General features: G+C 43.9%; 2 protein-coding genes across 3 annotated transcripts; one reads left to right on the top strand and one right to left on the bottom strand.

The window, feature by feature from the left end:
- Window positions 1-12,259: 12,259 nt before the first annotated feature.
- Window positions 12,260-16,290, bottom strand: actg1 (actin gamma 1). Of its 2 annotated transcripts, none has more exons than XM_033044367.1 (6): window positions 16,160-16,290; window positions 14,826-14,956; window positions 14,486-14,725; window positions 13,744-14,182; window positions 13,311-13,492; window positions 12,260-12,917 (listed from the first exon to the last, which is right to left on the bottom strand). In XM_033044367.1, exons 2-6 carry the CDS (start codon window positions 14,949-14,951, stop codon window positions 12,774-12,776), a joined length of 1,131 nt encoding a protein of 376 aa, XP_032900258.1. In that variant the 5' UTR covers window positions 14,952-14,956; window positions 16,160-16,290; the 3' UTR covers window positions 12,260-12,773. The 2 variants fall into 2 exon arrangements, with proteins under 2 accessions (XP_032900258.1, XP_032900259.1); XM_033044368.1 differs by having other exon boundaries at window positions 14,826-14,960; window positions 16,164-16,286.
- Window positions 16,291-48,595: 32,305 nt separating this feature from the next.
- On the top strand, window positions 48,596-87,140 carry fscn2 (fascin actin-bundling protein 2, retinal). Its single transcript, XM_033044366.1, has 5 exons — window positions 48,596-50,114; window positions 79,461-79,617; window positions 80,687-80,808; window positions 84,553-84,720; window positions 85,748-87,140. The coding sequence occupies exons 1-5, from the start codon at window positions 49,292-49,294 to the stop codon at window positions 85,951-85,953; spliced, it is 1,476 nt and encodes a 491-aa protein (XP_032900257.1). The 5' UTR covers window positions 48,596-49,291; the 3' UTR covers window positions 85,954-87,140.
- The last annotated feature ends 57,039 nt before the right edge of the window (window positions 87,141-144,179 follow it).

Here is a 144,179-nt window from a genome sequence, read left to right as displayed (position 1 = left end):
GAGACTAGGGTGGAGGATGGGGGGGGGGGGAGAGGCTTATTAGCAGAAGTTACTTAAAATTAGAGAATTTAACGTTCATACCGCTGTGTGGAAGCTACCCAAACAAAATATGAGGTGCTGTTCCTCTGTATCCCTTTTACTCCCCCACAGGGACTTGCACCCATTTCCCCCCCATCCCCATCCCCCGTATTCCTTCCCCTGGCTGCACAATTTGCAACTCTTCAATCGATTTGTCTCATTCCTATTTTAATCTCTGGTCTATGTCCAACCATCTGCCTATAAATCTATATCTGCCTACAAAGAGAAAAGAATGAGTACAGGATACAATGGCACAGCTACAGAGAAAGTGCAGATACAAACAATATGCGAGGGCTTCAACTCAGTAGGTTGGGAAATTGGGAATTCCCGTCTACCAGTAACTCTACCGCTGCGCCACCGTTCCAGCCACTAAGTATTGGATGGAGCTGTTCCCAAACCATGCTGTGATGCATCCTGATAAAATGCTTCGCACGACACATCTGTGGAGGTTGGTGAGAGTATTTGGGGACATGTCAAACTTCCGAAGCATTCTAAGGAAGTAGAGGTGTTGCTGTGCTTTCTTGGCCATTGCTTCAGTATATGGGTGGTCCAGGACAAGTTGCTGGTGATATTCACTCGTAGGAATTTGAAGCTTTCAACCATTTGTTTGCTGGTATTTAAAATATTTACACTGAGGAACTTGAAGCTCTCAACCATCTCCAGCACCATTGAAACATTGAATGTGATGCGTACTCACACCCTCCTTCCTGAAGTCGATGACCATGAGTTTGCTGGCTTTGAGGGAGTGGTTGCTATTCTGACACCTTGCTATTAAACTGTCTACTCCATCCTGTACTCTGTCTCATCATTGATCGGAGATGCAGCCCAGTAGTGTCATCTGCAGATGGATTAATGTGCTTGGAAGATAAATATTAGCTAAGTCATTAGGGAGGATCCTCATCTGGCACCCTGCTCTTAGAGTCATAGTGATACAGTGTGGAAATAGGCCCTTCTGCCCAACTTGCCCATGCCGACCAACATGCCCCATCTCCACGTCCCGCCTGCCCACGCTTGGCTCATATCCCTCTAAACCTATCCTAGCCATGTACCTGTCCCAATATCTCTTAATCATTATGATAGGACCTGCCTCAACTACCCCCTCCGGCAGCTTGTTCTATATACCAACTACCCTTTGTGTAAAAAATGTTGTCCCTCGTGTTCCTATTAAATCTTCCCCTCCCCTCACGTTAGACCTATGTCCTCTGAATCTCGATTTCCCTACTATGGGCGAAAGACCTGATCTATTCCCCTCATGATCTTGTACACTTGTAGGCGGCACAGTGGTGCAGTGGTAGAGTTGCTGCCAGTGGCGGACTCGGTCTAAAATCATTGGTTGCCATCAGGGGCCCACTTGCCATCGGGCAAGCTTGCAACCTGGCCAGTCCGCCACTGGTTGCTGCCTTATAGCGCCAGAGACACAGGTTCGATCCTGACTATGAGTGCTGTCTGTACGGGGGTGTTTGTACATTCTCCCCTTGACCTGCGTGGGTTTTTTTCCGGATCTCCAGTTTCCTCCCACACTCCAAAGACATTCAGGTTTGTAGGTTATTTGGCTTGGTATAATTGTAAATTGCCAATAGTGTGTGCAGGATAGTGTAAGTGTGCAGGGATCGCTGGTCGGCGTGGGCCGAAGGGCCTGTTTCCGGGGCTGTATCTCTGAACTAAAATAAATACTAAAAGAAAATCTATTTCTTCTTCAATGGAATGCCATGGGGTCTTTCACACCCACCTGAGGGACCAGGCCTTGCTTTAAGATCCCATCCCAAAAGCTGTAGCTCCAACAGTGCAGCTCCCTCATTGATCCATGCATTCCAGTGCATTGTGTATCTGGAATGGGAATGACACAACCTTCACACTCAGAGGGAGGTTACTACCAACCAAGCCACAGCTGACACAGCAAGTCACCAGCTTATCTAATCACGAATGTTATGGTACACAATTCAAGCACATTTACTAAAAATACATTGAAATTAAGCTTCTGACCCTTACTCTACATTATGCCAGATCATTTAAAGGGCCTGTCTCACTTAGGCTATTTTTTAGGCGACTACAGGTGACTAGGCTGTCGCCACATGGTCGCCAGGGTGTCGCCTGTATGGTTGTGAGTAGTCTTCTCAGTTGCCCAAAGAGTTGTAGCGTCTTTCTGGTCGCCGCTGGATTTTCAACATGTTCAAAAAATTTCGGCGACAGTGGGTTGACGCCAATGAGCGTAGCTTGACTTCTCCTGACATAGTTGCTGTCATAGTTTGTCACCAGGTGACGTGGGTTGTCACCGCTGCCAACTTCGGTGAATTCCATTGATGACTACCTATGTCAACCTACGTCAACCGGCGACAGGTACCGGCGACTGAATTGTCTTCAGTTGTCGCCGATAGGGTCGTAGCTTGTTGTAGGTGGACGTAGGTTGACTTCGGTTGTTGCCTGTATGGTCTTAGGTTGTCGTAGGTGTGGTCGTACGTGGATGTCCTAATGGGTCGCCGGTTAACAGTAGCTTGCCGTAGCATGACGTCGACTAGGTGGTAGGTTGTTGTAACTTGTCGTAGACATTGTCGTGGGGGGGGTCTAGTCGCCGGTTTTTCGGCGACCTGCTACGACTATGACAGTCGTTGGAAGATGCCTAAAAAATCGCCTAAGTGGTACAGACCCTTAACTCTTTGTTTTCACCACGATAATAACAATTTCCAATTGGCTGCTTAAAGGGCCTGTCCCACGTAGGCGATTTTTTAGGTGAGTACAGGCAACTGTCGCAAAATTTTCAACATGTTGAAACTTTTTCGGCGACAGTGGCGGGTATTTTGCTGTCGTAGGTTGTCGCCAGGTTAACGTAGGTTATCACCAGGTGACGTAGGTGAATTCCATTGTCCATGTTACCTGGAAGTTGTTACCGCGCGTCACTGCCTACGCCACCACGCGCCATGCGCGCGTAATGCCAACTGCGTGACGTGCAAATGACGCCTGTGGGACAGGCCCTTTACTCTCTCTTGAATAAGAAGAGAGAGCTCAAGTAACACTTGCCCTGCATATCACCTTTAAACTTTGCCCCTTTCACGTTAAAGATGCCTTTGATATTTCCAGCATGGAAAAAAATTCTGGCTGCCTACCCTATTTATATGGCTCTTATGAGTACAACCAATTTCTGTATCTGAATATTAATTTGGCAAGAAATCTGAGATGAGATAAAAATGACACAGAGAAAATGTCACAGTTTTTCTGGAATTGTTCCTTTGGATGAAATATTAAAGTAAGATTATGATCTGGTGATTCAGAAGGGATGTTTATAAAACCATGGGTGTTATTTGAAGAACATGTTGTTCTGGCTGCCTATTCTCTCTCTCTATCCAAATACAATAACTACCTGTTAATTTTATTTTTGACTTGACAAATTGTTACATTTCAAAATAATTCATTTGGATTGTTGAACTGCTTCAGGTCACATTTGGACAGAAAGTGTTTGGAGACGAGCAGGATCCAAATGCAAGATTTTAAAAGTTTAATCTTCATAAAGTATCCCCCAAAAAAGTAGATGAAAGGTTATAATCCAGTAATTCAGGACATGTCCCCAAAGACTGGAGATAGCACACATTTTGTTAGATAGGATATATTTTATTTGGTTGTCTCAGCAGTTAATAAGCACATCACTCCCATGGTGTTGGTATGTTTGTGGTCTCAGATAGTTGGCATTCTTCTGGTGAATAACAGGAGATAACAGCACCTTCGAAACAGACTGTTAACTTTTTAAATTGTAAAGCAGTACAGTTGTTGCCTGACAGTGCCAGAGACCCGGGTTTGATCCTGACTGCAGGTGCTGTCTGTACAGAGTTTATACATTCTCCCTGTGACCACGTGGGTTTTCTCCGGGTGCTCTGGGTTTCCTACCACACTCCAAAGAAGTACAGGTCTGTAAGTTAATTGGCTTTCGTAAAATTGTAAATTGTCCCTAGTGTGTAGGATAGTGATAGTGTATGGGGATCGCTGGTCAGTGTGGACTCGGTGGGCCAAAGGGCCTGTTTCCACACTGTATCTCGAAAGTCTAAAGTAAACATCATCTGCATTGTCCATGAATAAAATCCTTTGCTTATTTGAAGCAATTTTTCCTACATATTTAGATTTGATTTCTTATTGTTCGTAAATTATTCGCGGAATCAATCTTTTCTTGTTGCTGATCCTTGTGCAACTGAAACCGCAAATCAGTTTGCAGAAGTTAGCGATTTCGACATCGTGCCTTGCATCAAAGATTAGGAACAAATCACGGGCATCTGGAGATTCAAGGAGCTTATTCCAGCTATAGTAAAACAAGAAATAGGAAGTGCAAATGTTAAACACAAGGAATAACGACGTGCAAAGGCTAAACACAAGGAATGATTATTTCCTGGCACAGGTTCCCTGAGCTGTGTACAGATGACGTTGGAAGGTGGTGGTGGTGGGGTGAGGTGGGGGGGCGGGGGAGGTGGGGGGGCGGTCATGTTTCCAGGAACAACAGCTCAACACTTCATCTTTGGATTGATATAGTCATTGGTTTTACACTCTGACTAATAGTTGGCAGCTGGAGATGGCATTGGGAAGGGATTTTGCTGCCAACTCATTTTCTGATGTCTGCCAGTCATTGCCGGTATTTAAGAAAAGTCTAAAATCGGACTCAAAAGAAACACAGACTTTCTTCTCTGCAATGAGCCGGCACATAGCCATCCCTTTTATTAGTTAAGTGGTAATCTGCAACCACAAGCCACATAAGACATTGGTAGTTTATTTGATTAATGGCATAAAATGTTTTGAGGAATTTGATGCCGATAATGCACATTAATAATACATTGTCTGCCGTGTAGAAGCAAAGTCTAGATTGTCCAGGTGGGGAAAACCAACTAAAATAATGAATGTTTATTTGGTTTGTCATCACTTGGGATTAATCAAGGTACTTTTCATTCTGCCATACCTGAAGATAGAGACAGACTTCCATAATACTCCACCTATACAGGGCTCTCACTTAACTTTTTTTCTCTGTTGCTAGCCGGGCAACCTATGCAGCTTTTTAGGTTGCCAAATGACAGTTTAGGTGGTCATTTAAGACGGCTTCATAACGCGTGCTATAATGTGCTCGGACGAAGTGCGTATTTACCAGTTAGAATTATGCTCAATGAAGCATTCACATATTATTTCTGATTCAAATAAAGTCACAAACTAAACATATTCACCAATCAAGACATGATATATACCACAATGACATGCAGCAAAATTATAATACAGCATCTCAACTCTTTTTACACGTTGCAATGAATGCAATTCTATTATTTCTTTCCACTTCCAAACAAAAATGTGTTTGGATTATTCAGCGTATGATCAACCTCGGTAACACCAAGTGCAGGCTTGGCGATCGCTTCGCACAACACCTCCACTCAGTTCGCAATAACCAACCTGATCTCCCGCTGGCTCAGCACTTCAATTCCCCCTCCCACTCCGAATCCGACCTTTCTGTCCTGGGCCTCCTCCATGGCCAGAGTGAATCCCACCGCAAATTGGAGGAACAGCACCTCATATTTCAATTGGGTAGTTTACACCCCAGTGGTATGAACATTGACTTCTCCAATTTCAGGGAGTCCTTGCTTCATACAAGTCTACTTGTATGAAGCAAGATGTTGTCATCCTTGCATTGAATCTTAGAAAGATAGAACATAGGAGCAAGAGTAGACTATTTTACCCTCAGAACCTGCTCGACAGTTCATTACAATCATGGCTGATTGTTATCTGAATATCATACTCCCATTCTCTCCATCACCCCTTGTTGTCCTGTCTGTCTAGAAATCTATCTCCTACAAAATACATTCAGTGAATCGGTAGAAAATTCTATCGGTTCACCAGCTCTGTATTTTCATCATCTCTGTTCTACATGTTTTAAGCATATACTGAGACAAAAAAAACCTTTGTCGCGGTCTCGGACCAGCCAATAAAAACACAGGCCTTGCAGGCAGTCCTGTCAGAACTTCTTATGTCTCAATATTTCCTCTTTCCTCCAGACCCCAACGAATATAAGCTAAAGTGTCATATAAGCCACCCAATTAGAGCAGCACTGTGGTGCAGTGGTGGAGTTGCTGCCTTACAGCACCAGAGTCCCGGGTTCGATCCTGACTGCGCCTGCTGTCTATACGGAGTTTGTACGTTCTCCCTGTGGCTGCGTGGCTTTTCTCCAGGTGCTCCGGTTTCCTCGCGCACTCCCAGAATGTACAGGATTGTAGGTTAATTGGCTTGTATAAATTGTAAATTGTCCCTAATGTTCCAGATAGTGCCAGTGTATGGGGTGATCGATGGTTGACGTGGACTCAGTGGGTCAAAACGCATTTCCACGCTCTATCTCTGTCTAAGGTTCTCCTCGTTAAACGGTCTTGTAAACCCAGGATTCAGTATGACGAACCTTTGCACCACTCCCGTTGCACCTTCCAGCGTGTTCAGCATTTGGGGTACATGGATACCCGGTCTCTTTTGTACATTTGAATTTCCTAATCTATCACTATTTACGTAAGACTTGGCCTTCTCTTTATCCTACTAAGATGGATGGCTTCACCTTCATCCACATCTTGCCCTCCGCTGAGCTGTCTCCTGCCCTATTCTTGCCAACATTTCCTCCTCCTGACCAGTAATGCCAGTCTGAAGAAGGGTGCCGACCCAAAACGTCACCCATCCTTTTTCTCCAGAAATGCTGCCTGACCCGCTGAGTTATTCCAGCCCTTTGTGTCTATCTGCTGAACACATCGTTAAATTGACACCCGCTCCTGTCTAACAATCGACCGCTGTGATCAGAATGATGGAGCCACGTGATGGCATCTCGTCTGACTACATGTCCTGCCCAAGGGGTTATTCATAAAGGAGCTAGTATTGTCGAGAAGGATCTGGATGAAAGCTGAAAGGGACAATTGTTATGATACCCCTGCGAGCTTGTCCAGTTCCATGTGATATGCACCACACTGCAACACGATACAGTTGTGTTGTGTTAAATTTGCACTTGAAGAGAGGAACCACTGACAATTGACGAAAGGACACCGCTTTATTCGAATGTACAATCGCTAACCACTTACAGCTTGCACAGTCTACAACCCATGAAGACATGAGGTGATCAATCTCAATCGAATTGATGGTGCCTGCTGTTCTCTTTATGTCTCAGATGGGGTAGCTTCTTACAATGGCTGGTCCCTGGCCCTTGTGCTGTTCCGTGACAAAGTTAACTCTTCTATCCGCATTTCAAGGCACCTTGTTGATCCACTGGCCTTATTGCTTAGCAGTTTATCAGGCATTTGTCTTCATGATTTGCACTACTCCCGTGACATGATGTCCTTTCTCCCGACTTAATTGCCACTTTGTCCTTGAGATAGCCAAAAGGATTGTTGTTTCGGAATCCTGTTATCAGGTCTTAAACGACTCGTTTTCAGACGAATCCGCTCAGTCAGCAATTCTGACTCCCTGTCACGCACTCCCTTATCATTCCCACAGAACTTACGGATCATTTCCTTACTCGGTCATTTTCAGCCTCTTGCCTGTCCATTGTTTTATTATTATTTCTTTATTTATATAGCACATTTTTAGTCAACTTGCATTGACCCCAAAGTGCTTCACATAATTACATCCACACACACAGGCAAAGGTGGGTGAAGTGTCTTGCCCAAGGACACACACAGGCAAAGGTGGGTGAAGTGTCTTGCCCAAGGACACAACGACAGTATGCACTCCAAGCGGGATTCGAACCAGCTACCTTCCGGTTGCCAGCCGAACACTTAGCCCATTGTGCCATCTGTCGCCCTTGACTATCACCTTGTTCAACAAAAACAAGCCATTTTAGACCACCTTTATGCATGAAATATATCATAAACTGATTCACCGAAGGGCCTGTTTCTCTAAAACTAAATAGCTCATTCAGTCTGAAGAAGGGTCTCGACCCGAAACATCACCCTTTCCTTCTCTCCAGAGATGCTGCCTGTCCCGCTGAATTACTCCAACTTTTTGTGTCTATCTTTGGTTTAAGCAGTTCCTTCTTACTCATCTCATTTATATAATTTGTAGGAAGGAACTGCAAATGCTGGTTTATACCGAAGATACACACAAAATGCTGAAGTAACTCAGCGGGTCAGGCAACATCTCTGGAGAAAAGGAACAGGTGATGTTTCAGGTCTGAAGGGTTCCTTTCTCCAGAGATGCTGCCTGACCCACTTTGTGTCTATCATTTATAATATTGTTATCCTTATGGACCTGTCCCACTTAGGCGACTGCAGAAAATTATGCAGTCGCCACATGTTCGCGGGTGGTTGCCAGGCAGTCGCCTTCATGGTCGTGAGGAGTTCCCGCATTTTGGGAACTAGTCGCGACCTCATTATGGCCGCCGTGAATTTTTCAACATGTTGAAAAATTAGCAGCGGCTAGAATGAAGCCGCCATGGAGTAGTGAGAATTCTCGTGCCGTAGGTGGGACGCCAGGAGGTCGAAGGTTCTCGCGGTTGTAGCCGGTGCTGACCGGTGAATTTCATTGGCTTTCATTGGGGGAAAATAAGGTAAGCAGTTTTCAGAACCAAGGATAACTGACCAGTAAAATTAAATGTCCGCCGAGCTTCACAGCCGTGTATCTCTGGCTTCTTAAAAGTTGTCTCTACTCCTTCTCCCCCCTCTTTTAAAGAACTTACCGTACACTGTGCTTTAGCCGTCTTTTTACAGCGCCAACCTTCATGTTCATCGCGGCGTGTGTCTGTTTCATCTTGGCTTTGCATCGTGTGAATGTTTTAGACAGTGCTCCCCCCGCTTGCCCTGTCCCCCGCCTGCATAAGGGGCTGTTGAAGGAAGCAATGTGTTTGTGTTTGTGTGTGTGTGTGTGTGTTCCACTCTGACAGTCGCCGTTCCAGTTGCCAGTTTTACAGGTCCACTGAAAAATCGCCTAAGTGGGACAGGCCCATTACATCCACATATACCCCAGCCCAAATCACCCACCCCAGCTGTTACTGAAGCAAAGGTCTATGTGGAGCAGCATCACAGGGCAAGTGGAATAGTGCAATTTAAGTTACAGACAGGAGTAATTTGGATGTGTTCCAGTTTACAAATAATGGAAGATGGGACGCTGTCTTGCTTACCTCAAGGCAACTTGGGAAATTGACTTGAGGTATCAAACATACAGATGAGAGCTTCAGCTACAAATAGGCTGCACCAGGAAATAACTCTTCCTTGAATTCAATGACTGGAAGATTTTGAGGTCAAAAGCTCGACTCCAAGTTATGTTTGTGGATAGTTTGCGGAAGCTGCCTTTGTGCTTCCTGCTTTTCTTCAGAGACAGCTTGCAATTAATCCAGTGCAGATAAGCACATCCTCTGATTTATTTAGACAACTCTTTGGAGGAGCTAATTCAAAAACTTTTGCACCCTAAATATGGCCGTCTTGTCCTCCCATGTTGCGATTGTTTTTTTCATACATATCTTTACAATAAATTGCATTGAATGTTCTGCACAATGGAGAATGTAGCCTCATAGTCCTTGTGTGGAGCTGCTGGTCAGAGAGCAAACAGCAAGGGTATGAATTGTGCAGAATGTATTGGGATTACCAACAATGCAAATGTTACTATGCGAAATAATGCAGCCCGAGTCACTGTAATGGCAGAAGCAAATTAGAGGGAATTTTGCTCCAGGGGTGTGCATATAGTGAAGCTGTAGAATGTGTACAGTTGGGTAACTGACTGCTCTGTTGTGACTGATTCTAGATTAATTTTATATACTGGAGAAATTACCTATAGTGGGAGTTTACTAGTTTGCGTCACATTCTCTTTCCACACTTGAAATGTGTTTTGCCAAGTATGGTTGTTGTACTTTTCTGTGCAATATATTATTTGGTGTGTGCCAGCCATACTCCCATCAGTTTATACATTGACAAGTCAGCCAGTGAGACTGAAAAATCTCCCTTTTTAGTTCCAACACCTCCTTATTATGCACAAGATTTCAGTTTCCTTGCCATTTCCTTCAGGTTAATTAAACACAATTGTGCCTATCCTTCTGGTCCACACCACAAGCACTTGGTGTGTATATACATACACCTGCATTGGATTGCACAGAACAAGATGACAAAATACTCACCCACAGACAGCAAGCGAACAGCAAATGGGAATTTACTTCTGGGATGTAGCTACTACCTGAATAGCACAGTATCACCTATAAGCCCATAGGACATAGGAGTAGAATTAGGCCATTCAGCCCACTCTACCATTCAATCATGGCTGATCAATTTTTCCTCAACACCTATTTTTCCTTAATTGCCTTATCCCCATAACATTTGACAGCCTTCCTCAGTAAGAACATATCAATCTCGCCCTTAAAAATACCTATCTTGGCTTCCACATCTTCATCATTCTATGGCTAAAGAAATTCACCCCCATGAGCAATACCATTTCCAGACACAGGAAAATTAGTCCCAGTATAGAACAGCTGTGCTATAAAGATCACCGTCTGGCTCGAAAAAAAATAAAGACAGGGTTTGGAATTCCAAACCACACCCTATGAAATATTTAGGAAGAAACTGCAGATGCTGGTTTAAACCGAAGATACGACACAAAAAGCTGGAATAACTCATTGGGTCAGACAGCATCCCCGGAGAAATAGATGACATTCTGGTCCCAAAACGTCACCTATTCCTTTTCTGCAGCGATGCTGTCTGACCCAATGAGTTATTCCAGCTTTTTGTGTCGTATCTTCAGAACTCAGGTGTTTCATTTCCTCCACGTTCGAGACAGAACACATCCAAAGGAATCCACACACACACACACACATATTAATGTTTCCATGCAGCAGCTGGGAGGTCCTGCTGGAAATTATGCTTCATTCAGCCATAACTGGATTTTTTTTTTTAACTCACTTTCAAAATACCCACGCCTTGGTTTGTGACAAGCATGGACTAGTGACCCTCGCAAGCATCAATTGGTCTCTGCTTAAAATGTAGACAGAATGGATGGGGCAATATACCACTGCTCCTTGATAGCTGCATTAGATGTAGTAGGGGACAATAGTGATCATGACTAAAGCAATGGTCCTCCTTTTATCAGAGACCACAGAGGCTGGATAGGCTAAATAAAACCCATGGAGGCTTATGAAGAATTTAGTGGATCAATCAAACTGCTCAACACCCAAGGAGAGGATTTAAGTTTTTTGTTTAAAAAAAAAAAAAAAAAAAGATTTAACAGATTTTAAAGATTCCCTCCAATCAGATGGCCATCATTGTATTGATCTTAATCTTATTTCAATCACTACCCTTTAACCCCTGCCTAGTAAAAGCAGAAACATTTTCACTTGTGTACCCCTCAAGGGTAAATTAATTTGGGTCCCAATATCCTTCAGCCATCCCACAGGGTAACATTTCTTGCATTCTTAACTGATCTATTAGCAGGTGCTCATTTATCCAGAGTTATTAACACATTATTAAGAGTAGAGGTTATTGACCCAATATTACAGTAAGCAGCTGCTCACTAATACATCACCTTGCTGTTCATACTAAATGTAATTTCCCATGACAGTACTATCCTTTTGCATAATTGACTGCAAACTCAGACATTAGTCAGCAACGTGTGACAGCTTTAGTTACATATCACAGAATAACCATTTGAGTCTGTTTAATTAAAAAAAAATAATAATAACCTCCCTTTCATACGAGGCTAGGAACAAACCCATATGGGGTTAGTTATAATAATAATAATAATAATGGATGGGATTTATATAGCGCCTTTCTAGAATACTCAAGGCGCTTTAGTTATGGTAGATGAGTAGGTGTTTGTTTGCCTTGGATTCCACTTGTGCAAAATCCAATTTGTGCAGTCAGTGCTCACACTGCATTGATCCTAATTCCATTCTATCTTCTCTTTGCAGCACTTACCAGAGACAGTCTTCCAACTGGCCAGTTTCTGGTCTTTTTTTTTTTTTTTTTTTTTAAGCACCAGTAATGGTTAATAGATCAAATACTATGCTTTTATTACACCAAGAGCTACCCGTAAAGTATAACATTAACCAAGCTATTGTTTCCATCCACCCAAAAATTTGCCTAAACACACCTTTGAAGCACTCAAGACTCCTAACCATTAACCCAAATGCCCAAGATATTTAATTAATATTCAAAAACAAGTAGGTAAATCACAAGTTAAGTGTTATGCATGAACAATTATACAAACAAACACTCAGTCACTGTCAGGTTTCTATAATTATTTTACTTGTTTTTCCCCTCAAAAATGAAGTGTCAGTTGGGCAATACAATTGTCAACATCCAGATGACTTACAAATTTGGGTTTTCTATGTGAAAATGAACATTAAGGCAACATACAAAAAAGAAATTTTACATAAATTAACTGATGCATAAATTTACAGGTGTAAATGCAACTTTTTTTTTGCAACTCAAAACTTTCAGCCCCATGAACTGCTGAGAAGTGACAGGAACAGCAGGGTTGTAAGGCCTGAAATGCAATATGTTTCAAACCCTGCTGGAATGGCAGCAAGACAGAAAGTGACTATTTGACAATCCAACAGTGCTCCTTATAAAACACTTCATACTAGCTTTCTGAAGGGGTGGTAAATTTCTTTACAAGTAAGCTCTTACTTCCAGTTTCATGAGGCTAGCATGAGGTGTAATTTGCCAGGGCAAAAACAAAAAACTTTCTTCTTCAAAAGTTATGCAGCAAACTCTACACATTTGCTTGCAGTTCATTTAGAAGCATTTGCGATGCACAATGGATGGGCCAGACTCATCATATTCCTGCTTGCTGATCCACATCTGCTGGAAGGTGGACAGGGATGCCAGGATGGAACCTCCGATCCAGACAGAGTATTTACGTTCAGGTGGAGCAATGATCTATTGAGGAAAAACATTGTATAAGTCACTGAAGAGAATACGTATACCCCTTCAGTAGGAGCGAGAACTTCAAATTTAATCAAGATTGTTTGAAACCTGAAGCGCTTTCCCATCATTTTCTTGCTTTTCACATACAAGTGGCCGAACTTATTTTCCCATTCATTAACAAGATTTGCTTTTCAAAACTACCACTTTATTTCATCAAGACAAATCAGTGTTGGGGACCTAAACTAAAGCCAAACAACCCCCACCTCAATGAGTCTGAAGAGCCCCGACCCAAAAGATCACTTATATACACATTCTCCAGAGACGCTGCATGACCAGCATTGTTTTTTTTGTTTGTAAATCAGCATCTGCAATTTGCCATTATGCCTCCAAAACCACCAAGCTTACCTTGATTTTCATGGTGCTGGGAGCAAGGGCTGTGATTTCTTTTTGCATTCTGTCAGCAATGCCAGGGTACATGGTGGTGCCACCAGACAATACTGTATTAGCATAAAGGTCTTTACGGATGTCAACATCACATTTCATGATAGAGTTGAAGGTAGTTTCATGGATGCCACAAGATTCCATACCTGGAAAGCAGGAAAAGACAATTGAAACCATGCCATAGCTGGACAATTTCATTTATATTCAAATATGTTTGTAGCTTGACCTGTACATAGCTGCATATGTAATACTGTACATTGGCTTATCAATTTAGCAGAACACTTCCAAAAGTGCTAGGCCAAATGAACAAAAACTCCAGAACTTGAAGTCTGGAACCAAATATGCAGGAATGTTACGATTGAAGAGTCAGAATCAACCAACTAGCTTTTGTACCTACCCAAGAAAGATGGCTGGAACAGAGCCTCAGGACATCTGAATCGCTCATTGCCAATGGTGATGACCTGACCATCAGGCAACTCGTAGCTCTTCTCCAGGGAAGAGGAGGAAGCAGCAGTGGCCATTTCTTGTTCGAAGTCCAGGGCTACATAGCACAGTTTTTCTTTGATGTCACGGACAATTTCCCTTTCTGCTGTGGTGGTGAAAGAGTACCCTCGTTCTGTTAGAATTTTCATGAGGTAGTCTGTCAGGTCACGACCAGCCAGATCCAGACGCAGGATAGCATGGGGTAGTGCATAACCCTCGTAAATGGGCACTGTATGGGTGACACCATCACCAGAGTCCATAACAATACCAGTGGTACGCCCAGAGGCATATAGGGATAGCACAGCCTGGATAGCAACATACATGGCTGGGGTGTTGAAGGTCTCAAACATGATCTGGAGGGAAGAAAAGAGTGTTAGTGGTGTAATGCAGTTGAGCCCTGCTCACAAGGAATTTGTTAGCATGCCAACATGCAAAAAAAATTGAATGGTTAAAGAAAGTGCAACTCAGAAGATGGCAGACAGAAATCAAATAAAGATGAAGCAGAAAGAAACCTGGAGACTTCAGGGAGAAATTCCAGAAGCAGAAGAGCATCCTGGAAACATTGAAAATAAATCATTAGGTTGAGGAGAATTGAGAGAAGAAAACAAAAGTTTATGGAAAACACACAATCATTTTTTTGTTAAAATTGTAATAACCTGTGTCATCTTTTCTCTGTTGGCTTTAGGGTTCAGGGGAGCTTCTGTAAGCAGGACAGGGTGTTCTTCTGGGGCTACACGAAGCTCATTGTAGAATGTGTGATGCCAAATCTTCTCCATATCGTCCCAGTTGGTCACAATTCCATGCTCGATAGGGTATTTCAAGGTAAGAATACCCCTTTTGCTCTGAGCCTCATCACCTACATAGCTGTCCTTCTGGCCCATACCAACCATGACACCCTGCAAACAAAAACCACTGTTACTTTAGATACAAGAACTTAACTGCAGTTGCACATTTTTATCAGCTCAAACGATAGTAATTTATACTCATGAAGCTTACCTGATGCCTTGGGCGTCCAACAATGGAGGGGAAAACTGCACGGGGAGCATCATCTCCGGCAAAACCAGCCTTGCACATTCCAGAACCATTGTCTATGACAAGTGCAGCAATCTCATCATCTGCCATTTTATCTGGAAAATAAAGCAGCAAGCTTAATATTTTTTTTTTAAACGAAAAAAAGACTGTCAACTGCATGACTCCTTGTAGTCAAATTGTCAAAGACTAAGCGGGAACAATTTCCTTCAGGGTACAGATTTTTGAGCAAACGCATTAGTTGATAATTTGTTTTAAACGATCAGGTCTACGGGTAGAGAATAATGTTGTGCATGGCTCAGCTAATCAGATTGAAGATTTCCATAAAAGGATATGGCTGGAGCCTAGCATGGATAACCCCCCCCCCCCCCAAATGCAACCAGAACTTCGGGAATTGACATTCTTTAAAATCTCTTTTGAAAAAAAACCCACCCCATGTACATGAAATCACAGCACTTTTCTTTTGTTACATACAGTAGTTCCAGGGTCAATCCAAATGAAACACCTTACACTGAACTCCTTCCAGCACACCTTTCTACTCATACCATGTGTAGTTTCCAATAAAATATCCCAAGGACCAGCCCCACCCAAGCCCTTTTGCACAAATTGAAACAAATGCGAAGCCTTTTAGCAATATTCCCCCAAGAAGCCAATCTTTTCTGGGTCTTTTGGAGACCTGGGTCAACCTCTGGCTGACCATGACTCGTGTGGAATATAGGGATAACAATCAAGTCCTAGTGCGGGAGCACATCAGGGAAAAAAATCACATACAATCAGCTAGACTCGGTAAGCCACGGATCAATGAAAGGGGTGGCAGCAGCAGCAAAAAAAAAATCAGTTCAGTGACAACTTCTCCCTTGCCAATCCTCCACCAGGAATGTTCACCATTTTAGCCCATATTTTCCAATGCCACCATTTTAAACCTTTCCCACCTTTCCCAAAAATTAAAAAAATCAAATGTTAAGCTCTTTTACAGCACTCTACAAGCTACAAACTCAAGGACATTCGCAGCACGCAAGAGGCAATTTAATGGACCCGTTATTTCCAAGCAACCTGACAAAGAACCGCTATAACCAATGGCAAAGATTTAAATCTTACGCTTTTAAATCACATGCCTTTGCATTACCTTAAGCCTTGCAGCATACCTTGTGCAAAAGGTTGCTGCAATCTGGACAGATATGCGTTTTTAAAAACGGTAAGAAAAATACTAAATTTGAAAAAGAATCAAGATATTTAACGGTGGTGAGACAACCTGCTTAAATGTTGTTTCTGAGAACTGATGTACAATTATTGTTTTTTACCTTTTTAGTTGTTCTCAGGGGTCGAGCACCACTACCACCAAATGCGTCCTGTCGCTGGAGCTGCCGGAGTGACTGTGACCGCTCTCCCCCTCGCCCCGCTCTCTAATGGACCGAGACTCCTCCCCCTCCCCCTCCCCCTCCCTTCCCCCCTCCCCGTCCCCAAGGCCGCGCGCACTGCTGCACACATGCCCATATTTGGGCATCTTTCACCAGCTCGCGCCGCCATTGGCCGGGGCCGCCGGCCCGCGCGCCCCCGCAGATGTCCGACACTCTTCGCCGACTGCCGTTAACCGGGCCGCTCGCGCCCGCGCCCGCGCCTCCCCCCTCCCCGCGCGCGTCACGCGACGTCAAAGTCTCTGCAGCCGCGCATCGCGCATAACGGGCGCACACACACACACACGGCGCGAGATTTTTTTCAACGGCCCCGGCCCCACAATCTGAATACCCGATAACTGTTCCCAACTGCAGGATCCGTGTTAGCAGCGTGATTTAAAAAAAACACTGTTCGGGGCTCGGTCTTTTGGGATCGGCCCGGAGAAGTGGCTATTGAATAACATTCGTATTCGATATACGGATCTGTTCTTCTTCTTCTTTCGTGTGGCATGCACAGCCTAAAGTTGTTGGACAACTTGTTCTATTTGATCTTCCGTTTGTGCACGTCGAGTTGATTGCATTAGTCGAAACAGGGCGGACCACGTGAAGGTTGCAATCTTCTACCCCACGGATCTGTTATGTGATGTGCATTGTCAGGGAATCCGGGCTCTTGTGTGAGACGATGGTGAGAATGTTATAGGAAAAAGCATGTCTGTTTTAAATGTATTTGGCCAGGCGTCCTATAATTGAGACGTTATTCGATATGTAGCCGTGTTGCTGATTCTGTGGTGACAAAAGGACATCTGCTTTCCATCCCTGTGGGACACCATGACGGACGCAGGGGTACAGTGTCCTATCTCGGTTACAATGCACTCCCATGTCCTCCCACCCAACCTATCTGGAAAAATGAGTGAAAATGCACCAACTGGGATGGACCGCGATGGGCTGAGCCGCAGCAGCTCTTGTAACCATATTTGGACTTATTCAGTGTTCCAAGTTGGGAGCAAAGACTTTCAACCCCACGCACAGCTAACCTCTTAAACCACGCTTCTGAAGCTAATCTAGGCGTTAGAGAATTTGACCAACCTTGATTAACGTTAACATTGCTGCCAATGGAACTAAATGCAACATCTGGTAAAAGGAGCAGAAGACAAAACGGGTTTAGGTTTATGCCACTGATTTTGCCAAGCAATGATTGATTGCAACCAAACTGAAACGTAATCCGTTCTTTATTAAATTGCAATTCACTATTCACTGAAGTTCAGCTTCAGAAAAGCATATCAGACTTTGAATGCAAAATAAAAACTTGGACAAAGCACCTCTCTGGCATTATGTGTTCCTGTCCAGTTGTGTTCCTTGGCCGCCGCATAGTAGGATGTAGGTTACTTGTGTCACTATTCCCTAGAGCTCAGGGATGATGCTAAGTTTGAAGGTGGAGTATAATAACCAATGACATATACTGGTAGCTTTCTTGCAAAAAAATATGAACAGATGACTGAGTTGCCTTCAGAGATAGGGGGTGATGGAAGGCATCATAAAGTAAAAATGCAGGAAATTCAGTAGAATGTTGTACAGTGAACTCTTGCAGCACTAGATGATATCATGCATTCCGACACAGTTGGATTCTAAGGGAAAAAGGGTGCTCTGAATCCAGGGCTGTTAATGTGTAAAAGAAACACTGGCTCTCTTCCAAATCCTCACAATTTTAAAAATCAGGCTCCTGATATATTAAATCCAACAGTACAATACCAATTTTACACTACCTGGATTCCGGTCTCAACTTAGTTTAGTGAGTAAAGCAGAGAAACTCAGGCCCTTCGGTCCGAGTCCACGCTGACCATCGATCATAAGTACACATTGGATCCATGCCAATACATTTTCACATCGACTCCCTACACAATAGGAGCAATTTGCAGTGGCCAATTAATCTATAAATCTGCATGTCTTTGGGATGTGGGAAGAAACCGGAGCACCCAGAGGAAACCCACATGGTCACAGGGAGAACGTGCAAACTCCACACAGACGGCACCCAAAGTCAGGATAAAACAAGGGTATCTGGTGCCGTGAGGCAGCGAGTCGACGAAATTTGCCCTTGTTCCGTCCTTGTAACAGTATTGTCTTGTCGAAATCACACAAGAAATGTATTGATTGCTCTCATCCAAATTTAATCACTGATGGCTTTGCAATACATTTGGGTGAACCTAAAATGAAAGGTGTGCAAAATCTGACAATCAGTCAGGATTCACAAGGATATTTTGCAAATAGCAAAACCTTCGTAACTCCATAGAACATTTGTTTTTCACCCTTTTTTCTCCCAAGTTATTCATAATTCAATGTTCTGCCTTGTGTAACTTTTGTGCATTGTATCAGGTTTTATTCATCTGCATTTCTTTCTGTTATCCGTTACTTTACACTCTGAATACTAATGTATTCTGTGTTGGTATTTGTTCCTTTGTTGTTATTCAGTCATTATCTTTACATTCTGCACTTTCTCTTCCTGCAGTATCATTTATATATTACACAGTTGTATAACATCGCTGATTGTCTTCTATAATTGATGCACGTTGGCTTTTACTTTTCCCACATATAAATGGCTACATGTCAACTACAATCTGGCTGCAAAGTGCTTAGGGACGCTATGGAAGGGAGTGGGAAAGCAAGATACCTGTACTTAGAAAAATCTTTCAATTTAAATTAAGTAGATCAGGTTTGTTCATGTGTCAACAACAACTTGCTGTTATATTCTGAAACATTAACTTTCTCCTTTGCCAAATGGGTAATTATATTACAATTGTTGTGCTAATCAACACTTGTTGGAAGGCCCATGCATTTTTTATTCATTTACAGGCCGTGTATGTGTCACTAATTGTCCTATGGAAAGTTAAGGTGATCTGCCTTTTGACTGCAACAGTTCTCTTTGTGAAGGAACTACCTCAGTTTTATTGGGTAGAAAATACAAGATTTAAGACCAGTGATAATGAAGGAATAACAACATATTCCCAAGGCAGGATTTAGAGAGGAATTTACTGGTGATGGTATTTATTTTTGTCTGCTGCACTTATGCTTCCGCTGGCACGAGTTGAGTATGTGCTTTCAGGCAGTCATGGTGCAGATTTACATTGCATTGTGCAATTGGTACACACCAAAGCCACGGGTTGATTTGCAACATCACTTAGCCTCACGAGGAGGGGGGGGGGGGGGGGGGGGGGGGGGGGGGGGGAGAGCAGAGAAAATTAAAACATAATTTAAAATAGTTGTTGTTAAGATGAGATCCCAAATCCTTGCCTTTAATCCCAAATCCTTAACTTCAACCAAAATAAATAAGAGGCTGTAGCATGCATCTGTAATGAGACAAACATCACCTTAAAGGCCTCCGTTTTGTTTCAGAGATGAAAGATCAAAAGTGCACCCTGGTGTCAATCTGCCATTTGTTTATACTCATTGCTTCCTGATACAATCAATCTGTAAAAGGGTCCCGACCCAAAACATCACCTATCCCTGCTCTCCAGAGATGCTGCCTGACCTGCTGAGTTACTCTAGTATTTCGTGTCTTCCAGAGTAAACAAAGTTTATTACAGGATTCAGCGTGGTGAGAATAATCCAAGAGTCAATAATGTAACTCAAGCTGATAAGCAAGATTACATCGTTTGTTCTATGTTTGATATTTTATTTCCACAATTATTTTCTGTTCTTTTGTAGCTATATAAAATCAGCAACAGTACATCTTGATTTATCTTGATTTCACCAATTCTTCATATTGCACTAATTTACTCCACTTACCTTCCTCATCCACTGCACAACATCTGAATTTACCACCTGGTGACAACCCTCGAAAGACCCATTTTCTTTCTTAATTTCAATCAGTACGCTCAGCTGCTCCTACAACAAATTCCGTCCTTGCTTTCTTCACTTCCTGAAAGCCATTGTCTTGCCATCCCATTCAGCATGTAGACATATAGCTTGAACATCTGAAATGCCTCAATCACAATAAACCTTCTATCCAGTTACTTCTTTCTGCTATGAATCCTTGCATTCACCAGGCTTGTACACTGTCACTTTCTGTCCCAGAAACAACAACTGCTTCAAATATGCCCTGTCAGATCCCAATCTCTTCCATCTCTGGCAAACTCAATCAATATATTGTACAAACAACATCACTTAGCCTCACGACCAAAGATAGACACAAAGTGCTGGAGTAACTCAACAGGTCAGGCAGCATCTCTGGAGAAAAAGGATGGGTGGTGTTTCGGGTTGGGACACTTCTTCAGAATGAAGAAAGGTCCTGACCCGTAACATCACCCATACTTTCTCTTCAGAGTTGTGGCCTGGCCTGCTGAGTTACTCCAGCACTTTGCATTTATCTAAACTCAATCAATGTAAACTCCTTCCTCACAAGTGTAAAACCATTTGGGTTTTATTATCAACTACCCATCTTCATTGACTCTTTCAATGCTTTTCCCAATCTTCAGATCAAAGATCCTATTGTTTAATTCCATAGTTTATTTTCCATTTCCACACATTCCAGCACAAAATTCATGGGGTATTTAACCTAATCCTATCTCAGATGCTAATTAACCAGATTTCCCTCATAATCAAAGCTTTTCAAATTCATCAGCCTGTTTCTATCTATTGGCATTAGGTTTGTTCTCAACTACTCTATTCTCCAAATTCTAATTCAAATCCAACTTTCCTTTTCTCCATGAGATTCCAGATCCCGTGATCCTTGCATAAACAATCTCACAAAAATACAACTTGTTCAATGAGTCCCAACTTTCTGCCTCTGCACCAAATGGTTAACTCTATTCTCTACATCTGGAACCACAGCCCACACCCTTTTATCCTACAACATGCCGCTAACATCTTTGAATCATTAAGATTTATTTGAACCAAAACTTACTTCTGCTAGGTAAAGGAAATACCTCAGACAATATCTTTAGCTCATGTCAACATCCATATGCTTGCAGGTCAATTCACCATCCACATTTCACTATATTACGCAAAGACAGGTGGGTGACTCTTGCTAAGCCTGAACTCTGCTTCCTCCAATATCTCCAATCTATTCCTAAAGCTACTTATTCTTCCCACTTTGTAAACAACACTCAATCTATACCTTTCTACCTCACTTGGGAGTTTCCTTAGTGAGCTCCCTGCTTCATTGCTTCCATAAACTTATCTTAATCAGAGTAGATTCTTAATGCTCTTATTTCAGAGTACTCTGATCCAAATTCACAAATTAGTAACTGAACTTATACCCTTTGCAGATTTAAACAGATGACAGAAAATCTCCCCTGAGAAATACAATTATGGCTTCTAATCACATTTGGAAACCTGTGAATTAATTTGAATGCAACAAACATTGCTTAATATTACTCCTCCAATGTCATAAATATAATTGCCTTGGAAATCCACATGGGAGCAATCTAGCACAGGGGTACACTCAGAGCTCCAGTGTTGATCATTGTTGAACCCTTCTGGGCGAAAGGGATTCATTTATTGTATGGTTATGTCAGCTTTCTGTACCTCTGAGGATGTATCGGAAATGATCAGCAGATTACATCATGAAAATATTTTAAATATCTAGGGTGTCCAGAGCACAATGTTAGCTTCTTCTCCCATTTCACACCAGCATCAGTCCCTGACAAATAGGTTTAATTCCGTCCCGACCAGACTTAACGTCTGACAGCATTATATTGCGTTCCACATTGAATCGGGCCTGTTCAAACCCTCAAATTCAGAATACACCATCTGAAGTCAATTGTGTAAAATATTCAGTTGAGAGAGAAAAAAACCCACTGCTGGGTGTAAAGACATTAGGCTGAATATTGCTAGAGGTAACAGCTAGTGTTCAGCCATTTCAACAAGTACATCCTTTGACACACCTGTTATGAGCAATGTTGGAGACCCAGTCACTGCCTAGACACAGCGGGTGCTGTCCAGTGCTGTCTATGGAGTTTGTCCAGTGCTGTCTATATAGTTTCCACCTTCTCCGTGCGACTCTGCAGTTTCCTTATGAATATCTCCCATATCCCAAAGACGTGGGTTAGTAGGTTCATTTGCCTCTGTAAATTACCCCTGCTGTGCAGGTGAGTGGTATGAGCATATGGAATGAATTAAGATATGTGATTTATGTAGAATTAGTGTTAATGAATGGTTGATGGTTATCGCTGACTCAGCAGGGTGAATGACCAGTTTTTGTGCTGAACCTCTCTCTGACTCTAATTTCACTATGTGACTTGCGTGTGTGTTGAGCCAACACGATCAATGTTCTACATCCAGCCTGGGTAAGTGCAGGTGCAAGGACGGCAGGGTAATGATTCAGGCAGCACACTAGGTTTAGTGCAGAAAGAGAAAAAAATAATAAACCCGTTCCATATGCCTCAGGCATCAAGATTATAAAACAAGCATGAAAAGAAGGACCTACTAATAAAGTAAGAAACTTGGCAGAAAGAATGCTTGAACTTTATATTTAAATCATACTGGAAAACTATCAGCTGTGAAGTTCTATTAGAGTTATAAATATCATACTTAAAGTGGGAAGAAGTCACAGAGTGACACACAGTACACAGAGTAGATCAGCAGGTCAGACAGAGTCTCAGTATAATATGGATAGGTGGCGTTTCAAGCCAAGACCCTTCTTCAGATGTGAATGTTTTAAATCTGAAATACAAGCAGAAAGTGGTGGAAGTGTTTGGTAGGTCAGGCACCATCTGTGGAGAGTAGGGTTAATGTTTCACATCAATGAGGTACCATTGGACCTGACCTGCTGACTATTGACAACATTTTACACATTCACTACGCAGTTACGTATCTCTGATGTCGAAAACAAATAATATCACTATCACACTTGTAATCAGGGGAGCACCATAGCACTTTGGGAGAATTTCATCAGGAAGAGCTGTTATTTTCTCCTGAATTATTGTTGGGATCTGGCTGAAGGGACATTGCAACTCCAAAGTACCTTAGCTAAATCATTTCCTACTTCTTGGGCAGTATTTGTGAAAAACGAAACAGAGTTCTGAATCGCAAACTGGACCAGAAACACAAACCGTTTCTCTCTCCAGCAAATGCTACCTGACCTGCTGGGTCATCCTTGACTTCACAAGTTAGCTCATGCTGCTCCAGCGGTGTTTGTTTTATGCCTCAGAGTTTCTGAACTAAGGAAAGGAAATACATCATCCTGCTCCTGACTAGCTTTGTGTAGTTCATTTTGGCAGCAGGGATTTCTGATATAACTTGGTCCAGAGAAACTAAAAAAACAGGAAACTGAGTATCCCTGCAAGAAAGAAGTTCATATCTGATAAGGAAACTTCATAATTTCAAAGATGGCATTTTTAAATTCCTACATAAAATGGGATGGTTAGCAAAACACTGACCTAATAGGAAATAATTCACGGACCAAAGAGAAAATAATTTGCAGAGCTACTGGGAATGTTCTACAAAGAACCTGCACAGAATTAATCGGCTGAATGACCAAAAAATATCCCATAGCAAACAATAAAATTCTTTTTAAAATGTAAACTTTAATGGTTTCTTAGAGATTACGGACCTTCCAAGATATTCAATAGCCACCTATTACTCTTCAGGTTAATTTTACAGTATTGCAAATGCTCTTCTTAAACATTAAATGTTATTCAAATGTAAATACAAAGATGCAATTAAATTGGAAAGAGTGCAGAGAGAATTTATGAGGATATTGCCAAGACTTGAGGCCCTGAGCTATGGGGAGAGGTTGAGCAACCTAGGACTTTATTCTTTGGATCATTAGGGACTAAGAGGTGATCTTAGAGACAAGTATAAAATCATGAAGGGGAATAGATAGGGTGAATATGTATCTGGACTTTCAAAAAGCCTTTAATGTATCTGGACTTTCAAAAAGTATTTGACAAGGTCCCACATAAGAGATTAGTGTGCATAATTAGAGCACATGGTATTGGTGCTAGGGTATTGATAGAGAACTGGTTGGCAGACAGCAAGCAAAGAGTAGGAATTAACGGGTCCTTTTCAGAATGGCAGGCAGTGACTAATGGGGTGCTGCAAGGCTCAATGCTGGGACCCCTGTTATTTACAATATATATTAACGATTTAGATGAGGGAATTAAATGTAACATCTCCATGTGTGTGGATGACACAAAGCAGGGTGGCAGTGTGATCTGCGAGTAGGATGCTATGAGGCTACAGGGTGACTTGGATAGGTTGAGTGAGCAGATGCATGGCAGATGCAGTATAATGTGGATACATTTGAGGTTATCCACTTTGGTGGCAAGAACAGGAAGGCAAATTATTATCTACATGGTGTCAGATTAGGAAAAGGGGAGGTGCAACGAGACCTGGGTGCCCTTGTACATCAGTCACTGAAAGTAAGCACGCAGGTACAGCAGGCAGTGAAGAAAGCTAATGGCATGTTGGCCTTCATTGCGAGAGGATTTGAATTTAGGAGCAAGGAGGTCCTTTTGCAGTTGTACAGGGCCTGGTGAGACCGCACCTGGAGTATTGTGTGCAGATTTGGTCTCCTAATTTGAGGAAGGACATTATTGCTATTGAGGGAGTGCAGCGTAGGTTCATCAGGTTAATTCCCGGGATGGAGAGACTGACATGTGATGAAAGAATGGGTCGACTGGGCTTGTATTCACTAGCATTTTGAAGCATGAGAGGGGATCTTATAGATAGAAACATAAAACTCTTAAAGGATTAGACAGGCTAGATGCAGGAAAAATGTTCTCGATGTTGGGGGAGTCCAGAACCAGGGTTCACAGTTTAAGAATAAGGGGTAGGCCATTTAGGACTGAAATGAGAAGAAAAAAAAAAATCATCCAGCGAGTTGTGAATCTGTGGAATTCTGCCCCAGAAGGCAGTGGAGGCCAATTCACTGCATGATTTCAAGAGAGAGTGAGATTTAGCTCTTAGGGCTGAAGGAATCAAGTATATGGGGAAAAAGCAGAAACGGAATACTGATATTGGCTGATGAGCCATGATCATATTGAATGGCGGTGCTGACTCAAAGGGCCAAATGGACCTATTTTCTAGGTTGCTATGAATACATACGGTCTTTTATCCAGGGTAAGGGAAACTAGAGGGCATACATTTAAAGTGAGGGGGGAAAGATTTAACAGGAGCCTGAAAGGCAACTGTGGTAGGTATATGGAACGAGCTGCCAAGGAAGTAGTTAAGGCAGGTACAATAACAGCATTTAAAAGACATTTAGACAGGTAAATAGATAAGAAAAGTTCAGAAGAATATGGGCCAAAAAGGAGATAAAGAAGACTAGCTTAGATGGGGTGTCTTAGTTGGCATAGGCAATATAGCTGAAGATCCTATTTCTTTGCTGTTTGTCTTTATGAGTAATAGTTTTCAGTTAAAGTGATTCAGCACTCCACCATCACTAAAAATATTAATGTATATCAAGAGGAGAATAATCAGAATATTCTTCTATTTTGCCAAATGTGATTTTCTCTTGTTCATTTAACCATTTACTTTCAAAGACAGATTCCAATTTGAATCATTTCCTGCCTTTTCACCATGGAATGTAAATGAAGGTGGGGTTGCCAATGAATTAATCTTGTCATTTGCATTCAAGACATTCATGGCATTTCTGAGATTTTTCCTAACCTTTGAAACGATGACTTCTTCATTTTCTTAACAATCATTCTCTTGCACGGAATTAGCTGCTTACCTTTGACCTGATTCTACTTACTTTTGATTTGCATTGTCCATACATTCTCCTCACATAAAGTTGTGAGTTTTGAAACATTACTTCTTTAACATGTAAAATTTTCCAAATCAACAACAGATTGGAATAATAAGTAGAATCTCCATTAGGCAACAGGAATGTAACTAAAACTCCCATGAGAGGTAAACCTAAACTAAATCTCCAAAGTGGAAATTCTTTTTCATTATTTTTAATTACCACAAAAATGTGGGCTTCCCCTCGTATTTTTGCACTTCACATATACAGCACTCTCACTTCTGCTTCATTTTTTTAATTGAAATTACATTGTCACTGACATTCAGAGGTACTAATTTAGCATAAAAACAAACTGTTAGAGGAACCCAGTTGGCCAAGCAACGTCTGATGGAATTAAAAAAAAATTCAAAATAAAATGTTATTCCAATTAAAAAATAAATATGAAACAAAAGCCATACAAAAGTTCCCACATGACTCAGCTCCTCAAAGTTCAGTAGCAAAAAGAACCAAGACCATGGACATCCCCAAAAGAGCCTTCACATTGACTGCGGCAAGCTTCAGTGTGCCCGTCAGCATGTACCCCTGCAGTCTAGAATGGAGGGAAATGGACAGTCAATGAGACGAGTCAACACTCTTCCTCTGGATTGAAAGAGTGGAGGGGAGATAGCCAGTATAAAATGGTGAGAGGGGTGGGGCAGGTCCTGGCAGCCGAAAGTTGGATCCAGGTGAGGAGCTGTGGATTGTGGATTGAGTCAGGTGGTGGAGAAAGGAGTGGAGCTAACCACAGAGGATGGGATGTGATTGGTGGAGGTTACCATAGGCTGCAGATGATGGAATCCAATGGAAACGTAGTAATTGTGGGAGGATCTGGAGGGACAGAGGGACCAAGGGGGGAGGTTATCTGAAAATAGAGAATTTAATGTACATGCCATTGGGATATAGATTACCAAGATGGAATAGCGTGATGTTCCTTTAGTTTGGGTTTGGCTTCACCTTAGCAGAGGAAGAAGCCAAGGACAGACATGTCAGTGAGAAAATGGGGAGGGTAATTAATAGTTTGCAACTCGGAGCTCCAGGATAACTTAATGCTAATTTAGCTTGATGCTTGCTGGCCTTAAATTTTCTTTATATGGGCATGTGCCCACACCACGATGTTGGATTAATATTGGTATTTGGGGATAAAGCAGAGCCAGGGGATGACTAGGAATCTGTATCCAAATACTAGCCCCTTAGTCAAATAACTAGTTACATTAATTCCTAATAAAACAAGAATTGCATTTTCATACAATTTTATTCAATGGCATTTATAAATGTTCAAAATGCAATTAATGTTTCATTTGGAATTAATGTAGCTCTAGATATTTGACTAAGGGGCAAGTGTTTAGCTATTCTTTGACTATGACTATACCACAAATATCAATATTAATCCAAGATGGAGTACAGGAAGGAGATATAAAACGTAGTAACATGGTGTTAGGACAATAGTGTTGGATAAAACACTATCCAAATTGTGAGTCTGTGGAATTCTCTGCCTCAGAGGGGCGGTGGCCGGTTCTCTGGATACTTTCAAGAGAGAGCTAGATAGGGCTCTTAAAGATAGCGGAGTCAGGAGATATGGGGAGAAGGCAGGAACGGGGTACTGATTGGGGATGATCAGCCATGATCACAATGAATGGTGGTGCTGGCTCGAAGGGCCGAATGGCCTACTCCTGCATCTATTGTCTATTGTCATAATGCTATCCAGTCAGTAGATTGTGTAGATACACGATAAAGGGAATAACGTTTAGTGCAAGATGAAGTTTAGTAAAGTCCAAATAGTCCGAGGGCCTCTAATTAATTAAATGGTCGATCAGGATCGCTATCTAGTTGGTGACAGGATGGTTCAGTTGCTTGATAACAGCTGGGAAGAAACTGCCTCTGAATCTGGAGGTATGCATTTTCACACTTCTGTTCCTCTTGCCTGATGGGAGAGGGGAGAAGATGGTAGTGTCCACGGTGAGACTTGTCCATGATTACGCTGGTGGCTTTGCCGAGGCAGCGTGAAATGTAGTTGGAGTCAATGGAAGGGAGGTTGGTTTGCCTGATGGTCTGGACTGCGCCCACAATTCTCTGCAATTTCTTATGGTCTTGGATGGAGCCATTTCCCAAGCCATGCTGTGGTGCATCCCGATATCTTGCCTTAACAAATCTCTAAAAATACCGATCAATTTGTGTAAATTGCATTATTACGCAACTCTAAATTTACAATATGAGTCATTGTTTGCATGATGTTTTATAGATTTATAACAATTATTTAAAAATTAACTTTTCCAACCACAATATCAATTCACAATTAATGATTGACTGTAACAACTAAAATCTCATTTGCTTTTTTGATGTATGTTAAAGATCTCCTATGATGGTAAGTTCTACCAGTGTCCCAGATGCACAGTCACAGGTTATTCATCTGATTATTGTCAGTGGACTTGAGGGATTGGTATCGACATGGATTGAGAACTGATTATTGACAGCAAGCAAAGAGTGGAATAAACAGATCTTTTTCATGTTGGCGTGTTGTCACATTTGGTGGAGACAGAGCTCGGGGCTTGAGCCCCAGCTATTCACAATTTATATCTATGAACTTGCTGAAAAGATTAAATGCGTAGGTCCAAGTTTTCTGATGATACTAAACTTGGTGTGATTGCAAATACAGAGGAAGATGTAAAGAGGCTTTGAGAAATATGGACAAGCTAAATTACGCATTGGGAATATGGCAGATGTAATAGAGAATGGAAAATTGTGAGGTAAGAGAATCATATTGTCCTACAGCAAGGAAACAGGCCCTGCGGCCCAACTTGCCCATGCTATCAAGCATGCCCAATTTACATTAATCCCACCTGCCTGCGTTTGACCCATAATCTATCGTGTCCATTTACCTGTCCAAATGTTTCTTAAACGTTGTGATAGTACTTGGCTCAACCAGCTTCTCTGGCAGCTAGTTTAATATATCTCCCACCTTTGTGTAAAATAGTTGCCCCTCAGGTTCTTATTAATTCTTTCCCCCCTCATCTTAAACCTATGACCCCTGGGTCTTGGCCAAGTGGGTCATCTACTGTGGGTTAGAAAAGACAGTCTTTATTAAACACTGAGCAAATGGATCATGTTGATGTTCAAAAGAACTATTTGTAATTTTATTCTAGTGAATGAAGACCAACATGCAGGTGTAGCAGATCATTAGGAGGACAAATAGTATGTCAGTCTTTAACATGAGAGTGTTTGAACTCAGGAGTCAAGTCAAGTCAAGTTTATTCGTCACATACACATACGAGATGTGCAGTGAAATGAAAAGTGGCAATGCTCGCGGACTTTGTGCAAAAAGACAAACAAACAAACAACCAAACAAACTACAAACAGACAAACAACAAACAACAAACAGAATGGAACAGAATTCTAAGGAATTCTTTTTGCAGTGGTATAGAGCCTTGGTGGCAATACACCAGGCAGACTGAACAGTTTTGCTCTCCTTATCTAAGAAGGAATGCATTTGCAATGCAGAGAGTGCCGTGAAGACTCATTATATTGCTTGCAGAGATGTTGGGTTGGCCTTAGCTATAGAAGGAGAGATTGAATAGATATGGTAAGTATTTTTTTAGAATTTAGAAGAATGCGAGGAATTCTCATACAAACATATAAAAAGGGTTTGACAGATTAGATGCAGGGAAGATATCTCCTTAGCCACAAGTGTAAACCAAGGAGGAGAGATAAAGAACTACAGATGTTTGTTTACCAAAATAGACACAAAGTGCTAGAGCAAAGGGCTTGTCCCACTTGGCTGTCATTTGCGCCTCATTTACGCGTCATATGTAAAATAGGTTGACACGTCGTGACGTGTGGTGGTATCGTGCGGCGCTCCAGGATTTCGTAGAGTAACAAAATCCTCGCACGCCACCTGCGTGACGTATCGCGTACGCACACTGACGCATTGGGCACGCACGCTGACGCATTGGGTACGCACGCTGACGTATTGGCGTCGCACGCTGGTGTCCCGACGTCTCACGTGTATCGCGTGGTGACGCATGGTTACGTCACCGTGCGTAACCATGCGTCGCCGCATAGTATTCTAATGGCGTCACGCGCACCAGACGGCATGATGACGCGTGATTTGCTCGCGACGTCGCACGTAAGGACGCGTCGACCTATTTTACATATGACGCGTAAATGAGGCGCAAATGACGGCCATGGGACAGGCCCTTAACTGCATGGGTCACTCAGCATCTGTAGAACATGGATAGGTGATGTTTTAGGATGGGATCCAAGGAGGCACAGTTTGAGAATAGGGGGAAAGCTATTAACGAATGTGATGAGGGGAAAATTCTTCATCAAGAATATGATGCACCCTTGGAACTTTCTCCCATGGATAGCTGAAAAGGTTCAGTCATTGAATTTATTCAATACGGAGAATGATGGATTTCTGGATGTTAGTGCTGAGGTAGAAGATGAGCCATGACATTGATGAATGGCAGAGCCGGCTCGATGGCCTGGATGACCTACTTCTATGCCTATTGTTTTATTATCTTATGCCTGCAATATTCTTTCACCATTGAGAACATATTAAAGTAAATCCTTGTATATTACATGCCAATGACATGTTTAGAATAAGCTGGTACTTCAATTTACCTAATGACTCATGGAAATTATTTGCATTGGACATTCAGATTATTTCAAATGTATATATATAAACAAGTATTTCTCACACTTTTGAATAAATTTGAATAATGTATAGGGCATGAACAGAATGAAAAATAAACCAATCTTAGTTGCGTGAAACTCTAACATGAATAAAACCAACTGATGAAATATTGTCTTTTGCAGCATTGTACAGAAGTGATGGATTAAATGCGATATAAATATACCACCAAGCTTTGCATTTCAAGTTCAAGTTAGTTTATTGTCATGTGGCCCTGATGGGACAATGAAATTCTTGCTTTGCTTCAGCATTTACATACAAAATCATGCTAAAGATCAATTTTGAGGATTTTAACAGGTTGTATCTCAGCTTGGTATGAGAATTGCTCTGCTCTTAACCTCTTGAAACTGCAGAGAGTGAGTGGTGAATACAGCCCAGTCCATCATAGGCTTGTCACTTCCTTCCATCCAGTCCATCTTCACGTTGTGTTGCACCAAGAAGGCTAGAAGCATTGTCAAGGATGTCTGCCATCGTGCCCATTCCGTTATCCCTCTTCTACCTTCTGAAAGAAGATACGAGATACTTGAACATAAGAGAATAGCGTGCAAAATTAGAACACATAGTATTGGGGGTAGGGTATTGACATGGATAGAGAACTGGATGGCAGACAGGAAACAAAGGGTAGGAATTAACGGGTCTTTTTCAAAATGGCAGGCAGTGATTAGTGGTGTGCCGCAAGTCAGAGCAGGGACCCCAGTTCTTAACAATATATATCAATGATTTAGACGAGGGAATTAAATGTAACATCTCCAAGTTTGCAGATGACCCAAAGCTGGGTGACAGTGTGAGCTGCGAGGAGGATGCTATGAGGCTGCAGGGTAGGTTGGGTGAGTGGGCAGATGCATGGCAGATGCAGTATCATGTACATAAATGTGAGGTTATCCATTTTGGTGGCAAGAACAGGAAGGCAAATTATTATCTGAATGGTGTCAGATTAGGAAAAGGGGAGGTGCAACGAGACCTGGGTGCCCTTGTACATCAGTCACTGAAAGTAAGCACGCAGGTACAGCAGGCAGTGAAGAAAGCATGTTGGCCTTCATGGCGAGAGGATTCGAGTTTAGGAGCAAGGAGGTCCTATTGCAGTTGTACAGGGCCCTGGTGAGACTACACCTGGAGTATTGTGTGTAGATTTGGTCTCCTAATTTGAGGAAGGACATTATTGCTATTGATGGAGTATGGTGTAGATTCACCACGTTAATTCCTGGATGGCGGGACTGACATATGATGAAAGAATGGGTCGAGTGGGCTTGTATGCATTGGAATTTAGAAGCGTGAGAGGGGATCTTATAGAAACATATAAAATTCTTAAAGGATTGGACAGGCTAGATGCAGGAAAAATGTTCCCGATGTTGGGGGAGTCCAGAACCAGGGGTCACAGTTTAAATATAAGGGGTAGGCCATTTGAGAAGGTTGTTGGCTGCAAGGGCCAGGAAGCAAGCGGGTAAGATCACAGGGCTGCCAACATTGGTTGAGAGTTGGGAGAGACAAAGCCTGAGGGACCGTGGCGACCGAGGGGGGGGGGGGGGGGGGGGGAGGGGGGGGGGGGAGATTTTTGCACAATTTTTCAGCTTAAAATTGTGCAATCTGGTGCACACTGTAGCGAGTCTTTTAACTTACACTTGAATGCAATATTTATGCTTTAAATTGGATTAGCTATGAATAAGGTTAGGCTAAATTACATTCCACAGTAGAGCCAGGCTCTGATCAACAGGTGCAGCACGTGAATGATCTTCATAGTATATTCATGTATGGAAATCAGATATATAATCAAACACTTGGCCCATGTTGACCAACCTGGGTCTCACTGCACACCTGGTACTACTCCTGACCCTGACTCCAGTTGCATACCTTCTCTCATTCCTGACCCTGAGTCCAGCCTTACACCTGGTCCCCTATTCTACCCTGATCATAGCTGCTTACCTGCTTAGGTTCCCAGTGCTGAACACTCCCACTGTCCCAGCTTTGACTGCACACCTAGTACTATTCCAGACCTTGCCTCTGGATGCACACTTGCTCCTAGTCCCTCTGCACTGACAATATATCTGGCCCACACATAAAGCCCCATATCTGACCCCCTGGACTTAACCTATTATGTTCAAGTCCACAGGTGCTTATCCAATGAGTAATCTTTTATAGGGCACTTCACACCCAATGGATTCCTTGTTATCTGACATGCTAGTTACTTTGTCAAAGAAGTCGTCAATTGGTTGAACACAATTTCTCATCCATAAAATTATACTCACTCAGCTGTATAAGTATTCTGTTACCATTTCCTTCATTTTCCTAACAAACTGTCCTGAAGTCATTTTCAACCCCAATATTTTCAGTGTTTTGCTGTTTATTACAATTATTATATTAAACTTTGAATCTTCAGATGTCCTGGTTCAAGCTAAAGACAAATAATAACATCCTCACACATTCCCCTGCAAATATCTCTGTCACTCCTTCAAAGTATGCCCCTTCTTTGAACAAGCTCTTAAACATCGCATCTGAATGAGTTTCCATCTGATTACACTCCTTGAGGATGTTCATCTACGTGTTCAATTAATAAAGCAACAAGATGGGGACATTTCTATTCAACCTGTCAAAGGAATTTGGGGAGGGGGAGGGTTTAGAAATAGTCAGTGAGGTAAACAAACATAATAGTTGTGTGGCAAATAACAATAGTACTACTTTCCCAATGTTTAACTGAAGGAAATAATGAGTTATCGGGGCTGTACGTTGTGACAGACAGCCTGACACCTTGCATGTCATTTTAATATTACACTTATCCCATCCCCCTGGATATTCCGGATTAATAAATTAAGGTTTTGTCAACTAATTACAAATCAGGCTAATTACAAATCAATAACATTAGCCAACTTCGAAACACGAAGCGTTGAGCATTGGGATCCAGACATCACGGACAACTGGCCTCAGTTCCCCGCTCACATCTCGCAGTGCTCTCTGTCTGGACCAGGGGCCACCGAGCGTTTTTGAAAGTGGGGAGGCTGAGCGATCACTGATCACTGGCCTTGGGGGTACCCGGCGAGGGAGTGGAGCAACTGAGTGGGGGGAGCGACGTTTTGAAATTTGATGTATTAAAATCATGTTTTAGTGCATTGTAGAAGTATGATTTCAATATTTTTGGTTTGAAGTAATAATAATAATAATAATAATAATAATAATAATAATCTTTATTGTCATTGTACAAGACAACGAAATTTTGTTGGAGCAGTCCTCCAGCTGCACAGGAATATGAGTATAAAAATACGTTTAAAAAAAGAACTATTAAAAAATTAGACTATAAACATACAGGAGTATGGGCGGGTGTGTGAGAGAGAGGGGGGGGATCAGTGTGGGAGGGGGATAGAGTTCAGTAGTGTCACAGCTCTATGGTAGAAGCTGTTTTTCAGTCTTGTCGTGCGGGCGCTCAGTGTCCTGTATCGTCTTCCTGAGGGCAGGAGGGTGAAGAGACAGTGTCCAGGGTGTGTGCTGTCTCTAATGATGCCCTTGACCCTCCGGATGCAGCGGGTCCGGTAGATGTCCTCCAGACTGGGGAGCTGGGTGCCAGTGATCCTCTCAGCAGTCTTAATGACGCGTTGGAGAGCTTTCCTGTTCTCTGCGGTGCAGCCAGAGTACCATACTGTGATGCAGTATGTGAGAACTGACTCGATGGCTGACCTGTAGAAGTTCACCAGCAGCTGTTGTGGGAGACGTGCCCTCTTCAAGCACCTCAGGAAGTGAAGCCTTTGAAGTCCTTTCTTGGCCGTCGCCGTGATGTTGACGGTCCAGGTCAGGTCGTGGCTGATGTTGACCCCGAGGTACCTGATGTTCTACACAGCCTCCACTGTCTCGCCGTTAATGGTGATGGGCTGATGGATGAAGGTCTTCGGTCTCCTCCTGAAGTCCAGGATCATCTCCTTTGTTTTTGCTGCGTTGAGGATCAGGTTGTTCTCACGGCTCCAGCTCACCAGGTTCTCTACCTCTGTCCTGTAGGCGGCCTCGTTGTTACTCGTGATCCTGCCTACCACGATGGTGTCATCTGCAAACTTTAGTATGGTGTTGGCCTCGTGGGTGGGTTTGCAGTCGAGAGTGTAGAGGGAGAAGAGGAAGGGGCTCAACACACAGCCCTGTGGTGCACCGATGTTCAGGGTGATGCTGGAGGAGACCTGCCTCCCCATGCGCACAGTCTGTGGTCGGCCGGTGAGAAAGTCCAGGACCCAGCTGCTCAGGTGTGTGTTGAGGCCCAGGTGGTCCAGCTTAGTGACTAGTTTATGGGGGGGGATGGTGTTAAAGGCGGAGCTATAATCTATGAATAGCATCCGCACATAACTGTCCCGCTGGTCAAGGTGTGTCAGGGTGGAGTGGAGGGCCAGTGACACTGCGTCCTCCGTCGACCTGTTTGCCCTATAGGCAAATTGGTGGTGGTCTAAGGAGGGGGGGATGTTGTTCTTCAAGTGTCCCAGTACCAGACGTTCGAAGCACTTCATCACCACCGGTGTCAGCACCACTGGCCGATAGTCGTTGAGGGACCTGATGGCTGATTGTTTTGGCACAGGGATGATTGTGGCTGTCTTGAGGCATGTGGGGACGGAGGCCTGCAGCAGGGAGGTGTTAAACAGGTCCGTGAGCACCGCAGTCAGCTCCCCTGCGCAGTGCTTCAGAACCCGCCCTGGTACTCCGTCAGGTCCGGTGGCCTTGTTGGGGTTGATGTGCTGCAGGGTCCGTCTCACGTCGTGGGGGCTCAGAGTCAGCACCGGTGGTGAGGGTCCCTGCTGTGCCCGTATGTTGTCACTGCTGTCGGCGCAATCAAACCTGGCAAAAAAACAGTTCAGGTCGTCAGGGAGGGATGAGCTTTGTGCGTGTGTGGAGCTGTTGTAGCCGGTGATGGTTCTGATGCCCTGCCACACGCGTCGAGAGTCTGAGCTGTTAAAATGCTCCTCGATACGCTTCGTGTAGCGGTGCTTTGCTTCCCTGATGCCCTTCCTCAGACTGGACCTTGCTGTTCTGTAGGCCTCTGCATCACCTGAGTGGAAAGCTGCATCCCGGGCCTTCAGCAGACCAGTTACAGTGCCATTCATCCATGGCTTATGGTTGGGGAGTGTCAGTATTGTCCTCTGTGTGGTGACACTGTACATACAGAAGGTGATGTAATCCAATACTGATGAGGTGTAGGTGTTGAGGTCTGTGTGGTTGTTGTGAGTGGCAGCCTGTTTAAAGATGTCCCAATCTGTTTTTATTTCAGATTGTCAGCATCTGAGGCTTGCCGATGACCAAAGTATTTTTAAGAGGTAACTTTTTAAGGGGTAACTTTTTCCACACAAAGGGTGGTGGGCGTATGGAACAAGCTGCCAGAGGAGGTAGTTGAGGCAGGGACTTTCCCAACATTTAAGAAACAGTTAGACTGATACATGGATAGGACAGGTTTGGAGGGATATGGACCAAAAGCAGGTAGTGTAGCTGGAACATGTTGGCGGGTGTGGACAAGTTGCGCCGAAGGGCCTATTCTCACAGTGCATCACTCTATGACTACATTATACCTCCACCATGCATGAATGCTTCAAAATAAAGTGGTCGAGTTTTATTGTCATATAGAAACATAGAAAATAGGTGCAGGAATAGGCCATTCGGCCCTTCAAGCCAGCACTGCCATTCAATATGATCATGGCTGTTCATTTAAAATAAGCACCTCTTTCCTGTTTTTTTCCCCATATCCCTTGATTTTACTAACCCCAAGAGCTAAATGTAACTCTCTCTTGAAAACATCCAGTGAATTGGCCTCCACTGCCTTCTGTGGCAGAGAATTCCACAGATTCACAACTTTCTGCGTGAGGAAAGTTTGTCCTCTTCTCAGTCCTAACTGGCCTACCCTTTATTCTTAAACTGTGACCCCTGGTTCTGAACTCCCCCAACATCGGGAACATTTTTCCTGCAGTTACATTAAGTGAAAGTCTAGCAGGCAAGCAGGATGCTTTCTCCAACCACCCCCATTTGAAGGCCACTATCTTCCACCGTTTCTACCCAGTGCTTGGTACTTACTTCCAGCAGCCACTGGTTGTCCTCCAGGATGCACCGAGCTGCAGTCTGATCCATGCCGGTCACCTGGGTAAATTCGGCACAGAGACTCTCACGGCAACGGCGCAACTCTTCCGGCGCCTCCGACGGCCCGGGACTCTTGCACTGTGGCTGCTCTATGGCCGGAGCTGCAGCAAGCGACTCGCCAGCCCGACAAACATTCGCCAGCCTGGCAAACACTCGCCAGCCCGGCAAACACTCGCCAGCCCCGGCTCCCCGTCCGCATCTGTCTCCGCCGCTGCATATGCTTCCATCCCTCCCTCAGCCCCGGCTCTCCAACACCCGCGACCCATGCAGTTGATATGAGTTTTGACATTTTTGTTGATCACAGAATTTCTCATGGCAGAGCGTGAGAAATTTGTGATCAGCGTGAGAGCGTGAGAATTTGGCCAAATGCGTGATTCTCACGCTCAATGCGTGAGAGTTGGCAGCCCTGAGATCATCTCTGACCCCTCTCACCCTGGCCACAAACTCTTTGAAGCACCTCCCTCTGGAAGGCAACTCTGGACTGTCAAAGCCGCCACAGCCAGACATAAAAACAGCTTTTTTCCACGAACATTAGCTCTATAACCAAAAGTCTGTAACCTCCTTTAGCTCTGGTATTTTATTTCATTCACATCTATAAACTATAATGTTTTATTATTATTGTTTAATGTTTTATGTGTCATTCTGAATTGTTACTGTATGTCATGTTGTTACTTGTGAGCGGAGCACCAAGGCAAATTCCTTGTATGTGCACATAATTGGCCAATATACTTATTCATTCATGAAGAAGAAAATTTTCACCAAGAGAGTTGTGAATCTGTGGAATTCTCTGCCCCAGAAGGCCAATTCACTGGATGTTTTCAAGAGAGTTAGATTTAGCTCTTAGGGCCAAAGGAATCAAGGGATATGGGGAAAAAGCAGGAATGGGGTACTGATTTTAGATGATCAGCCATGATCATATTGAATGGCGGTGCTGGCTTGAAGGGCCGAACGGCCTACTCTTGCACCTATTTTTTAATGTTTCTATGAAAGCCCAGTCATCCAGGCATAGAATAGTTTCCTCCCACTGCTATCAGACTCCTGAACCAGTCATCTCTTTCACACCACCATCACGAAGGTGTCACATACTCTTATTCTTAACTCTACCTCATTCAGTTATTTTATTGTACTTTAATATTCTTTTTCAGTTTGCACCAAATGTTTTGCATCACCCTACTGTTTTACCCTCACTTTTGTTGCATTTTTCATTACTGTATGTGTACTGTTTACCCTGGGAATTCATGCGAACAAGGAATTTCATTGCAACCTGGTGTATATGACAATAAACAAATCTGGTTTTCGCTTCAACCAATTTGTTTTGGGAACGTCTGGGCAAACAAAGGAACCAGCAATCATTCTGTTCAACCAGGGAACATAAACGCAACACAGATTTGAAATGAAATTATACATGGGATAGATTTTTTTTTTGGATTACCAAGAAATACATTGACGTTTGCCCATGACTGCCTCCGTGTAAACTGTCCATCTTTTTTTTGTCCCTCAGTGACCTTGTTGGAGTGTGGCATTGGTTCGGCACCATAATCCTCCAGGATAATTGTCACACTTCCGAGTTGTAGCATAGATGGGTCTCCATGAATTGCTTTGAGGTGCAGGGACCAGAATGTTTTTGCACACGAGGGATGGGATCTGGTGGCGGACTTCAGTTCTGCAGAGGGTGTCAAACAGTACTTTCCCGAATCGATTAGAATACTCAGGAAGAATAAATGCAGTAGGTAGGGACAGAAAATAACTCTCCACTTTCATTCGCTCATATGGCACCACAGCAAAGTTGCTGCCTCACAGCGCCAGAAACCCGCGTTTTATCCTGACTAGGGTGCTGTCTGTATAGAGTTTGTATGTTCTCCCCCTGACTGCGTAGGTTTTCTCCGGGTCCTCCGGTTTCTTTCCACATTCCAATGACGTACGGGTGTGTAAGTTTATTGGCTTTTGTAAATTGTCCCTCGTGTGTAGGATAGTGTTAGTGTACGGGGATCGCTGGTCGGTGCGGACGCGAAGTGCCAAAGTTTCTGCACTGTATCTCTAAACTAAAAAAACTAGGCTTTCTTTCTATCCAGATCATAAATAATTTGGTATCCTAGAACAATTCACTTTGCAATTATTTGTTCAGAGCTAAATAATATTTCAAAAATGGATCAGGGAAAATAAACAGAAAATAATAAAATTGGATTAGAAACTGAGGAAGATCATTCCAAAAAAGTTTTAAGAAAATGTAATGCAAATAATTTTTATTACAGATTACAAATGTGATATTTTAACAATTCATATAATAATATAAATAGTAAAAATCATCCAATGCTATTAATGTTAAACGATTGTAAAAAGATTGTAAAGGTTGGTTATAAATTGAGCACTTTAGCTTTAAATTCCTGTTGCTGCACATTTCTAAGTAATTAACTTTCTGCAATTTCTCCAGCGAGAGAGAGTTGTAACTAATGGAACATGAGAGATCTTAGGAGTTTGTCTGGGGTATATTTCTGCTGAGATGTCTGGAAAGATTTAGTCCTTAGTGCAGGACTAGAAAGGTAGGAAAAAGTAAAAGTCTATCGAGAAGCCCTAACTTATGAGTATATTTTCTTCTTGTATACGAAGGTGACAAAGAAGATTTTTTTTCCTGCCATCTGGAAATAAGAGGTGCCACACAGCATAAATGTATTACAATTAAGGGTGGGAATAGGTAAAGAATTTTTGTAAAGTTCTATTCATATGAACTAAACTAAACTACTAACTGGAGCCTGAAGAAAGGTCCCAACATGAAACATCACCTATCCTCCTCCAGAGATGCTACCTGACCCGTTGAGATAATCCAGCGCTTTGTGTTGTACTCAAGATTCCAGCATTTGTAGTTCCTTTTGTCTATCAAATTATCTTTCTCAATTCTTTTTATTTGTCAAAGGCATTGATTGGTATCCATTCCCCAACAAGAGCCAATTGTCATCAGGAGACAGTAGTTTCCATCAGAGTTCTGTCAGAAGATAGATACAACCTTTAATTTCTTTTGATAAGGGTTTCTAATTACTAAGGTATCAGGAGACAAGCTCGTTTATGTTGGTTAGATTTGTTTTCATGTCCTGTAGCTTTTTGATTGTACTATCTCTAAAATTGATTAGGTAATAGATGCCTGGCTGTAGAAGGGAAGCTAAGTAAAGAAGAGTGCAGTGTGTAAGCAAAACTAATGACATGAGACTCGGTATGAAATAATCATTAGAAACCAATCCACCAAGGCTAGCAGTGTAGCATACATTCCGACACAACCGAAACTTAACCTGCGCTGTTAGTAAAATAGGAACGTGACTAGGAAATCAGAGACTGACCACTACTTTAAAGAGATTAAACACAACAGTAATTCATGGATTCCTTAAGTAGATATAATGCTTGCTGCACTGCAGGAAAACCTGCAAAATTATACTGTGTTTACCATAAATTCTTAAATCAATGCTCTTATAGGGCAACACAGTGGCACAGTTGGAGTTGCTGCCTTACAGCGCCCTAGACGCGGGGTTGATTCTGTCTACGGGTGCTATCTGTACAGAATTTGCACGTTCTCCCTGTGAACACCTAGGTTTTCTCTGGGTGCTCCGGTTTCCTTGCACATTCCAAAGATGTGTAGGTTTGTAGGTTGATTGGCTTGTGTAAATTGTCCTTAGTGTGTAGGATAGAACTGGTGTACAGGTGATCATTGGTCGCCGTGGACTCGGTGGGCCAGAGGGCCTGTTTGCACGCTATATCTCTCAACTAAACTAAACTAAAATATCATTAAAAACAGACATTTTATTGAAAGGCGTGAATCATGATATCTTTATTTTTTTAGCATTATTTTTTCTGCATCCAGTTACTACCTGACTGAGATGGCAGGACAATAATTGTTCAAAGACCTCAACATTTGACAAGCTAATTGGAAATGTGTCACATGTGTGATCTATGGCAATTTAGTCTCAATTCTCTTTATTTCTTTCCAGGTGGGAAAACTGATATTTTTTTCAGCAAACCAAGAAATGAAACACCACCTTTTGATTAAGCAAATAACATTATTTTTATATTAATGCCCATTAAATTACTACTTCACCCACGTACTGATGCAGCCAACGTCATGAATGATGAAATGAGGAAACCTCATTCTGGAAACCTCTTCCGCACCCGTCACCACATCCTTTCTGTGAGGGGGTGACCAGAACCACAGACAATAACTCGTTTTCACCTAACACACAGTTAACAATGGGCTGTTTTCTTTATCATTGTTACTTTATTGCATATCTTTCATTCATTTCCTCTATATTTCTCTATATCATCGTACATATCTCTCATTTCCCTTTCAAGTCCAAGTTCACATTTATTGCCATATGCACCAATTAAGGTACAGTTGAATTTGATTTACCATGCAGCCATACAAACAAAAGAGCACAATATACAATAGAATATAACATGAACATCCACCACAGTGGAATTAACATTCTTCACTGTGGTGGAAGGCAATAACTTTATCAGTCCTCGTCCCTTGTTCATCCATGGTCAGGGCCATGAACCATCCGCAGTCGCTGCTACGGATGGCCTGATGTACAGGCACTCTCATCGGGATGCTTGAAACTCCGACATCGGGACGGGCGGACACTCCGCGGCTTGGAGGTCCCGAATCGGCCGCTTCCTATTGGAGATCGGAGCTTCACGATGTTATAGGCCGCAGGCTTGCGGTCGGAGCTCTTAAAGTCCACACCGCGCCCGCGGCTAGAAGCTCCGCAGACCACGGCTTCAGGATGCCGTAGTCCACGGGCCAGCGATCGGAGCACTTCTTCTGGCGACCCCCGGCAAGGGATCGCCCGGCTCCGCGATGGAAAGTCCGCGCTGTAGAAGGGTCTCAACCCGAAATGTCACCTATTCCTTTTCTCCAGAGATGCTGACTGACCCGCTGAGTTACTCCAGCTCTTTGTGTCTATTTTTGATTTAAACCAGCATCTGCAGTTCCTTCCTACACAATATTCCAAATGCAGCCTAACCAAACTGCAACACAACTTCCTGACTCTTATACACAATGCCCCGAATGAAGGCAAGCATACTATATGCCTTCATTACCAATCTGTCTACTTGTGTTGATGCTGCCTATTACACGGCATCTGACTGACTGCTCTGTGGCCTCGGTAGATTACCATCAATGCTTTCTGGCCACTAAAGTTGTAAAACCTGAGGCAGGTGCATAGGCAAACAAGATCAAAGCTAAAATGTCCCTGGCAAAGCAGGAATTTTAATGACGAATGCTATGCCCTGACTCAATTTTGATGAAAGGTCTCAGATCTGAAAATTTAACTCTTTCTCTTTCCATGGATGCTGGGTTTTCTGGATTTTCAGTTTTTATTTCTAAGCCTTAGTTTGTCGATGTGTTTCCTATCTTACATTTGAAATCACTCTCCTCTCCTAAACCAGCAGTGTGTCAAGGATTTGAGTTAATCACTTGGATTGGATAAATATTACTTAATTTTAGACTAAACAATTAATTGTATCAGAATTCCTTCCACTCTTCTTTCCCCCAAAACTGATCCAATTGCTGTTTGAAAACAAATATGGATGCGTGCCTCAATTAACTTTCGTTTCAGCACCATTTTCTGAGTACTTGTTCAATAACAATAGCATAAATCTTGGAGTGCAAAATAACATTAATGTACCCACAATTAACATGATTTTTACTTGCAACATATAAGTCATGGCAATATTCCTTTGGGTTAAAAAGTTGTGTGAATTGCAGAAACATGGCAGGTACAAATTGGTTTTGGCCCCTCTCCAGGACCAAACTAAATGACATGCTGCAAGAAGTCTGTGGCCCGAAGCAACTAAAGAAATGAACCTTTTAACATTTTTTTAAATTGAGGGCCACCACTTTTGTCAATCAAAAAGAGACAAAAGCAAAAAAATGAAATTGCTGTAAATCTGAAAGAAAAAAAAAATTGGAATTAACAGGTCAGCCAGCATTTGTGAAGAGTCAGAGTTAATGTTTCAGGCCTTCTGATGATATGTCTTTGACATGAAATGTTATCTCTGTTTCTCTATCCGCAGATACTGCATGACAACACCCACTGAATGCTTCCAATATTTTCTGTGTTTATATCAGTTGGTCTTTCATCCATTGGCAGGTTTCCAAAAGTCGGTGTTAACAGCTCTGCCTGTCGCCTTGCTGATATATTCCTTGGGGTGGACAAATGGGGGAAGGGAGAGGGCTGGTGACATTGAACACTAACAGCTGCTATCAGAGGTGCCAGATATTGGGTGCATGCTGCAACTTCCGGCTCTGTAATAAAGTGGATGGAGAAGGTCTTGACAGGAGACAGATACTACTGAAGTAAGAGTGATCCTACTCAAATCTGAACCGATCTGTACTTTGGCCTGCTACTTAATGCTAACCAATTCTGCTCAGATATCCTCTGAAGCATAACAAACAGGATGAATCCATTTTTATGCTGACTGGCTGTATAGAATCACAAAATGTCTGGAACACAGATTGAAGCCATTTGGCCCATTGAGTCAGTGCAGGCTGTATATAAAGCCAGCTCGGCCAATTCCACGTGACACCATGTTTTTGAAAATCCTTTCCTTTTGAAATGCTACTATTGATGTTGCCACCACTACCACATCTGGCAGTGCATTCCAGAACCTATCAGTCATTCCTGGCTCATTTGCCAAACATCTTCATTCTATCCACCCAGGTTCTTGGCTTCTTTGATAAATCAAAGAGTTTCTCTCCTTCTAGTCTAGTCTAATCATATCCTTTCTGATTTTAAACACTTCTGTCAAGTCTCCTCGAAACTGCTTTTCTAAGCAGAACAAAGCTGGCTTGTCGAGCAACTCCCATCCTCATCCCTGGAATCATTTTGGTTAATCTCTACTGAACCTTCTCCATAGCTTACCCATCTTTGGGACGGCACAGTGGCACAACGGTAGAGTTGGTGTCTTACAGAGCCAGGGACCCGGATTCAATCCTGACTATGGGTGCTGTCTGCTCAGAGTTTGTACATTCTCCCTGTGACTGCCGGGTTCTCTCCGGGTGCTCCAGTTCCTGCTGTAATCTGATAACAAAGGGGATAAAGCTGTTCCTGTATCTGGTTATACATACTTTTAAGCTTTTGTATCTTCTGCCATTGAGAGCCAGGAGAAGAGGAAATGACCAGGATGAAAAAGTCCTTGATTATGTTGGCTGCATTCTCGATGCAGTGTGAAGTGCAGATGGAGATGATGGTGGGAAGGCTGGTTTGCATGATGGTCTAGCTCTAGGCTACATCCACAACTCTCTGCAGTATTTTATGGCTTTGGGCAGAGCTCGAAGGGCCAAATGGCCTCCTCTTGCACCTATTGTCTATGTTCCCAAACCAGGCTGTGGTGCAATCTGATAGTATGCTATTTACAGTGCATCTGTAGAAGTTGGTAAGAGTTGTTGGAGACTGGCCAAACTTCCTTAGTTTCTTGAGCATGTAGAGGCATTGGTGTGCTTTCTTGGCCTTGGATTCAATGTAGTTAGACAGATTGTTGGTGATGTTTATGCCTAGAAACCTGAAGCTCTTGTTCATTTCCACTTTGGCACCATTGATGCTGATTGGGGCATGTACTCTATCATACTTCCTAAAGTTAATAATTAGCTCCTTCATCTTGCTGACATTGAGGAAGGGGTTGGTGTCTTCACATTATGTTACTAAGCTCTCCATCTCCTTCCTGTACTCCGTCTCAGCATTGTTTGACATCCAGCCCACTGCAGTAGTGTCATCTGCAAACTAGTAGATGGAGTTTGAGAAGAAATTGGCCTGACAGTTGTGAGTGTCTATGGAGTATAGAGGGGAGAGAGCATATCCTTACGGTGTACCAGTGGTGAGAATTATTGTGGAGGATGATTGTGGTCTATGGATCGGAAAGTCGAGGATCCAGTGGGAAAGGGGTGCTGATTCCTAGGTCCAGCAGTTTGGAGACGAGTTTGGTTATAGTCTTGAAAGCATAGCTACATTCAATAAATAAGAGCCTGGTCTTGATGTCCTTGCTATCTAGATGCTCCAGTGATGAATGTCAGGGTAAGGGAGATGGCTTCTGCCATGGACCTGTTGCGATAGTAGGCAAACTGTAGTTGGTCAAGGCTATCTGGGAGGCTGGAGTTAATGTGTGCCATGACCAGGCTCTCAAAACGTCATGATGGTGGGTGTCAGAGCCACTGGCCAGTAGTCTTTAAGGCACTCTACCTTACTTTTATTTGGCATCGGGATGATTGTGGACAGAATGAGAGGTTAAAAATGTCTGTGACTACCTCGACCAGTTTGTCCGCACAGATCCTGAGGACATGACCAGGAACTCCATCCAGGCCAGTGGTTTTCGATGGGTTCACCATCAGGAAGGTTGATCTGACACCTACAACTACAACAGTGACTGAGGGTGCAGGCACATCCGAGGCTATCGGGGCAGATGACGACATTCCACCAACATTCTGTTCAAAGTGAGCATGGAATGCATTTTACTTGTCTGAAAGGGACCCGTTATCACCAGAGAAACTGCCCAACTTCAGTATGTAGCCGTGTGGTAAGCAATCCTTGCCCCATCAAAAGGTGGCTGTGCGGTTATTTATTTCTGTTAGATTAAACATTTATGGATACTAAGGCTTGAGAGGAACCTGGTAAAATCACCTGTAGAAGTGACTGGGTCTGTCTACTTGACTAATTTGGTCTAATGCAGTCTAATTGGGAAGCTTACAACCCAGTGGTACGAATATTGATTTCTCTCATTTCAATTAACCCTTGTATTCCCTCGCTCTCCGTCACTCCCCACCTTAGTAGTCCTGCTAGTTTCACTGTTCATATCCTTTCATTATCACCTCTAATTTCCCTCTTTCCTGACTCTCACTCTGAAGAAGGGTCTCGACCCGAAATGTCGCCTATTCTATTTCTCCAGAGATGCTGCCTGAGTTACTCCAGCATTTTGTGTCTATCTTCAGTCTACTTGAATTTTGTTTCAGCAGAATTGTTCTACACTGTAACTGCATGAGGGATGTTTTGACCATATAAATAACATTTAGTTTGAGCCTTCATCATCATTGAATGATGGTTTAAGTTGTGAATATACCACTCATGTTAAAATTAGTGCAAAATCACCACTCATGATTAAAGCTGGTGCAAAATCTCATCAGAAACTAATTTTTGTTGTTGCACTATCATTGTGATCATTTTCGCAAACTGCCACCTGAAAGACAACATGAGTGTAAATGAAAAACTTGCACGCAAACTAAAATGATAAACAGTTATTAAAGTTAACTATCGCAGAAATGTGCTCAGAATTGATTAACACTGCCTTAACGCAACTTTCATCTACTCTACACTTTTTCTGGAATTGTGCCGACAAATTGCAAACCCATATGTTTTTAGTCAATGGCCACTAAGCATGTTTGGAATTACTTTATTTTCATTTTGAAGTATTTGGTGCTTTTAAGTTTTTCTTTGTTTAAAAAAAAAGAAGTTATATAGGTTTTCAAATGTTTCTGAATTTCTGAAATGTTCAGTTTATTTTAGCGCTTTTACTGCTTTCATAGGATGTGATGTAGCCATTTTTATTTTTATTTTTTTTCGGGAGCAGGTACTCTTTTGCCACGTGTGGTCCTTATTACTGACCAGAAGGCTGTATTATTGAGCAAGGCCGGATCTGTGAGGAAAAGTCCCAGTGAGTCTCATGTGAAAGTTAAAAAACAAACATTATAAATAAATGCACATTTCTTTTTTGATGTAAAATCCTGGACTGTTTGAACATAGAATAGCACTGTGTTGGACATGCCCATCAGCCCATGATGTCTATGCCAAGCTATACTAATCTTCTCTGCCTGCACCTGATCCATATCCTTCCATTCCCTGCATATCCTGGTGTCTATCCAAAAGCCAACCAAACTCCACTATTTGATATGCCTCCCCCACTACCTTAGGCAAAGCATTGTAGACACCCAGTTCTTTCTCTGTGAAAAGCTTAACCCGCACATCTCCCATAAACTTTTCTCCTCTCACCTTAAAGCTCCACCCTGGGAAAAATGTTCTGACTGTATAGTACATTTATATACTTCAGGCAGGTCTCCCTTCAGCCTCCAATGCTCTAGAGAAAATAATCAATGTTTGAATAGTTTCAATAGCCTGATTAGCAAATAAACTGCCTGGTGTAATTTTATACTACGCGGAACAGGCTCAACCTAAATTAATTTCTAGTGCTTTGAAAAGTTAAAATCAGCTGGAGTTACATGGCTGAAAGCTCTCTGTTGTTCTTTCCTGCAGGTTGAGGTGGATGGGAAAGATGCAGGTGTGTTTGATGTATTTTATGGATGAATTATTCCTAAAGGCTCAGAGCTAGCCACATTATCAAAGTTGATGTAGTTGCTTCAGTAGAGCTTTGGAGAATATATTAATTGCTTGCAAATCATAACGGATTACCTAAATTAACTAAATTAGGTTACAGGTTAAAAGTGGGAAAGACTCATAGTCACAAGTTATACAGCATGGAAACAGGTCCCTTAGCCCAACACATCCATGATGACCAATATGCTCATCTAAATTAGTTCCATATGCCCGTATTTGGCCCATAGCTCTCTAAACCTTTCCTATCCATGTACCTGCCCAAGTGTCCTTTAAATGCTGTTATTGTGCCTGACTCAACTACTTCCTGTGGCAATAGACACAAAAAGCTGCAGTAACTCAGCGGGACAGGCAGCAGAAGGAATGGGTGAAGTTTCGGGTCGAAATCCTTCTTCAGACTGGTTCGGGATAAGGTAAACGAGAGATATAGACAGTGATGTGGAGAGATAAAGAACAATGAATGAAAGATGCTGGTTTACACCGAAGATAGACAGAAAATGCTGGAGTAACTCAGTGGGCCAGAATGTTTTTACAGCATTCACGATAAGCCACGGATTCTTAATTTGGGTTTGCACAGTAATAAACCTGTTGCTTGTTACTCTTCGAAGACAGGCAGAGAATCTGCTATGGTGTACATGGAAACATAAAGCATTGTCACCAGGCGCATGGTAGCAGTGTCTAGATGCACACTGCACCCATTCACCAGCCGGAGTCTAGTTTTATAGCTGAGTTCATAGAGTCATAACATCATGCAGTGATACAGCATAGAAACAGGCCCTTTGGCCCAATTTGTTCACACCTGCCAACATGTCCCAGCTACATTAGTCCCACCTGCCCGTGTTTGGTCCGTATCCTTCCAAACCTGTCCTCTCCATTTACCTGTCTAATTCTTTCTTAAACGTTGGGATAGTCCCTGCCTTACCTACCTCCTCTGGCAGCTTGTTCCATACACCCACCACCCTTTATGTGAAAAGGTTTCCCCTCAGATTCCTATTAAATATTTTCTCCTTTGCCTTAAACCTGTCCTCTGTCCTTGATTCACCTACTCTGGGCAAGAGACTCTGTGCTTCTACCAGATCTATTCCTCTCATTATTTTATACACCTCTATAAGATTATTCCCTCATCCTGCTGTGTTCCAAGGAATAGAGTCCCAGCCTACTCAACCGCTTCCTTTAGCTCAGACCTTCTGGGCCTGGCAACATTCTCGTATGTACCCTTTCCAGCCTCATCTTCATTTAGTAATGTTTTATTTTGCCGGGAAAGGAGATAACTGAAGGTAGAGACAGGACAGATGGAGGAAGGTGTTTTGGAATACCACAGGATAAAAGGATTAAGACTGAGAAATCGAGGCTCTGAGTTAATTGCAAAGAAGCTTACACTATAACAGAAGCCGGCTGTAGATGACCCGCTGAGAAGGAATCAGAGACCCGGGTAACTCTACCCTCCAGCACAAGAGAAAGAGGACACCAAGCCAACTCTACTGCAGGTAAACGCTATCGCATTTCATCCAAGTTTACACGCTGAAAAAACTGCGCAATAATTCAGAGGCACGGGTAGCCGGTGAGCAAGGGTTGAGAGATGTACTCTGGAGGCTGGAGGTGCCTGTATCTAAAGGTGCTCTGAGACAGAAGAAAGGACTCTCCAGTCAACCGCATTGAGTCTGAAGAGATATATCCACTGGGACTCAAGGGGAGCGAAGGAAACGTACAAAGGACCACTGTTTGACATAAACCTTCCTTTCGTCGCGCTATCGGGCGCTGCTATTAATGACAGAGCGCTGGCAGTCTATTAAAATTCGTGTGTATAATCCTCGACGTGCAGACTTCAGCAGGCGAGACAAGCAATTTACTTCCCACCAAAAAAAAAAATCGACTTGCACAAAAACAGATCTTGAAATCCTAAAGCTTTGAGAATATTTAAATTATTTGCTGAGGTGCTTTTTTTTGTTAATCGCTATTAAAGGCTTTATAGCGGATAGTGGGAGAGCTAAGAGGGTAAATGACTGGACATTTAAGCCAACGTCACTGGATGCGTGTGTAGTGTTTGGATGTTTTGGCAATTTGGACCTCTTTAAGTCTTTAAGGAGCAGATCCACACAAAAAAAGTGCTTGTATTGTTTCTGAGAACAGCTGGAAGAGCGGGTTGAAGTTGCCCTGCAAGTTGGAAAAAATAAGTTGAAAGGAAAGAGATGCCCACTAACGGAACCCACCAAGCTTTAAAGATCCAATTTGGACTAATCAACTACAACAACAAATACTTGACGGCAGAAGCGTTTGGTTTCAAGGTGAATGCATCAGGCGCCAGCCTAAAGAAGAAACAGATCTGGACGTTGGAGCAAGACGATGGCAAAAACTCCGTGGTCTTTCTCAGGAGTCACCTTGGGCGCTACCTGTTGGCTAACAAGGATGGCAACGTGTCATGTGAAGCCGAGAAGCCAGACGATGACTGTAGGTTCACGGTCATTGCACATGGCGACGGCAGGTGGACCTTGCAATCTGAACCCCACAAGCGCTACTTTGGTGGAACCGAAGACCATCTCTCGTGTTTTGCCCAGAACATCACCGAGTCTGAATTCTGGTCTATTCACCTGGCCAGCCATCCCCAGGCGAACCTTTTAAGCGTCAATCGGAAAAGATACGCCCATCTCTCGATGCAAGAGGACGAGCTATCCGCTGATAGCAACATTCCCTGGGGGGTGGATGCTCTCATCACTCTGATCTATCAAGATAAGAAGTACAGCATCCAGACCTGCGACAACAGGTTTCTCCGTACCGATGGGAAGCTAGTTAACAAGCGAGATTTGGACACTAGCTACACCTTGGAATTTAAAGCTGGGAAAATCGCCTTCAAGGACCACGAGGGGAAATATCTGAGTGCAATGGGACCGATTGGCACTCTGAGGTCGGGAAGAAACTCCAAGCCTGGCAAGGATGATCTCTTCGATTTGGAGCAGAGTCACCCCCAAGTGGTTTTACGGGCTTGCAACGGCCGCCTGGTATCAATCAGACAAGGTGAGATACATGTAGAAAGCCTATTTCCTTCGCTCCATAGATGCTGCTGCACCCGCTGAGTTTCCCCAGCAATTTTGTGTACCTTCGATATTCCAGCATCTGCAGTTCCCTTTTGAAGAACTGCAGATGCCGGTTTATACCAGAGATAAAGTGCTGGTGTAACTCAGCGGGTCGGGGGATTGGGGGTGTGGTGGGGTGGGGGTGGGTAGGTGGCAGTGAAGAGCTGGAGGGAGTTGAGAAAAGACCAGGACCATTCAGGGCCAGCAACAAATTACCTCAGGCAGGGTGGAGCTCTTAGTAGGCCCATTGTTGGCTCGGGAAGGTATGATCTCAAGAGGAATATAATGTGGTGAATTGTGCAACTGGTTAAGCAATTAGGGTGGAGGAGGGGGGCAGGCAGGGGAGTGTTATTAGAAGTTACTTAAAATTAGAGAATTCAATGTTCATACCAGGTACACAAAAAAGCTGGAGAAACTCAGCTGGTGCAGCAGCATCTATGGAGCGAAGGAAATAGGCAACGTTTCGGGCCGAAACCGTTTGGTTGTAAGCTACCCAAGCAAAATGTGAGGTGCTGTTTCTCCAATTTATGTGTGGCCTCAATCTAGCAATGGCGGTGGCCCAGGACAGGATGGTCAGTATGGAAATGGGTGGGTAGGGGAGTTGAAATGCTTGGCAACCGGGAGACTCGGCGGACTGAGCGGGAAAAGGTGAGATCTTTCACTGGTTTACTTGGACAAAGTTAAAACCACATCTTTCAAAACATAATTAATGGTACAGCACAGGTGCGGGTTATTCGGCCCACAATGACCAGAATATTATTCTTGTTACGAAATCATCAAAACTTTTACTGCTAAAGTTAGTTTACTTCCTAAGCAACTGTTGTAGTGTGTCAGGAGAAACCAGCAAATTCATATTCTAATGCAAGAGTCATAGAGTGTGGATAATCACTTCTTAAAACCCATCTCTTCTCCGTGGCCTTTGATACCCAGTAAGATGTCGACTTTATTTACTTGATTTAATTTCTTATTTTGATTGCTTTTATTGCGTGGCTATTATTTTTACTCATGTTTTATGTCTTTTAATTTATTGTTGTATTTCATATGTAATTTTTGCGCCTTATGTGAGCTGTTATGTTATGTTCTGTTATGTTGCCTGTTTATGATGTCTTGTTTATTCTTCTGTACAGCACTTTGGTCAACATTGGTTGTTTTAAAGTGCTTAACAAATAAAGTTGGATTGGATTGGATTGGATACAATGTGGAAACAGCCCTTCGGCCCAACTTGCCCACACCCGCCAACATGTCTCAGCTATACTAGTCCCACTTCCCCGGGTTTGGTCCATATTCCTCCAAACCTGTTCTATTTATGTACCTGCAAACTGTGCGGAGGTGTCGGGCGAAGCGATCGCCAAGTCTGCGCTTGGTCTCAATGATGAAGAGCAGTTGACACCTAGACACCGAGGTGTCAACTGCTTTACATCGGTGAGACCAAGCGCAGGCTTGGCGATCGCTTCGCCCAACACCTCCGCATAGTTCACATTAACCAACCTGATCTCCCGGTGGCTCAGCACTTCAACTCCCCCTCCCATTCCAAATCCGACCTTTCTGTCCTGGGCCTCCTCCGTGGCCAGAGTGAGTCCCACCGCAAATTGGAGGAGCAGCACCTCATATTTTGCTTGGTTAGTTTACACCCCAGCGGTTTGAACATTGACTTCTCCAATTTTGGGTAGTCCTTGCTTTCTCCCTCCTTCCCCTCCCCTTCCCATCTCTCCCACAGCCCACTGTCTCCACCTCTTCCTTTCTTCTTCCTGCCCCCCCCCCCCACCCCACCATCAGTCTGAAGAAGGGTCTCGACCCGAAACATCACCTATTCCTTCGCTCCATGGATGCTGCCTCACCCGCTGAGTTTCTCCAGCATTTTTGTCTACCTTCGATTCTTCCAGCATCTGCAGTTCTTTCCTAAACCATCCAGTGAACAGAAGCTTTCTAAAATATATTAGAAGTAGTTTCGCAAAGCACACATGCAATTAAATATTAAATTCAATTTATAAATCTGTATACAATTCCTAGAAATGACTGGAGACATTTTATCCAGATATATTTCAATAATTATTCATCTCTAGTCAATTGTAAAGGGATCTCTAGATAGTTTTGTTGCTTTTCACTATCAGTTTTGGACATTTCCAAGGTTTCCTCATGAAGACAAGCGCAGATTTCAGATTAATCCTACAAATTACACCAGTTACAAGAATAAGTCAAGGTGCAATTTCCAGACTTTTAGTAATAGTTGTTCCAAATATTTTCTGTTATGGCATTTATAAAATTCTTTGCAATGAGGAGTTTAATGCCTTGAATTCATCCCTGGTTGGCAGGAACAACCCCCTGAGTTGGGAATTAAGACAGCTTTTGGACTCAGGCAGGAGGCTTAAGGAACTGAAGAGTAGTCCGTATGGTACTTGATTTTCATGTGCCATTCAGTAAGATCATGGGTTCTTTGCACTCATTCACCAAATCTTCTGATTGCTTTAGTTTACAAAAATCTCGAGAGAAAGTGCCATTCTGGGAGTTAATGCAGGGTGATATTCACCATATGTCTTGCTGATTGATACTTAATCTGAGAGTGTGTAGGAAGGAACTGCAGATGTTGGTTTAAACCGAAGATAGACATAAAATGCTGGAGTAATTCAGTGGGACAGGCAGCATCTCTGGAGAGAAGGAATGGGTGACGTTTCGGGTCGAGACCCTTCTTCAGACTAGTCAGGGGAAAGGCAAACAAGAGATATAGACAGTGATGTAGAGAGGTATAGAACAAATGAATGAAAGATCTGCAAAAAAGTAACTATGATAAAGGAAACTTGCCATTGTTAGCTGTTTGCTAGGTGAGAACGGGAACCTGGTGCAATCTGGGTGGGGGAGGGATGGAGAGAAAGGGAGTGCAGGGGTTACTTGAAGTTAGAGAAATCAATATTCATAACACTGGGTTGTAACCTGCCCAAGCGAAATATGAGATGCTGTTGGAGTACTTAATTCTGATACATCTGGGCAAAGGAGAAATGGTTGTATATTCCAAGCAGTGAAATCCTTCACATTCCTGCATATTTTTCACTTTAGTTTATGCCTGCGAATTAAATTAAACAGAGTGGGGAATTGGTGGACTTATTTCTCTATTCACTTTCAAGATATTGTTTTTCTAAATGGCTTAATTACAGTAAAACCCAATGCTGCCCTTATGTTAACATCAGGAATGACTGCAGTGAGACAGCAAATGTAGCATCCCTTCTATCTTTTTGTCATTCTGCATGCAGAACTGCTTTTAGGTTAAGGGTAAGCCAGTGATACATGTGTCGATTCCCAGTTTCTTGTTCACAGCAATAAATTATAGTCGACTGGTGCAGAGAATGGATTTGTGGAGCTTTGTGTAATAAAAAAGGCATTTAAATCGTCTTCATAAATTTGACTTTTTAGAGTCAGAGCAATTTTCCCAGGGTGGAAATAAATGTCAAAGCCTCAAGGACATAACCGTAAGTTGAGGGAGGCAAAGTCTAAAGGCAATGTGCAAGCAAGTTCTTTACACAGAGAGTGGTGGATGCCTGGAAGACCCAAGGCTCATCGGACCGTGGAACCTGGCCGAAGGCTTGGCGGGCCGCCGTACCGGGAGCACGCTTGAAGGCTCGGTGGACCAAGGTACCAAACTTGGGACAAGCAATGAACATGTCTCTGCTCCCTTCAAACTACTTTGATCCTGTTGCATCAACAATCCAAATAATCTGAAATTAAATTTTCGTGTAGATCAGATCTGAACCTCTTCAGTTTCAGGAGACATCTTTCGCAGTCAACTAAATGTCGGACAACAATCAGTAACAAGAAGAATCTACCCTATCATAATGATTTTTACCCATTTTTCTATCTAGTCTGCATCTTTATTATCAAATCTAACCTTATTGTTTGCAATTTTATAGTTTACGGAATTCATGAAAAAAATTGTAGACTTTAAAGATCTAAAGGGTCGAAGCTGAGTTGGCCCACCCTCTCCGCACCGACCAATGATCACCCCATACGCTAGCACTATCCTACACACTAGGGACAATTTATAATTTTACCGAATAACCTGTACGTCTTTGGAGTGTGAGAGGAAACCGGAGCGCCCATAGAAAATCCACGCGGCCACAGGGAGAACGTACAAACTCCATACAGACAACATCCGCAGTCAAGATCGAACCCGGGTCTCTGACGCTGTAAGGCAGCAACTCTACCGCTGCGCCACTGTGCTGCCCAACACTTGTATTTACAAAGAATTTAATTATATCTTCCAGAAAGATTTCAAAGCGCTCCCCACACTATCACATATCTTGCAGACACAAAATCCATTTTGTTAGCAAAAAGACATCTTGGACAGGAATATAATTAATTGGCTTTTTATAGGTTAATTTCAGGAGGTCTCATTAGGTATCGTAAAAAACACTTGTTTTCTTTCTTTCCGATAGTGCCTTTGGGTCTTAGGGTTTTATAGAGGGCAGCTCCAGCAGTGCAGCACTTCATACTTAAGGGCCTATCCCACTTACGTGTCCTTGGCATGCTAATTACGCGACCTCATGGTCGCGTTGAGGCACGACAGTACCACGAAGGTCGCGCGCGACCTAATTCGACCGCACAGCTGTCTGGACCGTGTGACGTCATTTGAAGATGGACGCAAAATGTAGGAGTAACTCAGCGGGACCGGCAGCATCTCTGGAGAGAAGCAATGGGTGATGTTTTAGGTCGAGACCCTTCGTCAGTCTGAAAGAAGGGTCTTGACCCGAAACATCATCCATTCCTTCTCTCCCGAAATGCTGCCGGTCCTGCTGAGTTACTCCAGCATTTTGTGTCTATCTTCAATTTTCTTGGCCCTGCTCTGGGAGTAGAAGTGGGGGCGGATCCGGACCGCAACGGCCGTGAGTCCCAGGCCGAGTTCGGCGATCGTTTGCATGCTTCTGCTGCTGTTGCATCGTAGCAGGGTTTTGGGCCTGTCCCACTTTGGCCGTCAGTTCCACGACAGGCCATTAGCGCGCGAAGATTTCGTTCGCTACAAAAATGTTGAAGCCCCGCGCGATGTCACACACAACTACATACCCCTCCCCGCTTCTCAGTGGGACCGGCCATACGATGCACGCGCGCCTCAACGCGAACACGAGATCGCGTAATTTGCGTGCCAAGGACACGTAAGTGGGACAGGCCCTTTGCAGCAATTATGTTAAATGGGCCTAGTGGATGTTTTCCTGGGTTGTATCACCTTGTGGAATCCACAACCATCTGGGCAAGGAGGCAATTGCTTCAAACTGAATAGATTATCACTTCTTATTCCATTTCCACAATGACGGAGATCATTATGGAGGTAGTTGAGGCAAGTACCATTGCAACATTTGAGAAACATTTAGAGAGGTACATGGATAGGATAATTTCAGAGGGATATAGGCCAGGTAGGCAGGTGGGAATAATGTAGATGAGACATATTGGTTGGTGTGGGCATGTTGGGCTAAAGGGTCTGTTTCTACGCTGTATGACTCTGACTGTGACTTTATGACTCAATGGAGATCGAAACTGTTATGAACAATCACAAATCACTTAAAGGACAATAAGCTAATTGGCTCAATAGAGAAAACAGCACAAATGGGACTTCACAGGTATTCTTCTGGCTATGACAAGGAAAGCATTGAATGTGCCTACATAGATCCATATTCCCAGATGTAAGAGACTCAGATAGCACCAGCATCTTGTCCCACTGCCTTCGTATTCTCTTTGGATGGACTTGTGAACATGTCATTTTTTCTTTGGCATCTGACAGAACAGGGTAGACTGTCAGAAACGTTCTCCCTGGACGGAGATGTCAAAGACTAGAGGGCATAGCTTTAAGGTGAAAGGGCAGGTTTTTTTTTTAACACAGGGTATCTGGTAGGTACCTGGAATGTGATGCCTGGGTGGTGGTGGAGGCTGATACAATAGTGATGTGGAAGAGGGTTTGAGATATGCAGGGAATGGAGGGGTATGGGTCATGTGTAGGCAGAAGGAGGCTGGCTTAACTTGCCATCATGTTAGCACTGGCATTGTGGGCCAAAGGACCTGTTCCTATGCCGTACTGTTCTACGTATTATGTTAACATTTCTTAGAATAAAGGGGAGGCCATTTAAGACTGAGGTGAGAAAAAACCTTTTCACCCAGAGAGTTGTGAATTTGTGGAATTCCTTGCCACAAAGGGCAGTGGAGGCCAAATCACTGGATGGATTTAAGAGAGAGTTAGATAGAGCTCTAGGGGCTAGTGGAATCAACGGATATGGGGTGAAGGCAGATACGGGTCTGCCATGATCACAATGAATGGCGGTGCTGGCTCGAAAGGCCGAATTACCTCCTCCTGCACCTATTTTCTATGTTTCTATGTTTCTATGTAACAAGTGGGAAATTGGCCACATGCATTTAACCAAGGAATAATTAGGTAGACTGGACCTATAATCATCTAATGTAGTTTTGTCCCTATGTATTATGTTCCTATATTCTTTACATAAATGAGCCTTGTATGTTGCAAAAGCCCAGTACTTTCCATCTATCAATGTTATCACCCAACCCAAAGAATACTGATGTCTTGATTTTCATTCTGAAATTCATTCAGCAATATCTAGCTGTTGAATTCTTGCATAACTGAAAATTTCATCCTTAATTAAATACTCTTAAAATATTCCCTACCACAGTCTTTAAGCTAACAGGTTAAGCTAATATTATTAGATCTGAATCAGCAAGACCAAGTGTAGACCATGTGGCCGTTTTGTCAAACATTTGCTCTTAGTCCACCAAAGCCGACCAGAGATCCCAGTTGCTAACTGGTTTAACTCCCCTCCCCATTCTCGCACTGATCTTTCTGTCCTTAGCCTCTTTCACTGACAGAGTGAGGCTACACATAAACTGGAAGAGCAGCACCTCAAATTTAACCTGGATAGCCGACAACCCAACAGCACGAATATTGAATGCTCCAATTTTGTAAACCCCCCATTCCCCTCCCCTCATGCACTGGTACGCACACATTTCTCCCACCATCCCCATCACCCTCGGGCTCCTCCTCCTTTTTCCTTTCTTCTACCCGCCCCCCACCCCCCATCAATCTGAAGAAGGGTTTCAGCCCGAAACTTTATCTATTTCCTTCGCTCCATCGATGCTGCTGCGCCCGCTGAGTTTCTCCAGCATTTTTGTGTACCTTCGATTTTCCAGCATCTGCAGTTCCTTCTTAAACCCATCACCCTGTTCTTTTCTCTCCTCCTTTCACGCCCTCCACCCCATTTCACTCCGTACTTTGCCATTCTCTGTGTTACTCTGTCTGTGACTGTGTGGGTTTCCTCTGGTTTCCTCCCACAACGGCCATGATCACAATGAATGGCGGTGCTGGCTCGAAGGGCCGAATGGCCTCCTCCTGCATCTATTTTCTATGTTTCTATCCCGAAGACGTGCGGGTCTGTAGGTTAATTGGGCTCTGTAAAATTTCCCCTAATGTGTCGGGAGTGGATGAGAAAGTGGGACAACATAGAGCTAGTATGAACGGGAGATTGATGGTTGATGTGGACTCGATGGGCTGAAGGGCCTGTTTCCATGCTGGATCTCTAAACTAAACTAAAACAAAAATACCTCAGGATTTGTTTTATATCCAAAAGTATTTATTAAAAACAAATAAGAAAACCTAAAGGCTTCTTGGTTCTGCATCACTATTGTCTTTTAGAGATATTTGTAAAAAACATCTTTTGATGTTTGTAAAAATATATATTCTCATGCACATTGAATTTTCCTCATCCTATTCTTAATTCACTTAATTTTCATATTTTCCTTTTTGATATAGTGTTGGCAGGTTATATATCAATTTTAATTGGCTTATGTCTTTATTCATCCAGGACATTCTACACCAATTTTTTATCACTTTAATTTGTTTCTTGAAATATGCTTACAAGTACTGTCACCATCTCTTTGCTAAAAAAAATAATCCCATTTGTTTTTGATTGTTCCTTAAATTTACTGTGCCCAATTCACCCTTTACTATCTTTGCTCTCATTCTATCTGATATTCTATATTTTGTACAGATTATTTACTTCCCATTTGAATCTTAAACCTTATCAAATGAATTAATTAATCTGATTAATCAAAATCACTCTTTAAAAAGTTCATTCCTAATCATCCATCTGATTTGCTTCATTAAATTCAGCAAAGTCTTTGCCCAAAAAAAGTCCCCAGTTTGCTCAAGGTTTAGCCAGTAATGCCCTGTCCCAACTTTAGTCAGACCTTCTACTACCTGCAACCTCCGGAAAACACCTTCAACTAGCATCGCAACCGGCTTTGACTGAAAAATTACCGATTTTTAAAACGGCAACCTATATTTAGTCGCGGCTGGTTTTGAATTTTTTAAAATAATCGCCAGAACATAAAAGAAGCGGAAACCACTTTCGACCATTAGGGAGACTGACAAAAACCTCCGGGAACTGCACGGAAACCTTGGGTGGGGCGCAAAGTCTCCAGAGGTTTCCGTTCAGGTTTCCTAAGTGGGACAGGGGCATAACACGCCACGAGCTACTGATCCCTGACAAAGTTGTCAGAGTTTATTATTTCTGGAGTTACCAATTTCTAAATTTGAAAATGAGACAAAACACAATGAACTGTGAGGAGGGTGTAATACAATGGCAGCACAGCAGTAGAGTTTATGCCTTACAGCGCCAAAGACCCGGATTTGATCCTGACTATGGATGCTGTCTGTACGGAGTTTGGATGTTCTTCCCGTGACCTGCGTGGGTTTTCCCCAGGTGCTCCAGTTTTCTCCCACGTCCCAAAGATGTGCAGGTTTGAAGGTTAATTGGCTTCTGTAAAATTGTCCCTATGGTGTAGGATAGAACTATTGTACGGGGATTGCTGATCGGCACCGACTTGGGGGACCAAAGGGCCTGTTTCCTAAAATATCTCGAAAATTAAAACTACTGTACACTGAGAAGAAATGGACAGACAGGTGGAATGCATGACTCATGAAATGTAAAGTAAAAAAATGCAATTTGTTACATCTTGGTAGGAAAAAGAAGCGGCAGAGCAACATAAAAATGATTCAGCAAAAAAGAAATCTGAGGATGTATGTGTGTAAATGTTTGGAAGCGGCAAGGTACTTTGAGAAAGAAGTTATAAATAGTATATGGACTCTCAGCTTTATAAGCAGAAGCATGAAGCACAAAACCTAAAAACTCTTGGTTCAAACATACCTGTATTTATACCCATTAGGAAAGATATGAATGCCTTGTGAATGTGCACTCACGTGTTACAAAGATACACTGGCAAATTTGACGTTTTTCTCCATGGAACAGAGGAAGTTGAGAAGGGATCTGATAGATAAAATCCTGAATGGTCTAGACAGAGAAGATAAAGATAAAGCTGTTCTCATTGTAGAAGGGGCAAGAACCATAGAACGAAAAGACAAAAATGTGAAGAAGATTTGATGTGTAGGAAGGAATTGCAGGTGTTGGAAACAACTGCAGATGCTGGTTTAAATCGAAGGTAGACACAAAATGCTGGAGTAACTCAGCGGGTCAGGCAACATCTCTGGAGAGAAGGAATGGGTGACATTTCGGGACGAGACCCATCTTCAGACTCATTCCAACCATTCTGAAGAAGGGTCTCGATCCGAAACGTTTAGACATTGGCGATATAGTGTGGAAACAGACCCCACAGCCCACCGAGTCCACGCCGACCAGCGACTAACACAAGATAATTTACAGTTTTACCTACAGATAGCACCCATAGTCAGGGCCAAACACGGGTCTCTGACGGTGTAAGGCAGCAACTCTATCGCTACATCACTGTGCCGCTCTTAAGCTTACATAAGTTTATAATATTACGAGGAGTATAGATAGCTTAGGTAGTTAGAGTTTTTTTGAACAAGAGGGCAGAAGTTTAAGATAAGATGGGAAGAAATTTAAAGAAGATGGTAATTTTTTCACTCAAGAGAGTGGTGAATATCTGGAACAAGCTGCCAGAGGAGGTAGTGGAAGCAACTACAATTACGATGTTTGAAAGGTGTTTAGTCTTGGATAGAAACATAGAAACATAGAAATTAGGTGCAGGAGTAGGCCATTCGGCCCTTCGAGCCTGCACCGCCATTCAATATGATCATGACTGATCATCCAACTCAGTATCCCGTACCTGCCTTCTCTCCATACCCTCTGATCCCCTTAGCCACAAGGGCCACATCTAACTCCCTCGTAAATATAGCCAATGAACTGGCCTCAACTACCCTCTGTGGCAGAGAGTTCCAGAGATTCACCACTCTCTGTGTGAAAATTTTTTTTCTCATCTCGGTTTTAAAGGATTTCCCCCTTATCCTTAAGCTGTGACCCCTTGTCCTGGACTTCCCCAACATCGGGAACAATCTTCCTGCATCTAGCCTGTCCAACCCCTTAAGAATTTTGTAAGTTTCTATAAGATCCCCTCTCAATCTCCTAAATTCTAGAGAGTATAAATCAAGTCTATCCAGTCTTTCTTCATAAGACAGTCCTGACATCCCAGGAATCAGTCTGGTGAACCTTCTCTGCACTCCCTCTATGGCAATAATGTCCTTCCGCAGATTTGGAGACCAAAATTGTACGCAATACTCCAGGTGTGGTCTCACCAAGACCCTGTACAACTGCAGTAGAACCTCCCTGCTATACTCAAATCCTTTTGCTATGAAAGCTAACATACCATTCGCTTTCTTCACTGCCTGCTGCACCTGCATGCCTACTTTCAATGACTGGTGTACCATGACATCCAGGTCTCGCTGCATCTCCCCTTTTCCTACTCGGCCACCATTTAGATAATAGTCTGCTTTCCTGTTTTTGCCACCAAAATGGATAACCTCACATTTATCCACATTATACTGCATCTGCCAAACATTCGCCCACTCACCCAGCCTATCCAAGTCACCTTGCAGTCTCCTAGCATCCTCCTCACAGCTAACACTGCCCCCCAGCTTCGTGTCATCCGCAAACGTGGAGATATTGCCTTCAATTCCCTCATCCAGATCATTAATATATATTGTAAATAGCTGGGGTCCCAGCACTGAGCCTTGCGGTACCCCACTAGTCACTGCCCGCCATTGTGAAAAAGACCCGTTTACTCCTACTCTTTGCTTCCTGTTTGCCAGACAGTTCTCTATCCTGAACCATCAATACTGAACCCCCAATGCCGTGTGCTTTAAGTTTGTATACTAATCTCTTATGTGGGACCTTGTCGAAAGCCTTCTGGAAGTCCAGATACACCACATCCACTGGTTCTCCCCTATCCACGCTACTAGTTACATCCTCGAAAAATTCTATAAGATTCGTCAGACATGATTTACCTTTCGTAAATCCATGCTGACTTTGTCCAATGATTTCACCACTTTCCAAATGTGCTGCTATCCCATCTTTAATAACTGACTCTAGCAGTTTCCCCACTACCAGGGCTGTTAGTGTTAGACTAACTGGTCTGTAATTCCCCGTTTTCTCTCTCCCTCCCTTCTTAAAAAGTGGGGTTACGTTTGCTACCCGCCAATCCTCAGGAACTACTCCAGAATCTAAAGAGTTTTGAAAGATTATTACTAATGCATCCACTATTTCTGGAGCTACTTCCTTAAGTACTCTGGGATGCAGCCTGTCTGGCCCTGGGGATTTATCGGCCTTTAATCCATTCAATTTACCCAACACCACTTCCCGACTAACCTGGATTTCACTCAATTCCTCCAACTCCTTTGACCCGCGGTCCCCTGCTATTTCCGGCAGATTATTTATGTCTTCCTTAGTGAAGACGGAACCAAAGTAGTTATTCAATTGGTCCGCCATATCCTTGTTCCCCATGATCAACTCACCTGTTTCTGACTGCAAGGGACCTACATTTGTTTTAACTAATCTCTTTCTTTTCACATATCTATAAAAACTTTTGCAGTCAGTTTTCATGTTCCCTGCCAGTTTTCTTTCATAATCTATTTTTCCTTTCCTAATTAAGCCCTTTGTCCTCCTCTGCTGGTCTCTGAATTTCTCCCAGTCCTCTGGTATGCTTCTTTTTCTGGCTAATTTGTACACATCATCCTTCACTTTGATACTATCCCTGATTTCCTTTGTTATCCACGGATGCACTACCTTCCCTGATTTATTCTTTTGCCAAACTGGGATGAACAATTTTTGTAGTTCATCCATGCAGTTTTTAAATGTCTTCCATTGCATATCCACCGTCAATCCTTTTAGAATTAATTGCCAGTCAATCTTGGCCAATTCACGTCTCATACCCTCAAAGTTACCTTTCTTTAAGTTCAGAACCATTGTTTCTGAATTAACAATGTCACTCTCCATCCTAATGAAGAATTCAACCATATTATGGTCACTCTTGCCCAAGGGGGCACGTACAACAAGACTGCTAACTAACCCTTCCTCATTACTCAATACCCAGTCTAAAATAGCCTGCTCTCTCGTTGGTTCCTCTACATGTTGATTTAGATAACTATCCCGCATACATTCCAAGAAATCCTCTTCCTCAGCACCCCTGCCAATTTGATTCACCCAATCTATATGTAGATTGAAGTCACCCATTATAACTGTTTTGCCTTTGTCGCACGCATTTCTAATTTCCTGTTTGATACCATCTCCAACTTCCCTACTACTGTTAGGTGGCCTGTACACAACACCCACCAGCGTTTTCTGCCCCTTAGTGTTTCGCAGCTCTACCCATACCGATTCCACATCCTCCAAACTAATGTCCTTCCTTTCCATTGCATTAATCTCCTCTCTAACCAGCAACGCTACCGCACCTCCTTTTCCTTTCTCTCTATCCCTCCTGAATATTGAATATCCCTGGATGTTCAGCTCCCAGCCCTGGTCACCCTGGAGCCATGTCTCCGTGATCCCAACTATATCATAATCATTAATGGCTATCTGCACGTTCAACTCATCCACCTTATTACGAATACTCCTTGCATTGAGACACAAAGCCTTCAGGCTTGTTTTTACAACGCTCTTACCCCTTATACAATTATGTTGAAAAGTGGCCCTTTTTGATTTTTGCCCTAGTTTTGTCTGCCTGCCACTTCTATTTTTCACCTTGCTACCTAGGAAAGGCATTGAGAGACAAGCGTCTAATGCAGATAAATGGGATAAGCATGGAGGGCATCACATTCAGCGGGTACAAGATGGGCAGACAAGGACCTATTTCTGTGCTGTACAGTTCTATGATTCTATTGTCAACACTAGTCAACGTGCAAATTCGTAGTGCGTATATGAGCTTCAAACTTGCAATATTTAACCGATTTATGCTCTTTATAAAATATCAAGGACAATGATTATTTTTGAGGCCTGTATGTGTCTGAACAACAACATCTCATCTAATGTGGTAAAAATGCAGGGCTCAAGCACTGTGCAATTATTTTAGTACAACTGGGAAGCTCAACGAAAACAATCAGCTTTTCCTGCTAACACTCCTAAACTCTTCCTCACAATCCTGAAATAGTTACGCTAAGAAAATATTAGAAAACAGGGGTGAACAAGCCTGTGAGCACAAACAGTTCTTTGTAAAATACATAGCAACACCCTGCTGGGTCACCTTACACTGAATAATTTATCAGTTTATCTACTTGATAAAAACTATTCACATTCCCAAAGAGGGAGTCAGCAATTAAACAGTGGATGATATGAAGCTCAATATTTATCTGCCCTCTATGAACCCTTCAGCCTATTCATTGCAGAAGTCTCAATCTTAACCATTTTGATAACCTAATTGTTGTCAGTGTGAGACCAAACGCAAACAGCACCTCATGTTTCGCTTTGGCAACTCAGTACCCAGTGGTATGAATATTGATTTCTCTGACTTCAAGTAACCCTTACATTCCCTCTCCCTCCTCTCTCCCCCACCTAAGTCGTTGTTCTAGCTTCAAAGTCGTCTTGTTGAGTCTCATTGTCTGTAACTCGTTTTCACCGAGCCCACAGCTAACAATGGCCTTTCCTTTACCATCATTACTTGTTTGCATATCTTTCACTAATCTCTTCTATATCTCTCGTTTCCCTTTGTCTGAAGAAAGGTCAGTCTGAAGACAGGCCTCGACCCGAAACGTAACCAATTCCTTTTCTCCAGAGATGCTGCCTGACTCGCTGAGTTATCTCAGCTTTTTGTGTTTATCCTTAGTACAAAAGCCCCATTTGGGTGAGAGAATTTTGTACAATCTGACCACTATTCTTTGACAATATGAACATAAGGAATAGGACCAGGGATAGACCATAAGAGCCATGGACCTGTTTGGCTTTTCAATAACATAATTCTGACTGATCTTATATCGACCTTCAATTTTCTGTTGGCTTCGGATACATTTGATTCCCGTGTTGATTTAAAAATCTATCTCAGCCTTAGGTACACTCAATGTCTACAATGTACTTTGTCCACCAGGGATGCCGTACGATTGGCAACCCTGCAAATAGTCTGTTTGTTTTTTCGTCTTTTTTTAATTTTTAGTATTTGTGTAAATGTTCTCCAGTTTGTTTTATGTGGGGGGAGGGGGAGGGGGAGGGGAATCTTTTTTTTTCAGTTTCTTACCTTGCCGGAGATGTGATTAATTTTCGGATCGCATTCTCCGTTCGCTCTGCGGCCTACCATTGATGGAGCTGGAGGCTTTCTCGTGGCATGGACTTACATCGGAGTCGATCCCTTGCCTGGAATCGCTCCGACCGCAGCCTGCCGACTTTACATCGGGAGCTCACAGTCTCGGGAGAGGCTCTGGATGTCGGGAGCTCCAATGTCGCAGAAGGTTCAACCAGCCCCGACGCGAGGTTCGATCGTCTGGCGCGGAGGAGCTGACATCCTCCTGATGCAGGAGCAGATTGCCTCGATGCAGAGGGCCCTTAAATGAACAACCTCATTTTGAATAGGAACTGCGGATGCTGGTTTATACTGAAGATAGACACAAAATGCTGGAGTAATTCAGCGGGTCAGGCAGCATCTCTGGAGAAAAGGAATAGGTGACATTTTGGGTCAGACCCTTAGAAACATAGAAACATAGAAAGATAGAAAATAGGTGCAGGAGAAGGCCATTTGGCTCTTCGAGCAAGCACCGCCATTCATTGCGATCATGGCTGATCGTCCCCAATTAATAACCCGTGCCTGCCTTCTCCCCATATCCCTTGATTCCACTAGCCCCTAGAGCTCTAACTCTCTCTTAAATCCATCCAGTGATTTGGGCTCCACTGCCCTCTGTGGCAGGGAATTCCACAAATTCACAACTCTCTGGGTGAAAAAGTTTTTTCTCGCCTCAGTCTTAAATGGCCTCCCCTTTATTCAAAGACTGTGGCCCCTGGTTCTGGACTCGGCCAACATTGGGAACATTTTTCCTGCATCTAGCTTGTCCAGTCATTTTATAATTTTATATGCTTCTATAAGATCTCCCCTCCGGTGGGGGCGCTGCAATGGCGGCAGCCCTGTCAGCAGCGCGTTAGTTTTTTCAACTTTTTTTATTTTTTTAGTATGTTTTAAAGTATGTTTTTAATGTTTCTTTGTATGTTTTGTGTGGGGGGGTGTGTGGGGGGGGGGGGGTGAGGGGGAAACCGTTTCGGCCGCCTCCTCCATGGAGAGGCGACTTTTTCCTGGTCGCCTCCCCGTGGCCTAACAGCAAGGATCGGCGCGGCCTTTCCCGGAGACGCGCCCGGGGCTTCAGCGGCGGGCGCAGCGTGGACTCTCGGCGTGGAGCGGGCGAGCCCTCGCTGGGGCTCGCTGGAGGGGAGCGCTCCGTTTCGCTGGCCCGGGGCAGCCGGCAGCCTGAAGTCTGCACAGCTCCAGCTGGCGCGGCGTCTGCAGCCCGGGATCCCTCATGGGGGACCCGGGGGAAGAAGAAGCCATCACTGCCGGCCCGCGGCCAACTTCTACCGCGGGCCCGGCGTGAACTTACCATCACCCCTGGAGGGGGAGCTTCGACCATCGGCCCTGCGGTCTGCGGTGCTTCTGTCTGCGGCGCGGCAGGGACTTTAAATCTTCGACCGCCGGCCTGCGGCCTACAGCAACTTAAAGCCGCGGTCTCCGGTGGGGAAGAGCCGACTCTGGACTTACCTGGACTTGTACCTTGTCCTTTTACCATCTGGACGCCCGCAGCAACGGCTGCGGAGGGTTGAGGTCCCGACCACGGGGGAAAATGGAGGAGGACTTCCCAAATTGTGTGCCTTCCACCACAGTGATGAATGCTGTGGTGGATGTTTATGTTAAATTTTTACTTTGTTTTTGTGTGTGTTCTTTATAATTGTACCGCTGCTGACATATTCATTTCACTTGCACTTATGTGCAATGTGACAAATAAACCGTATTGTATTGTATTGTATTGTCCTTCTAAACTCCAGTGAATACAAGCCCAGTCTTTTCAATCTTTCCTCATATGACAGTCCCACCATCCCAGGGATCAATCTCGTGAACCTACGCTGCACTGCCTCAATCACAAGGATGTCCTTCCTCAAATTAGGAGACCAAAACTGTACGCAATACTCCAGATGTGGTCTTACCAGAGCCCTATACAACTGCAGAAGAACCTCTTTACTCCTATACTGAAATCCTCTTGTTATGAAGGCCAACATTCCATTAGCTTTCTTCACTGCCTGCTGTACCTGCACACCAACCTTCAGTGACTGGTGTACAAGGACACCCATGTCTTGCTGTACCTCACCCTTGCCTAACCTAATCCCATTGAGATAATAATCTGCCCCCTTGTTTTTGCCACCAAAGTGGATAACCTCATATTTATCTATATTATACTGCATCTGCCACGCATCTGCCACCCTTCTTCAGACTGAGTACAAACTTCATTTATGCAACCTGGCTAAGATCAAAATACATTGCCAGTGTAGCTAATGTTGTTCCCGTGTTTAATGCTAGGGATAATTTACAAACTTTACCAAAGCCAATTAACCTACAAACAAGTTCAAGTTCAAGTTCACATTTATTTGTCACATGCACCAATTACCTGTACGTCTTTGGAGTGTTGGAGGAAGCTGGAGCACCTGGGGAAAGCCCACGCGATCATGGGGAGAACAAACTCAGTACAGACAGCACCAGCAATCAGGATCGAACCAGGATCTCTTGCTCTGTAAGGCAGTGCCACCATTCATGAGTTGGGCCTGCCCTGCTTAGGATTCATCTGTAGCAGATGTGGATTCCCAAAGACCTCAAAACAAAATACATTTATTAAATTAATTAGAAAAATTAGTTTCCATTTGAGCCAAGTTGAGTGGAGCTCATGGTAACTTCTGAATGTTCACGAGGGTTTTTGTCTCTTGACCAAATTATTACTGATTGCACATTATTCCAAATACACAAGACAATGGTTTAGTGTAACACTGGGTTTTTCCTTTTAATTCAGATCAGCTCGTATCCTGAATTTCAATAGTAACAAAAGTAACTGTTGGCATTCCTGCAAGAAGCATGCGGAATTGTTGTTTCATGGTCAAGGTTGCGCAGTGCTGCTATCTCAGGGACTTAGAGCTCTGCTTGCAAATTGCTGAATTTGTGAGTTTAAGTCGCCGGCAAATCTGGCAGCCAACAGATAATGAGTTCTGTCAACACTCAGCTGGGCTCCCAGCAGCTATAAAGCCAGGCTAGAGTTCAGGATAGGAGGACAAGATGCACATATTTAGGGATGGGGTGCAGATTACACTAATCACCATAATAACTTGCGTCCAGCCCTGAAGCACAGTTTCTTGCATCATAGGTTATATGTTGTTTCAAAGCAACAAGCTTGCTTGCCGTGTGTTTTACAGTAATCCACCCATGAGTTATGATGTCTTCCTTATCCATCAAATATGTTTTACTTCTCACTGTTCTCAATCGCTATATAATGGGCTTATACTCTCTCTCCTTCCCCCCTGCACCCCACATATAACTGATAACTTCCTGATCACTTCTGGTTATCTGTTCACCAGTCACCCTGAGTATTTCCTCTGGCCATGCCAATGTTGATTTTCTGATAACTTCTCTGTTGCTTTGACTGTGCTCCATATTTGTCCTATTTTCATTTCAAGTGTGTAGTGGGGTTTTTTTCTGTTTTAGTTTCGAGATACAATGTGGAAACGGCTCCCTTCGTCCCACCGAATCCACGACGACCATCGATCACCTACACGCCAGTTTTAATGTTATATCACTTTCTCCTCCTACACACTAACGGCAATTTACAGAAGCCAATGATTCTACAAACCTGCACGTCTTTGGAATTGGGATGGCAGAAGTGGGAAGTAACTCACTGATTTACTAGCCTGTATTTAGAAGAGAGATTTCCTGCATCAACAGCTTTCTCCTGTAGCATGGTGATTTGCAGACCAACACTGCCTAGTGTAGGAAAGTAGCTAATCCAGTCCCGTGACAAAGATGATTATAATTTTGCATTGCACATCAGATTCTGTCCGAAGGTAATGGGCTTACAAACATTCGCACGCATACACGGATAAAAGGGACCTCTTCTAACTAATAGCGTTACTGCATGGATTTACAACTCTTACCTAATCAACTGCTCTACTTAACCTTTAGACAAAGTTTAAAAAAAATACCACTGAACCTATCAACATCAATCTTTATTATTCTAATTGGAGTGTTTGTGGATAAAAATCCTTTAACCTAAAAGCTGGAGGAGGTATAACATTCATACCAAAGTGAATCTGCTGAGAAAACAAAGTCTGTGTAAAGAACGGTGAGGGAGAAATGACAGCAACTTATATCGGTTACACCAGGCTAATTACTCCATTGAGGTGCAGTAAAGAGGACATTAAATACTGACATGGGTGAAATGCAGCATTTTTGGAATATCAACATAGTAAGATGTCATATTTTGCAATTTGAAGGCAGCACAGTGGCGAAGCTGGTAGAACCACTGCCACTCAGCATCAGGGACCCGGGTTCGATCCTGACCTCGGGTGCGATCTGTGCGGAGTTTGTGACATTCTCCACTTGGGTTTCCTCCGTGTGCTGTACTTTATTCCACATCCCAAAAGATGTGCATGTTTTCAGGTTAAATGGCCTCTGAAAATTGCCCCGAATGTATAAGGAGTGGATGAGAAAGTGAGATTACAAAGAACCAGTGTCAATGGGTGATCAATACTCAGTGTGGACACAGTGGGCCAAAGGGTGTGTTTCCATGCTGTATCTCTAAACTAAAAAAATGTTCTCCCTATGACTGCATCGGTTTCCTCTGGGTTCTCTGTTTTTTTCACATATTTCGAAAGACATGAGGGAGTTTAGTGTGTAGGGAGTGGATGCAAAAGGTGGGGCATTCTGTATCTTTCAATCGATCAGTCAACTAAGGATTGGACACTATCAAAGGCAGGGCACTGAAATGTTGATGAATAGAGAGACTGAGGAGTTTGTCCATAGTTTCCAGAAAGATGCAATGTAGGAAGATAAGGTGGTGAAGAAGGAAACTGGAGCACCCGAGAAAACCCACATGGTCACAGGGAGAATGTATAGGTTTGTTGGTTAATTGGCTTCTGTAAATTGTAAATTGTCCCTAGTGTGTAGGATCTTGCTAGTGTATGGGGTGATCGCTGGTCGGCGTGGACTTGGTGGGCGGAAGAGCCTGTTTTTACGCTGTATCTCTAAAATCTAAAGTCCAAAGTAAAGCTGCTGCCTCGCAGCGCCAGTTCGGGTCCGATCCTGACCTTGGGTACTCTCTGTGTGGAGTCTGCACGTTCTCCCTGTGACTGCATGGATTTCCTCCAGGCGCTCAGTTTCCCTCCCACATTGCAAAATCTTGTGGGTTTGTAGGATAGTTGGCCCAAGTGTGTAGGAAGTGAAAGAGAATTTGGGATAACATGGAACTTGTGTGAATGGGTGATCGATGGTCAGGGTGGGCCGAAGGGCCTATTTCGATGCTGTATCTCTATAGTAAACTAAACAGCTCGGAGGAATAGGGAGAAACACTAATGTCCAGATCCAAGTCTTTCAAGAAGGATGATACTGAGCAAGTAGGACATGTATCGCCGAACATCAAGGCCCAAAGCTCAGACTTTCAGCTTCTTCCTCGATGCTTTTTAGTTTAGTTCGGTTTAGAGATACAGCACGGATAAAGAACCTTCGGCCCACCGAGTCCGCGCCGACCTGTGCTCTCCACATGCTAGCACTATCCTCAATGTCCCTACTAATTGCAGGGACAATTTGACAATTTTTTTTACTGAAGCCAATTGGCCTACAAATCTTTGGAGTACGTCTTTGGAGTGAGGGAGGAAGCCAGAGCACACGGTGAAAACCCACGCAGGACACAGGGGGAACGTACAAACTCCACACAGACAGCAGCCGTAGCCAGGATCAAACCCGGGCACTGGCACTGTGAGGCAGCAACTCTACCGCTGTGCCACCATGCCCCTGAACCATTATCTTTCACACCTCATATCTGAGGTGCAGTCACGTACTCTTACTCTTAACATTGTTCCCGATGTTGGGGAAGTCCAGAACAAGGTGTCACAGTTTAAGGATGAAGGGGAAATCTTTTTTCACACAGAGAGTGGTGAATCTCTGGAATTCTCTGCCGCAGAAGGTAGTTGAGGCCAGTTCATTGGCTATATTTAAGAGGGAGTTAGATGTGGCCCTTGTGGCTAAAGGGATCAGGGGGTATGGAGAGAAGGCAGGTACAGGATACTGAGTTGGATGATCAGCCATGATCATATTGAATGGCGGTGCAGGCTCGAAGGGCCGAATGGCCTACTCCTGCACCTATTTTCTATGTTTCTATGTTTAACTCTACCTCATTCAGTTATCCTGTTATTATCCTTTAATATACTTTAGCTTTACAAGGATTTTGCACCATTCTGCTGTTTAGCACTAATGATTGTATTTATTTATCATTACTGTACATATACTACTTTGTGAGCTTCATGGGAACAAGGAATTTCATTGTACCCTAGTGCATCTGACAATAACCTAATCTAATCTAAATCCTGCACTGAAAATCATTCTCAGGCAAATGGTTTGGAAGAACAATGTTCATTCAGATTTCTCAGCTGAATTGCTCTCTAGATGGACATTAATTTACAGGCCAGCCCAACAGGAGGCACAAGATGGATAAACAAGTACTGTATCTATTGTTGACAATCTTCAGAATAATCCTGCTTCAATTTCAGAGCTGCAGTGTCCGTGAGCCCAGTAAATTGGTGGCAATACAACTATTCCAACTACATCAATTGAATCTTGCACAGCAAAAAGTTGAATAACATCAAGGATCTTGATCAATCGGCCAAGTGTGCTGAGGAATGGTTGATGGAATTTAATAGTGAAAAATGTGAGATGTTGCCAGTCCAACATGGCCCGGACCTACACAGTGAATGGTAGGGCTCTGGGTAGTGTTGTGGAGCAGATGGATCTAGGAGTGAAGATGCATAGCTCCCTGAAGGTGGAGTCACAAGTAGATCGAGTGGTCAAAATGGCTTTTGGCACATTGGCCTTCATCAGCCAGAGTATTGAGTATAGAAGTTGGGAGGTCATGCTGCAGTTGTATAAGACGTTGGTGAGGCCACACTTCGAGTGTTGTGTTCTGTTCTGGGCACCGTTTTATAGGAATGATAGGAAAGAGAGAAGGTTTATGAGGATGTTGCTGGGACTAGAGGGTGTGAGCTATATGCAGTGGTTGAGTAGGCTGGGACTCTATTCCTTGGAATGCAGGAGGATGAGGGGTGATCTTATAGAGGTGTATAAGATCATGAGAGGAATAGATGGGTAGATGCGCAGAGTTTCTTGCCCAGAATAGGTGAATCGAGGACCAGAGGTGAAGTACGCTTAAGGTGAAGGGGAAAATATTTAATCGGAATCTGAGGGGTAACTTTTTCACACAGAGAATAGTGGAGGTATGGAACAAGCTGCCAAAGGAGGTAGTTGAGGCTGGGACTATCACAAAATTTAAGAAGCAGTTATATAGGTACATGGATAGGACAGGTTTGGAGGGATATGGACCAAATGCCGGCAGGTGGGACTAGTATAGCTGGGACATGTTGGTCGAAAGGCCTGTTTCCACACTGTATCACTCTATGACTCTATAAACTAAACTAAGTTTCAACCATGACCCGACTTTATTCAACAGGTTGTCCCATATCTGGTCCTTTATGTGATAAAATGATTGGTTTGATTGGATCAACAATTGGCTCCCCTCCCCCCCACCAACCCCATCCCTACTCCTGAACCCACCCAAGGACCTATGTTTACCGCAGGTCTCCATTTATTGTTGCAATGCTCCCACTCTGCAAATCTACAAAAATATATAAATTCACTGCAAATTTGTTTTGCTGCTGGCTGCCTTTTTATTAACACTTCATTTTTGGAAATACTGCTTTTCTAAAAATATTGCTATGATTTTTGAATTGTGAATGCTAGAACTATGGCTGTTTAATCTCCACCAAATTAGATTAGAAAAACTAGATTAGAAACAAAATGAGGGTGCATGCAGCAGTCCATATAATTGCCACTTAATATACCTGTTCCGTGAATTTTCCCACAACAAATCTAGTGCTTCCTCCCTTGTGGACTTTACTGAACTGATAAGTGGCAAGAAATGTTGACCTGGAGTGACCATTGCAGTGGGAATGGTCAGGAAGAAGTGCACTTGATTGATTAACAGTTTATGCTTTATTGTCACATGTGGCATGTCACGGTGATATTCTTTGTTTTGCACACCATGCACAAAGTATGCAAAGAGTCGCCATGTATTGGACTCCGACAAAGTTACAAGTGTTCAATGTGGTCCCCAATGGTCTCCCTTTGTTCTCTCGGCACCCCCACCCCCACCCCCTTCCACCCATGCTGGGTCCCTCTTTGTTCACAGCGACCCCTCCCCAATGCCAGGTCCCTCTTTGTTCTGGCCGTATCCTCGACCCACCTCCAGCGCCCACTTCAGAACAGAATGCAAAAGATTTGTAACCTCTGACAGACTCTGAAGTGGACTGTAATTATACTCCAGTTAGGAAGTGGTGTCCTGTTCCATACATCCTTGGGAATGTTGGCAAGCCCATTGTCTTCGGCAAAATGAAAACAAATTCCACTTGAATTAGTCTGGTATTAGTCAGCAAGATGGTGCAACAGTGAGTGCTGCTGTCTAAACGTTCCGGGGACTGTGGTTTGATCCTGACCTCAGGAGCTATCTGTGCAGTTTGCACATTTGCTCTGTAACCGCATTGGTTTCCTCTGGGTGTTCTGGTTTCCTCCCACAACCCATAGACATGCTGGTAGGTTAATCAGCTGACGTAAGCATCGGTGAGAGGCAGCAAGAATCGAAGGGCAGGTTTGAGAGAGAAAGTTGCACGGATGGAGGGTTATAAGTGGAGGTAGAATGGATGGATCATTGTAAATGGAAGATAGACAGATAAAGCTGGAGTAACTCAGCATTTTTGGAGAGAAGGAATGCATGACTTTTTGGGTCGAGACCCTTGTAAATATATGATGACGTAACACATTGGACAAAAATGTGCAATGCATGGCTAGGAGTTGGCATTTCATAGTTTAGGTGGCACACTCCTCAAAGGTTTTCTGTTTTTTTGTTTTAACATTTATTTTTTATTTACACCCCTATTTTCCCCCTTCTTTCTTTGAGGTTTTGTTCATTTCTGTGCTACAGTTCTTCCAAACCGTTTGTCAGAGAAGTATTTTCAGGCGTAAGATATTGATTGGATAAGGATTTGTGGGGAGGGGGGATGGGGGTGGTTGGTGGAATGGTGGAGTGAGCTCTTCTTCACATTCACCATTTATTCCTCTTCCTTTTAGTCATAGAGTCACACAGCGAGGAAACAGGCCCTTCGACCCAACTTGCCCAAACCAACCAACACACCCCACCTACACTGGTCCCATCTACCTGCATTTGACCCATATGCCGCTAAACCTGTCCTATCCATGTACCCATCCAAATGTTTTTTTAAACGTGTGATTGTACCTGCCTTTTCTCCCTCTTCTGACAGCTTGTACCACCCATTCTGTAAAGAAGTTGCCCCTCAGGTTCCTATTAAATCTTTCCCCCCACCCTCACCTTAAACTCAGGGTAAAAGACTATGCGCATTTACCCTATCTATTCCTCTCATGATCTTATCTTTTCCTCTCTTCATCTTATCTATTCCTCTCATAACCTTATCTTTTCTTCCCCAAATAGTGTTAAACTTAAGTCCTGCCCATAGATTTTATATCCACGTGGCAGGTTTAACATTTTAACTGAAAGTAGCTCCAACAATAGTGCAGGATGGTGAATCTGTGGAATTCATTGCCACAGACGGCCGTGGAGACAAAGTCAATGGATATTTTGACGGCAGAGTTTAATAATAATAATAATACATTTTATTTATGGGCGCCTTTCAAGAGTCTCAAGGACACCTTACAAAAATTGAGCATGTAGAGGAAAAACATGTAAGGGGAATGAAATAAATAGTAGAGACATGACTAGTACACAAAGTAAAGACAGAATTCAATACAAAACACAGTATGAGGCAATTAATGCACAGATGAAAAGGGACGGGGACGTGGGGCTAAGGATAGGCAGAGGTGAAGAGATGGGTCTTGAGGCGGGACTGGAAGATGGTGAGGGACACGGAATTGCGGATCAGTTGGGGGAGGGAGTTCCAGAGCCTGGGAGCTGCCCTGGAGAAGGCTCTGTCCCCAAAACTGCGGAGGTTGGACTTGTGGATGGAGAGGAGACCGGCTGATGTGGATCTGAGGGACCGTGAGGGTTGGTAGGGGGAGAGGAGGTCAGTTTGATAGATTCTGGATTAGTACGGGTGTCAGGGGTTATGGGGAGAAGGCAGGAAAATGGGGTTGAGAGGGAAAGATAGATCAGCCATGATTGAATGGCATAGATTTGATGGGCCGAATAGCCTAACTCTGCTCCTATCACTTATGAACTTATGAGCACCCCGTCAATATGAAGCTTCTGAAGTCTGCTGAATGGATTAGTGCCAAAGACTTTCCTGCTCGTGTGAAGGTGCTACTATGGAGCAAACGTTGAAGTGGAGCAGTGAGGCCAGTTGTGCTCACCCCAGGCTCACCCCAGCTGAGACAGGTCAAGTGTGAGCCTGGATAAGTGTTGTCTGTCTGATTCTTCCACTCACTTGGCGACATCTCGTTGAATAATCTGGAACCATGAAGATGATTGTAAGATACAAATTGAACGTGAACAGTAGCAGTGAAGCAATGCTACTATACCTCCCTCCCGCTGCTCTACGCTATGAAAGCCTATGAGACTGACCACAGAACAAAGAGTAAAATGAGCCTGTCCCACTTGCGCACTTTTTCGGCGACTGCCGGCACCCGTCATAGGCTGTTGCAGGTCGCCAAAAATTTTCAACATTGAAAATTCAGCGGCAACCAGAGAGACGCTAAGACTCATTGGGCGACTGAGGAGACTATTCACGACCATACAGGCGACACGCTGGGGACATGTCGCGGGGTGAAGCCTGAATGGTCGTGAGTAGTCGCACAAAGAGTCCTAACTTGTTCTGGTTCGACGCTGGATGTTCAACATTATTGAAAGTTTTTGGCGACCTGCAATGACCTATGACGGGTGCAGGCAGTCGCAGAAAAAGTCGCGTAAGTGGGACAGGCCCATAACAGGTACCAATGCATCATCAGACACTTATGGATCCCAAAGACAAATTTTACTCTTCAATTGGTAATTAGTTTAGTGTTTAGAGATAGTGTTCAAGATCAAACCCAGGTCTGTGTCCCTGTGAGGCAGCAACTCTAGTGCTGCGCTACTGTGCCACCCTAAATATGGGACTAGCTTAGACGGGTCATCTTAATGATCAGCATGAATGAATTGGGCTGAAGGGCCTGTTTCCATTCTGTATAAGTCTGTGGCTACAGTATATCATTGTTGAAGTAATGCTCAAAATAATTTCTTAAAAAACTGAATATTTTTATAATGGCAGATGAGGTGCGATTTAATACAGTCAAACGTACATTGATCACGTTTGTGCCCCAATTAATCAGTGAATTAAACCATAGGTGATCTGGTTTCCTCCCATACCCCAAACGATGTGCTGGGAGATTAAAATACTACTGCAAGTTGCCCCTTAGTGTAAGTTTATTGCAAGAGAATCAAAAAGGAGTTGATGGGCACAAGTGAAAGAAAGTAATTTATAGAGGTACAGAAAAACGTTGAGAAATGGAATGGAATGGAACTTTACTTTACTTTACATCAGACTTTAGAGATACAGCGCGGAAACAGAGCCTTGGGCCCACCGAGTCCGCGCTGATCAGCAATCTATCTAACACACGATGAACAATTTTTACAACTTACCTAAGCCAATTAACCTACAAACCTGCACGTCCTTGGAGTGTGGGAGGAAATCGGAGCACCCGGAGATAACCCACACAGTCCCAAGGAGAACATACAAACTCCATACAGACAGCACCGTAGTCAGTATTTGGTGGTTTGAGGCTGCAACTCTGCTGTTGCACCACTGTGCCACCCTGCATGCCAGCATGGATCGGATGGGCTGAATGGCCTTCTTTAGTGCTGTAAGATAATCAAACGTGTACTCTGCTTGACTATTGTTGAAACAAATTGATCTGCCCTTGACCCTGTAACGTAAACCTTTGTGGAGAGATGGCTTTGTGTGTCATGACACAGGGTGCAACAAAATCATTTCATTATTTAAGCTTTACTGTGTTTACTGATATTTCAGCATCAAAATACAGAGATATAATGGTGCCTTCCTAGGTCTAAAGCTTTACAATAACAGTAAATATTGGGAATTGTTGTCAGGCTCTATTGCGTTTGTGCGTGAATAGTAGGGAGGATTCTTAGTGAGGACCTGGTTATAGGTTTAGTACTCGGCTCCAGTCCAGTGAGAGAACCAGGTGAGGTTACACAATCTCTACTGCAGCTCATAGAGCCATAGAGTGACCCAGTACGGAAACAGACCCCTTGGCCCAACTTGCCCACACCGGCCAACATATCCCAGCAACAACAGTCCCACCTGCCCGCGTTTGGTCCATATCCCTCCAAACCTGTCCTATCCATGTACCAGTCTAACTGTTTCTTAAATGTTGGGATAGTCCTTCTTGTCCTGGCAACTTCCTTCTAAATCTTCTCTGTATCCTTTCCAGCTTGACAACATCTTTTCTATAACATGGTGCCCAGAACTGAACACAATACTCTAAATGTGCCCTCACCAACGTCTTATACAACTTCTATACTCAATACTCTGGCTGATGAAGGCCAATGTGCCACACGCCTTTTTGACCACCCTATCTACCTGAGGCTCCACCTTCAAGAAACCATGCACCTGCACTCCTAGATCCCCACCTGCTCTACAACACTCTCCGGAGCCCTACCATTCCCTGTGTAGGTCCTGTCCATGTTAGACTTTCCAAAATGGAACACCTCACATTTCTCTGTAGTAAATTCCCCAGCCCACTTGGCCAATTGATCAAGATCCTGCTGCAATTTTTCATAACCATCTTCACTATCTGCAAAACCACCCACTTTTGTATCATTGCCAACTTGCTAATCTTGCCGTGTATGTTCTCATCCAAATCATTGATATAGATGACAAACAGTAACAGGCCTAGCACCAAACCGTGAAGGGCCTGTCCCACGAGCATGCGACTGCATGCGGCAAACGCGACCTAACGTGGTCGCTTGAGCCTTACGGCCTCGCGGGGCCGGTCCCACCTCGATCGCCGGAGCCGTATTGAGTTGTGCGGAGCTGGTCCCGACATCGCGCAGGGCTCCGAAAAACTGACAGTGTTCAAAAATTCAGCGCGGCAACGGCCTGCCGGCTCGCAGCCGCCTCGACGCCGTACGCACCACCTTGATGGGCATATGCAGCGTCTCGACGCCGTACGCACGTCTTGACGCCGTACGTCACTCGTGAACTTCCCGCGGACTTCGCTCAAACTTCACGTCACTCACTTGACCTCCGCGCGGCCCCCGCTTCCGGTTTGGTCCCACTCGCCGCATGCAGTCGCATGCTGGTGGGACCGGCCCTGTACGGGGATCACTCGACCTCCGCTTCCGGTTTGGTCGCGCTTGCTGCATGCAGTCGCATGCTCGTGTGACAGGCCCTTTAGGCACACCACTAGTCACAGGCCTCCAGTCCGACTGAGCGGCTGGGCTGCTGAAAGGAATGGAAGCCTGAGGCTAGTTTATCCATGCCTCTGTCCACAGCCTAAGGACCGATCAGGGGCGACACGGTGACGCAGCGGTACAGTTGCTTCCTCACAATGCCAGAGACCCGGTTTCGATCCTGACTACGGGTGCCGTCTATACTGAGTTTGTACATTCTCCCTGTGACCACGTGGGGTTTCTCCAGGTTCTCCCGTTTCCTCCCACACTCCAAAAAGATGCAGGTTCGTAGGTTAATTGGCCACTGTAAATTGTCCTTAGTGTGTAGGATAGTGCAAGTGTACGGGGTGATTGATGATCCGCACAGACTCGGTGGGCAAATAAGACTGTTTCTGCGCTGTATCTAAAAATCTAAAATTCTAGATCTAAATCAGAACCTTACATGGCTGGGAAAATTGCCTTTGCTGAAGAATTATTGACTACAGTGGGATAGACAGGAATGGTTAATTAGTTTTAAAGACCCACTCTTCAGGTGAGAAATTCTAAAGGCTTCTCTCACTTTGTGACATTGTTTCCTAATACCTTGTTTGTAATACCAGACTCTCGTGCCTAATCTGCTGCTATGACTACTCATTGACTTAACCAGTGCAGCCATCTGTAAGCCTTGAAGAATGAACTCGTAACAGAGTCAGCAAAGAAAAGTCTCCAACTCCTGTAGGAGAGCTGGATAACTCCTGTAGGAGAGCTGAACCAGATTTTTAAAGAATGATGTCTTTAAAAAAAGATTTAACCCATAAATATTACTAAGAACCTACCAAACCTTTCTTTGAAGGTAGATAAAAATGCTGGAGAAACTCAGCGGGTGAGGCAGCATCTCTGGAGAGAAGGAATGGGTGACGTTACGGTCGAGACCCTTCTTCAGACCTGGAGAGAAGGAATGGGTGACTTTTGTTACTTTGTCAATTGACTTTTGTTGGTCGACACAAAATGCTGGAGTAACTCAGTGGGACAGGCAGCATCTCTGGATAGAAGGAATGGGTGACGTTTCGGGTCGAGACCCTTCTTGAAACTCTTTGTGATTACAAGATACAGAGATTGAATGACATCCGCTAAATACCCCGGTGGTGCCAAAGTGATGTTATTTTAATTTAGGTACACAAGGAACTGCAGATGCTGAAATCCTGAGCAAAACACAAAATGCTGGGGTAACTCAGCAGGTCAGGCAGAACCTGTGGAGGGAATGGACAGATGACGTTTCGGATCAGGACCCTTCTTCTAACTCCTAATCTAATTTAATCATTGTTTTCTTGCTAGGCGTGAATATCTCTGCCAACCAGGATGAAGAAACACATCAGGAAACGTATCAGATGGAAATTGATAAAGAGACTAAGAAGTGTATCTTACGTACACACACGGGCAACTTCTGGACATTGGTGGCTCATGGAGGGATCCAATCCACAGCTACCGAAGTGTGAGTTATCTCCTTCACTGAGAGAGTTTAGGAATTATGTAAACTGGTCATTGTGTTAATACCATCAGCTGGCACAATGGTGGCATAGTGGCTCAGTATTAGAGTTGCTTCCTTGCAGCGCATGTGACCTGGGTTCGATCCTGACTACACGCGCTGTGGATGTTGAGTTTGTACATTCTTGTGATCGTGTTTTTATCCGGATGCTCTCGTTTCCTCCCACATCCCCAATCCTTGCAGGTTTGTAGGTTAATTGGTCTCGGTAAATTGTCCCCAGTGCGTAGGGTAATGCCAGTGTATGGGGATCGATGGTCGGCGTTGACTCGTTTAGCAAAAGGGCCTGTTTCCTCTCTGTATGTGTAAACTAACCTAAATTGCCAGCTAAAGATAGACACAAAATGCTGGTGTAACTCAGCGGGTGAGGCGGCATCTCTGGAGAAACGGAATAGGTGATATTTTGGGTCGGAACCCTTCGTCAGACAAGTTCCTCAGACCCCTTCAGTCTGAAGAAGAGTTCTGACCTGAAACGTCATCTATTCCTTCTCTCCAGAGTTGCTGTCTGACCCGCTGAGTTACTCCAGCATTTTGTTCCTAGCCTTTAGCGGACAATTTAGTTAGTTCTGGGTTTGCACCTGACTACGGGTGCTGTCTGTACGGAGTTTGTATGTTCTCCCTATGACCGTGTGGGTTTTTGTATCGGGTGTTCCGGTTTGAAGTTAATTAGCTTCGGTAAAAATAAAACTGTAAATTATTCCTATTGTGTAGGATAGTGCTGGTGTACAGGGTGATCACTTTTTTGGCACGGATTCGGTGGGCCGAAAGGCCTGTTTCCACACTGTATCTCTTTCACTGGATCTTTAGAGATACAGCGTGGGACACAGGCCCTCCGGCCCACTGAGTCCATGCCAACTAGTGAACACCCTGTACACTAGCACTATCCTACACACTAGGAATAATTGTCAATTTAAAAAAAAATATATAGTCTAAAAGCCTGAACACGTGGATCTGGTGAAAGATGGAGGTCAGACATGTGCACAGCTTTTAAATGGATTTTTAATGCTTTCAATTCCAGAGATGCCGACTGTATGTTTGAAATAGTATGGCGTGGGAGAAGAATCGCACTCAAGGCCAACAATGGCAAATACGTATGTACAAAGAAAAACGGACAGCTGGCATCTGTGAGCGATTCAGCTGGTGAGTTATGCAAGGAGAATCTCCTTAAGAAAAAGATAAATGTAGGAATGAGAATTATTATGTCATTTTCACTCATTGTGAACATCAATTCCTAAATCAATCTATTCTAACAATGGCTGTAGCCTTGATCAGGTTAATTGCCTCAATCAAATCATAGATTAGAATTCATGAATATGCAATTACATTTGGTAATAATATTATGCTGTACAATTTGACAGAAAAATGTTATGTACAGTACTAAATATTTGGAAGGTCGTAGTTAAAATTGTAGGTTGAAAATGTGCTTGTGGCATTCCGAAGAAAACCATCGAAGCTGATCTTCTAGTGCAGTGGGACAGGAATGCCACAGTGTCAAAGGTGCTAACTTTTGGATGGCTCATTAAACTAAACTCCATGTCCTCTCTCAAATGGATGTCAAATATTCCATGGCACTACTTACAAGAAAAGCAGGCTTCTGAATGGTCCTTCCATAAGCTAGAGTACTGTCCGATTCACCTCCAGGCCATTGCGGACATTGAACATGGACTCTGTAATTTAGACTTTTAGACTTTAGACTTCGGAGATACAGTGAGGAAACAGGCCCTTTGGCCCACCAAGTCTGTGCCCACCAGCCTTTACCCCATACACTAGCACTATCCTGCACACTTGGGCCAATTCACAATTTACAGAAGCCAATTAACCTACAAACTGTACGTCCTTGGAGTATGGAAGGATACCGGAACACCCGGAGAAAACTTGCAAGGTCACAGGGAGAACGTACAAACTCCTTGCAGGTAGCACCCGTAGTCAGGATTGAACCCGGGTCTCTGGTCACTGTAAGGCAGCAACTATACCACTGTGCCACAGTGCCACCCCTGTGCCGAACGAGTTTGGCTTGATTGTATCTATGTATAGTATTATCTGATTTGACTGGATTGCATGCAAAATGAAACCTTTCACTGAACATGTGACAATAATAAACCTAAAGTTTGATCTAAAAAGCAGGGGAATAGTGGCTGGTATCCCGGGCAACAGGTATCTCTCCATCAACATCATTAAAACCGTTCATCCAGTTATTGCTGTCTGTTGGGGCTTGCCGTTGTTAGCTGCCCGCCTTCCTAAATTACAACGGTGACAACATTTCAAAAGGATTAATTGGTTCAAAAATGCTTTGGGAAGTTCTCAAAGGGACATGAAAGGCATTACATACATATAAAAGTTTCTTTAAATTACTGCTTCATAATATATCATTAATAGAGTCACTAAAGAACACAATTTCAATGAAAAAAAACCTTCAAGCTCACTAACTCTCTACCCACAATCTGTAAATTGCCCGCAGTGCATGAATCAAGGAGAAACTATTTCTCATGGCAACAAAATGCATTGAGCACATCCAACCTACATATATTTCATGAGCTATTCCTTTCGAGATCACAATCAATATGCGGTCTCATGCCTGGCTAAATGGTCACTGTTACTAATTAAGCCTCTAAGTCTTTAGCTTAATTTTTTGTCTTTCTAAGCAAGAAGCTCATTAAACTAAATGTTTTAGCAAGTGACTTATGCTAAACCGCCTCGCATTTATCTTCAGGCAAATTGTTAATTAAGGAGCAAATGAAGCGAACAAGAAACACATTTTGTGAGCCATGTATTGACAGACAAGTGATTTTATATCGAATGATTACAGTAGAAAATCCATCAGATGTTTTACAGCTGGGAACTCGAGCAACACAGCAAGGTGTGACATTGGCTCTCCAAGCTCCTTTCCAAGTCTCATTCCTGAACAATTTTGAGCTTTAAGTTGTTCAGCGTTATATTTGTGACAAACATATTTCTCCGAGAACTCATGTCGTCTTTGATAAAATGAGGAGGAATTTGAAATAGTCAGCGGGTCAGGCAGCATCACTGGAGAACATGGATAGGTTCGGGTCAGGACCTGTCGTTAGATTGATCGGTGATGGGGGGGGGGGGGGGGGGGGGGGGGGGGGCGGGTGGGGATGCGGAATCTTTTCAAACACTTTGTGTCTATTTTTGATCTCGACCCGAAACGTCACCCATTCGTTCTCTCTGGAGATACTCCAACTTTTTATGTCTATCTTCGGTTTAAACCAGCATCTGCAGTTCCTTCTTATACATCTGCAGTTTCTTGTTTTGGCGAGGAATTTCAAATGATAATTAATTATACAATCTGGAATCCTCTAATATTCTGCTCAGATGCTAAATTGATGATGAAAAGTTCCAATCGGTAAAGCAGTGATAAGACCATTTCCACCATTTTTAGGGCAGCACAGTGGCACAGCTGGTAGAGCTGCTGACTCACAGCGCCAGAGACCCGGGTTCGATCCTGACCGTAGGTGCTGTCTGTGTGGAGTTTCACGTTCTCCCAGTGACCATGTGGGTTTCCTCCGGGTGATCTGGTTTCCTCCCACATTCCAAAGACATGCGATTTTGTAGGTTAATTGGCCTCTGTAAAAAATACCCCTAATGTGCATGGAATATATGAGAAACTGGGATAACGTAGAACTTGTGCAGTCGGCGTGGACTCGTTGGTTTATAGACAATAGACAATAGGTGCAGGAGTAGGCCATTTGGTCCTTCGAGCCAGCACCGCCATTCAATGTGATCATGGCTGATCATCCCCAATCAGTACCCCGTTCCTGCCTTCTCCCCATATCCCTTGACTCCGCCATCTTTAAGAGCCCTATCTAGGTCTCTCTTGAAAGGTTCAGAGAACCGGCCTCCACCACCCTCTGAGGCAGAGAATTCCACAGACTCACAACTCTCTGTGAGAAAAAGTGTTTCCTCGACTCCGTTCTAAATGACTTACCCCTTATTCTTAAACTGTGGCCCCTGGTTCTGGACTCCTCTAACATCAGGTACATGTGTCCAAACCCTTAATAATCTTATATGACTCAATAAGATTCCCTCTCATCCTTCTAAACTCCAGAGTATACAAGCCCAGCCGCTCCATTCTCTCGGCATATGGCAGTCCCGCCATCCCGGGAATTAACTTTGTGAAGCTACACTGCACTCCCTTTTTGAAGTTTGAAGGACTTGTTTCCATGCTGTATCTTTCAATCGTAGTTTTATTTAGTTTCTTATTGGCATGTGTACCAAGGTACTGTGAAAAGCTTTTTGCATGCTAGCCGGTCAGCGAAAAGACTATACATGAATATAAGCAAGCGTGGTGTACCATGGTGTACAGATATGGGATAAAAGGTATAACATTTAGCACATGGGCAGTCAGGACCGCTCTGTAGTTGGTGATAGGATGGTTCAGTCGCATGATAACAGCTTAGAAGAAACTGTTCCTGAATCCGGAGGTATGCGTTTTCAAACCTCCGTACCTCTTGCCCGATGGGAGAGGGGAGAAGAGGGAGTAACAGGGGTGAGACTGGTCCTTGGTTATGCTGCTGGCCTTGCCGAGGCAACGTGAAGCGTAGATGGAGCCAATGGAATGGTTGGTTAGTATGATGCTCTAGGCTACGTCAATTCCCCTCAGAATCAATTTCCCTCAGAATGATTGGCAGCACTTCACTGCTGCATAGGGGTCAAGGAAAGAGCATTCACCTTGCGGCCCTGTTTTCACCAATCCTTCCACCACCACGCACAAGAGGCACAAGACAGACACCTTGTATCCGGATGCCGAGATGTGTGTTCAGCTCTGGCTGAACAACTTCGAATCTTGTGTGTGGACTCCATAGGAAGAAGACTGCTGCGTGGCAAGACTGCGGACCACTGATTTTGTCTTGTCTTTGGCATCAGGTGAAGATGAAGAGTTTACACTGAGACTGATTAACAGACCTATCCTGGTTCTACGAGGAGATCATGGATTTGTCTCCCACCACAAAAGCTCCAGAACACTCGATGCCAACCGGTCGGCTTATGATGTCTTTCAGCTCGATTTTGAAAATGGAGCCTATCAGATTAAAGGTGAGCACCTGGATTCTAGGAGCATGTGTTGGATACACTTTTACTTGAGCTTAACATTCCACTCCTATCCCTTCCTCTGGATTTACATTTCACTCCTCCCTTTCTTTCCTAATTTGTCTCCTTTTTACGTCTGCCCTCCGTCACGTACTCCACCCTCTTCCAATCAAACCCCCCTCACCTGTATCCACCTATCGCTCATCAGACATGTATGTGCACATGATCCATATTACTCCATTTGCTGTTTATCCATATGCCCTTCTAAAAGCCTCTTAAATGCCATTATCATATCTGCCTGATTTGTTTAGTGTAGTTCAGCGAAACCTTTGGCCCGCTGTAGAAACAAAGAACTGCAGACCTGCATAAACTGGTCGACACAAGGTGCTGGAGTAACTCACCAGATCAGGCATCATCTCTGGAGAAAAAGGGCGGTTGAAGTTTTGGGTCCCGAAACGTTACTCCAGCACTTTGTGTCTACCTTTGGCCCACTGAGTCCACATCGACTTTTGATCATTCGTACACACTAGATCTGTTATTCTACCATCCTATCCACTCCCTATACACAGGGGGTAATGTATAGAGGCCACTTTAGATAACTCAGGACTTATGGGGATCACCCCATACACTAGCACTGTCCTACACACTAGGGACAATTTATTGACATTTTTTACCTACTGTAAGCCAATTAACCTACAAACCTGTAGGGCTTTGGAATGTGGGAGGAAACCAGAGCACCTGGAGGAAACCTGCGCAGTCACAGGGAGAACGTACAAACTCCGTACATACAGCCTCCATAGTCAGGATGGAACCCCGGACTCTGGCGCTGTACGGCAGCAACCCTACCGCTGCGCCACTGTGCCGCCCCAATGTATCAAATAAATTCCTGGGGAAAAAAACATTCATATTGAGCAACAAACATGTAAAATGATGTGAAGTGCGAAGGGTTGGCTTTGTGTAGTTGGCTTGGTATTCGATTCTTGGACACGGCTTTATCCCATCACAGCTTTAAACTTCTGTTCCTTCTCCACAGGCTCAGATGGCAAGTTCTGGTGCGTATCCAGTACCGGCACAATCTGCACTGACAGCACCATTCCTGAAGACTTTTACTTGGAGTTTCGAGATCACGGTCGACTGGCCATCAAAGGAAAGAACGAAAAATATCTGCGAGGAAACCAAGCAGGCACACTTAGAGCAGACGCGGATGAAGTAGACAGTTCCACATTGTGGGAATATTAAAGAATGGACAGTCCCAGTAGACCGTGTGAATTAGAGATGCGTTCTATGTATGATGTGATGGATATGTAGGGAAAAATCATAAGACAATCTGCAAAGATTAATATTAAATGTTAAATTAGGCCCTTTGTTAAGAATCCACCATTTCATAAAATCAACAGATCATAAGTGATAGGAGCAGAATTAGGCCATTTGGCCCATCATGTTTACTCCGCCATTCAATCATGGCTGATCTATCTCTCCCTCCTAACCCCATTCTCCTGCCTTCTCTCCATAACCTCTGACACACGTACTAATCAATTTCAATTTTGGGCAGCTTACAACCCAGTGGTAGGAAGATTGATTTCTCCAACTTCAAGTAACCCTGGTATCCCCTCTCTCTCCGTCCCTCCCACACCCAATTTGTTGTACTAGATTTAAAGTCGGCTTGTTGTCTCATTATCTGTCACTCAATTTCACCTCGCCCATAGCTAACAATGTTTCCTTTATCATCATTACTTTTTTGCATATCTTTAATTCATTTGTTCTATATCTCTCTATATCAACGTCTATATCTCTCGTTTCCCATTCCCCTGATTGTCAGTCTGAAGAAGGGTCTCGACCCGAAACGTCACCCATTCCTTTTCTCCAGAGATGCTATATGATCCTCTGAGTTATTCCAACTTTTTGTGTCTATCTTCTGTTTAAACCAGCATCTGCAGTTCCTTCCTACGCATTTGCATTTGTCATCTGATCTGTGGAGCCCATTTAACACTCACAACATATACTTTGGAGATAATGATTGCATGATATGCTTGGCATTTCAGTCTCATTCAAGGACAGCAGTAAGCTATGTATTGTCTTTTAGGCTTCAGTTTCTCACATTTATTGCAGGAAAATATTTTATGAAACTCATTCTAGTTAGGTGCTAACTGATTGCTTTGTATATATGGTGAGGTTTTATTTCATCCTTGATTAGATAATATGTACTTCTGCTAGTATAGCACGGAGACTGGGAACAAGTGAAAAACAACTGTATATATTGTAGATCTCAGCCTCAGTTATGATGCTTATTATACAGCAAGCATGTTTTTTAACGATATAGCATTGAAACAGGCCGTTCAGCCCACCAAGTCCATGCTGTTCATCGTCACCCTTTCCCACTAGTTCTATGTTATCCCACCTTTGCATCCACTCCCAATACTCTGGGGACAATTGGCAGAGGCCAATGAACCTAAAAAACCCGCATGTCTTTTATAATGTGGGAGGAAACTGGGGCATTTGGAGGAAATCCACGCGGTCAGAGGGAGAACATGCAAACTCAACACAGACAGCACCTGAGATCAGGGTCGAACCCGGATATCTGGCGCTGTGAGGCAGCAGCTCTACCAGCTGCATCAGTGTGTTGTATGGTAAGTGAACACATCAGCCAGGTACAGCAGAAACCCCATGTACATAAAACCTGCCATTATTATTAGTCTCCAAACAGTGATATGTTAAAAGTTTTGCATGTGGCTCAAATTTCTTATGATTCATTTCCTACCACATTGCCTCTGTCATATTTAGTTGATGATCCCTCCACTGTTACAAAATATGTCTTCTGATTGCAGTGACTAATGCCATAGGAGACCTGCCAGTAATCTGGCGACTCAAAGCATGACCTCTGAGTGCATTAAGCGGGTATGTCTCTGAACAGCTTCACATACAAATAATTTTCCTTGTACATTTGTATTTTAATTGGGTATGTAGATTGTTCACACACTGAACCTACTAGGATTCACTCGGTGACACAGTTAACTTTGTAATGGTCATATATATTGTCTGAGTAACAGTTATTTAGGGTGTTTCAAATATATATATTATTTAGTGCATACAGCTGTTGTCATAAAGTCTGTTCCTGTTTTGTTAGTAAATTAATACAGTCTAATCCTGAGAAATTACTTTAAGATTTGTGTTAATTTGGAACATAAACATTTTACATTTATAACTCTATTTATAATAAACTAGCAACGGGTGGCTGTCTTAACAACAGGACCAAGGGATATTGTGGATCATTTTAGTGGTTTGAATTTTCAGCACGGACATTATGGGCCTGTTTCTGTGCTGTACTGTTCTAAATCTGCAAGCCATTATTACTGGTGAATGGAAGTTAATTCTTAATATTCTTAGTGAGGTTCAGCGGCTATCAAGGATGACTATGTTGTCCTCTGATTGGTGTTAAAACACATGCCATGACTTCACACATTCACAACCATTGCAGGATGTCTACACCACTCTCTCTACAATGACAAGCTTGGGTGAAAAGTTCAGAGCATTGATACTAGTGTTCAGGTAAGTGCCAAGGTTCAATTTATACGTATACTAGTTAGCTGGTGCCTCTTCCTTGAAGGTGGTTGAGTAAGTAATGTTGGTGGGGAGTTGGGGGAATGGTGCATGTCTAGCACCAGTTGTTTCTGAGACATATATTATTCAGTGCTATTAGGCTTGGATTGTTTTCTGGACTCTGATTGTTTTCTATGGAATGTCAGAGGTTGAGGGGAGACATGATAGAAATATATTAAATTAAGATAGGGATAGATAGGGTAAACAATCAGAACTGTTTTTCCCAGGGTGGACATGACCAACACTAGAAGGCGTGAGAAGGCAAGAAGATGAGAGGGGGAACGATTAACGGAGGTGTATGGGGCAAGTATTTTACACAGATAGTTGTGGGGGCCTTGAATGTATTGCCAGGGGTGGCGATGAAGGCGGATGCGATAGTGGTGTTTAAGAGGCACACTGCAACTGCAGGGAATAGAGCGATATTGATCATGTACAGGCAGATGAGATCAGTTTAACTAGACCATGTTTGGCACAGGAATTGTGGGCCGAAGGATCCTTCCCTGTGCTGTACTGTTCTATATTCTATGTTTTATGTTAAACACTTTGCCACCAGGTGAATATGGCGAGAAGCTTTATATATAGTCCGATTATTCCAAATATCCTGCTTCTCTGAGACGTACTAATTAAAATGTACTATATTTCCCAAAGGCTTCCCAACTGTGCCGGTAGAGTTGCTGCCTTACAGCACCAGAGACCCGGGTTCTACCCTGACTATGGCTGCTGTCAGTACGGAGTTTGTACGTTCTCCCCGCAACCACGTGGGTTTTCTCCAAAGATTTACAGGTTTGTAGGTTAACTGACTTGGTATAAATGTGAATTGTTCACATTTGTGTCGGATAGTGTTAATGTGCTGGGATCACAGGTCGGTGCGGACTCGGTGGGCCGAAGGGCCTGTTTCCACGCTGTATCTATAAACTAAACTAAACTAAACTAACCATTTTTGTAGAAATCTCAGTACATCTTGGAAGGTGAATTTTAGATCTCTTCAGATATAACTGAAGATAACTGAAAATAGAGAGAGTACAGAGGAGATTTACTAGAATGTTGCCTGGGTTTCAACAACTAAGTTACAGAGATAGGTTGAATAAGTTAGGTCTTTATTCTCTGGAGCGCAGAAGGTTAAGGGGGGACTTGATAGAGGTCTTTAAAATGATGAGAGGGATAGACAGAGTTGATGTGATCAAGCTTTTCCCTTTGAGAATAGGGAAGATTCAAACAAGAGGACATGACTTCAGAATTAAGGGACAGAAGTTTAGGGGTAACATGAGGGGGAACTTCTTTACTCAGAGAGTGGTAGCGGTGTGGAATGAGCTTCCAGTGGAAGTGGTGGCGGCAGGTTCGTTGGTATCATTTAAAAATAAATTGGATAGGCATATGGATGAGAAAGGAATGGAGGGTTATGGTATGAGTGCAGGCAGGTGGGACTAAGGGAAAAAAGTTGTTCGGCACGGACTTGTAGGGCCGAGATGGCCTGTTTCCGTGCTGTAATTGTTATATGGTTATATGGTTGTTATATAACCCTAATAGGCGATTACCTTTTCTTTCATTCAGACACAGAGGAGTCGTACTGTCTTAAAAAAAACAAGTCGGGTCATCGATTTGATATTGGTGCACTGCTCACCTTGTCGTCTTTGCAGCAAATGAGCTTGTCACAAGAAATACCATTGAGGTCCTGCTGTGTGTATTTTGGTGGCGAGAGGGCGATGAGGGAAGAGGTCAAAATTAATTGTAAATTATCCATGGGATAGTGTGGGATAGTGCTAGTGTACGGGGATCGCTGGTCAGCACGGACTCGGTGGGCCGAAGGGCCTGTTTCCGCAGTGTATCTCTAAACTAAACATGTACTGAGGTACAATGCAGGAAGGAACTGCAGATGCTAGTTTAAACTGAAGATCGACACAGAAAGCGGGAATAACTCAGCTGGTCAGACAGCATCTCTGGAGAAAAGGAAAAAGTGATGTTTCGGGCCGAGGCTGAAGAAGGGTCTCGACCCAAAACGTCACCTATTCCTTTTCCTGAGAGATGCTGTCTGACCCGCTGAGTTACTCCAGCTTTCTGTGTCTACCTACTGAGGTACAGTGCTTTGTTCTGCATGCTGTCCAATCGAATCGAATAATATTATACATAGTTTATTATACATAAATACAATCATGCCAAAATCAAGTACAATAGGTAGGGCAAAAGGAAAGATACCGAGTGTAGAATGTAAGTTTCTGCATTGCAACGCACCAGTTCCAGAGACAAATTCAGTAGAAATCAGTTCCTCCTATGTTTTGCTAAGGCTGAACAGTTTAATCCAAAAGCCTTCTTTTAGTCATTCAGCAGTTCTTGTCACTTGTTGATTGTTTTAGATTGAATGTGGCAATGCAAAACATTCTCCAGGGTGCCCTTTTTGTTGCATTTGGCTCATGGTCTGCATTCTTCTGTCAGATCGCCTGGACTCGTTGAACAGGAACAAATACTCAGCTGGCAAAGTCCAAATAAGGAAGACCACTTCTGTAAATTGTGCAATCACACAGTGAGTTAATTGGTTTGCACATTGGCCGGTAATTACTAATCCAATTCATACGTTGTACAGAGATTAGTTTGGACAAACGGTCTGATGAAGGGTCGCGAAGATTAGTGAATCTTTTAAACACTGTAACATTCCTGTATCAGATGTTGTGCTCTGCAATTTTACAGCACAGGATTATAGTTTTACTCCCAGATAGTTTCAGCAGCATTCCCTAGTTCAGAGTTTCCAATTTTTTGCCCTGCCCTTTGATAAATGTATTGTCAAATTCGTCATTCTTGAGAGCGTGGAGAGGCTTAAAAACGTTGCATTTCTTGTACCTGCTGAATCCAAGAATGCAAGTATAAATGACAAATTTTAGTGCTTTTTATTTGATCACTAAAAGCAGTCTTGATAGTACGATATTTCCCTTTAATTGTGAAAGATTCAATGAAAGATTATCAATTTAATAAGTGCCAGTTGAATGTTTTAGTTTTAGAGATACAGCATAGAAACTGGCCCTTCGGTCCACCAAGTCCACATTGACTAGCCCCCCATAAACTAGTTCTATTGTACACACTGGGGACAATTTTCAGAAGCCACAAAATTCCCAATGATGGAGAAATCCAGAACCAGGGGCCACCATCTTAGAATAAAGGAGAGGCCATTTATAACTGAGATGAGAAAACACGTTTTCACCCAGAGAGTTGGGAATTTGTGGAATTCTCTGCCACAGAAGGCAGTGGAGGCCAATTCACTGGATGAATTTAAGAGCTAGATAGAGCTCTAGGGGCTAACGGAATCAAGGGATATGTGGAGAAGGCAGGCACGGGTTACTGATTGTGGATGATCAGCCATGATCACAATTAATGGCGGTGCAGGCTAGCAGGGCCAAATGGCCTCCTCCTGCACCTATTTTGTATGTTTCTAAAGTACAAACATTACGGAGGGTTAAAAGCAGAGATCCAGGTGACATATTCATACTGCTGTTACAGAGACCCTGCTCAGACACAATGGTCTGAATGGCTTCCTTCCACATTGTAAACCTCTATATCGAATGCAGCTGTACAATTATTTGTTTAAACATGCTTGCTGTAATTAGATTGTACACTTGACAAAGAAAAATGGTCCTCTTTCGAAATGATAATATTTCCAGATCTGATAGCATGGGTGTCATTTCATTTAAAGTTTATCTCAATAATGTTCTTTGTGATTCAATTGATTAAAAGATACAGCATTGAAACTGGCCCTTCGGCCTACCATGTCCATGCCAACCATTGATCACCCAGTTCTCTGTGATCCCACTTTTGCATCCACTCCTGACACAATAGGGGCAATTCACAGAGGCCAATTAAGTTGCAAACCCACACATCTTTGGGATGTTCAGTGTTTCGAGATATAGCATGCAAACAGGCCCTTTGGCCCACTGAGTCCACGCCGATCTGCCTACACATTTATTTTGCTGAGTCCAATTATCCTACAAACCCGCACGTCTTTGGGATGTTGGAAGAAACTGAAGCACTCGGAGGAGGCTCACGCAGTCACGGGGAGAAAGTGCAAACTCCACACAGACAGCACCCGAGGTCTGAAACCCACCCGGGTTCTGGCACTGTGAGGCAGCAACTCTACCAGTTGTGCCACTGTACATAAATTAGAGTAAATGATGAATAGTCGGCTTTCAACTGTTTCAACAACTAAATCCACACTCTGAATATGGCTCAGCATCAGATCGCATTTCACCTGGGTTCCACAAGCAAAAGCTGGAACCAAGTAGAAAGGACCTTGGTATAGAACGACTCAAAGGTTCAATGGTGCTCTATTTGTCACAAATGCAACTGCACAGTGAATTTTTTTGTGCATATATTACAAATGCAGGCACCACCTTGTTTGGACACAATTCCAAAGTCCAGTCAGCCCGCGCACTCGATGTACTGGAGCAGTTGCCGTGGACCGACGTTCCTTGTCTGACCGTCTTTGTATCCCAGGGTCACCTCCTGCAGCCGACCTTGAAGGCGCTGGAGGCATTACCCCGGTTCACCCCCTGACCGGCCCCGGCTCCTCCCGTCAGATGTCTGCAGCAACTCCCAGCTCCGCGATCCGTCGAGACTTCGGGCAGGCGCACCAAATGTGTTTATGTGTCACAGAATTGAATGTACACCTTGAAACCAGAGACATACTAGACTAGAACATACTAGATTTTAGGTCTGAGGGCAGGAGCAATTAAAGTTGTAATAAGATGCGTTAGATATTTTCAAAATGAATAGATTTTTATTAATATAATTTCTCAAAGTCTATTCCCACAAGGGTCAACAAATAGGCATCATACCTTTAAGATAATTGAACTGAAAAATGCTGCATATCTTGCATTTATATAGTTTCAAATCAATGAAGCATTTTTAAAATGTAGTCATTGGTGTAATGCAGGAAACAGCCAACTCTTGCATACGCACAACTTGTTGGAAGAATTATCACAATGACACATAACCAGCTTTATTAATATAGATCGAGGATGAATATTTCCAGTACACCCATGAGAACGTCTCTGTTCTTCAAACTCTCACCAACAAATTTTTGGTATTAAGGCCAATCAGCCCATTAAGTCCGTGTTGGCTCCTAGCAGAACAATCCCATCAAGACTACTGGAGCTTTAGGGAGAGAAATCTAAGGGGCAACTTTTTTACTCCAAGGATACAGTATATGGAATGTGTATATGGAATAAACTACCAGAGGAGATAGTTGAGGCATGTACAACAAGAACACTTAAAAGACAGTTGGACGGGCAGGTAGATAGGAAGGATTTAGAGAGATATGGACTAAATGCTGGCAAATGGGACTGGCTCAGATGGTGCACCGAGGTTGGTATGGACGAGTTTAGCTGAAGAGGCTGTTTCCGTGCTATATCACTATGACTCTAACAGTCAAGGGTGTTCATTTGTCATATGTATCGCGCCAGAGCGATGAAATTCTTCCTTAGTGCAGCTTTACGGGCTCATTAAATGCTTCGACACAACAAATATACAGTAAATTATCAGTTGTACTTGGATAACCAGACCATAATAGTGGAAGCTAAAGTACATCAGTCCCATTATTCCACATATTTCTCTACAACTACTCTTTTCCCTGTTGCATGCTATTCAACTCCCATGGATTCCTTTGTTACTTGCCTACAATAAGGGAAAAAATCAGAAACCAATTACAAAGTCAATGGGACCTCAAGTTAATATCCTAATGGTGCAACACTCACACAGTAATAGTCTAAAGATTCACGTGGATTTAATCAGTTTGAAGGGAGAGATCAGGAAAATGTTTTGTTTTGTACCCACACAGAAAAATATCTCAATGTGTGAATATCAGCACCGACACTAGGGACGCTGTTCTGGGCAAATGGTAAAGCAACAGAAAAATCAGATTGCAAATATTTCTCTCTGCAGGCTTGATGGACCGAATGGTCCCCTGCAATGTGGAAGATGCTAGCAGACAATGAACCCTGATTGCTGGTCCTTATTACCCTAAACCCCCTTCCCAAAGCAAGTGTTAAGCTAGGAACTCGTGTAATAGTACACAGGCTTAACACTTAGGTTAATTCAAAATCTGCAACTTCTTTTCATTTGTGTTACAATTTAGAATCATAACGTCAAAGAGTTTTACTGTGTGGAAACATGCCCTTCGGCCCAACTTGCCCACACCGGCCAACATGTCCTATCTACACTAGTCCCACCAGCCTGCAGCAGTTACTTTGGTGTTTTTGGAATGGTGGAAGAGACACATGAGAGTGCCATGTTAATTGATATGACTTGGCCCACTCAATGTCACCCAATCTGCTACATTCACTGTCGCATTGCTAAAAAGGAAGATTCACTTTGACAGGAGCTAAGACGAGGATCCATTCATCTGAATTGAGTGTGGTTCACTTTACACATCATTCCTTTTTTTGCTGAGAATTTGCTTCACATATCTCAGCACCATCGTTTTCAGTGCAACAAAATGATGCTACTTCCATACGAGCAAGAATTCTGAGTGCTGCCAAACAATGAAAGCAAGCATATAGACTCCATATTTTTTCGCACTTTGGTCTTACTAACACTGTTTCAAAAAATTCCAATAGAGACTGCAATGTTGCACAATGCAGTTTAGAAAAGTGTTGACAGACTCCCCTGAGTAGCACCGTGCTGTTTCACAGACAGTCGACACTATCGAAACATTGCAGTTTAACTTCTTGCAGCTGCTGGCAGTCAGCCATGCAGCTATGACTTCATCAGCCATCTCTTAAAGGCACACACGCATACACCAAACACCACCAGCACTCTTCACACACGCATACACCAAACACCACCAGCACTCTTCCAGCTACTGGAGATTGCTGTTGCTTTGCAGGTGGCTGCTCCAATGGTACCTGATGGCAGGGACCATGCGCCAAGCTTCGATGAGGGGGAAGCAGGTTAATCATGATGCTTGTTCGAAGGAAATATTTGTGTTCATAAGTGAAAGGGGCAAAATTACGACATTCGGCCCATCAAGTCTACTCTGCCATTCAATTATGGCTGATCTACCTCTCCCTCTCAACCCCATTCTCCTGCCTTCTCCCCATAACCCCAGTCACCCGTACTAATCAAGAATCTATCAATCGCCACCTTAAAAATATCCATTGACATGGCCTCTACAGCCTTCTGTGGCAATGAATTCCACAGATTCACCATTCTCTGGCTCCTCGTGTATTCGAGGGAACCACCCAAACCAACAAGACCACTTTTACAGGTGATGTTGGCAGGACATTACCAAAAAGGTCTCCATTAGGTCAACATTAAATGTATTACCGCCCGATGTCACCAAAAAACATAATCGCACAAGGTTTTCTCTAATGAGCTAAAACTTAAGATTTCTTCATCACATTTACAGCCCTCTCCTTTACCTCCATTTAGATTCTGCCCACATTGCTCCTTACAATAGATTGACACACAAATAATGTAGGTGTCCCAACAGCCAGTGGAAGGTAGAGAAACAGATAAGTACATAGATTATGGAAAGATTTTAAAGCAACTAGGTTGTCGTATTGGGTGACTTTAACTTCCCCAAAATGGACACAAAATGCTCGCGTAACTCAGTGAGACAGGCAGCATCTCTGGAGCGATGGAATGGGCTCCAACATTTTGTGTCTATCTTCAGTTTAAACCAGCATCTGCAGTTCCTTTCTAACTTAATTTCCCCAATATTGACTAGGACTACCTTGGTGCAAGGAGCAAAATTCGTTAGGTGTATTCAAGAGGATTTTGTGATCATCCAACTATAGGAAGAACCATGTTGGACTTTGTATCGGGAAATGAGCCTGGTCAGATGACTAACGTTTCAGTGGGAGAGTATTTTGGAAACAGTGATCACAACTTCTTAAGATTTGAGATAGTTATGAATAAGGATACGTCTGGATCTTGGAGGAAATTACTAAATTGAGGGTGGGTAGATTGTAACCTAATTAGGCAGGAATTAGGGAGAGTAAACTGGGAGTAAGTGTAATTGGGTAAGTCATCATCTAATATGTGGGAGCTGTTTAAAGATCAGCTGATCAGAGTTCATGACCAACATGTTCTAGTAAAGAGGAGAGATAAGGATGGCAAGGCAAGTGAACTTTGGATGAGAAGAGGGGTTGTAAATTAAGTCAGTAAGAAAAAAAGGGAAGTATCTGTAAGGTACACAAAATTGCTGGAGGAATTCAATGTTGATGCCAAGGGGACCTTGCATCAACATTGAATTCTCCCAATTTGGCTAGCCCGTGCTGTCCCCTCCCCCCCTCCCCTTCCTTCACCCTCTAGCTGTCTCCTCCCATCCGCCCGCCCTCGGGCTCCTCCTCCTCCTCCCTTTGTCCTTCTTTCTTTCCCCACCCCCTATCAGTCTGAAGAAGGGTTTCGGCCCGAAACGTCGCCTATTTCCTTCGCTCCATAGATGCTGCTGCACCCGCTGAGTTCCTCCAGCAATTTTGTGTACCTTCGATATTCCAGCATCTGCAGTTCCCTTTTGAACACAAGTATCTGTAAGGTTTTTGAAGATGAAATCAGACAGGCACTTTGAGGAATGTAAAGAAAGCAGGAAAGAATTCAATCTTGGAATTTGGAGGGACAATATGGGTTATGAAATATCTTTTGCAAGTAGGATTCAAGAGAATCTCAAGACATTGTACATACATGAACAACAAAAGAGATATGGGTAGAGAAATTGCTTCAGTAAAAATTGTAAATTGTCCCTAGTGAGTAAGATAGTGCCAGTGATCGCTGGTCAATCACTGGTCAACTGACTCAGTGGGCCGAAGGCCCTGTTTCAGCGATTTATCTCTGGTCAAAAGTAAAGAATGATTAGTATGTCATTTGATGCACTGGACATAATGAGAGGGACCTCATCTACTCGTTCGAAAACACATTTAATTACAGTGTAAAACAAAGACCAAATATATGAAAATTGAAGACATGTGCTTTTTACTAACAGTTACAGGTCTCCAGTGTTTTCTCTCTTTTATTCACTTCTTTATTAACCTGTTCCCTGCCAAGTTTTGTTTTCACTATTGCCCATGACCCGAGTATACTCGGGGGTGGCGGCTCTGAACAGGTTCATCGTTGCACCCAAATGCATTGATCAGCACCTGGACAAAAGAATTTCAGTGCGTCATAATTGACCTTTCACTTAATGTCCTCATCCACTGTACTCTGGCCTGGGAGAGGCATCAGAAGCTATCAGCACACGATGAAGTGAAAACACAGCAATGTCCTCTGAGTGACTCGCACTGAGAGTGAGGAATACTTACACTTCTGGGCACGGCCATCATCGAAAGCTAGGGAGGGGCAGTTTCATTCCTGTTATACGTAATCAAATACGCCATTCTGACACTTCAATTCCTAGAATCACACAGTACAGAAACAGGTCCTTCGGCCCAGTTTGGCCTTGCCAACCAAGATGCCCCATCTACGCTAGCCCCACCTTTAAGTTTAGCTTAAGTGTAGAGATACAGTGTAGAAACAGGCCCTTCGGTCCACCGAGTCTGCATTGACCAGCGATCCCCCTACATGAAAGACATGACACAAAATGCTGGAGTAAGTTAGCGGGTCAGACATCATCACTGGTGAAACGGAATGGGTGTCGTTTCGGGTCGAGACCCTTCTTCAGGCCGAGAATCAAGGGAAAGGGAAAGGAGATATATAGACGACGATGTAGAGAGATATAGAACAAACGAGTGAAAGATATGCAAAAACGTAACGATGATAAAGGAAACAGCTGTTAGTGAGAATGAGTACAGAGACTCACAGAGTCGCAACAGTAATGAGACTCACCTACACTAGCTCTGTCCTACATACTAGGGACAATTTACAAAGGCCAATTAACTTACAAAACTTTGTGTGTTGGCAATGTGGAAGGAAAACGGAGCACCGGAGAAAACCCACGCAGTCACAGAGAGAACGTGCAAACTCCGTACAGACAGGTACAAAGCAGGGTCTCTGGTGCTGGTAAGGCAGCAACTCTACCACTGCAGCACTGTCTCGCACCTGACCCATATACCTCTAAGCCTTTCCTATCCATGTTCCTGTCCAAATGCCTTTCAAATGTTGTTTTAGTACCTGGCCCAACTACCACCTCTGGAAGCTCATTCCATATACTCATCGCCTTCCGTGTTAAAAGATTAAACCTACTGTATGTCCTCTGGTTCAGATCCTCTTACTCTGGGTAAAAGACTCTGAGTATTTGTGCTAACTATGCGCCTCAAAGAACAGGTTGATGTTTGAGTTACATAATGCTGGCATTTCATGTTGCCTTCACTGGGTGCTCCGGTTTCCTCCAAAGGCATACAGGTTTGTAGATAAATTAACTTTGGTAAGTTGTAAACAAAAAAATAGTCCGTAGTGTGTGTAGGTTAGTGTACGGGGTGATCGCTGGTTGGCGCAGACTCGGTGGGCCGAAGGGCCTGTTTCCATGCTATACCTCTAAAGTCAGAGACTCTGGGTTAGGTGTGGAGTGGTTCAGAGCCAGCCAATCCACCTCCAGAATCTCTACAGTCTCTACAATATCCTTCATCTCAAGAGATTTTTTTAAAGACTGGTGGCGCAGATCAAGCCTGCCTTTAACTCTGGTTTTCCCATCTTCCATTGAAAATTCAGCACCAGGAAATAACGTGGCCCAGTTGTTATGTCAAGATGGCGAACACTTGTGTTGCTACCACGCCTGTGCTCATGTCACGACCATGACCTATGAAATGATCTTCATGATGTGTCGAAGAGAGACACAAAATGCTGGTGTAACTCAGCAGGTCAGGCAGCAGCTCTGGATAGGAGACGTTTCAGGTCCAGACCCTTCTTCAAACTGATTGTAGGGAAAGGAACTGGAAGGAAGAAAAGATAAAAACAGAATAAAATGTTTAAAAAGGTATTTTGTTGCTTCTAGTTCCTCCCCCCTTCTTTCAGTATTGAAGAAGGGTCTTGACCGAAATGTCACCTCTTCCTTTACTCCAAAGATGCTGCCTGACCTGCTGAGTTACTCCAACATTTTGTGTCGATCTCCAGTGTAAACCAGCATCTGCAGTTCCTTCCTACACATATGGACACTGGAAGATGATATTGGTTTAGTAACTGCACCCAATAATCTGCTCCACTGCACATAATGGAATGCAAAATCATTGGCTGTGTTTAGAAGGTGCCTAATCCAACATTGTTCCTTTTGAGCGAAGATGAATTTCTGCCTCAAAAAACATCGGCAGGTTCTTCAATTTGCTGATTATCAACAATTGCAAAACCAATGTTTTTTTAAGGCTGTGCAAAATACTCCCATCGAACCTTCAGTCAAAGTGCAAAGCTCGAAAAATTTCCACTAATTTCATCGAGTTATTTATTGTTACCACCCATGTTTTTAACAGAGATTTACTGCAGATGCCGGCTTGTTATTAGAAAGAGAGAAATAAGCTGGCCCTCTATTCACTGGTCCCATGGTGGCTAAGGAGAATGATTTGATTGAAGTTTTCAAACTATTGCACCCCTCAGTAAATGGGTAGAGGGGTCTGAAGATGTGTCTTGACCCATAACGTCATCCATTCCTTCTCACCAGAGATGCTGCCTGTCCTGCTGAGTTACTCAGCATTTTGTGCCTATAAGTCATAAGCTCATGTGATAGGGGTAGAATTAGGCCATTTGGTCCATTTAGTCTACTCCGTCATTCAATCATGGCTGATCTATCTCTCCCTCCTAACCCCATTCTCCTGCTTTCTCTCCATAACCTCTGACACTTATACTAATCAAAATCCTATCCATCTCTGCATTAAAAATATCCACTGACTTGGCCTCCACAGCCTTCTGTGGCAAAGAATTCCACAGATTCACCACCCTCTGACCAAAGAAATGTCCCCTCATCTCGTTCCTAAATGAACGTCCTTTAATTATGAGACTATGGCCTCTAGTCCTAGACACTCCCACTAATGAAAGCATCCTCTCCACATTCACTCTATACAAGCCTTTCACTATTCTGTATGTTTCAATGAGGTCCCCCCTCATTCTTCTGAACTCCAGCGAGTACAGGCCCAGTGCAGACGAACTATAAGGAGAAGAACGATGGGGTAAACAAGGATGATGTTTTTTAAGTCTGAGATTTATTATGGCTAGAAAATCTCTATGAGAAAGATGATGAAGAAAAAAGAAAAACAAAGTGCTGGAGTAACTCAGTGGATCAGGCATCCCTGGAGAACATGGATAGGTGACATTTTGGGCCGGGACCCTTCTTCAGACTGATTCTATCATCAGTCGTGATTTTGAATAAGTTGAGATGATAAAAAAAAACTGGTTTTCAAATGACAACAAATTAGTTTTCAAAGGACAACAGAATATACAGATGCCAAATGAGCTATAAATTACCATAAATACTCACAAAGTGCTGGAGTAACGGGTCAGGCAGCTGGAGAAAAATGATTGGGTGACTTTGGGACCTTTCTTCAGACTTCCTCTGACCTGAAACATGAGTCTGAAGAAGGGCCCCGAACTGAAACGTCACCCATCCTTTTTCTCCAGAGATGCTGCCTGACCCACTGAGTTACTCCAGCACTTTGTGTCTATATTTGGTATAAACTAGCATCTGCAGTTCTTTGTTTCTATGTTTCTGTAAATTTCCACTCGTTGATCGGCCAATTGTTTCAAATCTATTTCACTGGCAATTCTTTATTCATTAGACTTTGGTCTGGACAAGTACTTTTTCTTTATCAGCATAGTTCTGGAGCAGGGAGTTGTAGCTGATCGTTGCAAGCTCGCTCAGGGCAAACATCGTCCCACTCATCGAGAACTGTTCCCCTGAGCAGTCCGCAAGGCTTTTCCTGCAAAGTTCTTGCTGATAAATAAACCATGTATGAAAGAAATCCTGGTCGATAATTCAAAACGAACATGAATTTCATCATTTTTAATATGTTTGTATCAGCAGCATTTTTATATTTTTAGTTAGGTTTCAAGATACAGCGCTGAAACAGGCCCTTCGGCCCACCGGGCTATGCCGAACTGTGATCCCTGTACACTAACACTATCCTACATACATTAAGGACAATTTCCAATTTTTACTGAAGCCAATTAACTAACAAACCTGAACGTCTTTGCAGTGTGGGAGGAAACCAGAGGACCCAGAGAAAACCCACGTGGTCACAGGGAGAATATATAAACTCCATACGGACAGCAGCCATTGTCAGAATCAAAATGGGTCTCTGGCGCTATAAGGCAGCAACTCTACCGCTACGCCACCTTGCTGCCTGGTATATTTCAGCTTCTGTATATTCATCTTGATCATTTGTTTGTTAGTTTTGGCATCAACTGAAAAATGCATTGGTGTACGTCTTACCACCTTTCAGAGCAGGCAAGAGAGTGTGGTGGGTATCGCACGTGTTCCTCAGTGGAAAGATCATGATCTATGCGATCTTTAGTCAATGTGTGTTATTGCCTGCTCGACAATGCTTCTGGTTCAAATGAAACCCAGTTCACTACTTAAATCGACTTGCCAAGTAATACCTGCCTAGTATTAGGCAAAATAACAATAGACTGAAGAATGGTCTCGACCCGAAACGTCATCCATTCCTTCTATCCAGAAATGCTGCTTGTCCTGCTGAGTTACTCCAGCATTTTGTGTCTATCTTCCGTGTAAACCAGCATCTGCAGTTCCTTCCTACACAGAAGAAATAATAATATCCATAGAGCTACCAAGAGCCAAATCAGTCATGTGATTGCTGAAATTGATTTTCAGCTTTGAAACATTCTTTGGCTTTTCCTGTCCAAGCCCCAATTGCTTCTTCTTCCTGCCACGTTTCCTTTCCCAACTCTTCAACCAAAGCCAGCAGGCAGCCTGCGTCTTTGTGGCAATTAGCTGGCTTCTGGGAAGTTGCAAGGTCAGAGTGCCAAGTCACTGAAGTTACGCTAATTTTAGAGGCGACGTGTGGCGTCAAAGTAATGTCTGGGAAGGAACTGCAGATGCTGGTTTAAACCGAAGACAGACACTAGAAGCTTAAGTAACTCATCAGGCCAGGCGGCATCTCTGGAGAAAAGGATTAGGTGACGTTTCAGGTTGAGATCCTTCTTCCAGTAATGTCCGTGTCCTTGCTTTCCACTCTGGCTCCTTGAGATACACTCATTTCCACACAGGCCCCCAATGCTACTGGCCACAAGTCAAGCTAAACTTTCTGCAAGCTGCAAAGAAAGAAGCTGCTTCATAACTGGGTTTAAACGTCACAAAATCAAAACATATGTGACTGAAGGAAGCTGGCTGTGGCTGTTCCGGGTAGAATGATTACAGACATCATGAATGGAAAAAATTGGGTTAACAAAACAACACTTGAGACAAACTCAACATGGCGAGTGATATTATGGAGTTATAGCCTTGAAGATGGTGGCTCGGTGGAGTCTGAAGAAGGGTCCCGGCCAGAAACGTTGTCTATCCATTCCCTCCTCAAATGCTGCCTGAGTTCCTCCAGCACTTCGTGCTTTGCTCAAGATTCCAGCATTTCCTTTATGTCACGGAGATGTCAATTGTTCTCTGACTAAGTGGCTGCCCAACAACATTTCCTGCCCCAGCTCCCTGCAGATGTGTCCTCAACTATAGGCAAGCAGCGAACACCTTTCATAACGTTAATGTCAAATTTTATGTTTGTTTAATATATGTGGTGCTCAGAATGAAAGGGTTAATATTTGTCTCTGATTGAAGCCATACCAACCTGATTCCCTGTACAATTCATATGAAGCAGAGTTCCGACCCGAAACGTCACCTAATCCTTTTCTCCAGAGATGCTGCCTCACCAGCATTTTGTGTCTATCTTTGGTATAAACCAGAATCTGCAGTTCCTTCCTGTATAACTTTATTCCCAAGTCACTGCTGAAAAGCATGCCTCACGATTGTGTTTAAAAAAGCGTCTGACGGAAAGTATTCTAACGTCTAACCCTTTCTCATTTCTCAACATATGATTCTGTTCTGAAGGCTAATGACTCAACAAACCTCCGATAATCAATGCCAGCTCTCCATTGGATGAAAACCATTTAATTCCCTTATAAGGAACAGCATATTTCTGCTTGGTGCGTTGGAAGTGTCCTTGGGACTGGAGGTGCCGTAGGAGATACAGAGAATTTAAATGGAGTTGCAGTATATCTTATCTGCTGTTACTCACAAGTCAAAGAACTGATATTCCTGGCAATAACTCTGTTCATTGTTTTGAAACCAGCGTTTTTTTTCCCTCCCCAACCCCTCCCCGACAATCAACCTTTACCATCTGAAGTAAAACAATAGCAGCAGTTGCTGAAAATTGTGAACAAAAGTAGGATATGCCAAGCACACGCGGCTGGACAAGCAGTATCTTTAAGAGAGACATGGAGTGAATGATTCATCTTAATGACCCTATGTCAGAACTCTTCCCTTTGACAATTTCGAGGGGAGTGTACCTGTCATCTTTCCAATACCTTGCCCACGATTCTCCCCTGGGCATCAATAAACTATTTGGCAATGTGTAGCAAGGAACTGCAGGTGCTGGTTTAAACCGAAGAAAGACACAAAAAGTTGGAGTAACTCAGTGGGACAGGCAGCATCCCTGGAGCGTCACCTATTCCTTTTTCTCCAGAGACGCTGTCTGACCCGCTGAGTTGCTCCAGCATTTTGTGTCTAACTACATGGCAATGGCGTATTGACAATCCAAAGGAGCATTGGCAATTGATGAGAGGAAATGGATTTGGTTGTTTTAGTTTAGTTTAGTTTCGAGATACAGGTTGGAAACAGGCCCTTCGGCCCACCGAGTCTGCACCAACCAGCGATCCCCATACACTAGCACTATCCTACATACCAAGTACAATTTACAATTTTTACCGAAGCAAATTAACCTGCAAACCATTACATCTTTACGTTGTGGGAGGAAATCGGAACACCCGGAGAAACGCACCATCTCCGTGCAGACATGTATGCGTAGACAGGGTCAAACTCACGTCTGTGGTGCTGTAAGGCAGCAACTCTAACGCTGCACCACCGAGCCGCCCTTGATTAGTGATCAGTGATGAGATCCCTGATAACGTTCTCTTGTTTGAACTCAGTGGCCATGTACATCCACCAGAGATCGTAGAACAGTATAGTGCAGGAACAAGCCCTACAGCCCACAATCTCTGTGCTTGGATGAGGAATAGAAACTGTAACCTTTTGGTCCGGTCAGCTGAAATAGTGTGCCAATTGTAGGTCTTTTTGAATTCGCAGCAGTAGAGTTGCTGCCTTACAGCGCCAGTGACCCAGGTTTGACCCTCACTAAGGGAGGTTCTGTCTGTGCAGAGTCTATATGTTCTCCCTATGACCTGCATGGGATTTCTCCAGGAAGCACCGGTTTCCTCCCACACTCCAAAGGCATACAGGTTTGTAGGTTATTTGGCTTAGTATAAATGTAAATTGTCCCTAGTGTGTGTAGGATAGTGTTAGTGTGCGGGGATGACTGGTCGGCACGGATTCGGTGGGCCAAAGGGCTTGTTTCCACGCTGTATCTCTAAACTAAACTAAACTAACCCAATTGATTGTACACAAAATTGCTGGGGAAACTCAGCGGGTGCAGCAGCATCTATGGAGCGAAGGAAATAGGCGACGTTTCGGGCCGAAACCCTTCTTCAGACCCAATTGATTGATTGGAAGATATGACATGGAAAAGTCTATGCAGGCTATCACCCATTCACAGTAGTTCCATGATATCCCACTTTGGCATCCACTTCCTATACACTAGCAGTAATTCACAAAGGCCAATTAACCTACAAACAATCACGTTTCTGCAATGTGGGAGGAAACCCGAGTACCTCAAGGAAACCCACACAGTCATAGGAAGAACGTGCCAATTCTAATTCTAATATTAAAATCGCACGACTTTACCTATAATTGAGATTCATCATCAAACCACAAATGCCACATTCCAAGATGTTATAAATAAGGAAAGGAAGTCACGTTTGCAAAAGTTAAAAATAGATTAACTTCAATTGTCGAGAGGGATTTGGCATGGTGCCATCAATTCATAAACTTCCCTTCCTAACGCTGTTGGTCTTTACAATTTATTTCGTACATTTTCCTGTTGGAAATATCAGGAACAAGAGGATCTTAAAGGTGCAGGCCAGATAACTAACTGTACACTGTGACTGTGCCTCTTGTCCAAGAATTCCCTCGGCTGGTGCCTTTAACTTTCACCCAGTCTTTAAAAAAAATGAACTTCAGACATATTTCAGATCATCAAAAAGTGATTTTACATTAAAAAATAAAAATGAACTGCAGATGCTGGTTGATAGTTTAGTTTAGTTAATTGTAATGTGTACCAAGGTGCAGTGAAAAACTTTTGTTGCATGCTAACCAGTCCAAAATTGATTGTAGGAGGGGTAGGTGGAACTAGAACCAAGAAAAGATAAAAAACAAAGGTACACAAAAATGCTGGAGAAACTCAGCGGGTGCAGCAGCATCCATGGATGCTGCTGCACCCGCTGAGTTTCTCCAGCATTTTTGTGTACCTTAGATTTTCCAGCATCTGCAGTTCCTTCTTAAACAAAGATATAAACAAGGTTTCCTCCTTCATCCCTTAGGTTTTTTTAAATTTCAAGTTCCTCCCCTCTACAATCAGTCTGAAGAAGGGTCCTGACCCGAAACAACACCTATCCCTTTTCTCCAGAGATGCTGCCTGACCCATTGAGTTACTCCAACATTTTGTGTCTATTGTAGTGATTTCACATGGTTCCTATGACCCAGAGCTAGAAATTTTAATGCATCTACAAATCTGAAAAAATGCCTCATCAGCACAATTAAATGTTTAATTGATTTGTATACACAGCCAGCAAAACTGCATGACCTTAAAAGGGAAGGTCAGTTGACACGATATCATATGGTAGATAATCCTTCACAATACAAGAGCAGATCCTTCATCTTACACAATGAACAACTCCAACAGAAACCTGTTCATGATCTCTTAAACATTCAGAGTTACATTGTTATCATCAAAGCTTATTGAGGTGTCACAAAAATGCCTTTGAAAAATGATTTTGTTTTACATTTTAGACTTTTACAGCATGGTAACAGACCCTTCAGCCCACTGAGTCTGCGCCAACAGCGATCACCCCGTACACTAGCGCTATCATGCACACTAGGGACAAATTACAATTTACAGAAGTCAGTTAACCTGCAAAGTTTAAGAAAGTAGTGTAGATGGGACATGTTGGCCAGTTTGGGCAAGTTGGGCCGAAGGGCCTGTTTCCACACCATATGGCTCTATGACTATAATTTTGTAAGCTGTCCATTTCAATAGCTGTCGCCAAATGAAGTTGCTTGAGGTAGCAGAACAAATGACATTCAACAGTCTTTGTGCTGAGGTTGAATCAGAAAGGAGGGGACTATTATTTTTTTAAAATCTATGCCGTATCCACAATATTTCAGTCGAGAAAAGATTTTGAAAAGCCTCCTATTTAAACTGGCTGTGTTGCAACTTACGGAAATGGGTGATGTATTTATTTTATGCGGCTTCCAAATAGTTGAGTGGCTGACAAACAATAAAACGCATTTGTATCGCCATGGCGACAAGGATAACAAACAACATCATCCGTGGCTGCTGGTGCAAGCCTTGTTCTACACAGCGATATAGTCACCCTTCAGGAAGCAGGCAAGTTAAGAGTTTCCAAGACTTTTTTTCCAAATATAGTCAAATCCAGACCTTCAAGGCATTTGAGCTGACTCCACCCTATTGTTATTGCAAGTAAAACATCACCACCATTTATTCTGATTCGATTAAAGCTTTTTTAGCTCTTTTTCAGTCTTTCTATTTAAAGCAAACTATTTTTGGAAAATTCAAAGACTTTTAGTAAGATTTTCCATTTTGTAAACGTGTGCTAGCTGCTGTGAAGGTTGCACAATAGGAACTTTGCCTCCATCTTGTCAGGGGCAATACCATTCGCGGAATTAGAATGTGGGAGTACAAGGCGAGACTATTCAGCCCATCTCTGCAAACCTATCTCAGAATGTTCCATTTAGACCAATTCTCCTTCCCCATAGTCTAGCCAATTTTCCTTCCTCAGTTTTAATTTTGTTCCCGTCTGCATTGAGTGCAAATGATCTTGAATTTATTTTCTAAAAGCGATTTTTATTCTGCCACCATCACCATGCCAGGATTACATTCCATGTGCAAACAGCACCCTGAGCAAATTGATTCCCCCAACTTCCGATTCAGATTCAGATTCAACTTTAATTGTCATTGTCAGTGTACAGTACAGAGACAACGAAATGCAGTTAGCATCTTTCCTCTTCATTATTGTTGGTGATGAGTCTACAATTTATGTCCCTGGTCATCAACTATTAGACATAGTTTTTCAGATTTAATTAACCTCAAATTCTTCATCAATTTAAAACATTCTAGTTTCCTTTCCTTTCGAGGTATACCATACGAACAGGCCTTTCGATCCACTGAGTCCACACCGAGCATTGATCACCTATTCACACTAGTTATCCCACCACACACTAGGGGCAATTTACAGACGTCAATTAACCCACGAACCTGCATGTCTTTGGGATGTGGGAGGAAGCCGAACCACCCTGAAGAAACCCACGCGGCCACAGGGAGAACGTGCAAACTCCACGCAGACAGCACCCAAGGTCAGGAACGGACCCGGGTGTCTGATGTCGTGAAGCAGCAGTCCACCGTTGCACCACTGTGCCATCCGATGGTTGAGGAGAATCTGTGGAGGAATAGAGGCAGCTTCTGTGGAGGGAATAGACATGGTGACATTTTAGGTCAGGACCCTTCTTCAGACTAAACCGGAATAAGGTATTTTATTCAAACCCCTTAATTCAACCTGCTGGATAAACTTGTCCCCCTTTGGAGAAAGTCAGTGAACCAACAGACATGAGGAGATTTGAACAGAACAGATGTTGTCTCTCATCTGGGCTGTACTGCAGTGCTGGAAGTGGAAACACGACAGTTCACCATGTGTGATTTGAAGGGGGGGGGACATCCTTGGAACAAGCCAGCCTCTGGCTGAGCAGGGAGTGGTGTTATAGATGTACTAAACACGGAATAATGTTGGATAAAGGAGAATTAGTTACAACATTAAGGAAAGATTAAGATTTATTTTATCGTCTTATTTTTGGCTGGCAATTTGTTTTCTCCAATTGTTCCAGTTCCTTGCAAGACACACACATCATTACTCATTGGGGGGCAGTGTGGGTGGGAGCCATCGCAGGCACTGTCATAGAGCCAGCTATGTACAAGTGTGAAAGAAAAGGCTCTGCTCTTCACTTCCCTGGAGCAAGATGGTGTACATTGTAATCAGGAGATCAAGATGTTGAGCTTTTTGAGGAAAAGGCCACATTTTAGTGGCAATACCACATGGAGTGCCAGAGATATCAGTTAGTGAATACGATACGATATAATACGAAATAACTTTATTTACCCCAGGAGGGAAATTGATCCGGCAAAAGTCAAAAAACATGAAAAGTGATGAGTGGAAAGGATTGGGGATGTGCAAAGATTGGGGAGGTGTGGGGGAGGGAGGGGGAGGGGGGAGGGGAGGTGTGGGGGAGGTGTGGGGGAGGAGGGGGGAGGGGGAGGGGAGGTAATCTACACCACAACAGAAGGGGGATGAGTTGTACAGTTTGATGTAGGCGAGGCCACAGGAGATCCTTCTTCTCTGTGGCTATCAAACTGTACAACTCATCCCCTTTCTGTTGTGGTGTAGACTGACTCCCCTCCCACCCCTCCCTCCCCAATCTGTAGTGTGTCTTGGTGGAACCAGTCTGAATGTACAGCCTATCACGTTTAAATGCAAAAAGCTGGAGTAACTCACGGGTTAGACAGCATCTCGGGGGAAAAGGAATAGGTGACGTTTCGGGTCTCGGCCTGAAACGTCACCTCTTCTCCAGAGACGCTGTCTTACCTGCTGAGATACTCCAGCTTTTTGTATCTATCTTCGGTTTGGCACATTGAGTCCATGCCAGCCATCGATTAAGCCATTCACACTAGTTCTATGTTATCCCACCTTTGCATCCACTCCCGACACACTAACTAAGGACAATTTACAGAGGCCAATTAACACTGCGCGTCTTTGAAATGTGGGAGGAAACCAGAGCACCCAGAGGAAACCCAGGTGGTCACACTGAGAACTGTGAGGCATCAGCTCGATCAGCTGCACCACTGTGCTATCCTGTTCTTCAGCATAATTTGCTACTGAGCACTGTTATGGCTTGCATCCAAGAGTTCTCGAGCATTTATCCAAAATGCCATCATCATGTACCCAGTTTAATACCATTAGTTATTCCATGCAACCATAATACAGCCTGTTTTTAAATAGCTGCCCATCACATCCTCATCTCATTCAGCAGTTCGATTAAGAATAATTTGGCTTCCGGCTATACATGCAATTATGATCCAACTGATCATAATCACAGTGGCGCAGCGATAGAGTTGCTGCCTTACAGCGCCAGAGACCCGGGTTTGATCCTGATTACCGGTGCCATCTGCACCGAGTGTATAGGTTTTCCCTGTGACCACGTGGGTTTTCTCCGGGTGCTCTGGTTTCCTCCCACACTCCAAAGGTTAATTGGCTTCTGTAAATAGTAAATTGTCCCCGGTGCTAGTGTATGAGGTGATCGCTGGTCGGCATGGACTCGGTGGGCTGAAGGGCCTATTTCTGCGCTGCACGTCTAAAGTCTGCTGATGAAGTCTTAATCAGTTGTCCATGTAACTAACACCACAGCAAGAGATGTTCATGCCAATCAGAAAATTAATCAGTCCCTCAAATTCCCCTTCTTAAGATCAAAAGATCACAAGAGATAGGAGTAGAATTAGGCCATTTGGCCCAATAAAGTCTACTCCGCCATTCAATTATGGCTGATCTATCTCTCCTTCCGAACCCCATTCTCCTGCTATCTCCCCATAACCTCTGACACTCGTACTAATCAAGAATCTATCTCTGCCTTAAATACATCCACTGACTTTGCCTCCACAGCCTTCTGTGGCAAAGAATTCCACAGATCCACCACCTTCTGACGAAAGAAATTCCTCCTCATCTCCTTCCCAAACGAGCGTCCTTTAATTCTGAGGCTATGACCTCTAGTCCTAGTCTTACTGATCTCTTTAAGAGTCAATCCTTATAAGGCAAGATGGCAGCAATGATGTGCTGGTCCCCTTAGCCTAGTCAGCTAGGAAATACTTGCCAAAAGCATGCAGAACCAGTGAGGGCTGATCTGGGTAGTTCCAGCTAACGTTCATAAACAGCATAGCTGGGATTCCTGAAAAGTTTCAGAGGGAGATGAAGTAATACACTTCCTCATAAATTGCTGCTGTACTATGATTTGTTTCTTTGCGGTCATCAGGCTAAGAGCTGGAAAATTAAACATTTTCCTTTATGGGAAACAGGGCAAATAGATGTAGGGCGGAACAGTGGAGCAGCAGTAGTGTTGCTGTCTTACAGTGCCAGCGACTCACCAGAGATCCCGTCTGTACGGAGTTTGTACATTCTCCCAGTGAACGCGTGGGTTTTCTCCGAGTGCTCTGGTTTCCTCTCTCTCTCTCTCTCTCTCTCTCTCTCTCCTTTCTATCCCCCACCCCACAGATGCAGCCAGACCATACCAGGCATTTTGTTTGTCGATGTCACATTTTCAACATCAGCGGCATTTTGCTTCTGAGATACAAAATTAATTTCTTCGACCTTCACTTCTCTGATTTTTACTCAAGTACTTTTGTCCCAGAGTGTGCCTCTCTCCTGTTCATCCGCACTTTGAACACAGGTCATTGGACTAAGCATTAAGAACACATTTAGCAATTGGCGAATATTAGCCCAGCACGTGGGCATAAAGTAAACGTGGGGAAAAATTAATTTTCAAAAGATTAATATTGAAGCTACAATATTTACTATCAGACACCAATAAATCTTTATTCCATCTACTGGAACACACTTATTATGAATCATTTATTCTTAGTTATTGATTTTTAATTGGCACTGCTTTGATGCCTGGCCTATCAATGCAAAGATATGAGTTCCAATCAGAGTCAAAAAGTTAAGAATATTACTCTTAAACAGTTAAGAGTGCAGAAGATCTACGAGGATATTGCCAAAACGTGAGTGCTTGAGATATAGGGAGAGACTGGGTAGCCTAGGACTTTATTCTTTGGAGTGCAGGAGGATGAGGGGTGATCTTACAGAGGTGTATAAAATCAGGAGGAGAATAGAGAGGGTAGATGCACAGAGTTTTTTCCCCCTAGAGTAGGGGAACCAAGAACCAGAGGACAAAGGTTTAAGATGAGGGGGTGAAGATTTAATAGGAACTGAAGGGGTAATCTTTACTTAAAAATGATGGTGGGTCTATGAGTCTAATTGCCAGAGGAGGTAGTTGAGGCAGGTACTATAACAACATTTAAAAGACATCTGGACAAGTACGTGGATATGAAAGGTTTAGAGGGATATGGGCCAAATGTGGGCAGTGTCATTAATCTACAAAATCTTTGGAATGTGGGAGGAAACCGGAGCACCTGGAGAAAACCCACGTGGTCACAGAGAGAACTACAAACTCTGTACAGACAGCAACCGTGGTGACGGTCGAACCTGGGTCACTGGCGCAGTAAAGGCTGCAACTCTATCGCTGCGCCACAGTACTGCCCCAATGCGAGGTTCACAGTGTCTTTTCAGAACATTTGACAAAAACTCGACGCTGAAGTACACGAGCAAATGGATTTTAAAGTAAAACTTTGAAACAGGTGAGAAATGTGATAGACAGCAGGCATGCATCAAAGAACCAAAGGAGTAAATGAGGTGCCCCAGAAATTGAAGCTGGGAACCCCTGCAGTTTCTAAATTGTTATCCAGGATTGATTAAGAAACTCAACATAAAAGGTTGCAAATTGCGCTGGCCTTAGGGGTTAAATGAATATGTGGAGACCTAATGTGAATTATACAAGATCAATGACAATTACATTTGTCGCAGGCTAGTGCACATTGGAGGGAAAGTGCACTCCTCTAAAAAGGTTGCTTTGGGCAGATTTTAATCCTATGACGCAATTAGTCCCTGCATGTGTTGAGAACAGTATTCAGAATGCATCCAACAGAAACCGTACCATAGGTCAGTTTTCGATCTACGAGAGAAGGAGACGTGAATTGGCCAAGATTGACTGGCAATTAATTCTAAAAGGGTTGACGGTGGATATGCAATGGAAGACATTTAAAGACTGCATGGATGAACTACAAAAATTGTTCATCCCAGTTTAGCAAAAGAATAAATCAGGGAAGGTAGTACATCCGTGGATAACAAGGGAAATCAGGGATAGTATCAAAGCGAAGGATGATGCGTACAAATTAGCCAGAAAAAGCAGCATACCGGAGGACTGGGAGAAATTCAGAGACCAGCAGAGGAGGACAATGGGCTTAATTAGGAAAGGAAAAATAGATTATGAAAGAAAACTGGCAGGGAACATAAAAACCGACTGCAAAAGTTTTTATAGATATGTGAAAAGAAAGAGATTAGTTAAAACAAATGTAGGTCCCTTGCAGTCAGAAACAGGTGAGTTGATCATGGGGAACAAGGATATGGCGGACCAATTGAATAACTACTTTGGTTCCGTCTTCACTAAGGAAGACATAAATAATCTGCCGGAAATAGCAGGGGACCGCGGGTCAAAGGAGTTGGAGGAATTGAGTGAAATCCAGGTTAGCCGGGAAGTGGTGTTGGGTAAATTGAATGGATTAAAGGCCGATAAATCCCCAGGGCCAGATAGGCTGCATCCCAGAGTACTTAAGGAAGTAGCTCCAGAAATAGTGGATGCATTAGTAATAATCTTTCAAAACTCTTTTGATTCTGGAGTAGTTCCTGAGGATTGGCGGGTAGCAAACGTAACCCCACTTTTTAAGAAGGGAGGGAGAGAGAAAACGGGGAATTACAGACCAGTTAGTCTAACATCGGTAGTGGGGAAACTACTAGAGTCAGTTATTAAAGATGGGATAGCAGCACATTTGGAAAGTGGTGAAATCATTGGACAAAGTCAGCATGGATTTACAAAAGGTAAATCATGTCTGACGAATCTTATAGAATTTTTCGAGGATGTAACTAGTAGCGTGGATAGGGGAGAACCAGTGGATGTGGTGTATCTGGACTTCCAGAAGGCTTTCGACAAGGTCCCACATAAGAGATTAGTATACAAACTTAAAGCACACGGCATTGGGGGTTCAGTATTGATTTGGATAGAGAACTGGCTGGCAAACAGGAAGCAAAGAGTAGGAGTAAACGGGTCCTTTTCACAATGGCAGGCAGTGACTAGTGGGGTACCGCAAGGCTCAGTGCTGGGACCCCAGCTATTTACAATATATATTAATGATCTGGATGAGGGAATTGAAGGCAATATCTCCAAGTTTGCGGATGACACTAAGCTGGGGGGCAGTGTTAGCTGTGAGGAGGATGCTAGGAGACTGCAAGGTGACTTGGATAGGCTGGGTGAGTGGGCAAATGTTTGGCAGATGCAGTATAATGTGGATAAATGTGAGGTTATCCATTTTGGTGGCAAAAACAGGAAAGCAGACTATTATCTAAATGGTGGCCGACTAGGAAAAGGGGAGATGCAGCGAGACCTGGGTGTCATGGTACACCAGTCATTGAAAGTAGGCATGCAGGTGCAGCAGGCAGTGAAGAAAGCGAATGGTATGCTAGCTTTCATAGCAAAAGGATTTGAGTATAGGAGCAGGGAGGTTCTACTGCAGTTGTACAGGGTCTTGGTGAGACCACACCTGGAGTATTGCGTACAGTTTTGATCTCCAAATCTGAGGAAGGACATTATTGCCCTAGAGGGAGTGCAGAGAAGGTTCACCAGACTGATTCCTGGGATGTCAGGACTGTCATGAAGAAAGACTGGATAGGCTTGGTTTATACTCTCTAGAATTTAGGAGATTGAGAGGGGATCTTATAGAAACTTATAAAATTCTTAAGGGGTTGGACAGGCTAGATGCAGGAAGATTGCTCCCGATGTTGGGGAAGTCCAGGACAAGGGGTCACAGCTTAAGGATAAGGGGGAAATCCTTTAAAACCGAGATGAGAAGAACTTTTTTCACACAGAGAGTGGTGAATCTCTGGAACTCTCTGCCACAGAGGGTAGTCGAGGCCAGTTCATTGGCTATATTTAAGAGGGAGTTAGATGTGGCCCTTGTGGCTAAGGGGATCAGAGGGTATGGAGAGAAGGCAGGTACGGGATACTGAGTTGGATGATCAGCCATGATCATATTGAATGGCGGTGCAGGCTCGAAGGGCCGAATGGCTTACTCCTGCACCTAATTTCTATGTTTCTATGGTTGGTTTCATTTTGAGAAATTGCTTGCTGCAAACTGATTTAAGAGTAGGAAGATAACTGCACAAGAGTGACGGCCCAATGTTAAATTCAATCTCAAAGAGAGATAGAGAGGCACGGTGGTGCAGCAGTAGAGTTGCTGCCTACAGCACCGGAGACCCAGGTTCAATCGTGACTACTGCACGGAGTTTGTACGTTCTCCCTGTGACCCGCGTGGGTCTTCTCCGGGAGCTCTGTCTATCTCTCTGTCTCTCTTTCTGTCTCACTCTCTCAGTCTGTCTCTCTCTCTCTCTGTCTCTTTCTCTGTTCCCCTCTCTCTCTCTCTCTCTGTGTCTCTCTTTCTGAGTTTGTCTCTCTCTCTTTCTCTCTCCCAATCTCTCTCGCTGCCTCGCTCTGTGTCTCACTCTCTCTGTCTCTCACTCTCTTTCTCCTCTGTCTTTCATTGTCTGTCTCTCTCCCTCTCTCGCTGTCTCTGTCTCCCTCTCTCTCTATGTCTCTCTCTCTGTCTCTCTCTCTCTCCCCCTCTTTCTCTGTCTCTCACTGTCTCTCCCTCTTTCTCTGTCCCTCTCTCTCACTAAGACAAAGTCGCAGGGGGCAATCTAGCTTGGAGGCAGCACAGAGTTGGCGCAGCAGTAGAATTGCTGCCTCACGGCACCAGAGACCCAGGTTCAATCCTGACCTCTACATCTACAAACACGCACATCTTTGGTAAGTGGGAGGAAACTTGAGCACCCGGAGGAAACTCGTACGGTCACAGGGAGAACGTACAACCTCCCGAGGTCGGGATCGAACCTGGGTCCCTGACGCTGTGAGGTCGCACTCTACCCGCTCTGCCACTAGAGTCTTTTTTTAAAATGTAATAGCTTTTCAGAATGTGGGTGCAACTGATAAGGCGAACATTCGTCGGCCAACCCTGAAGGAACCACTGCAGTGCTTTGCTGAAGGAACATACAGAGCCCTGGGAAGCCAAACACAAACCCATTGACAGCGTAAACACTTTAGATCTCTTTAGAATGTTAATGTTATGTAAAGAGATGATGTAGTGTTTGGCCCTGTCATTTCAGTTGGATTAATTGCTATATTGCATTGGGATAAGGAGTAACAGCTTTGGGGAAACTTTAGGGAGTGGTAGGGCTAAGGATTGTTAAGAGCCTCAGTTTTTAATATTTTTAGGGCTTAAGTGTTTTCAATTTTTATTCCTGGTTCATTCTCGGAAGGATTTTCAGTTATTTTTTTAAAAGTTCACAAACAGATGCATCGATTTCCTGTCTCTGTGAAGCAAAGCTATATTAAAACGGGGAATATAATTACAATCTAGCCTAACTAATGTGACCAAATAATTGTCTTTATTTAACCTCAAGCACATCAAGTACCTCATGCCTTTATATCTGTGAGATAGAACTAGTGTACTGGGGTGTTCATTGGTCTGCACGGACTCGGTGGGCCGAAGGGCCTGTTCCCGCGATTAATCTCTAAACTAAACTAAACGATGTAGCTCCATCCACCAGCGCTTACCACCCCAGATAGGAATTACTGGTGTCCATATGCGTATTTTGAAAACAAAAAACAGTCTTCTCAGGATTGACGGTCGGCATGGACTCGGTGGGCTGAAGGGCCTGTTTACCATGCTGTATCCTTCAATCAATCAAAAGCAACACTGACAGGGAAAGATATTTTATATTTTATTTGCTTAAAAATAATAAAAACTGCTTTCTGTCCCTGTAGTACTCCAGGCCTAATTGTGTTATTGAAATATGTAATGGTAAAGAAATAAATAGCACCCAAGGATGTAGTTCAGAAAGCATTCAAGATGCATAATATTGTGGTGGAAATTTTTGCTTCAGTCCCATCAGTCTACCCAACACCATTTCCTGCCTAATGTAGATTTCCTTCAGTTCCTCCGTTACCCTAGATCCTCTGACCACTACTATATCAGGAAGATTGTTTGTGTCCTCCTTAGTGAAGACGGATCCAAAGTATCTGTTCAACTCATCTGCCATTTCCTTGTTCCCCATAATAAATTCACCTTTTTCGGTCTTCAAGGGTCCAACTTTGGTCTTAACTAATTTTTTCCTCTTCGAAAGAAGCTTTCACTATCCTCCTTTATATTCTTGGCCAGCTTACCTTCGTACCTCATCTTTTCTCCCCGTATTGTCTTTTTAGTTATCTTCTGTTGACCTTTAAACATTACCCAATCCTCTTGCTTCACGCTCATCTTTGCGATGTTGTACTACTTCTCTTTTATTTTTATACTGTCCCTGACGTCCCTTGTCAGCCACGGTCGCCCCTTGGAATCTTTCTTCCTCCTAGGAATGAACTGATCCTGCACCTTCTGTATTATTCCTAGAAATACCTGCCATTGTTGTTCCACTGTCATCCCTGCTAGGGTATCTTTCCAGTCAACTTTGGCCAGCTCCTCCCTCATGGCCCCAGAAAAGTCAGTATGGGAATGGGAAGGGGAGTTGAAATGGTTGGCAACTGAGAGATCCTTTAGGCCTTGGAGGACTGAGCGTAAGTGTCCGGCGAAACGGTCGCTGACTCTACCTTTGGTCTCGCCGATATACAGGTGCCCTTCTTTACCATTGACGTTCAATCCCTCTGCAGGGACTATAGACTGCGGTAGCTTGATTTGGACACAGCAGAGAGTTTTGATGTCAGAGGGACAAATGGCTAATAAATTCAAGCACAGAGTGTGTGCGGGTGGGAGTGGGAAATTTGTGCTGTTTTGGTAGATGAAGTCGAATTTGTAGGCGTTAACTTTAACATCCATAACACAATGTTGTTGTGATAAATTCCACCCACCCCAACTGCTGCTGAGTTTTCAGAACAAATAAAAACCAGAAATGATTTGAAACAACACATAAAACCCAACAACCACAAGTTAGAATTCCCTACATTTTAAAGGAGGGTAAATTATTGGCTTGATGTTATATGGTCACAATCTGAACAGAAACTGTGTTACTAACACATTAAAGAGGTTGTGTCTCAACTAACATATCTGGACATTTGTGTACCTGGTTATGTCTGGTTGGAATTGATAAGGCTCACAAGGAAGCCTTCAATCATTGAGACTGCCCCAGCTTTCTTTTCAATAAAACTAGATAAAATACTGGGACAACAGGTTTTACTTTAGTTTAGAGATACAGCGTGGAAACAGGCCTTTCGGCCCACAGAGTCCGTACTGTACAGCTTTTCTCACACATTCCAAAGACGTGAGGCTTTGTAGGTTAGTTGGCTTATGTAATTGAGGCAGTGCAGCGTAGGTTCACGAGATTGATCGCTGGGATGGCGGGACTGTCATATGATGATGTGTTCAGGAGCATCTATCGATGTATTTGTATCAATCACTGTGCTGGCAAAAGCAGTGGCGACCAGGAATAGACTGGTTGACAACCAAGCATAGGGTGGTGATAACTGGAGAGACAGTGGACAGCTCGGAAAGACGGCAACTCAAGGTGGGGCGGGTTGGCAGCACAAACCGCATCCTCTGAGAGGAGGAGACCCAAATCATGCTACAGGAAATCACATGGAAAAATACCCCCAGGGGTGCCCGAGAGGGGGGGAGGATGAGCACCTCAATTTGACGGATCAAAGGTTAACGACTAATGGCAATGGACAACCGACTATGAGTATCAAATGCAGATGTGGAAAGGTTTGTAAGAACAGCCGAGGCCTGAAGATTCGCCAGACCCGGATGAAGTGTTTGGAGGGACAGGGAGTGTCACAACGCACAGGTATTTTACCTGGTGAGACGCAGGAGGAGCCGGGCCCGGAATCACCCCATAGAGCCCGAAGCCTCCAAGTGGCGCAACTAGTCCCTCGGAACAGTTCTCCGGAGAAGGTTCGTGTCAGATGGCCTCAGGCCTGCAAGATGGCAGTCTGGCATCAGTTCGACGAGGACGTCGACAAGGTGCTAGAAGCAACTGCGAAGGGAGACGTGGACCGAAGGCTGCGGACGATGACGACAATCATCATCAGCCTAGTAGTGGAAAGGTTTGGAGAAGTGGAGAAGAAGCCGGCCAGAACACCTTTCACCATGAACCAACGAGCAACGAAGATCCACAAGATCCGGCAGGAGCTGAAGTCCCTCAAGAAGCAATATAAAGAGGCCAGCGAAGAGCAACGTCCCCCCTTGGCTGAGCTGCGAACCATCCTGAGGAAGAAGCTGATGACCCTCCGTAGAGCTGAGTGGCACCGAAGACGCCGGAAGGAAAGAGCCAGGAAGCGAGCATCCTTCATAGCCAACCCCTTCGGCTTGACCAAACAACTACTCGGGCAGAAGCGCAGTGGGAGTTTGGCTTGCTCTAAGGAGGAGATCGATCGGCACATCCAGACGACCTACAGTGACCCCGTCAGGCAGCAGGAGCTGGGCCAGTGCAACATCCTGATAAAACCACCTCCACCCATCAAGGAGTTTGATAGTAGAGAGCCACTCCTGAAAGAGGTCCAGGACGTTGTGAAGAGAGCAAGAGCTGGCTCAGCCCCTGGCCCGATCAGAGTCCCCTACAGGGTCTACAAGAACTGCCCCTTGTTACTGAAACGGCTGTGGAAGATCCTGAAAGTCATCTGGAGGAGAGGAAAAGTGGAGCAGCAGTGGCGATTCGCTGAAGGAGTCTGGATCCCAGAGGAGGAAGTTTCCAAGACGATCGATCAGTTCAGAATCATCTCCTTGCTAAGCGTTGAAGGCAATATCTTCTTCGGCATAGTGGCGAGGCGGCTGACCAACTTCCTCTCCAGCAATGGTTACATCGACAGCTCAGTGCAAAAGGGAGGCTTGTCTGGAGTGCTGGGGTGTCTAGAGCACACTGGAGTGGTGACCCAGCTCATCAGAGAAGCCAGGGAGAACAAGGGTGACCTGACAGTGCTCTGGCTTGACCTGGCCAACGCCTACGGCTCCATCCCGCACAAGCTGATCCAGACAGTCATGGCCAAGCATCATGTGCCGGGCCAAGTGGCAGATCTCATCCTGGACTATTACAACCAGTTCAGCATGAGAGTCTCATCAGGGTCAGTAACATCAGAGTGGCACAGACTAGAGGTTGGGATCATCACAGGCTGTACCATCTCTGTGATCCTTGTTGCCTTGGCGATGAACATGATCGTCAAGTCTGCTGAGCCAGAGTGCCGGGGCCCTCGGACTAAGTCAGGAATGCACCAACCACCAATCAGAGCCTTCATGGACGACCTGACTGTCACCACTGAGTCAGGTGGATCCTGCAGGGGTTGGAGAAGCTGATTGGATGGGCAAGGATGAGGTTTAAGCCGGGAAAATCAAGGTCACTGGTGCTGAAGAAGGACAAAGTCATGGACAGGTTCCGCTTCAACATCGAAGGGACACCAATCCCAACTGTCTCCGAAAGGCCAGTGAAGAGTCTTGGCAAGGTGTTTAACAGCAGCCTGAAGGATACAGCATCTGTCCAGGCAACCTGTCAGGAGTTGGAGAGTTGGTTGAGAGCAGTGGACCGGTCGGGGCTTCCCGGCAAGTTCAAGGCATGGATCTACCAGCATGGTATCCTGCCAAGAATACTCTGGCCACTGCTTGTCTACGAAGTCCCAATATCCATCGTAGAGAGATTGGAGAGGAAAGTCAGCAGCTTTCTCAGAAGGTGGCTGGGACTGCCCAGGAGCCTTAGCAGCATCGCCCTTTACGGAAATAACACCAAGCTCCAGCTGCCCTTGAAGTCCCTGGAGGAGGAGTTCAAGGTGACTCGGGCCAGAGGATGAGGGGGAATCTTATAGAAACATATAAAATTATAAAAGGACTGGACAAGCTAGATGCAGGAAAAATGGTCCCGATGTTGGGCGAGTCCAGAACCAGGGGCCACAGTCTTAGAATAAAGGGGAGGTCATTTAAGACTTAGGTGAGAACAAACTTTTTCATCCAGAGAGTTGTGAATTTATGGAATTCCCTGCCACAGGGGGTAGTGGTGGCCAAGTCACTGGATGGATTTAAGTGGGAGTTAGATAGAGCTCTAGGGGCTAGTGGAGTCAAGGGATATGGGGAGAAGGCAGGCATGGGTTATTGATAGGGGACGATCAGCCATGATCACAATGAATGGCGGTGCTGGCTCGAAGGGCCGAAAGGCCTCCTCCTGCACCTATTTTCTGTTTCTATGTTTCTAAATTGTCTCTAGTGTGTAGGATAGAATTAGTATCCAGGGATCGCTGGTCAGCATGGACTCGGTGGGCCGAAGGGCCTGTTTCCATGCTGTATCTCTACATTAAACCAAAACTAAATTAAATTGAGTTGGAAGGAAATTAAATTTAAATTAAATTGATCCTGGATGAAGACAGTTGATGACATTGTGCTGATGGCTTGCAGTGGATCCTCCCTTGGTGGCAAGGACATGGTCAGTCTTCACTCTGTCTTCCAGTATGGCCAATAAAATCACCAGGCAGGTCTATGCCTGAAGAATTAGTCATTTTGGCTCAAAGTTTGAAATTTTAGAGATACAGCATGGAAACAGGCCCTTCGGCCCATTGTGTCCATGCCGATTATCAATTACCCATCAATCACCCATATTATCATTAGTTCAATATTATCCCAAGTTCTTATCCACCTTGACAATTTTTACAGAGGGCCAAATAACCTAAAAACCCATACCTTTGGGATGTGGGAGGAAACCAGAGCACCCAGAGGAAACCCACATGGTCACAGGGAGAACGTGCAAACTTCACACAGACAGCACCCGAGATCAGGATTAACCCGGTTCTCTGGTGCTGTGAAACTGGCTCTACCAGCTGCACCACTGTGCCACTCACAGTGCCACAACAAAGCAGTGAACATTAACATTTTCTGCAGAGAATAAAAAAGGAAATGATAGGGAATAATCAGCTTTAAAAAAAGCTGATTATTTTGTTTGTCATCTTGCCCAATTTCATTGTGCAACTGGTTTCATAAGTTAATAAGTTATAGGAGCAGAATTAGGCCATTCGACCCATCAAGTCTATTCCGCCATTCAATCATGGCTGATCTATCTTTCCCTCCCAACCCCATTCTCCTGCCTTCTCCCCATAACTCTCGACACCCTTGCTAATCAAGAATCTGTCAAACTCCGCCTTAAAAATATCCATTGAATGGCCTCCACAGCCTTCTGCGGCAATGGATTCCACAGATTCACCACCCTCTGACTAAAGATCATCACTTTCAATTGCAGGCAGTGTCAAGGAGGGATTGTTATGGGAAACTTTATAGAAAAGCACTAGCTTTTGGCAACGTTGAAAGATGTTTATTGTCAGCGTAGATACCCTAATCCACAGAGGAATGTGAAAGGCCAAAGAGGGTGGAGCAGGTCACCGCTGCACCATGGCAACAGCTGGAATCTGACCAGGCGAAAGAGTCTCATTCTCGATCAGCGATGAATCACATCACCAACTCTCAGGCCTTGGACTCCGCTGCTCGGGAAGTGAGACTTCAGGAATATTTTTCCCTTTTTTAGACAAACTCTGATGCCTGCCGGCTGCGAGCTCAGCATGGGGGGGACGGGGAAACGAGATGAATCATCCCAGCACTTCATCTTTGAGTAGAATTACAGGGGAATGGTACTTCTGTGTTCAATGTGAACAAACTGCATCTGGAAGCACAGCTTGCACCATTTAGTAAAACTCTCGAGCTGTTTGCCGGCCGAGCCGTATTCAGCAATCTGCTTTGCTATCTTCCCACTGTTGGAGCAAGATTGAAACAAGGTGAAGAAAAAAAGTCTGAAGAATTAAATGAAATATCAAATGCTGTTTGCGCATTGCGCAGTGGCGCAGCGGTAGAGTTGCTGCCTGACAACGCCGGAGTCCCGGGTTCGATCCTGACTAGAGGTGCTGTCTGTACGGAGTTTGTACATTCTCCCCGTGACCGCGTAGGCTTCCTCCAGGTGCTCAGGTTTCCTCCCACACTTTAAAAATGTAGAGGATTGTAGGTTAATTGGCTTTAGTAAGTTGTGAAATAATAGTGTTAGTGTACGGGGATTGCAGGTCGGCGCGATCTCAGTGGGCCAAAGGGTCTGTTTCCATGCTGTGTCTCTAAAACTAAACTAAACTGTTCAGTCAGGAAGTATTTAGTTTAGTTTATTGTAGTTTAGTTTAGTTTAGTTTAGCTTAGTTTAGTTTCGAAATACAGCGTGGAAACGGATCCTTCAGCCCTCTGAATCCACGCTGACCAGTGATCACCCATACATTAGTTCTATCCTACACACTAGGGACAATTTTTAACAGAAAACAATTAACCTACAAACTTGCATGTCTTCAGAAAGTGGGAGGAAACCAGAGCATCCAGAGAAAACCCACGCAGTCACAGGGAGAACGTACAAACTCCATACAAACAGCACCCGTAGTCAGGTGGGCTTTAATGCCATGGGCATAATGGGGAGAGGGATTGGAAGAATGATCAGGGCTCGTCATTCCCCCATGACCCGCTGCCTAATTTGAGGAAGGACATTCTTTGAGGGAGTGCAGCGTAGGTTCACCAGGTTAATTCCCGGGGTGGTGGGACTGTCATGTGATGAAAGGATGGAGTGACTGGGTTTATATTCACTGGAATTTAGAAAGATGAGAGGGGATTGAACACGCTAGATGCAGGAAACATGTTCCCGAGTTGGGGGAGTACAGAATCAGGGGCCACAGTTTAAGAATAAGGGGTAGGCAGGCCATTGAGAACTGAGATGAGGAAAAACTTTTACACACAGAGAGTTGTGAATTTGTGGAATTCTCTGCCTCAGAAGGCAGTGGAAGCCGATTCACTGGGTGCATTCAAGAGAGAGTTAGATAGAGCTCTTAGGGCTAGCAGAATCAAGGGATATGGGGCGAACGGGGTACTGATTGTGGATGATCAGCCATGATCACATTGAATGGCCTATTCCTGCACCTATTGTCTATGTATCTATGTATCTAGCCAGTCACTGGACTCCATAGGAACACGGGGTTGAGCAGACGGCCACACTTACTGCTGAGGCTCAAGGGTGATAAATGGCAGCGTGGACAATACTGCAAAGGACCGCTGGTTTTGCATGGATCACCACCCCAGACGTGAGCCAACGTCCTCAGGTGTGGGCAGAGAAGAGCAAAAACAAAATACCAGTGAGGAAAAGAGAAAGGATTTTTTCCTGAGGCGCACTCAATTCTCAAGCGCTGCATTTTAATGTGTTGAATGCTTGCGACTGGAAATCATTTGGAGGAACTCTTAGTACAGCTCCAGTCATAGCATGCCTCGGGGATACTGGGCTATGGGCCGGAGCATCAGTAATGTGTTCCAGTTGATAGAAACATGGCTGTTTTAAGTTAGGACAAATGACGTGTCGGTCGGGAACTGCAGCGGACTCTGAACTCACATGTTACAGCCCAGATATTGCAAACTGGCCATGTGTGGAACTTATGTGTGGAACTCATGTACACCTCATGGTGTACATGCTCAGAGCTCCCCGGCACTGCTTAAATAACTTCACAACACCTCCTCATTGAATCAGAGAAGTCTCGCTTCTCCTTTCCCATTGACCTATTCTTACTGAGTCACATAGTCACAGAGACATATAGCAAGGAGATAGACCCTTCGGCCCAACTCGTCCATGCCGACCAAGATGCCCTGTCTAAGCTAGTCTCATTTGTTTGCGTTTGGTCCATATCTCTCTAAACCTTCCTATTCATGTTAGACACAAAATGCTAGAGTAACTCAGCGGGACAGGCAGCATCTCTGGAGAGAAGGAATTGGTGCTGTTTCGGGTCGAGACCCTTCTTCAGTGTTCTGCAACTTTCTATCCATGTATCTGTCCAAATGCTTTTTAAATTTTTTTTAAAAACCTGCCTCAACTAACTTTTTTTAGTTTAGTTTAGTTTAGTTTAGAGATACAGTGCTTAAACGAGCCCTGCACACTAACACAACCCTACATACACTAGGCATAATTTAAAATGATACCAAGTTGATTCACCCACAAACATGTATGTCTTTGGAGTGTGGGAGGAAGCCTGAGCACCTGGGTAAAACCTATGCAGGTCACGGGGAGAACGTACAAAATCCGTACAGACAACACCGTAGTCAGGATCTAACTCTGGCACTGTAAGGCAGCAACTCTACCACTGCGCTACTGTGCTGCCCTTGATTAGTTCTCAGGCAGCTCGCTGCATATACCCACCATCCCAGTAAAAACGTTGCCCCTCAGACTCCTATTAAAAATATATATTTTCCTTCTCATTTAAAACCTATGTCCTCTAGTTTGTGATTCCCCTGCCCTGAGTAAAAGACTCCGTGCATTTGCCCAATCTATTCCCTTCATTATTTTGTACACATCTATAATATTGCCTCTCAGCCTCCTGCGCTCCAAGGAATAAAATCCTAGCTTATCCAACCTCTCCATGTGTCTCAAGATCTTGGGTCCTGGCAACATCCTTATAAAGCTTCTGACTATCTTACTCTTCAGTATTTTAGTTGAATTGTACAATTGCACAGAGATTTTTAAAGTTTCAATCCCAAGTCAAGCATGAACTGAATTTACTCTGAGTTTTATGATGGAGGTCATTGAGGAAATACACTGCTAATCATTTGCACCTTATTCAGAAAGGGTTCTCTTGATTGTCATGAGTTATTCAAAATAAATGCTGAATAAATAAATAGTAGCCAGCAGAGTATTAGATGTTGGGCAATGGCAATGGGAAGGTGTCAAATCTTGCAACGGGTTAACTGGCCCTAACAGGAGTCCATGGTCAAGCTGCTTTTCTGGAGGACACGGACAGGCGACAATTCAATTTGGGACCCTTCTTCAGACAAGTCCATCTTTCCTTGCTCAGCAATGCCGGCTCTGATTTGTTCCGTAACTTTTTGTGCCTTGTGTTTCCCTCTCCCCTGACTCTCAGTCTGAAGAAGTGTCTCGACCCGAAACGTCACCTATTCCTTTTCTCCAGAGATGCTGCCTGACCCGCTGAGTTACTCCAGCACTTTGTGTCTATGTTCCCAAATACAAATTGCTACATTTGGGAATGTGGTTGTCAATAACATTTTAGTAGAAAGCCATGAAACTCTTCAGAGGAACTTCACACCAAAATGTACAGGCCTGGTCTAAACAAATTTGGCTTTAACTGGACCAAGGATCTAGACCCAAAATGTTTCCTGATGGACGACCAAAGATTCTATATGACCAAATCATTTGGACAAGACAGAGGAGAGAGAGTAACCTTGAGTAGGCCTAGATTTGGTCACACTGTTTCCTAGAGTGAATGAAACTGGATGTAGACTACTTTCTGTTTTGGTAGGGATTTGAGGATCATCCACTCAGCATTTCTGGCTGCAAATGCTTCATCAGTCTTGCCTTTAGCACTCACACCCTGGCTCCAACCATCACCGAGGAAAGGTACGTTCCTGGATGGCGGCGCAGTGGTAGAGTAGCTGCCTTAAAATGCCAAAGACCCGGGATCGATCCTGACTACGGGTGCTGTCTGTGCGGAGTTTGTACGTTCTCTCCGTGACTGCATAGGTTTTCTCCGGGTGCTCCGGTTTCCTCCCACACGCCAAAGTCGTGCGGGTTTGTAGGTGAATTGGATTGGTATAATTGTAAATTGTCCCTAGTGTGTGTATAATGTTAATGAGCGGGGATCGCTGGTCAGTTCGGACTCGGTGGGCCGAAGGGCCTATTTCCGCGCTGTATCTGTAAATTAAAAGACCTCCTCCTTCTGTCAAAGTCAACCACCATTCATGACCAGAAGTTGCAGGACAACAGAGCTTTGATCTGATCCATTGGCCATGAGATCGTACTACTTTGTCCATTGTGTATTATTTTCAATACAGTGCTTACAGTGAATTTGGCCTCAGGCAATGTCTGTGAATGACATGGCATCTGCCACACCATCAGTGACAAATGGAGTCCCAGGAGTTTCTGCGTGCCGTATAGCCACATACATGATACGTCAGAAGAGAGGGGATGATGGAGGATACACAGCACCATCTGGCCAGCAGGAACCCAGAGGTAGCAGAGACAATTACAGGGCAACTGCTGCCCCAGTTTTAAATAAAAGATGCCAGACTGTGCAATGGTAAAGAACGGCTCTGAATTCATAGGAAACACGGTGGCGCAGGGTAGAGTTGCTGCATTACAGCCACAGGCCCAGGTCGATCCTGACACTGGGTGTTGTCTGTGTGGAGTTTGTACATTCTCTCCGTGACTGTTCCGGTTTCCTCCTACACTCCAAAGACATACAGGCTTGTAAGTTAATTGGCTTCCAAAACGTTTGTAAATTGTCCTAGTGTGTAAGATGGTGCTAGCGTGCGGATCGCTGGTCAGCGTGGACTCAGTGGGCCAAATGGCCAAATGGCCTGTTTCCACTAGCACTATCCTACACACTGGGGACAATTTACCAATTTTACCAAAACCAATTAGCCTATCCGTGTTTGGAGTCTCGGGGGAAACCAGAGCACCCGGAGAAAATCCACGCGGTCACGTGGAGAACGTGCAAACTTCGTACAGATAGCACCCGTAGTCAGGATTGAACCTGGGTCTCTGGCGCTGTAAAGCAACAACTCTGTACCGACCGCCCAAATCTGTGCTGCCCACCGTTTCCTCCCACATCCCCAAAACGTGCAGGATTGTGGGTTCATTTGCTTCCCCCACGTTAATTGCCCCAACGTAGGATGCGAAAGTGGGATAACATAGAAGTAGTGTGAATGGATGTGGGCTCGTGGTCCAAAGGGCCTGTATCTACGTTGCATCTCAAAACTAAACTGATACACCACGAATTCAGAGAGATAATGTTTCCTCATACTGTTTCAGAAGCAAATGAGTGTATTGTGGAGAACCAGGATTTGTTTAGTTTAGTTTAGAGATACAGCCCGGAAACAGGTCCTTCAGTCCACCGCGACCAGCGATCCCCGCACACTAACACTATCCTACTGATGGACAATTTTACAATTATACCAAGCCAATTAACTGACAAACCTGTGTGTCTTTGGAGTGTGGGAGGAAACCAAAGATCTCGAAGTTAACCCTTGCAGGTTTCAGGGAGATGGTACAGACTCCGTATAGGATCGAACCCGGGTCCCTGGCTCTGTAAGGAGGCAGCAACTCTACCACTGCCCCACCGTGCTGCTCCTTAACATGGGAACTGCCTTGGGATGCTTCTGGTTGGTTCTGGTTGATTACTGCACAAACACCTCATCAGTGGTTATCTGGCGCTGGTCGGAGTGAGTAGAGATTCAATTTTGAAGTGGGCCTTTTTGACCAAGTTGAGGAGATCTAGTTGCTCAATCCCATTTTAAAACGACTTAACATTGGGAGCAGCACGTGTGGTAACATATTCCATTCCCTTATCGTACTTGGGTAAAGAGAATATTGGTAGCAAGGTTTATTGCAATTTGGCGAGTTGATGATGTAGGGACCGTTATTCGGTCTTGTTTCATGGCAATTGCTCTGGGATGACGGGTTGGTGAGAGACATGGACTAAATAGTAGTGGGATCGTTAAGAGCGGCGATGAAAGTAAAACTGAATGACAAGGTTTAAAAAAAGGGTTTTAAAGGTGGGGAAAGGAGCAGCGTGTTTGGTTCTGAGAGGAAATGCCCCGAGCCCACTCCAAAAACAACATAACAACGGAGAACAACTAGCAAGCCCGACAAAACCGCATGCATTTCCCAGGTCTGCCGTCCCTAATTCAATAAAAGAACAGCAAATTGTCAGTAAGAGGGTCCATAATGGAAGGTGCCCTGGGAATTGGAAACAGGCATTCACATCCTCAGCTGGCCTGTGGATCTACAAATAAAGTAAATTGACTCCAAGCAGACCCACAGTCATCCATCTGTCTTTCTACTGCCGATTCCAGGTCTAATTGCTCTTGCCGCTCAAGAGCATCAAACCCATTAACAGATTTAAACTTTCAACGTTAACTGATTGCAGCTTTGAAGTATTTTGTTTCCTTCTTCAACGTAATTCCCCGCCCTTTAAAAGATATTTGCAACTGTGCGATTTCAAGGGCTCTTCAAATGGTGGTCAAATGGCCAATTAATAACCACAGGGGGGCTATTTACAGCAAGACAGCGTATACTTGTTGATTTTCATTTATTTAATACCTCTAATCTGTTATCTGTCGGAGAAAAACTTCTGATCCATTATATCAGGCTGACTACTGTGCTCAATTATGTACGTTTCTTATCTTCATATTTAATTGACTTATTTTAATTGGAACCATCACCATTACCCTGTTTGTTCGGGATGGAGAGAATAAATGATGCTGGAGGAAAACTAATTGTCCGAGCGAGCAGCGGGCATCAATAACCACTTCACTGAAACATCCTGATAGATTTGTCTGGGGTCTCAACACACAAGCAAATCATCGGCCTGTCTGCCTCTCCCACCACCCTCAGTGATGGAAGTAATTAGTATTGATTATTGGACAGTAGGAAATGATTTGGGTTTCTCCCTTGGGTGAATGTACACAAGGACTGAATTCATCTGCTGTGTTAGAAAATCCTGATGCTAGAATATGTTTTGCAGTTTAGTTCAGAGGCACAGAGCGGAAACTGGACCTTCGGCCAGCGATCCCTGCACACTAGTACCATCCTACACGCTAGGGACAATTTACAATCTTTACCGAAGCCGATTAACCTACAACCTGTATGTCTTTGGAGTGTGGGAGGAAACTGGAGCACCCGGAGAAAGCCCACGCTCTCACAGGGGGAGAACATACAAATTCCGTACAGATAGGTCCCGTAGTCAGGATCGAACCTAGATCTTTTGCCCTGTAAGGCAGCAGCAGGCACGGAAATAGCTATCAAAATATGGAGGGGACCGGGGACACACAATTTCTTGCCGGCCGCGCGCGCATGCGCAAACTCACACACACACGCGAGGCTTTGGATGCTCAATCCAGCGCTAAATGCAGCTCAACTCTGCTTGTCTCGTTGGGTTAACCTACAGCCCTGTCTGGACTGACGGGACACCAGCGCTGCTTCTCCGCGCTAGTTGTAAACCTGGGCCATATTTCCAGCAAGTCCAGGCAGGGCTGTAGGTTAACCTGGCGGGACAGGCAGAGTTGAGCTGGGTTTAGCGCTGCTGTGGGTCTGGGGACACAGCTCCCGCCTGACTCCCGACTTCTCTGGCCACCCCCGGGGGGGGGGGGGCACTCGAGTGGGGACGGGGATGGTCCAGTTGGGGTCCGGCAGCGATTGCAGCGCCGGAGACCGGGATCGACCCTGGGGGCAGGTCTGTGTCCAGGGCTGCCGAGAGTGTTTTGGCACATCTCCCTCCTCCAATCACTGCGCTCTATTCTCAGTCCCAGCCCCCTTATTTGCACGTCTGACCGACACCTCCCTCCTCCAATGATCGCATTGAATCATCACGTCCCGCCTCCATTGCCTGCTGACCGACGTGTCTCTCGTCCAATCGGCGCCATCGATCAGCAATCCCACCCCCACTGTCTCGCGGAATGCGGAGATTTCACCGGGTTTTAAAATCCGGATTATGGGGGGGATCGTCCCCCACTTCTCACCCCGCGGGGGGGGGGGGCGTGTGTCCTCTGTTCCCCCCCCCCCCCCCCCCCCCCCCCGACATTTCCGCCCCTGGGCAGCAACTCTTCCACTGCACCACCGTGCCGCAAAGTTTATTGTTCGAGCTCATTTGTTTGAACTGCATACCCGCATCACACCAGTGGTGTAGACCCTTCATGAGATGAGAGGCAATGTGTCAAATACTTCCAAACATTGATACCAAGGAGCAGGATAAAAAGGTTCCAAGAATGTGAATTATTTCCTTACAGAACAGTAGTTGTGAAGTACAGTTAATCTGATTTATAAATGCAGGCTTTACAAGAAACGCTCAACACAATCACACTGAGAGACACAATTACACACAGAAGGTTACACTTTGGAGAAGGTAAGGATCCCGTTTGCAGAGAATTAAATGGACAAGTGAGACACAAAGTGCACGACTGGACCTGTTTCTCTGCTGTACCTCTCTGTGACCTCCCTTTGATTCCTACTGAATAACAATAGATAGGGCGGCACTGTGGCACAGTTGCTGCCTTACAGCGCCGGAGACCCGGGTTCGATCCTGACTGCGGGTGCTGCCTGTACGGAGTCTGTACGTTCTCTCCGTGACCGCATGGGTTTTCGCCAAGATCTTCGGTTTCCTCCCACACTTTAAAGACGTACAGGTTTGTAGGTTAATTGGCTTGGTGAATGTAAAAATTGTCCCTAGTGTGTGTACGTTAGTGTTAATATGCAGGGAGCACTGGTCGGCGCGGACCAGGTGGGCCGAAGGGCCTGTTGCCGCGCTGAATCTCTAAAAGTAAAAACTAAAACTAAAATAGATAATTTAAATTTGTTTTCTAATTAACTCTGTGGATGCATGCATTGTCAGGGAGATGAATGTGTGGCCAGGATGGTGTTGGGTCCTTGATGATATTGTTAGCCTTTTTGAGGCAGTACTGCGATAGATCCCCTCGATGGAAGGGAGGTCAGAGCCGATGATGGACTGGGCAGTGTTTACTACTTTTTGTTCTAGATAGACACAAAACTACTTGAGCGTTTTGTATCTATCTAGAACAAATGAATGAAAGATTTGCACGAATGAAAGCTGGAGCCCACCATGGTCCATTGTTCTACAGGGATGCTGCCTGTCCCGCTGAGTTACTCCCTCCAGCACTCCTTGTTCCTACAACATGTATACTGTGTGTGTAAAGCTGGACAAGTCTCCCTCCGACCAGCGACAAACTACAACATCCCAGAGCCAATGGAGGGGATTTAAACGCACCAGCAAACACCCAGATGTTGCTTTTATAAGAACCGGCTGTAAATTAGTCATCTCCTCTTCAACACCATCCCACGCTCCCATCCACTCATCCCAGGTGCTGGAATGGCGCTGGACTGTGGCCCAGGGTCTCCCAACTGAACGGAGGAAGCCAGGATATCTGAAGCTCTCGTTAATACCTTAAAGGATTGGGGGCATATTTTTAAAAATATGTCTGCTTGCAATGAAGAAAAGTTATAAGTAAACCCTTAAAAAGCAAATCTCTGCTCCTCTTGTAAAACACTGGCGGATGGGGAAAAGTACGAAGGCACATCTGTACAGGATAAACATAAAATGACTTGTCCTCCCGCCCTCTTAAAAAAAAAAAAGACTTTCAGATTTTGTCCAAAAGGGATTCATTCTGTTTGGTGCGTGACCTTCCAATACAGAGCCTTTTGTTACCTCCTCCTTGTATTTTCCACCAGTCACCGGGCCAGGCTGACTTCTATTCCCATATAAAGGCAGCTTGTAGCCTCCCGGCTTCTGCACTTACACTAACTACAAAAACTGGGGAGGAAACGGCAGCACCCAGCCTAACCAAAAAAGGTCAACGCCAGCTAATCTGCCCTGGGAGGAGCATGGCGAGCGGGACGGGTCCGTAGGCAGAGCGGGAGGGGGTGAAACCAACTCCGTTTAACCCTTTCACTCGGAACTTTCCACCAAAGATCTTAGAGCGGCTTTCCAAGCCCATCACAGCCCGGCTCGGATTACTGAAGAACGCCTGTCAATTTTTTTTCCCTCATTGATTCCAGATATTTATAGCAAATACTTTTTTGTTGTAGCAGTTTTGGAAACTAATGGTGAGCGATTGATTTCAGACTGTTTAACTTTCCAACGAGCAGTGGACAAAGTGAACTGCAGTGAAGAAGGGTCTCGCCCCGAAACGCCACCCATTCCTTCTCTCCAGAGATGCTGCCTGTCCCGCTGAGTTACTCCAGCTTTTTGTGTCTGCCTTCGGTGTAAACCAGCATCTGCGGTTCCTTCCTAAACAATCCTTTCATCTCGGCAGCTCAGCCTTGTAATGATCCATAGGTCCATAGTCACGCAGAGAAGCTGCAACATGTCTTTTACCTGAAGATACTGGACACAAATGCTGGAGTATCTCAGCAGGTCAGGCAGGGTATCTGGAGAAAAGGAATTGGTGGCGTTTGGGGTGGAGACCCTTCTTCAGACGGAGTCAGGGGAGAGGGAAACTAGAGGTGTGAAGAGGTACGAATAGTAAACGAATGGAAGGTATGCAGAAGGACAAATCAAAGCCAACAGCTATGACCATGGAAAGGTGGAGCCCACAATGGTCCATTGTTGGCTGTGGATAAGTGATAACGAGTGAAACTAATGAGTGAAACAGTGAAACTAAGCAGGACAACAGTGAAACTAGTTCAACGACTCAGGTGGGAGAGGGACAGCGAGAGAGGGAATACAAGGGTGACTTGAAGTTAGAGAAATCAATAATCAGACCGTTGGGTTGTAAGCTGCCCAAGTGAAATATGAGGTGCTGTTCCTCCAATCTGTGTTTGGCCTCACTCTGACGGAGGAGGCCCTGGACAGAAAGGTCAGTGTGGGAATGGGAAGGGGAGTTAAAGTGTTTGGTAACAGCTCCATGTACAGGTAACAGCTCCATGTACAGGTAACAGCTCCATGTACAGGTAACAGCTCCATGTAATTCAAAGCACAATGGAGAACTTTCGTAGTTGAACACTGACTCCAAGTAAAAACCAAAAGGACAAAGTGCTGGAGTAACTCAGTGGTTTTTGGAGTTGAAAGAAGGAAGTTCAAACTCACACCCAGAGAACCTTCAGGGAGGGAATTCGAAAACTTGTAAAAATGTGTAGTCTGAACTGTAAACAGCAACATGGCATTCCCCAAAGCAAGGTGGCTTGTTTCCCTCTTTTCCCTTCTCCACCACGTGTTAGATCTGACCTTGACATTTCAAGCTGCAGACCCACGCACACTGCACAACATGGCCAAGAGGATCAGCACAAGGTCACCTCCCACTCGGTCCTTGGCCTGGCATCAGAGATCGTTAATTACTCACATCTGGCCGGTCCGGGCAACAGTGTTGGGGCAGCACAGTCTGGCATTGATTCAAACCGATGCCCTGAGTCTAGGCATTTACAGCATTGTTGCCATGTGAGCTGTGAGCAGTTATAGACTCAAAGGATCATACAGTGTGGAATCAGGCCCTTCGGCCCAACTTGCCCACACCAACCAACTTGTCTCATCCACACTAGTCTCACTTGCCCCCATATCCATCAAACCCTTTCCTATCCATGTATCTGTCTAACTGTTTCTTAAACGTTGTGATAGTCCCTGCCTCAACTACATCCTCCGGCAGCTCGTTCTATACACCCGCCACCCGTTGTGTGAAAAAGTTACCCTTCAGATTCCTATAATCTGCTTGTTAAATTTATCTGTTTAATAAGTAATCAGCTTGTTTCCATTTAACCATTATAGCAAATTGATACATTTTCCAACCTCGTCTCCACACGGCCACGAGATCTCCTACACTTATGTAATGTATGTGAATCTTTGGCTTTCCTGCATGGGCTTACAGCCATAGTGAATGTATGTGTCACAGTGAGGTGCACAATACAGAAGCCATTTTGCAGACGGTCCCCACAAAATAAAATTCTAACTGTGTGATCTTGCACAGGTGATGATTTCAGCCGAACATGTTCGAAGGTTGTCCAAAGTTTATTGAGGGAAGGCTCAAAGTGAGATGTGGGACTGAGATACATAGGAGGACTGCAGTTGTACTGAGTTTGCTTACTACAGTCCGGCCACTCCATCTGGTCACTGCTCTCTTGACCAAAGGAGGAGGAAAACATCAGGCAAGGTCCAATCAATACTGTGCAATGACCTTGTCCACATAATGTTAGGATCAAGAGAGGAGATTTTAGAGATACAGCATTGAAACAGGCCCTTCAGGCCACCACATCCGTGCCGATCATCGATCACCCCGTGCACTAACTCTCTCCCGCACACAAGGACCAATTTACAATTTATAGAAGCCAATTAACCTAAAAATCTGTACGTCTGTGGAGTGTGGCAGGAAACCGGAATACCTGGAGAAAACCCATGCGGTCACAACGAGAATATACAAACTCCGTAGATCCCACTATATTTTTAACAATGTGTCTGGAAATAACACAACACATAACTCACTTTTGCCTGCAGGCATGAAACAAATATTATATTGGCAGAGCTAATGCTTCACAGCACTAGAGACCCCGGGTTCGATTCCGACTTCAGGTGCTGTCTGTGTGAAGTTTGTACATTCTCCCTGTGACCGCGTGGGCTTCTCCGAGTGCTTCGGTTTCCTCCAGCATCCCAAAGACATGCGGGTTTGTAGGTTGATCGACCTCCGTGAGTTGCCCATAGTCTAGTGTATAGGGAGCGGATGAGAAAGCGGGATAACATAGAGCTAGTGGGAACAGCTGATCGATGGTCGGCATGGACTTGATGGGCCGAAGGGCCTGTTTCCGTGCTGATACTTTCAATCAATTAATACGCTTAATCTTCAAACTAAAGGGCTGAAACATACACCATTCCCTTAGGCAGATCACTGTTAATGGACAATGAATTTAGACAGAAACAGTTTTGACTGATTTCTTTCAATTTTATCAATGACTCTTCCAATTGTAAACTGGGCTTTAGGTGTGGCTAGTGCCCCCTGCTGTCCTACCAGCATATGGCCCCAGTGCAGGAAGGATCTGATCGAATAACAGCATGCAGAGAATATGAAGAGGACACTTCTAAACTGAGGTACGCAAAAATGCTGGAGAAACTCAGCAGGTGCAGCAGCATCTATGGAGCGAAGGAAATAAGCAACGTTTCATCCCGAAACATTGCCTATTTCCTTCGCTCCATAGATGCTGCTGCACCCACTGAATTTCTCCAGCATTTTTGTGTACCTTCGATTTTCCAGCATCTGCAGTTCCTTCTTAAACACTTCTAAACTGAGATTGTTTTCTTTGGAACAAATGAGACTGAGATGAGATATAATTGAGGGGTTTAACATTTTGAGAAGCCCCAAATACCCATAGCAAGAAGGACTTATTTCCCAAGGCAGATATACCTAAATTTTGGGAACATATATTTAAAATAATTTTTGGACGGTCTATTGGGAGATTTAGGAATTTGTTTCTTATGTGGAATATAGTGGAGGTCTGGATCTCATAATGATGAGGGTAAAATCCCTCGTCACAAATACAAAGTAACTAAAGGGATAGTTGGATAAATGTGACCCTCAGGTTTAGTTTAGTTTAGTTTAGTTTAGTTTAGTTTAGTTTAGTTTAGTTTAGTTTAGTTTAGTTTATTGTCACGTGTACCGAGGAACAGTGAAAAGCTTTTGGTGTATGTGGAGTGTACAGATACAGGATAAAGGGAATCATGTGAATAACATTTAGGGCAAGATAAAGCTCAGTTGAGTTTATTGGTACATGTGTGTACCGAGGTACTGTGATAAGTTTTTGTTGCGAGCTAACCAGTCAGTGGAAAGACTGTACATGATTGCAATTAAGCCTTCCACAGTGCACAGTTTCATGATAAAGGGAATATCGTGAATAACATTTAGCTCCCGCAAATTAAAGTGTAAATAACCTGATAAATTGCACTTCAGCCTATCATTTTCTGATGGCTCGGAATAATCTACTAATCTTGCAGACTCCGATTATGATAACCATTTGTTCATTGTGTTGACAGAATCAGACCGGGTCTCTGGCCCTGTAAGGCAGCAACTCTACTGATGCGCCATTGGGCCTCCCTAAATGTATCTTTCATGTAATTCTATCCCATCATCTGAATGTCTTCATTCTTTGTTAAATATTAATTTGCTTTATATCGAAATAATTCCAAATAAAACTCTAAATATTCCAAATTGGGCAGCACGGTGGCACAGCTGTAGAGTTGCTGCCTTGCAGCGCCAGGGGCCTGGGTTCGATCCTGGCTACGGGTGCTTGTCTGTACTGTTTGTACGTTTTTTCCCCATGACCTGCGTGGATTTTCTCCAGAATCTCTGGTTTCCTCCTCAACTCCAAAGATGTGCAGATGTGCAGTTTATTTGGGTTGGCATAATTGTAAATTGTCCCCAGTGTGTATAGGATAGTGCTAGTGTGCGGGGATCATTGGTCAGCGTGGGCTCGGTGGGTGGAAGGGCCTGTTTCCGCGCTGTATCTCTAAATTAAGCTAATAAACTAAACTAAAACCCTAGATATTTAATTAATCTCCTGACTCCCATCACATGTTTCTGATGTCATCTGGATTGCAAAATGACCTATTCAAATATAGTACAGGAATTGGCTTCACTCAGTCCACCACGCTATTTTCACCAGCTGTAAACACCTACAAACAACTATTTGACAATTTGATTAATTGTATATTTCAAAATCAGTAAAATGGTTTTCTGAAACCAGAATTTCTATTTTACATGTATGAAACATCATCGATATGTCAAAAGATGCTGGTGCAAGCTGTATTCAATGTATGTAGATGAATGTCGAACATAGGTTCTGATGTGCATAGTCAGAGAAGGTGGTAAGTGATTAAATGAACTGCATATTCTTTGGTAATTCTCCATGTAACATCAACAGTCCCAACACAACTAACACTCAGTGTAGCAGGGAACATGTACATAGGTGGTAGAGCTGATGCCTCACAGCATTAGAGACCCGGGCCTGATCCAGATCTCAGGTGCTGTCTGTATGGAGTTTGAATGTTCTCTAATAATAATAATAATAAATTTTATTTTCGGGCGCCTTTCAAATCTCAAGGTCACCTTACAAAGATTAAACAGAAGAGAAAAAAAACATATATTCGGAGAAAAATAAATAATAAGGACATCATCAATACACAAATTAAAGATAGAAATCGCTCCAAAGACACAAAATAAATTTTTTTTAAAAAACACAATGTGAAGAGAGAGCAGCGGCAGCTAAAGCGCGCCAGCGTCCACTCTCCCTTCCGACAGCCATCTTGGACACAGACTAACAAAGTACCTTACACACAGAAAAATCATCCCCCCACAGTGGTTACCACTGTGGGGGAAGGCACAAAAGTCCAGCCCCCAACCCCAGTTCTCCCAAAAGTCAGGCCTATTTGGGTGGGTTCTAGCCGGATGGTCTTGCCCCGGCGTCGGGAGAGTCCTCACAGCGGCTGGGCCACCTGGAACGGCCGCTTCCTAGCAGGGGATTGTCGGCTTCCGAAGCCGACAAGGACGCACCGAGTTGGAGCTCCCAGGCTCCCGATGTTAATGTCGGCGCCGCCCGCTCCGCTCCGCAGACCCGCAGCCCGGAGGTGTTGCTCTCGGCAGTCCAGCTCACCGGAGCTCCAGCGCGTCGATCCAGCGCGGCGACACAGGCAAGGCATCGCCCGCTCCGCGATGGCGCTCCAGCGCTGTGCCACCACCGAAGCCGAGGTGCTGGGCGGTCCCCACCAGGAAACGGCGCTCCAAGCCCACTGGTAGGCCACGAGGACGGGTCGACGGGCAGCCCAGAGAAAAAGCTGCCTCACCGACCAGGTAGGGACCTAGAAGTAAGGTTACCTCCTTCCCCCCACAATAAGAAGTCAATTTCTCCGAAAAAACGACGAACAAAACTAACTAAAAACTGAAAAAAAAATTAATTAAACGGACGGCTGCTGGTTAGCAGCCATTCCCCAAGATGGCTCCTCCTCCAAGATGGTTCTCTCTGTCACCCCCTTCAGTCAGAGGGTGGCCTTTAATCAGAGGGTGGTTAATCTGTGGAATTCATTGCCACAGAAGGCTGTGGAGGCGCTCAATGGATATTTTCTAAAGTCAGAGATAGAGAGATTCTTGATTAGTAAGGGTGTCAGGGGTTATGGAGAGAAGGCAGGAGAATGGGGTTAAGAGGTAAACATAGATCAGACATGATTGAATGGTGGAGCAGACTTGATGGGCCGAATGGCCTAGCTCTGTTCCTATCCCTTATGAACTTATGAACCATGAAGGTTTCCTCCAGGGAGAATGTACAAACTCTGTACAGACAGCACCTGTAGTCAGGATCACACGCTGGTCTCTGGTGCTCACCTGCTGCTGTGCCGGCATTATCACGGCATCTTGTCTATCTTGGGGCAAAGAATCTGGTGCTTAAGGCTTTAATTAAGGTTGCCGCAGTTTACTAGGCACCTGTCAAAGTAAAGCCACTGTTCGGTCTGAATGTCTGTTTTTATTTCAATTTTTAGGCCTATTTTTAGATATGGTAATTTTAATTTTTTTAAAGCTACATGTATTTATTCTGTTTTTATTAACCGCACTGATGGGAACTGATCGAGGAACAATTTTTTTGTTTCATCTGTGTATGTAAGTACTCAGTTAAAATGACAATAAAGTAAATACTGAATACTGAATACTGAATACTATCTTGGTACATTTTGCTAATTGGAATGTGCTTATGTCTGGCAATACTCTACTGGACTGATTATAAGAACGGAATTTCACTGTGCATTTGCACATGTGACAATGAAACACCATTGAACTACTGTGCAACATCCAACACTGTGATTCAATTGCATCAACCAAGCACAATATTATCTAACAACAATCAACACCAAAGCACTTATACCCAATAACACACTATGGCTAAATAATATTCTCTTACAGACTAAAGGTGTCTTGATTGCCCAACAATTGATATCTTTGCCACAAGGGGGCATAAAGATTTCCTTGTGTCCCTGAGAAAACTAAAGTAGTTGATGCTTTCTCCAATGTTTCTCTGCCAGTTTAAGCAGTGTTCGACCAAGGATTCAAAAGAATTGGCGGCTAAAACATTTTTCAAAGAGGTTTTTTGTCCGTAGTGTGTTGCTTTTGTCTTCCTGGAAATATATTGCCATGTTGGGGCTTGGAGTTAAGTGAAACTCGGAGGTTAGGTCCGCATGCAATGTGGTCCAGTTAACCATGGTTGACAGTTGAAGAAGTCTCGACTCGCAATAAGACTCAAGGCCTTGAATCATTAACCATCAGCAAGTGGTTTATTTTACCTGCGCAAGCGGAGATGTGTCTCAGTCAAAGGCTGTGATCGCATCTTCAAAGTTCGTTGGCAAAACAAGATATTTATAAACACAGAAGAGGACTCACGTGATATACAAAGGTGATGTTATTCAATGGTGATGTACAGAGGTTAATTAGTTCAATGAGTTAATTACATTTCTGAGTTTGCATCCATCACCCAGGTTGCACAATGTTGCTTGCAAAGCTAGCTTTGTGACAAGTAACGCATTCGGCTTTGCAATAATCATGGTTTACTTCTACTCAGTGAGCACAGCTTTGATACGGGGGGTAGACACAAAATGCTGGGGTAACTCAGCGGGACAGGCAGCATCTCTGGGAAGAAGGAATGGGTGACGTTTCAAGTCGAGACCCTTCTTGTTGGCCAGGGGAAGTAGTACCTGTCCTGCCAGTGGATTTGGTGGACCTTGTGGAACGAGCGCTGTTGATGGTCCTCATCTCTGAAACATTCATGGGGGTGGGAGTCACCGCTCCTCGTTAGGTCATGAGCTTAGTTGCCAGGTTTAATGCTTGGTATTCCTAACACATCTTTCCTCAGGTTGTGCTGATACACTGGAAGCTGTTGTAGATTTTCACAACATAGTCTTGTCATATGGAGGAATGGAATTGGAAGTGACCTATTTTGTCCAAGATCTTATCAAGGACCTAAATTTGTTAGGGGCACTACTCGAGAATTAATAGTGTTTAATAGTAAGATTAAACGAGAACTTACCAGTTTGAAGTTTGATCTGTATTTTATGAGGAGTTACGATGAGGGATTACGTGAAGAGCCCGCTCAGCACGCATGCGCGACATACTTCAAAGCAGCGGTGTGGAATCACAGATAGACACAGTTATTGAAATAAACATAGTAAAGAAAAGGAGACCTCAGTTATCAGTTTGACCCATATTATTGAGGGTGGGAACGTAATCCCTCATCGTAACTCCTCATAAAATACAGATCTAACTTCAAACTGGTAAGTTCTCGTTTAATCTTACCATTTTACTTCGGAGTCACGTGAGTGACTACGTGAAGATTTTAAAGCTCTGTGATTTCAAACCGTGTAACAGTTCTTACTTCACTCACTGCCGAAGTCCTTGAGGGAGGAAGTGTGTTATCGTAATCAACCAATGAATCTGTTTGTAAAAACAACAACGGTATTTATTAACAATAACAACAAAGAAATTAAATTGCTCCCCTGGGCTTAAATTAAATATTTGCAGACTGTAAAATTTTCTCTGCAAATAAAGCAGGTTTTGCCAACAGCTTATTATAGAAAGTTCGGAACGTTCTTTCCCCGACCACCCTGCTGTAGCCAGGATGTGGTCTATAGGCACGTCCATTCTTTTGGTTCGTCGCCGTGGATGCTGCCCTGGTGGACTGAGATTTGTACATGTTAGTGTTTATACCAGCAGCTTTTAGCACCCGCTTGAGCCATCTCGAAATGGTTTGGCTCGTCACCCGACCATAAGGTTTTTTGTGACTGACCCATAAGGCTTTTTCACTCCCTCGAATTATTTTGGTTGTGTCTATGTAGGACAGTAGGTGGGTCATGGCACATAATCGTGGTTCTGGCGGGTAAGCCCGGAATTCCACGACTGGGTTGGGTGTTCCTGGTCTGCTCTGTTTGATCAGTCCCTGGATAACGAAAGAGACCTGGTCTGGAGCTATGATCATGTTGTCCAGTCGCAAAAGGTGTAGTGACTGGACCCTCTGTGCAGATACAAGTGCCATCAGCATGATAGTCTTGAGCGTAGATTGTTCCAGGGTGAGGGACCTGGCTGGTGGCCATCCCCTGAGGTATGTCAGGACCACACTGACATGCCATATATGGGTGTACCTTGGTCTGGGGGGGGTTAGAGTTGTAAATTCCCTTCATTAGTTTAACCACCAGCGGGTGGGACCCCATGGCCTGATGTCCTGGTGCCTGAGTTAAATAGGCAGACAGAGCACTTCTAGCTGTGTTGATGGCACTGTAGCTGAGTCCTTCATCGTGGTGAAGGGCTGCCAGGAACTCCAGTACGTTGGTAACTGTTGCGGTTGAGTAGGTGGTCCCTGTATCCAAGCAGTACTTCTCCCACTTTTTGATGCTGGACAAGTACTGTTTTCTTGTGGATGTTCGGTGGGATGCTGACATGGTGTTGACGGTTTTTTCTGACAATCCCAGTCCCAGTAATGGTCTTTCAAAATCTGCAACCCAGGAGTTTGATTTTATCATGGCATGGGTGGCTTATGCCAGATACTGGGTGGGTTAATAATTCTGGGTTACTGGGAAATATCATCGGGGTTTCAACAAACATGTCGTGGAGTAATGGGAACCATGGCTGTGTAGGCCAGTCGGGTACTATCAAAATACCTCAAGCAGAGTCCATTTGTATTTTGCATAGTACCCGGCTGATGAGGCAAAAGGGAGGAAATGCATAGAAGAAGAAATTTCCGCAATCCAGCACGAACGCATCTATCGCTGCTGCCTCAGGGTCTGGTTCCCAAGCGACATACATAGGTACCTGGTGATTTAGCCTTGACGCAAATAGGTCGATATCTGGCGTGCCATATTGCCCCCCACTGATGGAACGCTCCTCCGTTGGAGTCGAACGGGGGACAGGCTTCTTGGCCTTGTTCTGTTCATTTTTCTTAGCTGTTGGAACAAAGCAAAAACTCTCCTTTTGCCAAGAAAAACCGACCTCAGACTTACCTGACGGTCCGTCTTTTTTTAAACTGTAGCGGGAGCGCCTGACTCCCGCTGCGTTGCTGTTGCCTGCGTGAACGCAATGTCGCGCATGCGTGCTGAGCGGGCTCTTCACATAGTCACTCACGTGACTCCGAAGTAAAATTGTCATATGTCGTATACAGAGTTTGTACGTTCTCCCTGTGACCGCATGGGTTTCCTCCCACACTCCAAAGACGTGCGGATTTGCAAGTTAATCATCTTCTGTAAATTGTCCCTAGTGTGTAGGATAGAACTAGTGAATGGGTCAGCACAGACACGGTGGGCCGAATGGTCTGTTTCCATGCTGTATCTCTAAAGATTAAAATTAAAAGTACAATTGTGCCCAAGGAAACTCTACATGGTATTTTTTTATATTTTTTATATTTTTATTAAGTAGATCGTTACAGGCACATTTCTAAACCACAATGAATTATTTTATTAATCAGTTAAAAAGAGGTTCACTTGTTTTGCTCATTAAGTGTTGCTGTTCCTTTCCTTGGTGGGATATTCACTCAGTGGGCATATTTTTGTAATAAAGAATGGAAATAAAGAGCAGGAAGGAACTGCAGATGCTGGTTTACACCGAAGATAGACACAAAATGCTGGAGTAACTCAGCATAAGGGTTTGGTGCATTACCCACTCAGTTCCAGTAGATATCTGCAGGGTGTATGCACATAATTCATTATTTATTTCCCCTTAGGCGACTGAAACATCCTCTCTGTCCTTGGGTCAATGCCCCCAGCGTTAGGCAGTGAATCAAATGTGCTAGCTATCACAAAGTAGGGTCACCAGGTTAACTAAGTCAACGGATATTTAGATCTATAAACAGATCATTGTTTGTCGATCTAGCCGTTTTGAAGGTTTTGTTTTATTCTCATCTCATTGTCCAGCAACAGCAACAGCAACAACTGCAACAACAAGGCCAGCAGCATCATCAAGGACCAGTCGCACCCTCGGCCACTCCCTCTTCTCCTCCCTCCCATCAGGCAAGAGCTACAGAGGTGTTAAAACACACACCGCCAGGCTCAGGGACAGTTTCTTCTCAGCTGTTATCAGGCAACTGAACCATCCGACCAACAACTAGAGAGCATGCCTGGGCTACCATCTACCTCGTTGGAGACCCTCGGACTATCTTTGATCGGACTTTACTGGACTTTATCTTGAACTACACTTTATTCAATTTATTCCCTTTATCATGTACACTGTGGGTGGCCCGATTGTAATCATGTATTGTCTTTCCGCTGACTGGTTAGCATGCAGCAAAGGCTTTTCACTGTACCTCGGTACACGTGACAATAAACTAAACTCAAACAAGCTGGCATTTAGTGTGATTATTTAAGTGAAAAAATATTCTTAAAGTTTTTTCCAGAGAAGTGGTCAGATGCTCAACTCTCAGCACTGGTGAGACACTGGTCAATCAAATGGGGATGGGGGTGGAGATGGTGGAGGAAGGGAGGGGAGGGGCGATAGGTCACAATAAAGAGAAGGAACTGTGGAGGCAAATAATCAAATTCCAAAGCATGGATCCACATGGATACATACACACAGCTGCCAAAGTGCCCTCGGACTATCTTCGATCGGACTTGACGTTATTCCCTTTATCATATATCTATGCACTGTGGGCGTCTCGATTGTGATCATGTATTGGTCTTTCCGCTGTCTGGTTAGCACCCAACAAAAAGCTTTTCACTGTACCTCCATGCACATGACAATAAACTAAACTGAACTGAAGTTTATGTTGCACTGAATATTATTCACGTTATTCCCTTTCTCCTATATCTGTGCACTGTGGATGGCTCGATTGTAATCGTGTATTGTCTTTTCATTCGGCACACACGACAATAAACTGAACTCAGCACAATTCAATTAAAGGAGGGGAACAATGGTGGAGAGACGAGCCCTGATGGTAAAGAGTTAAAGTTGTAAGTGCAGCAGGAGCAAAGATGGTGGAAAGGAGAATCAATCGATGCTTCGAAAAAGGAATTAAGAAGAGGATTGCTATGGGGATAGAGCGGGGGAACGGGATTGACAGGACTTCTCTGTGAAGCACCGAATCGGTGAGCCAGAAGCCTCCTTCTGCACAGCTTCGATTCTATGATTGTACGAAACCAGAGAGAACAAATGAACAAAAGA

The sequence above is a fragment of the Amblyraja radiata genome, chromosome 26, assembly GCF_010909765.2.
Source record: "Amblyraja radiata isolate CabotCenter1 chromosome 26, sAmbRad1.1.pri, whole genome shotgun sequence".
NCBI classification, from domain to species: Eukaryota; Metazoa; Chordata; class Chondrichthyes; order Rajiformes; family Rajidae; genus Amblyraja; species Amblyraja radiata.
Note: the sequence above shows the minus strand (reverse complement) of the source record. Positions and strands in the feature narration are given on the sequence as shown.

Bases quoted from the DNA above. Each gene is read 5' to 3' on its own strand.
- actg1 (XM_033044367.1), bottom strand. From the start codon at position 14,951: ATGGCAGATGATGAGATTGCTGCACTTGTCATAGACAATGGTTCTGGA. The intron at 14,183-14,485 runs GTTATTACAATT...TCTTCCCTCCAG, and splicing joins ACAGAGAAAAGATGACACAG to ATCATGTTTGAGACCTTCAA. The intron at 13,493-13,743 runs GTAGGTACAAAA...CCTGCTTTCCAG, and splicing joins GTTCCAGCCATCTTTCTTGG to GTATGGAATCTTGTGGCATC.
- fscn2 (XM_033044366.1), top strand. From the start codon at position 49,292: ATGCCCACTAACGGAACCCACCAAGCTTTAAAGATCCAATTTGGACTA. The intron at 50,115-79,460 runs GTGAGATACATG...TTTTCTTGCTAG, and splicing joins CCTGGTATCAATCAGACAAG to GCGTGAATATCTCTGCCAAC. The intron at 80,809-84,552 runs GTGAGTTATGCA...CTTTGGCATCAG, and splicing joins ATCTGTGAGCGATTCAGCTG to GTGAAGATGAAGAGTTTACA.